Below are 131,387 nucleotides of genomic sequence, written 5' to 3'. Positions count from 1 at the left end.
TATCCAAAATATAAAAAATAGATTTAAGTTTATTTTTTGTAATTTAAATTTAAAAAAAATTAATTTTATTAATTTAATTAAATCAATTAAATTATTTGTAAAAAAAATATAAATATTAATTTTTAGAGGATTTAAATTATTTTAAAGTTTTGATTTAGGAATTAAACAAAAATCAAGTATTGTAAAATAATTATTAAATTAATTTTTAAAAGTTTTTAAAATTAGGTTAAGATTTATCCTTTTTTGATAAAAATTGGCCAAAACACCTCATAAAGTTCCAAAAATCAGATTTTTTTGTTAAAATAAATTAAATTTATTCGAATTAATTTTAAATGTTCAATAAGAAGAAGATAACATTTTAACTTCATGAAACTGTACTAAAATTAATCAAACCCGCTGTACTTAACTTACGTACATGCATTAAGTAAGTTAAATGAGTGACATTTGTGTGTTTTGCTCATGACAACTGTCTCAATTCGTCATTTCATTTTTGCGAGCAAAAAAAAAGAACAACAACACAAAAAAGAAGAAGGTAAATTTATTCAAGTACCGTTTTTGTAACTTTCGCATGTAAAATATGGCAAAATTTCGCTCAAAATAAATAATGTTTTGAAATAAAAAAAAATAAACTGAAAATATAATGACATGACGATGTTCTCGTTTGTCGTTGTCGTCGCCATTATATCTTGATTGTTGTTATTATTAATATTAAAATGTGTGCTAAATTGTTAGAGTGGAACGGTTTTTGCGTTGATTTTGTTCAAATTTGACTAAATTCACACCCTATCTATATTAAATGGAGGTAGACAGAATTACATTGTAAGAATTAAAATATATGAATGATAATTAATTTTAATAAAAAAGCTTATTTATGAGAAAAAAATTATTAAGGAACGCACGAATTTATGCCATTTCATTTCCTGTCGTTTCCTTTGTTCGTGCATCACTTGTAATTATAAAAAGGACACGGTATGGTAACGACGTGCTCATAGTTTATTTTATATCATCAAGTGCCACTCAAACACTTGATTAATTACAGTTATTAACGAGATCATTCATTAACGAGAACGGTGACCGTTTTAACTTTCAGAGGACAAAAAGTGACTTCATTTTCATTTACAAAAAGTTTCATTAAAACCTCATCATTTGGTGCGATGCTTCGTTTCTAGTCAATGATATACAAAGTTAGGCCGATACAAAAATTAAAAGTTTTTTCGATTTCATAGAATTTTTTCTTTTTTCTAAAATTTTTGTTTCAAAAAACCTATAAAAAGTTGAAAAACTGTTAAGAAAAATTTTAAAGGCTTTTATTTTAGCCTCTGAGGGTCTAAAAAAGGCCCAAATTTCCCACTGGGTATGTATTGATTATAAAAAATAAAAAAAAAATATAAAAGTGCATGGAATTTCCTAGAATTTTGAATTATTGAGTGACCATACAGTGGGACAAAATGACCTTTTTTATGACCTTGGGGTCGTAAAAATAAGGCAATCCAACTTTTACATAGAGATTTTAAAAAAATTCCAAAAAATAAAATTTTTTGAAAAACTTTAATGTAAAAGTTGGAGGGCCTTATTTTGAAGACCCCAGGGTCTTAAAAAAGGTCATTTTGTCTGACTGGGGCGCAGGGAGATACCTCTGAGTGACTCAAAGCTCTCAAAATGAATTAAAAAGTATTGCAGAAATTAGGATGAATTAAAAAAATTAATTTTAAATTGTTTTAGAAAGTGAAATTGATTGCATACTTTCGAGGGTGCATTTTTGATTGGTTCGTAGAACGAAGTCTACGGGTCACACTTTTAACTAAAAATTTTAAAATGTATGAAAATTTTGAATTTTAAACTGATTTTAACGGAAATTTTGAACTTTTTCAAAAGAACTTTAATCAAAAATGTACTAAAATTTGGACATTTTCCTGCTCGATATAAAATATTTCTTATAAGAACCACTCAAAAAAATTAATTTGGAGAAAAAATCGAAAACATTTCTCATTATTGTACCGGCTTTAATTCAAAATTACAGTCATAATCAAGTAATCATCATCTCGAGCCGTCTAATCAAAAGTTTATACTTAATCAGTGCTCATTTAAAATTTTATCTAAACCTAATACAAGTACCGTGCTTAGATGTAAAAAGACACAGAAATGCATGTGAACTCGTCAATTTTCCTTATAAATTATCTAATTATCTCACATTTCACTTTCTTCTCAACTTTGCTGCGCTCCAGAGTTTATTTACTTTTTTTTCGTGTACGTTTAAAATTATATATGTAGATAGCACACAAATGCACTCAAGGCAGTACTTATCGGGAGTTCAGTGATCGTTTAAGTATTAATTAAATCTCTTTTCTGGTATGTCACGTTATTAAATCTTGAATAGAATTCTTCAACGATGAAATTCGATCATTTAACGATTCGAAAAGTTCCTTTGTGGCTCGAGACGAAAAAAAAATTACAGGAAAAGTTGCTGAAAACAAATTCATTTAAAAGTGATGAAAATTATTGTAACAATAAACCTGAACTAGTTAGTTAGTTCGTTCGTTGGATGGTTACAAGAGTTTGTTGATAAAATAGAGAAAAAAAGGCAGGTAACAAGTTTTCTTGCTTCAATTTATTATTATTTTTATTATATTGTAACTCTCTGTATTTTTTTATTAAAGGAAAAAATCCATTTAAAAACTTTTCCTTTTTATTATTGTTATTATAGTTGCTACTCTTTTTTTCCATGCTGCAACAAAATATTCAACGACAAAACTATGACTTTCGCATCTAGGAAAGGCAAACGAAAGGTGTTATTGTGCAACAGCAAAAAAAGGTGCACAAATTTATGTTACGTTAAATATTATATTATATCATGTTATGGAAATGTTTGCATATAAGATTAAAAAAGTGACAAACTTATGAGTTTTTCTTGTGTTATTATGTGACTAACGTGACATTCTGTTTATATTAAAAGTAATAGATGGAAGGCGCTTTACAAGGATTTACTATGGGGCATGTCTCGAGATAAAATTCATGTTAAAAAGGATCAAGAATAAAGTTAATAATGTGCACTTTAGAAATAAAAATAGAGTAAAAATTAGATTTTTCAATTAAAAAAATATTTTTTTATTATAAAAACTTAGTTTAATTTAAATTATAGTCAATTTATAGAAAAATTTAATTTTATCTATAGATTTTTGAGTAGACTTTATAAAATTTTTTTTTAGCAAAAAATATTAATTTTTATTCCGCTCAAAATTTATTTTAATTTTTTTTTTCAAAAAAAAAAAAATAATAATAATTTCATAGTTTAATAAAAATAAATATTTTTTTAATAAATAATTAAAATAATAAATTTTTAATTTAGTTTTTTTTTAAGTTTTTTTAAATAAATGGCTTAGAATAAAAATAATATTTTCACAAAATTAGAAAAAAAATTTTTTTTTGAAATATTTAAATTTATTAAATTATGGACTTGATTGTAATATAAATAAAATTAATTTTAAAATCGTTTCAAGAAATTTAGCAAAATAAAAGTATATTTTTATTGTTAATTATATCTTAATTAATAAGAATAAATTAATTTAAATTATATTAATTTTTTTTATTAATTTTAAAAGAATTATTATCTTGTATTAAAATAAAAATTTTAAATTAAAATTTATATTAAGAAGACTAAAATCTCTTTACAAATTTATAAATATATCGAAATAAATTGTCTACTTCTACCTTTATCTATCCATCATTTTTTCCGAGATTACATTCAAATACTTTGACGTACATCATTCATACAGAAATTTACTCAAGGAAAATGACAAGGTAGAAAGAGAACATGAAAAACGAAGAAATCCTAATTCAATTTATCCAATATGCTTTTATTAAATTAGGTTTGACAGACTCTGTTTTTCTCTTAAAATGGAAGATATTAGTCGAACATCAGTCAAAGAAACCTGTCTTGTAAAAAAAATAAGTAGAAATTCACAGAAGAACTACGTAAAAGTTCAAGAATGTACTTTACTTTAAAATGTTTATCATTTATGAAAAAAAATTATGCTCGATAAAAAAAATAATTTTTTTACTAGAAAAAATTGATAGGCTTATAGTTCCATTTATCATTTGAAAAAAAAAATGCTTAGTAGAAATTCATGTTTTTTATTTATGTTGGTTTAATAACGAGCTTGAAAAAAAGTAAAATTTATGAATTTTTAATGTAACATATTTGTCTCTCTCTCTATCTGTCTCTGACCTAATTTTTAGAGAATCTTATAAATAAATATGATTTAAATATATTGAAAGCCTTTTTAGAAATTTGTTGAATTTTGATTCCAACATAAAGTCATTTTTGGACAAGAGAGCATTTTTGATAAATTACCTTTGAAGAGAATTTGTGATGCACTTTGGGAATCTAATAATCATCATAAAATAAAATTTATGAGATTCTTACATGATATTTTCTTGTTTAGTTGTAAATTTATTTGAACGAAAGAGAGTAATAAATAAATTGCGCATATCAGATTATTAAGTTGTTATTGATGTCCAATGAATTGCTCGAATTTACAGGGTGTCATTTTTTACGGGTTTTATTTAAAAATGTTTCAGGACCATTTGAGACATTTTTGAAACATTTTTATGTCAATTTTTTCTGGAAGCCAAATTTTTATTTTTCAATAATAAAATTTTCAAGATTTTATTTTTTTAATGTGTTAATTATTTTTGAATATTTTTGGTAAAAAATAAAAAAAAAATCAAAAACATTAAAATTAAAAAAAAATAAATAAAAATTAAAAATGTAGAAATTGAAAAAATATGTATGCAAAAATTAAAATAACAAAAATTTCAAATTTTTTTCATAAAAAATTCTTAAAATTTTTTTTAAAATTTAATGTTGGTTTAATAAATTGAAAAAAAGTAAAATTTAAATTTTTAATGTTTTTGTCTCTCTTTCTATCTTTCTCTGACCTAATTTTTATTATAAATTATGATTTAAATATATATTGAAAGCCTTTTTAGAAATTTGTTGAATTTTGATTCCAACATAAAGTCATTTTTGGACAAGAGAGCATTTTTGATAAATTACCTTTGAAGAGAATTTGTGATGCACTTTGGGAAATCTAATAAAATAAAATAAAATTTATGAGATTCTTACATGATATTTTCTTGTTTAGTTGTAAATTTATTTGAACGAAAGTTAATTTTTAAACATTAATAAATAAATTGCGCATATCAGATTATTAAGTTGTTATTGATGTCCAATGAATTGCTCGAATTTACAGGGTGTCACTTTTTTACGGATTTTATTCAAAAATCTTTCAGGACTATTTGAGATTTTTTTTAAACATAAAAACTTTTTTTCTAGGAGCTTTTCTTAAAAATATTAATTTAAAAAATAAAATTAAAATTTATTCAATTAATTAAATTTTAAAATTATTGTTTAATTAAAAAAAAAATAAATAAATAATTTTATAAAAAATAAAAAAAAATTAAAAAATTGTAGTAATTGAAAAAAATGTACATAAAAATTAAAATTATAAAAATTTTCTTTTTTTCGCCAAAAACATTTTTTTTTCTTAATTTTTTTTTGCAATATGTGAAAATTTCTGACTAACGGGATTCTGACTAATTAAAAAAAATTTAAAATTGCTTAAATGTTTGAATAGATGAAAAATTTTTAAACATTTTCAAATTATTAAACTAAAAAGTATTAGCAAATTTAAATATTTTTTCTCTTTTAATTCCAAATGGTATAAAAAAATTTAAAATGCGGTAAAAAATAAATAAAACTGACATCAATATTCTTCATAACAGAAGAAAATGATGAAAAATAGTCAAAAAAGAGACACCCTTTACTATTTAATATTAAAGCCATTTCACATTTGTCAAGGTAAGCACTTCTAGTTTATTAGTTTTGTTATCTTTACTTGTTCTTCCTAAATTTATTCTCCCATTCATGCATTTGACTCGACAATCAATTAACTTTCCGCATTCACTTGAACAAATAAATAAACGACAACGACGACGACGTCGAAACAAGTGACGCAACAAGTGTGCGAGAAATGCAATTTTAAGCGCACAATTAGATGGCGGTGGAGAATCACATAAATAGCCTCCAGTAATTTCAACACTTATTTCGCTTGTAATGAATGGCAAGGAAGGAAGAAGAAAGAACAAAAAAACATCGTAAATAAAGTATTAGCAACAGATAAAACAATGAATACACTTGCAAAATTATATCACCGTGCAGAAAATTTGTGTTTACGGTTTATTACGTCTCTTTTGTGTCGTTCGGTCTTCTTTCATTCATCCATTTATTTTATTATTACAGCATTCGAGCGTCCCATCAGAGCGCATGAAATTGTAAATTGTGTCATGTTTACTCGAGCTACCTATTTATCATCGCACCATTCTTATATAAAATTTATAACATTTATTATTGTATCTCTCTCGCTGGCGGTCGTTTGTGTGACATTGAATGCAGCATTCTAACAGATGACAGAGCTAGTTTTTTTTTACATTTACAGATGCAGAAAACCCGTTTGTCACTGTGGCACTAGGTAAAACGGTTAATGATTTACATTTCACTAAGAGCTCATTTTTTGTTAAATTTTTATCTTCAGAAAAAAAAAGAATTTAGGGAGTGATTTATTATTATTTAACTGATTATTAAAAAAAAATGTTAGAAAGCACCTAAATTCCGATTGAGATTTTTTTTTTTTGAAAAGTTTCTTAAGCAAGATTACTCTCCAAAGAAACAAAGACTCAAGAGTTTCTCGGAAAATTGTCTAGACACACAAAAGGAATCTACACCTTTGATACGAGAACTTTTATGTTTAGTAAGGATCTCTTTTTATCTGCACGAGTTAAAAAAAATTCTTTGCATTTTGTTTAAACTTTTATTTTTTATTAAATATACGACATACCGTTGTGCGTTGATTTTAATTAAGTTTCTTCACCTTTAGACAAAAAACAACAAGAGCAAACAATAAAAAACATATTTTTGCATACAAATTATCTTATTAACGTTTTTCACACAAAACTAGTAAAAGAGTTAATTAAAATTTGCTTATTTAATTTGAAACAATTTATTCCAATTTGTGATACGAAATTAAGTTAATTTGTTAAATGTAATTAAATTATTTGTTGAAGAGGCGAAATTTTGCGTATCTTGAAATTTTTAAATTAAGATTTTCCATCGGAAATGTTATTTTTCAAAAATATTTTTTTTAAAATAATATTTAAAAAAAAAAATTAAAAATCAATTTAATTGAAAAATAAATTTATTTAAATTTTTTATTTATTCTTATCTTATTATTTTTATTAAAATATTTTTTTTTTTGAATGTTTATATTGAAAAATCATGAAAAATTAATTTTTATGGTAAAATCATACAAAAAACCAAAGAAATTTTAATTATTTTTAAAAAGGTTGCCTTTTATGGGAGAAAAAGTTCAAATTTTGAAAATAATGAATTTAAATAAAAAAATATTTTAATAAAAAAAATTCAAAAATAAAAAAATAAAAAAATAAAATAAAATTTATTCGCCTAAATAAAAAATTAAATTTAAATTTAATTAATTTATTTAAAAAAAAAAAAATTAAAAAAAAAATGAAAAATATTAAAAAAAAAATTGGAAAAATTAAATTAATTAAAATAAACAAATTTAAAAATTTAAATTAAAAAAAATGTATAAAAATTTAAGTCATTGTATTTTCTAATTTTAGTTTAATTTTATTAATTTAAATTTTTATATTTTTTTTTTTTTTTTTATTTATTTATTTTATTTAAAAAATTTATTTATCATTAAAAATCGCTTTGAGAGAAAATTTTGAATAAAAATTTTTTTTTTGTTAGATTTTTATTAAAAAAGACAGAAAAAAATTATTCCTCTACAAGTTTTCAAAGTTAAATATAAAACTTGTTTATTCATTAAAATTTTCCTATTTACCAAAATTTAGCGAAACAAATATTTGCTTAAAATTATTACTATAACCATTGTTGTGAACAATTAAAAGAGGCAAAAACTTGCAACCAAAATTATGAATTAAATATTTTGTAGAATTAAGTAGGAAACAACCAAGATTTGTTGGTTTTACGAATTAAAATCAAAATATTGCCATTGTTCTTCTTAAGGAAATGCCAAATTTACCGAGGAAATGTCATGTCAAGTGACTTTTGACTGAACATCGTGAGTTCTTCAACCTCCACAAAAAAATTACATTATTCTTACTTGAATTTTTTACATTAAAATTTAATTTCATCTCATCTAATTATACATAAAAAAATGAAAACAAAAAAAATGCTAGACAGACTCTTACACAACCGGCTGCACATTGCACGTGCCACAAAATTAAATACAGTTGTCGTCAAGTTATGCACACAGAAAAAAAAATCTTCTCATTAAATATTCCATTGTTGTATTCTCTTTATCATGGGCGAGAGAATCAGAATTTCTGCCACATTGTCAGTCAGTCACTACTTTTTTTTGTCGACCTGCCAACGCATAACAACACATTTAGCGTCATTTGCTTGCTTGACCTCAGCAAAATTGCTTATTATATTATGATAATCATTTAATTTCGTTCTGTTTTATTTTTTTATGCTGTCTTTCGTTTCCCACATTTATGCAAAAAAATAAAAAAAAAATAATAAAAAAAATATTTTCATAAGTAGGTATGCACCTCGACACAACCAGAGACAGAGAAAAAAATTATTCTGAGTTAAAATTATTTATTCAAAAAAAAAAAATGTATGCACGTCTGAAGAGTTGGGTTTAAAAAAATAATTTGCAAAACGTTTTTTTTTCATTTAAAAAAAATACAAAAAGAGGTAATAATTAATAAGCAATTGTTTAGCATTTTAATAGTAAAAATGCTCTTGACATTTTAAAATTATCATGATTTTCTGCAAAATTTTATTTTAATTTTAATGTCAAGTTTAGTCAACTTCTTTTCATAAAAAAATAAAATAATAAAAATAACGTTTTGTAATTTTTTTTTTAATTTTTCCCAACACACGTTCATAAATTTATTTTTAATTGTCCGATTTTGTCGAAAAAATTCAGGGGAAAAAATAAAAATTAAATTAAAAATTGCAATATTTTTGACATTTTTGGGAATTTTTTGAATAAAAATCATAAAGAGTAATTGAACATACCAAGGAATAGGTAAATTTGCTTAAACTAAATACAGGTAAAAGATTTTTAAAGTCATGTGACCAAAATATTTTTTTTTTCAAAAATTTTAATTTTTTTCCAATTTTGAGTTCAAATTTAAAAATAAATAATACGATAAATTATTAAAATGTCAAAAATTAACATTAATATTCCAAAAACCTTAAAAAAGTACAAACAAAAAATTAAAAAAATACAGAAAATAAATTAATAATAAATAAATAATTATAAAAAAATATTTATTTTTTTATTTTCCCCTCCTTATGAAAATCCTCATCGGACAAAAAATATGAAAAAATAAATTTATTTGCCATAAATAAATAATTTTTACCGAGAATAATTTTTTTCTTATTCTTTTTTAAAAAATTCATATTATTTTATTTATTTTTAAATTTAAAAATAAAATAAATTTAATAAAAATAAATAATTTATTTTATCAAAAAAAAAATAATAATAATAATAAAATAAATAAATAAAAAAATAATAATGATGAAATAAAATAATTTAAAAAATAAAATAAATAGGTACATGACAAAATTTAATTGAAATCATCATGAAACAATTCTTTCCACTTTGATGCGTAATTTCATCTTTTTAAACAAAAACATTTAAAAATTCTTTGCAAAATTAGTTTTTCTTCTGTAAAGTGCTTCAAAAAGAAAAAAAACTAATAATTACAAAACAAACAAACAAATTTACTCTGCAAACAGAAAAACTCAAAGAATTGCAACTGTAAATAAAAGACACTTTGCTAAAGAGTTTTTTGTCGTTTGTGAAAAAAGATTCAAAGTCAAAGAGAGATAAATAAAATAAATGTTTGTAACTGTAAAAAGTGTAAATTTTTTCCTTGTTGACAAAAATCTTTGTCGCCTTAAAAGCATCATTTGAAAGCACAGGAAAAAAAATTCTTTTGAACCAAAAAAAAAACTTTTGATTTTTCATGTAAATATTCTTCTGCTTTTTATTTGAGTAACAATTTACTTGTGTCTCACACAACCAGTCAGTCATTCAGTCATATGTTTGATGTTCATTCATTCAATGTTATCCAAACAACAACAAGAAAGTGTGTGTACAGCGAGCAAAAATATTTGTTGTTAAAAATTTCTTTTACTTTTTAACAACACGCGGATTTCGTACGAAAAAAATGTCTGTATGCGTCTCATTTAGAAAGTTAGGCAGGGCCAAGAAGCCACAATTTTTCGTGTGAACTGGTTTTGGGCGAGATGCGGATTTACGGCTGCGACGCGGATTGATGGCACGATCTACCGTCGTCGTCAACTTTTACGCATAAAATATGTGTTACACAGCACTACAATGTGTCGTGCACGACGATGTAGACACAAAATTACCGTTGGAATTAGTAATTGGAGGCACACTTCTCGCAACGTATGTATGGATTTTTTTTTGGTTTGTTCTATTTCTTTCTTTTTTTTGCTGTTTCCAGTCGTTTTGGTGATGAATGAAAGAGAAGACGATTGACGATGCAAGGAACAGGAAGTAGCTTATCACATTTGAAAACATTACAAAACCCGAACAATAATTACGCACTTGGTTCTTATCGCATAGAAATTTGCATGAGATGCTCATTCACACTTACTTGACACTCAAAATAAAGTTGTACTTGCTGATAAGAGGAAATGTTGTGTTGCTGATGTATTCCAAAACAGATGCTCTCGATGTTTTTGTCAAGTATTTTGCACCATTTTATCGCACTTGAAATTATTTATTATTTTTATTTTATTTATTTTTACGTATGAATTTTATGTGTAGCACGAGAGAAAGAGAGAAGAGCACAACTTGTTGCACTTTCGTTTCCACTTTCAAACTTTTTATGTGCTCTCTTATAAATAACAACAATTATAAAAAATATTTTTTATTTTTTTATCAAATATCTTCTTTTCTTTCTTAAAATTAAAATCAAGAAATTATTAAAAACTTTTTTTTTTGAAGAAATTTAAAACGTGAACGCGGCCTCGAAATATTTCAAAAAAATGTTCCGCTTTAGACCGCGGTCAACACTCGACTAAATTGTATGCTTTTTTTTATTGTTGTTATTTTATTTTTCGTTGTAATGTAGCTACAGGCGAGAGTGTTAACGTCGTATGCCGTATACAAAAGAATGAATAGTGCGGTGATAATATGCCGTTCACTGATAGTTTTTTTTTGTATGTTATCACGTCATCAATATTATTCAGCTGAGTGTTGTTGGCTGGAGATCTCTTCTCTGCATCACTCAAACAATGAACAGGTAGTAATTGAATGTCGACAATATAATAAAAATTGTTAATTGACGTGAATGAGAGATTGTTGCATCGAGACAAAAGGAGATGAAAATTGTTTTTGTTTTAAATTCTTTTAAAAAAATTTGTTAGGGATTTTTTTTTGATATATTGAATTAAAATTTATTTTTTAATTAAAATCTAAATTAATAAAAAATTAATTAAATTAAAATTTAATATATTTTCTAAAATATTTTATAAAATTTCATCAAATGTAATTAATTTTTTTAATTTTATAAATATTACTTTAATTTAATTTTTCTTATATTTATTAATTTTATTTTAAACAAAATTTTATTAAAATTAACTGAATGAACATTAAAAAATTTTTTTTTAAATAAAATTACCTATTTTAGTTGGAAGTAATAAAATTTCGATTTTAAACCGATTTTTGAAAATCATATTTTAAAAAAATTTGCATTTTTTAAATAAATTAATAATATTCTAAATAAATTATTATTTTATTCTTTTCTATTAAATATTTAATAATTTAATCTAAAAAAATTAATTATTTAATCTAAAAAAATTTAATTATTTTATCTAAAAAAAATAATAATTTATGTTGAGGATTGTTTAAAATTTTTATTTAGAATATTAAAGAGAAGATAAAATAAAATTTAAAAATAATAAAAAACCTCAATATAAATTATTAATTTTTTTGAAAACTAAATTGCAAATTTATTTTAATTAAAAAATAAATTAAAATTCAATATATTTATGTTAAATATAAAAAATCAAAAATAATTAAATCATTAATTTAAAATAAATTTTATTTTTTTTTAAATCAACAAGTTTAAGATATTAAAGATAAAAATGAAAAAATAAATAAAATATTTTTGAAACATTACGAGTCTATATTTAAATCTCTGGATTTTAAATCATACTGAAATTGTTTAAATAATTTATAAATTTTTTTTTGAATTAATTTTCTGAATATTTTTTGTATATTACATTCGAATTACATTAATAAAATATTTCGATAAATTTTTAAAATATTTTTTTTTTTAATTTGAAGAATTTTTTTTCGAAATTTGGGAAAGTTGATAAAAATTAAAAAATATTATTTTTTAATAATTCAATACTCACCATCAAATCAAATACACATAAAATAAATTTCTCTTCTTATGAACAACAATGAATGAACAAAAACTACGAAAACACATCAAAACGAAACTTGATACGTTGCTCATATGATAACTGATTCATTTCATCGCTCATTCGGTCTTCACAGATGTTTTAAAACACACAAAGCACGAAGATAGGAAGAAGAGGTTAAAGCAAATGAAGATGTTTGTATATATGTATTTCTGATTGAAATATAATTGTCTCACTCTCTTTTTCTCCTTCTCTCGACGATATTTTGCTTTTATTGAAATAAAGTTCCGATCAGATGAGTCAGGTGAAAGCAGCGTGTCGCAGCAAATGCGAGACTAGTCTAGCAAAAATGACGTCAGTAGAAATGCATTTCATGATTGAATGACAATGAAAACAATAGCATGACATTGAAAAAGTGGGTTTTTGCGTCAAATCTCGGCGAAAAAAGTGACACAATGGGAATCGAAAAAAATTTAACGAGGAATCTGCGAATAAATTTTTTAGCTAAATTCATTTAAAAATGAGCTTTCAAGTGGGAATCATTCTGTTGTTTGCGTGTCTAACATCAGTTACTGAAGCCTATTATGGGAACTTTGAGGAATTCGATTATCTCGAATGCATGAAAATATTGGCGGAGCATCTGATACACTCATGGTGATTTAAAAATTTTTTAAATTTTCATTTTAATCGAAAATATTTTGCAGGAAAAAGTTGAAAGATTGGCCAAATTACATCTGCAAGGGCGTCATTCATCCAGATCACATGAAATCCGATGACGAAAGTTTCCCAAAAATGTATGAAAGTTGCATGGAGGAAAAATCCGAAGAAGGTCTCGATGAAAAAACTGAAAATTTTTTCGGTACAGCTGAAGAATATTGCTTCTATGCGTCGATCCAGTTGAGATCTCACACCCAAAGACGCGATTATCACATTTTCAAGGCCTTGCCGTTGTTCGTCTCGAAAAAGCCTTATATGAAGAGTGATCCTTTGAACATGATTTCGTCTTGAATTTAGGTAAACGAGCAACTTTTTGTGCCTGTTGCTCTACTTTTGTTCGAAAAATGATAAGAAACGCATTAAAAAATTTAACTTTAAGCCCTGCACAGAGCATTAAAAAGTATTACAATATTATTAATGTTGAAAGTTTTTCATTTCAGTCATAACGGCAAGCTGGAGAAATGAATGAGAGAAAAGGTGTTTTTATGCTTTTATAAGCAACTTGAATAAAATACGAAGAGAAACGAAATAAATGAAAATGTTGTCCTTTCAAACGTCGCACACACAAAAATCGTTTGTACTGTGAAAATTTGTGTTTCGCAACTGGAAAAAATCCACGAGACACAAAAAAATTAAATTAAGAAAATTTTTCAGAAAAAATGTTTTTTTCTTTGAATTTTTTCAGAAATTCATAATATTAAAAAAAAAATTGAGAAATTTCAAAATTTTTATAAATTTTGCCCAAAAAATTTAAAAAATCCTGCAAAAATCATTAAAAAATTTTAAGCAAAATTCTTAATTTCGATCATTTTTATTTTAGGAAAAAAAGTTCGTGATTTTAAAGTTTGCTAATGAGTCTCGTGTTAAATTTGTCTCGAAAATTGATTTTTGTAATTTTTGAGCTCATTTTTTGGTTAAATTCGAATTTAAAGCATGAAAAAGAAATTATCATGACAAAAAATTTATTTCGTACTTATAAAAAAAATTTAAAATTCAAATATTAGGCCACTCCAAATAAAACTTAATAGATTTGTCTAAAACTTTTGAAAAAAAAAAATATAAAAAATTTGAAATACTTTTTTTTCATACAAAATTCCAAATTTCAAACAAATTTTGACCTTTTATATTTTTGCTGTTTTAAGTTATTTTTGGATTGATATTTGTTTTTTTGAAATTGATTTGACACATTTTAATTAAATCATCATTAAAATTTTTATTTCAATCAGATAACATTTTTTTAAATTTTAGCGATAATGCTTAGTTTCTAGATTTATTCTTACCTTTTGAAATTTCTTTTTAACTTTTACAATCAATTTTTATTTTTTTTTTTGTTTGAATATTAAAAAAATACTTTATTTATTAAAATTCTTACAAATTTCAAGATCAACATATTCAAACAATTATTTTTTTTATTTTTGCTGAATTTTTTTTCAAGAATTTTTAACGGTTTTTAATAATTTTTTAACTATAAATTTTAATTTAAATAATTCTTAATTTAATTTAAATTATAAAAAATTAAAAAAATTTTAAAAAATATTTTTTTTTTCAATTTTTCCTATTCCGCAGATTTTTGGTTTGCGACTCAGAGGTGCGAGACATGCAATTGTCAAAATCTCCGTGTAAGACAAAGTTGGAGACAAAAGAAACGAAATTTAGTCATAAATTATTTATAGGACGTTCTTACAGTTTATTTTGAAAGGATAAGGAAATTTCTCGGACATTTAACGTTGAAAAAATAGACCTAGACAAACACCGGGCTTCAATTGATTCTTGTGTGTGTGTCACTAGTCCCACACGTACAAGCGATATCAATTCCTCTGCGACGTGTTATGCTGCCTGTACTGACCCACTTCTGCTGCCGACTCCTCTGTCACGGACTCGTTCAAAGGTTTTAGGTCGCCACGAAAGTGACACGACAAACATGGACGACAAACGCACCGCATCCAACATCTCAGTTTATCCCAGACGTTCAGCGTTGTCGATAGAAATGTGTAAATAAGGGGATTTAGCACGCAATTCAGCAGCACGAGAATCCCGAACGAATAATGCATGATCCAGTATTCGCTGTAGTTGCTCTTCGCGCTGTACAACTTAATCAGCAGGAAGCACCACGACGGAAGACGACACAGGAGGAAAATGAGGATTATCACGAAAACCACACGGAACATCCGAATGTGACGCGCTTCCCGTAAATTCTTCGACGAACTCTTGCGTAACTCGTAACTTGATCCAGTTGTGTTTGTGGAGACGCCCGTGTTTGATCTTTGCACCGAGGGACACGGAACTGAAACGATTTTCGCTAAATTATCATTTTCGACACTAAAAAAAACATTTTTGATACTCACCATTTCCGCTCACGGCGGGAATTACCTTTCTGTAATTCCCCTCGAGTGACGTGGAATTTGTTTCATTGGATGCCGAAGTGTTATTCCGATGCCCTATGCCGCCGCCATTGGTCACATTAACATTATTTAATGGACGTCGACGATCCCAAATCCGCTTAGCGATGATGGAATTCAGCATGATGAACACTAAGGTCGTTGGTGTGAACACGCACGCGAAAACTAAGGTGTAGTACTTGCGGTTGACCAGTTTTTCGGCCGAACAAATGTACGCCTTGTACACGTAGTCCTCGATGGTGGCGTTGCTCTCGGGTGGTAATTTTTTGATAATGTACACCAAAAAAGTGCTGTAATTCCAAAGGGCGCCACTAGCGATGAGACCCGAGAAGATCCAGATAAAAGTGCAAATTATGATGCTGTGAATGACGCCAGGTTGCCATTTTTCCTTGATGCAATTTGTGACGGCGAGGTAGCGATCGAAAGCGATCATTACGAGGGTGAAACTGTTGGCGACGATTGTGATGTTTTGTACGAAGGGGATGAGGTAGCACATTGTTGGACCAAGAACCTGTGAAGAAAAAAGGTGTGAATATTTATTTTTTAATTTAATTATATTTTTTCACAAATATTTATTTATAGAAAAATTTCTACTTCCGGAAAATTCTCAAAATTATTGACTTTTGTAAGATTTTTATAAAATAAATATATTTATAAGAATAGAGAATCATTAAGAAAAAAAAAATTAGAAATAATAATTTTCATTTTTTAATTTAAATAATTTTAATTTTAATTTTAGTTTTAATTTTAATTTTAATTTTAATTTTAATTTTAATTTTAATTTTAATTTTAATTTTAATTTTAATTTTAATTTTAATTTTAATTTTAATTTTAATTTTAATTTTAATTTTAATTTTAATTTTAATTTTAATTTTAATTTTAATTTTAATTTTAATTTTAATTTTAATTTTAATTTTAATTTTAATTTTAATTTTAATTTTAATTTTAATTTTAATTTTAATTTTAATTTTAATTTTAATTTTTTAATTTTAATTTTAATTTTAATTTTAATTTTAATTTTAATTTTAATTTTAAATTTTAATTTTAAAAAACTTTTAATTTTTATTTTAAAATTTAAAAATTTTAATTTTAAAAATTTTAACAAAAATAAAAATCCATATTTTTTTAAAACTTTTAGTTAAGAAATGTATAGAAATAGAAATTTATAAAAATTTTGAGAATATTATTTTTTTAATTTCGAAAAAAATCTATAGTTACCCTTAAAATTATTTCAACCTTTATTTCGTAACAACAACGAAGATAAATCAATATTCTTATAAATGAATGCTTTTTTATCACAAAGAAGAAAAACATTTATCTTGAATATTGAATTGATTGTTTGGACAAAAATAAGTGATCTCGATGTCAAGTCCTTGTCATTGTCGAACAATGATCAGAAGAAAAATAAGAAAAATTTCTCACCCATAACGATGTAAAAGGCTTCATAAACTGCGCCAAATAATACGTTGATGTAAAAAGGACATACAGAATGTCACTAAATGCCAATGACACGATACAAACACGGAATAAAGGACGTTGTTTCCTGCAAAAAAAAAAATGACACAAACAAAATTAGGACAATAGGTTAATATATTTCCCACCATCACGCCATCCTCATCATCAATTGATTCGTTTTTGATAATATCTATTAATGTTTGTCGGGGTTTTTATGTCTTTCTGTGTGTGACATGTGTCGCAAACAATGTCCAACAAATAATAATAATAGAGGCGGAATGTGACATATGAATTCGGTCTGATAAAATTTATTGCTTTTTTTCCGCTGATCACTTAATTTAGATAATCGGGCGGCACAAAAAATGCATCAACGTGTCAAAAATCACTTACCGTCGAATAATAACGAACATTGTCAAAATGTTGCCAATTAGTGCCAATGCACTAAATAACATGATTATGCATGACAGGATAATTCGTTGAGTTTTTTTCAATTCTGTCAGGTCTGATTCCCAGTACCAGTAGATTTTGTAATTGGCAAGTCCGAGACGCTGCATCTGAAAAATTAAAAAAAAAGAAACCAATTAAATTTAATTTCGTGGTGAAAGTTATTCCATGAATTTTAATAAATTATTAATTTTTTTTACCTCGTCCTCGTTGTTGTAAAAGTTTAGTAAACAAACAAATTATTTTTAAAAATTGTCATGAAAAAATATTTAAATCGCATTTTTATATTTAATGTGAATCATTTTGACCAGAAAATTTTTTGAGTGTCCTTTTTATCGAAATTATTTTTTTCTATTTTAATTTTATTAAGAGATTTTTCAAAAATGTTTTGATTTTTCCTTTACATTTATAATATTAAAAATAAAAAAAAAAGAAAAATAAACAATTAGAAATCGATCCTTAGTACTTGTAAAATACTGAAAAGTGTTGAATTTTGTCAATAAAAAATGATTTAATCTATTTGGAGCAATAATTAACATAAATAGCAAAAAATGGTTTTGGCAAAGTTTTTACAAAAAAAAAAAAAAAAATTAAAATAAGAAAAAATAAATAAAATAAAAAAATTAATTGATTTTTTAGCGATTTTGAGAAAAAACAAAACTTAAGAAAATAAAAAAGCATATAAAAAATTGCAAAATTTTGAGATATTCTTTTAAAAATTGTTTCTTTTTATAATTATTGCTCGATATTCGATTAAATTTTTTCCTAATGGACTATCGAAATTTTTAAACACACTTTGGCTTTCATTTTTAAGAGTTAAAACAAAGTTGAAAAATTTTCAAAATGGCGTCTTGATCAGTTAGATCTAAAAAAAATAACTGACGTTTATCAATTTCATACGTCTCACTATTTATTTGACAGGAAATAATCTCAAGATAACCTCAAAATGTCTTATTTTTGTAAAAATACGATGAGAAACTTTTTAAATTGTCACCACTTGCAATTTTCATCGACCACAGAAAAAAATCTAATTAGACTCCAGTCTCTTTCCCCAAACAAATTATCTCATTTATTATGAATTAAAAATTAAATTACATGCATTTAATTCGGCATCAGCGCGTCTTTATCCATCCTCATTCTCTCCTTGACGTATGAAGCGAAAAACAGAGCGAATCCCAATAATCAAGTTTGAAAGTAAATTAATTAATTAGGATTTTGTACAAAAAGTTTTTCCATTACTTGGCGCTTGGCGGATGGATGTGTGATAGACGCGGCATCATCACTTGCTGGGTGGGAAAAAATCAACAATGCGGATGAAAGTTTGGAAATACGATCAAGTTTAAGTAAAATTTAGAGGTTTCTTATGAAATGTGTTTATTAAAATTTCTCTCATACGATATTCTAATTTTTTTTTTGTTTTTGGGAAAGGTAAAAGTTGGGTAAATAATTGGATTTTCTCTTCGCATCAGAAATGAAGGTCTTCTTGTTAATAAATGCGGGGCGGCCGGAAAATTAATTAGTTTTAGACCCACATTTTCAGCTAAGGGGAGTTGGAAGACAAGTTTGATAGTTTTAATTGACATGGCGACGACGCAAACGACGTAACCATGCATGAAATTCAGAAAAACTTTTTTTCCCTCACTCTCTTCAAATAATTATTATTATGTTAAATAACTACTCGAGTCGGCGTAATGTGTGAGTGTGAAGACGAATTATCTCCCATGAGCGCGCTTATTACTAATTAAACAATAAATTTTTCATTACAGCGGTTCTCTCGGGTGCTTCGTACCTATTTTTTTCCCGAGCAAGTGCAATGTGGTGTTAGAACATCGGATTAACTACGCAAAAACTTGGAAAAAAGTTTTTAATCGTTTTTTTTTTAACAAAAGTTTAAATAGATTTAAAAATGCATTTGATGGAAGCGATGTGAGTTTTTTTGCACAGAAAAAATGGGTAAGTGCATTAATGCGGCTTGAACATATAATTTAATTACTAACCACGTTAAGCAGCCTGTTACATGAATTGTAATCACTTCAACTCAAAGTGCTATTCATGAAAAATGCACATGGGTTGAACAACTTGGTTACTTGATGAAAATTTATTCATGAGTAACATTTAACTTTTTTTTTTGCTGTCATTAACTGTACTTTTGTTGAAGAACATTTTTTTTGTGAAAAGCGTACATTCCATAATTTGATTCTCACAGAAAATTTATTCATTTCTTCAAAAAAAAAAAAAAAAAGAAAAGAATTAGGTCATAAATGTTGGACGACGAACAACTTGAACTTTATTTCTATTCAAAAAAAAAAATAAATTTTTCTGACATTTATAGGAAATTTATTCGAATAAAGTTTTGAGGATTTCATTATTTTTACATTACCGCTCAAACATCATTTTCTAATCGCTTTTGTGTCAAAAATGGCTTTTCTTCCTGTTCCGATGGTGACAAAAAACAAAAACTTTTTCTTGTTTATTTTTGTTTTATTTTTTTTGTCTCCTAAAGTTTTCCAAAATTAAATTAAAATCCTCATTTTTTTTAAACAAATTAGACTATAGCGCTTTTTGATGTTTTTATTGCAAAAAATTCGTTCCTCAAACGAATTAATAATTATAGCTTTAAAAATTAAAGATTTTAAAAAAATGTTAAAAAAAAAATTATTTTATTTAATAAATTTTTGAAAAAAAAAATAAATTAATTTTTAGTTAATTTTTTAATTAAAAATATTAATTTTAAAAATTTTTTAAATGTAAAAAATTTTTTTAAAATAATTAATAAATAAATAAATTAAATAAATATTTTAAAAATATTAACATTTAAAATTTTTTATTATTTTTCTTTATTTTTTTTTTTTTATTTTTTTACTTATTTATTTTATTTTATTTTTTTTATTTAATTTTTTTTATTTATTTTTTACTTTATTTTTACAAATTCTTAAACTTTTTGATTTTTTTTTAGAATTTTCTTCCACGGAAAAAATTTTTCCTGAATTCGAAACAGCGAATTTTCCATCAAAACGCAACAAAAACAAAACAAGACACAATTAAAGTACGAAACCTGGCTCAACACAATAATCGTTTTAGATTAATTCCGTATCATTTGAAATGGATTCTCATTATTTCTTTTCCTTTCCATCTTCTCCGTAGAGTTTAACGTCCTTTTTTTAAGAGTTAAGACGATTGCCATCATTAGTGATTGAACCATTCCATTGGGGACACCACATGCGTCGACTAATCGATAAAACAGACAAATTTTATGGGATTGCGTCCAAAATAACGGTAGAACAATAAAAATTGACGATGAGAGGTGGTCGTAAAAGAACATTTAAAGAGACATAAAATGAATGAAGTATCATAAAAAAAATATTTAAGCCGATCATTTTCTCAACGATTTTCTTCAGGATGTTTCGTACGATTTAAAAAAAATCGCTTGGCGAAATTAATCGGATCTTATTTAGACAGCAATTTAATTGGACCCATTGCAGCAAATAAAATCAATTTAATTTGGCCGATTCCATTATTATTTTATGTTATTTTTTTTTGCGTCGGGAACAGGTAACAAAAAAAATCTAATACTCGTGATTGAATGAGTTGCGAGAATCCGTTAGCAATACAAAATTTTTAACAATAGGAATGAATTTTTCCATTGAGACGATTTTTTGTGCATTTCGTGACTATTGTTGTGATTTCAATGGAGACGTAAAGTGTCTTTTTGCTTCAAAAGTTTTTTTTGAGCAAGTACTTATGGCATTTTTATTTCTTGGGTGTGTAAGTGTATTTTTTTGTCAGTTTTGTAACAAATTTTAAGTATTTTTTAATATTTTTTATATAATTTATTTTTTTTTATTTAAAAAATAAATTAAAAATGTTAAGTTTACTAAGAAAAAAAATTAAATAATTAAAAAAAATTAAAATATTTTTTTTATTTTAAATTTTTTTTTTCAATTTTTAATATTTTTCTAAATATTCTAAATTATTTAAAATTGATATTAAAAAAAAATAAAAATTTGTTTTTAATTTATTTTCAATTTTAAAATAATTTTTTTATTCAATATTTTTTCATGAATTAATAAAATACTCCAAAAAAACGCTCAAAACTATTTTAAACCCATTAAAAAGACAAAAATAATAATCACTTTTGCTATAACGTTGTCTCGATAGTATTGAATTGCTGCAATACCAATTATTTTCCGCCGTCCTATCTATCTGATGTCGAGAAGTGTGCGTTTCAATTCATCTCATATTATTTATTTTTTACTCATTCTTTTTTTGCAAAAACTTTTTAATACACAATCATATTAATGGTAAAATATTGCCCCAATACGACAATCACCGTAAGCTGCATTAAAAAAATTTTTTTCGCAAGTTTTTCATTTATTATTATATCATTTTTTGTGTGTGTGGGATATGAAATGAAATCGTGCATTGTAAAAAAAATAATAATAATTTGACAACGGCGGCGTATCGCATGAAAGCAAATGTATTGTTGTTGAGAAAAATAATGAAAAATATTTTTTTTTGTGTATTTTGGCGATATATGGCTTATAATGATGTTGATGATGATTCTCTGAATTTTTGTTGCAAAATTTTTTTTATAAGAAGAATACATACGGATTGATTCATTAATGGGTTCTTCTTTTTGTTTCATGTGATAAAATTGCGTGTCTGGCAAGCGGATATTGATGTTTCGTGTTTCTGATTTTTTGTCATTTTTTTACAGATGCATTACAGGCCGTTACAAAAATTATTTTTAAAATTTTAAACTATACGAACATGAGAAAGGGGTCTTTTCTATATATATTTTTTTTTTAAATTTAAAATTTATCATTTAAAAATTATTATTATATTAGTTTAAAGAATTTTATCAAAAAAAAAAAGCCGTGAGGGCCGGGCGAAATGAGTAATAGAAGCCTCATTGACTGAATATAAAGGATCTATAAAAATAAAATAAATAAATAAAATAAAAAATTAAGTCTTTAAATTAAGGTTAAAGATGGATAACATTTTTATTCTTAACATTTTGTAAAAATTAGAACGAAAATAATAAACTTATTCTATAAGAAAAGAAATCGACAAAAAAATTTAAAAATTGTTCAAAAATAAGAACATCAAATTTTAAAAAGACTGACAAAAAAATTTAAAAAAAAATTAAATAAATAAATAAAATAAATTTATAAAATTAATAAAAAAAAATTTAAATTAAAAAAAAGAAAAAATTTAAAATTAAAGATTAATTAAAATTTTTTTAATATTAATTATAAATAATTTAGAATATTTATAAAAATATTAAAATGTGAAAAAAAGTAATTTTAAAATAAAAAAAATATTTTAATTATTAATTAAAATTACTAATTTTTTCACATTTTTGATAGTTAATAAACATTTTTTCTTACAAATTTATTTTAAAAAAATAGGAAACCAAAAACATTTTTCGAATATTGTGTTGGCCTAATTTCGGTTCACGCTGAGCTATTGAAAAGAAATGTCTCGCATGCTTTCATTATCAACAAGCCTCACAAAAAAGTATTTGTTTGCATTCCAACATTATTCCATTAAAATTTGTATACATCAGCGTCCCGTTTAAAAAAAAAAGTGAGTTCAATTCAATTCAATATGCTTATTGACTTGGAAATGGTCACGTTTGCACCATTTCACTTCTCTTGTTCTCCTCATCAAGAGTTTTTTTTTTCGAGTATGGGCCGGAGGAAGAATTGTGTCAGCAAGGAGGAATGTGTGAGAAGTTTGTTGCAGAAAAAAAAACACAAAAAGGTGCCGTATAAAATCCATAAAGGGATTAAAATGGATGTCATATTGTTGTAAAAAAAAATATGTCGAGGTTAATGTTAAACAAGGTGAATAAAGTCATTTTTGTGTGTTTTTTCACTCATGCGGGATAAAATTTTAAAACTAGCATGGGTGTCGTACTTGGCTTTAGAAAAGTCGTGCTGGTCATTAAAATTGATATCGTTCGTTGAACATTTCCCTTACCTTTTCGAGAAATCCTTCCATTTATTCGACTCCTTGGTCGTGTTTTTCTTCGGTTACGATAACGATTATTACTTGACCAAAACCATCCAATTGATATGTTTCTTCAAATTATTTTTTTTTATTATTTCTTTGAAAAGAGGATTCATTTTTTCGATATTTTTTTATGATTTAGACATCATCTCCGGTTATCATTAAAATGTAATCTTGAGTGTGACAGGTTCATTAAACACACAAATTCGGTGGAAAATATTTTTGATTATTTCCAGTTGATTTATCCGAGAATTATGTCTCTCATTTGTGCTCGTTATTATCTCTCTGTCTTTGATGCGATTTGACTTTGAACGCGCTTTCTACCAAACTAAATTCAATTTTGATAAATAGTGACTTCATGTAGTAACAACTGCAACTGACACATTGCTCTGTAATCTAATTAGTGCTGGCATTTAGCAATGGGAAATTTATTTATCTACAAAACCGGAATAATTGATAAGACATGAGCTTTATCTCTTTCGTTCGGTCTGTGTGTTTCTGTTGCAATTCAATAGTCTCTAATTAATTCGCGTGTGGAGACGCCCGGTTTCAACTAATTAAAAGGAAATTGGCTTATCAGTCAAATCAAATGAATCGACGTAAATCCCGTTGTTCGCAACGTTTCAACATCAATTCGCTCGCAGATAATGATAAATCACACGAATAAATTAATTGATATGAATTTCGATGGAAATTATTTTCATCCGATTAGATAGGCAAATATTTGTTTGGCAATGGTAATGTATTTATTTTTAGATTCCGCAGCTGTGAAAAGTTTTGTACGATTGTTTATCAGTAATTTTTTTTTTGTGGAAAGCTTGGAAAAATTAAAAAGACGAAATTTTTGTTTGTTGATGCAATTTGCATAACTAACGAGCTTTCATCCGATGTTAATGAAGGAAAAAATAAATTTATTTTTAAGGAAAATTTGGTGTCCTTCTGAGAAGTATTTTCATTTATTTATTTCTGGAGAAAAAATGAACCAAAAATAAAAAAAATCGTGTTTTATGTCAACAAAAAATTTAAAGTTTTATTTTATTTTTTCACAAAAGCTCAGCTTTTCATTAAGTTCTTTCATTCATTTAGTTAATTTATTTCATTAAGTTGAATAGGTTAGTTAAATTAAACTGAATATATATTTTTTCAATACATTTTTTCCTCAATAAAGGGACAAAAACAATTTTCAAAAATTCAAATAAAAATAATTTTTACCGCATTTCAATTTTTTTGAAAAAAATTTTTTCGTCCGTTTCCGTCCGTCTTTTGTGCCAAACTTTGTTTGAATTAGCAGGTTTGGCAAATTTTTTCAAATTGAAATTTTCAAAAAAATTAATCCGTTAAATAAATGAAAAAAAATATTTTTTTTTAAAAAAATTGATGAAAATTTTCGGGAAAACTTTTTCGGAAAATTTGAAAATTTTCAAAAAAAAAATAATTTTCGGGAAAACTTTTTTTTCAAAAATTGAAAAATGATGAACATTTTCGGGAATTAAAAAAAAAAATCTTGTTAAAATTTTAAAATGTTCAAGGGACTCGCGGGTATAATAAAAATAAAAAATAAAACTCGGAAAATTCATGTAAATTAAATTAAAAAGTCATTCGTTTTATTGCAATTCATTTTTTTAATTTTGATTTTTGTTATAAAAATAATAAAATAATAAAAATATTAATGAAATAATATAAATTTAATTAAAAGTAAATAAAAAGTAAAACAAAATAAAAAATAATAATAAAATAATAATTAAAATAAAATTTAAATAAATAAAATAAAATTGAAAATAAATATTATTCGTTTGCGATTTATTTTATTTTTTTTTAATTTGATAATAAAAAGTGAAGGAAAAAATCTGTTTTGAAAAATTTAAAAGTGGTTTTAAACAAATTTAATCAAAATCGATATTTTTTAAATTTTAATTTGTTTTATTCGATTATCGGGAAATATATTTATATTCGATGAAAAAAATTATTTTAAGAATTTCATTTTTTTTGGGTTAATTATAATTGTCTAGACAATTTTTAATAAATTTTTAATGTCACAAAAAACTTTGATTTTTCTTTCAAAACTTAATCGAAATGCATGTTAAATACTTAATTATTTTGTTTCAAAAACCTGCTAAAAATTATTTATAAAACCGATTGTTCAAACGAAAAATTTTCTGTTTGTTTCAAAATGTCAACAGTTACAGTCCAAAGTCTTTTCGACTTGATTAAAGCTATTTTAGCTTTCTTCAGTATTCATCTTTTTGCGAGATTTCAAGATTTAAATATATTTTTCAAGTTTTATCGCATTTTTACTGCAATAGTTGTATTTTTATTCTATTTTGTTACAATTCCTTATACAATATTTATTAATTATCTAAAAAATGACGAAGAGAAGCTAGGAGAGCAGTTTATTCTTTCAAATTCATTTATTGGTGTCGGCACAATTTTGATCAGAATTTTTATCACAATTTATAATGGTGAAATTCTAGACCGGATTGTGCATTGGATGTTGGAGATCTATAAACCAACAAAGGTTGAAGTTAAAAAATATTATGGAAATAAGCTCGAAATATTAAGTTCTCGTGATTTGAAGATGTGGAGGTGAATTTTATACTTTTTTTTTTATTAATTTCTAATTTAAAATAAATTATTTTAGGATGGGAACGAGATTTATACTGATTTTCGGAGCATTAACGATCATTGGAAACATTATTCGATTGACAAATGACCCATCAGCTGAACTTTTATTACCGATGGAACTGCCTTTCCTCACAAGAGAGTCTCACTTTTATTTCATTTTGAATTTCGGAACACAAATTTTTGGATATTTTATTTGTTATTTCTTTTTAATTGTTGATTTCATGCTGTTTCTAACGATTAATCGACATATTTTGTTGGAAATTCACGTTCTTAATGCCATTTGTGTAGATTTGGGAAAACATGAAAAAATTATTTTCGATAAAATCGAGGGAAAAGAAGAAATCTTAAACTCACAAAATTTGTTAAAAATCATCCTAGAGCGTCACAATCGTCTAATAAGTGTAATTAAAGACATTTCTGATTTCTTCAAAGTCTCAATGCTCTGCTACGAAGGCGTTACTTTCACAAATTCCATGTTTATTTATTACCTTTTAATGATCTACGGGAGATTTTATCACTTGGCTGCTGGAGCGTTTTCATTGATTCCGCAATATTATGTTGTCGCGAATACAGGATCGAGCATCATTGAAGCAAATAAAGAAGTGGTAAGGACGTTATATGACTCGGAATGGATTTATTTGAAGCCCAAAGAGAGAAATATCTTGTGCATGATTATGACAATGGCGCAAAAATCTCATTCTTTGGAAGCTGGAGGATTTGGAGATGTTTCGTTGAGTAGATTTACGGTGGTGATGAACTTTATTTATCGTTGCTGCTTGATGGTGTCATTTTTTCAAGGAAAAGATGAAAAGAAAAATCGAATTATTATTTGAAAAAGTAATAAGCTTAAAATTTTAAAAATTTTTAAAAATAATGTCAAATTCGATTATTTAAAAAAAAATTAAATTATTTTTTGATTAAAAATAGCAAAATTAAAAAAAAAATAAATAAATAGTTAGTAAAATTAATTTTTAATAAAATTAAATTAAATTTTGAAAATCATTTTTAATTAAATTAAATTAATTTTTTAATTTATAATTAACAAACAAATATTTATTTTTTCGCGAATAAAGTTAAATTTTTTTAAATTTTTTTTTGTATAAATAATATTTCGAATTCATTAAAAATAATTTACTCCAAGAAAAACATTGGCGAAATAATTAAAATAAAATTTATAGTTTTAATAAAAAAATTTAATCGTTTCGATTTTCAAATTTTTTGATCTAAAATTATTATTATTTTGTAAAAAAAAATTATTTGATTTTTTTTTATTTTTTATTGAATTTTAATATTTTAAAAAACGAAGTTTCAATTTTAATTCTTAGATTTGTTGGTTAATATTGGCACTTTCATCAAAATCACACATCAAAGGATATGACAAATAATCAAAATTTTCAATGACGGCAGACAACCTTCACTTTGCCTTGAGCAATTATGTTTTACTGTAATTTTAGTAATAAACATTCTTATGAATAAATGAATTCGTCTTGTCTATCTTCGTCAGAATAATATTGTCGTCTGACTTCAAAATATTTTTGATTTGATGTCATCAACAAAACAAATTGGAATATTTTACTTTTACAACAAAAAATTATTAAAAATTAAACCTCAATTCAAAGGTAACTTTTTGATTTTTTTTCTATTTCATACAATTTTTTGGTTAAATAAAGGCTTAAAAAATGCATGAACCACTGAATTAATTAAAACCTACCTCAAGTAATTAAAAACTCGTGGCTCAAAACGTAAATAATTAAAAATGTTTATGAAGAAACAAAGCTTTTTAATAATTGTCCATTTTACTCACTTTATCAGTTTACTTTAACCCTTGAACCAAAATGGACGAACATTTTAAAGTCGTTCGAGTTGCTTTCCAATTAATTGGAATTGACATTTTTCCCGGATCAAAAAGAATTCCAAATATTTTCATGCGTTTAGTATTTTGCTTATGCGTTGGTTTCCTTGTTGGATGCTTATTTTACGCATTTTTCTTCGACAAATCCCTCGAAGTACCGGATAAAATTATCGTTGTGGTTGCGATTCAAGTAATGAGCACCGAAATTATTCAAATGATTTATTTTTTGATGAGTCAAGATAAAATTTTGAGTATTTTTGGGGCAGTCAATGATTTGTACAAAGTTCGTGAGGAAAATTTGATCGAAAAAAAAGCTAAAGATGAGTTTCAAAAAATTTCCATGCCACTTTTAAATTTTTGCAAGTAAGTATTTTTTTGTAATTTTTTCAAAATTTAATATTTTTATTTTTTTTTTAGATATTTTGTAGTTGGTCAAGTTGTCGTTTCTGGATCATGTTTCTTTAACTTGTTTGTGGGCTTGAAAATTTATCCGATGGAACTTAAGTTGCTGGGAGAAATGGACTCAAATTTGAATTATTTTACGAATTTTTTCACACAAGCTTTTGCTCTCTTTTTTTCTTGCATGATTTATTTTTCGACAGTTTTAACGGTTTTTGTGGTTTCGATAAATTTATTGACGGAGCTGAAAGTTGTTTGTTTCTTTTGTGGCATGGTTGGAGATGCGGAGGAAAATGAATTTAACAAAAAATTTGATCTCCAAAAAGGAAAAGAAGGCTGGAGAACTGAATTTTTTGAGACTTCAGAGTTGCTAAAATCAATTTTGAAATATCATTCGAACGTCATTTCGTAAGATTTTTATTTAAAAAAAAAATAATTAATTTAATTAAATTATTATGAATTAATAAATAATTAAAATTTAATTAAATTAATTTAATTTAAAAAATATTTTTTATATTTTTTTTCAGAATCATGAACAAAATGAGTGACATCTTCTCTCTCAATTTATTTCTTTGGGAATTATTGTTCATTTTCTGTGCGTGCTCATTTTATTTAATTTTACTGTATTCGCCAAAAATGCTCATTACTTTTGGTCCCGGTTGCATCACAGTGGTTGTCATTTATTTCGTCGTTTCATTGATTTGTGATCTCTTGAAGGAACAATTTTATGCAGTCGGACAATCTTTGTACACATCCAAGTGGTATTTGTTGAAGCCAGAACATCGTAAGAATTTTGTTAAACTCTTGATTTTGGGTAACAAGCAACGAACTTTGAGAACGGGACCATTGGGATTTGCTAGTTTGGAGAGATTTGCTGAGGTATTTTGAGATTTTTTATTTTTTTTTTTCAAAAATTTTAATTTAAAATTTATTTTTAGATTTCACTGTTTGTGTATCGAGCTTGCATAGTGATAAGTAATTTAACAAAAATTTAAGAGAAATTTTGAAATTATAGTTTTAATCTTCATGGATAATAATTACTTGTCCATGATGATTTCGATGAAAATATGTTATCAGAACTTTTTCTGCAAATTGATATAATCAGTTTTTGCTTTTATATTACTTTTTCTACATTCTCATCTCTTTCAAAAAAAAAAAAATAAATAAAATAAAATAAAATAAAATAAATAAATTGAATAAATTAATAAAATTAAAATTTTAAATAGCTTAATTTTTAATTAAATTTAATTTATTTTATTCATAATTTAATATATGTTTTAATTTTTTAAAATTAAAGAATTTAAAGCTTGAGTGTCAATAAAAAATTCAATAAATTATTAATATTTTTATTTATTTATTGATACACTGAATCATATGCTAGAAAACTTAAACAAAGTAAACTTTTTGTTTGAAAAAATTTCTAATTAATTAATTATTTAAAACATTTACCAGTTATTGTTAAAAATTTTCCATCCAGTAATTATTTATTATGTTGAATAAATTATAAATTAAAGTAGATGATTTGTTTGTTTTTAGAAAATGTGTAAGGAAAATAATAACTTTTAAGGTTCAAACCATTTAATATATTTTATTAAAAAAGAAATACCTATTTCGGAAATATTTTATTTTAGCAAGGATATAAATATCATTTTTGTGGTTTAATTTTAAAATATAAAATTTACTGAAATTGTCATTTTCATCAAAAAATGAAGAAATGTGATATTCCTTAACGTATAAAAAAATGGATCAAAAGAAAGAATTTCTACGAAATCGATGGAAAATGAGATTGACAAAATTTATAAAAATTATTTATCAGAATAACATATTATTTTTATACATGTAGGAATATTTTAAATAAATACATAAGGAATTTCAGCAGCTTTATATTACAATAAAAACTATTTAAAAATTTAAAATTTAAATTTAATTTAAAGTTATGTTTATTGAATGAATATAATTTAATTTTTTAATTTTTTTTCAAAAACATATAAAAAAACAATAAAATTGCAAAGATTGAAGATTTTCAATTAAAATGATTAATAATAATTAAATACTAACGAAATAAAAAAGCCACTAAATTTTTTTTATAAATGAAAAAAAAATCATCACAGATCTACTTAATTTTCAAAAATAATGTTTTTCTTACAAATTCAAAGGTTTTTTGAATTAAATGAAATTGACATATCAGTACCAATTTAAATAAGTTTGTGAACTTAAATGATCTAAATTTATTGAAAAAGCTTATAAAATATTCATAGTAACATTTTTATCTATGTTTATTTTACGTAATTATTTTTCCTTATCAGTTCTTCTGAATTATTTAAAATTAAATTCTAGGAAAATTTATTGCGATTGATCAATTTTTGCTCTTCACACTCTTTGTGGATATTCATTCGACTGTTTTCTCGTGAAATTATTATTTTTTTTTAAGAAAAAACAGTGTGGGATATTTTAATGGATTGATAATCTTTATAAATAGGACGAAGAAAAATTACGTAACCTTGAATTTGAGAAATATTTGGAAAGATTTCGAAACATTCCGGAGACAAGGTATTTTTTTTGTATTTTTTTAATTTTTTTTACAAATTTTTTTCAGAATGACTCACATTTCCAAAAATATGTTTAGGTAGTTTTCCATAAATGAACCATGAAAAATGTTTATTTGGTAAAATTTTCCACATGATTAAAAATTCAAACTCTTAACGAGTTGTTTTTCTAGCAAATCAATCATTAAAATTTCATGCCTCCGAGAAATATTTACGGAAAATGCTCCAATCAACCTTGTTTGACGAAAAATGTCGTCGTCATCGTCTCACATTCAAATAATTTTTAATTTTATCAACTTTTTTCACAGATTTCAATCGTTAGACTTTCTTCGATAAATTTTACTATTACATCGCACTCACGCACAACTTTTATTCAATTTTCAAAATCCTAACGAGAACTTATCGAATGAGCAATTTGTACTGCTGATGATTTGGGTAATTGGCGTTTTTTCTTTGCCGACACGACTCGCAGTGCCTTTAATCATGCAAAATAAATATTTTTCCTTTTTACGAATGGATGATTGATGTTCACGAGCCAATTAATATGACGAAATGTTGTAAAAAAATGTCAACCATCTCTAAGGTAAATTTGGATTTTTTTTTTGCCCTAAAGCATTATAAGACAAAAATAACATTTTTTATTTTTATTTTGATAGATGAAATTCTAATTGGTCCAAACTCAAACAAGGGACTTCAAGTCATCCTTGAAAGTCATCAAAGCCATTAACAGTGCATTTCACTTTAATAGCATCACTGTCCTCGTTTACGAGATAAATGCATTTACAAGTTCTTCGTTCATTTATTACCTCTTGATGACCTATGGGAGTTGTTGCGGATAGTGAGTGTTATTGCTTTAAGTGCATCTCTTTTTTGTGTTACAATTTTTGTGGTTTTGATGAAAAAACCAGTAAAATGAAAATTTTTGTTAAATTTAGTTAAAATTGAGTTTTTTTTTCTGTTTAATTATTTTTTTTTTTCAATTTTTACGACAAAATTATACGAAAATATTATCTTATGATGAGCCAGATTTTTCTTAAAATTAAATCAATGACGTATTCTAAATTAAAATCAATTCTTGTGGTTAATTCATGTTGAAATATTGAGTTCACTTAACTCGTTAGTGAATAATTTAACTAGATAATTATGAATAATTTATATATATTTTGAGCTTAGGATAATATCATGTCCAGAGAGTAATTAATAATCAATTCTCCTTGTAACATGAAGGTCTATTTATTATAAAATGAAAATTGAACTAAAATTAATTGAAATTAAAACTATTTTAGAAATAATTGAAATCATTTAGGAATAAATTATTTTTATTAAAATCGGAAAAAGAAAAAAATCTTTTTTTAAAATTTTTAATATTTTATAAAAAAAATAATTTGTAAAATTTCTATACCTAATTTTTTCAATTTTCCACAATTTTTCACAATCTTCGGTCTTGTTAAGGAAATTATCTTAAATTCGTGGAAGTAATTACCTTATATTTTTTTCAGAATTAAAATATTTTCTTTTCACTCGAAAAGTACATATTTAAATTTCTTAGGAAAGCAGCTTCTAGAATTTGTTTTTTCAATATCCTGCCTAATTTTCCTTGGAATTTTTTCCTACTTCAATATCGATTCATCATTCAATATTTTTCCAATCCACATCAAAACATTCCTCCAAACCCACTTTTTTGACACAAACACTCTGCCTTGTGGTACAACTCCAAGAACCAAAATCCATTAACGCATTAGCAAAAAACTTCAAATTACGAAAAAAAATCGTGAAGCAAAACATTTCACATCAAAATTTTTGCAAAAATCAAAGAGATTTCTTTGCCATCAATACGCTTTTGAATGAGATTTTTTTCATGTCAGTTATTGGTTTTGTCTTTTGTTACTTGAGCTATGTTGGGAATGAAAAAAATACTTACCTCCATTACTGAAAATTTAAAAATATCAAATTGCGGAGAAATTGGGAATGAAAATTTAATATTTTATTTCACGATTTATTGACGTTAAAAAATTTTCTTACCGTTTTTGTTTCTTTAAAAGTTAAAAAAAAATACAAAAAATTTTTCATTTCGTACACATGATTTTTTTTTTATTTTTATTGGGTTCTCTTATTAACTAGCAATTTTCTTACAATTAAAATTTATTTCTAACTTTCATATTTTTTTTTGCTCTTTTAATTTTTTTTTTTCGAACAACACCTAACTTTTAGTATTTACATCATCTTATAAATTACAATTTTATATTACACACTCCATTTCTTCCTTTCCCTGTTTTTAACTTATGTCGTCCTAACTATCTGAAAACACGGAAAATCTGGATCTCCGTCTTTCGTTTCACGTAAAATTCTTGTTCCTTTTCACGTTTCTTTTACTTTTTCTTTTTCTCGTAAGCACATAATATTTTACCTACGTCTCCTTATCATTTAATTAAATATATTTTATTTTTATATTAACCTATATCTACACTATTTATATCATTGAATGCATTCTGAACTTATACAATAATATGTATACATATGCAATTGCCAGATTACAAAGAACAAGCAGAGAGAGATACAGAGAAAATAGAGAAACGCCATTACTATTATTACAAGTCTCTCCAGTTCCTGGTCTGTAATTTATTAAAGTGCTGTGTAAGTTTTTTTTTCCGTAACGTTTTGTAACAGGAAAAAATGTTCCCTTGAAGAATTTTATTTTCAAAGGAAAATTAAGGAACAGTAAGATTAATTAAAGATTAGACCTTAACTCAATTAAGCTTAATTTATAAATAAAATATTTTATTGGCTTTACACACGTTTTCATAAATTATTATTTTTTTTTTCAGAAATTTTATTAGAATATATAAAAGAGCAGTTCATCTCATCAACAAAAAAAAAGGTGCAGGTGTTAAAGGTAAGAGAGCTTGAAAAAAAAATTAATTCCACAAAAGGTGTGAAAAAAATCTACCTTTTTATTAATTTTTTTTTTCCTGTATTTTAAGATAAAATTATAATTATTTCTGAAATTATGAGGATTTTTGCATTTTTTTTATGAAGGGTGGCTAATTCCTTTTTTTCATTTTTTTTCGCATTCCCATAAATTAAGATATTTCTTATTTTTTTATTTACGCAGTTTATTTAATATTAAAAAATCTATGGAAAAGTACCGGATCAATTCCTAACATTTTTTTCTTTTTTAATTTATTTTATTTTTTATTATCTTGTAACGGCTTTAACGATAAATTGGTCGAATTGTTAATTATAACATTACAAAGAGCAATTTTCATTATACAGTTTTAAACATTAAGCTCTTAAATTATTATTTTATATTTTCTGTCATTTAAATATTTTCTTTTGTACATTTTATATTTACAACAAAAGGTTCAGCTTTTTTTTCGTGTTTAATTTTTCAAGTCATTACTAAAGTCCGACGGTGACCAATTTTTGCCAAATATTTCATACTTCATTAGATTGTATTTGGCGTACTTACTGCTAATGTTGAGGCTGCTGTTGCTTCCCCTGCCACCGCCATTGGCGCAACTGGCATTCGTTCGAATTTTCAGCAATTGATATGAAAAACTTTTGCCATTACCTAAACTGGCTGTCACATAAATTATGTAGAGACCGCCTGGTGATAAGCCAGTTATTGTGAAATTTTGCAATTCGGATCTAGATAACGGGAGAGAAAAAGAAACGAAATAAAAATGCGGGAAATTGTTAGAAGATTAGAAGTGCGACAAAAATAAAATACGGTAAAACTGAAATTAAGATTAACGGGAGATTTTCCCAAAAATATACGCATTCCGGCATTTAAATTATTTTTAATGGTCAATATAGATGTCCTTGTCCCGAAAATATATATATTTAATTCCGAATAAATACCTTCTATATTCGAAATAAATGACTTTCAAATCTCGTTCATTATTTGTCGTACACGCGCGCACTGCAATCACCGGGAAAGAAAAAGCTGTACATGACAACAACATTTTATTGGAGCTATTAACATTTTAAAATATACGATTATTACTGTTCAAAATTGCTAAAATTTTGTCTGCCGGTAGCCGTTGGTTTACTTTTTGGAAATCGTTTAATTTTTCCGAGAATTTACTTGAAACAAAAACATCTGTGCCAACATTTATCCGAGTAACGTTTTCACACTTTTTTTTTGTATTTTTGGGATATGCAAAATAAATGTTAAATTTTTTTTTAGCAGGTGCGATGCTGACTACTGTCTGACATTTTTCGGTTTTAGCAAATTTTTGCAAAATTATTTGGAAATAAATTTAAAAATAATCCCTTTTTGGGATACAATAAAAATAAAGTGCCATGCGCCTCCACTTGAGCCTATATTGAAAAATTAATTTGGACCCAATAAAATCGACGCAAAAGGTCAAATAATTTTTGCGACATTCGAACCTTCGATAACTAATTCTATTTAATTTTTGGGCCATTTTAAATAACGATTTGGTCCCAGCGCAGGGAGAAAACTGTTTGTATTGCTCTCGAGAATTGTCCGTTTCAATATTTGATGCTTTCTTTTGCTATAAAATAAGACAATCACTCGATTGAAAACGAGGGACAATGGTTTTAATGTAAAAAGGTTAACAAGTATCCCATTGAAAAATTCAGCAAACTTTGTTTCGTATTTTATATTTATTGGCAAGTAATAGGCTCAAGTGTAAAAGTAGACCGAAAATCGGATACAATTTGGATGTTGGACGGAAGGTTGGGTCGTCGTAAAGATTCATTCGAGTGCAAATTGCGTCTATTTTTCGGGCATCGCAGGTAACCAGTCATTTATCACTCCAATTGTCCGGCATGCGGTAAGATATTTGTCATGACGACGATCCTTCTTAACTTTTTATTATATATTTATTATTTTTTTTTTTTTTGTTTGCGTATATAATTAAGGGACAACGACCAATCATCTCGAACACATACACAATGCGAAAAACATTCCACAACAAGAAAAACAACAGCAGGAAAAAAGAAGAGAAAAAGTTAGGTCACCAAATTTATGTTATGCGCTTGTCATTTTTCAGATTCTTATCATTCATTTTATTTTCTATTCTTTGTCGTGTCAGCCGCACAATTGCGTATAAAAAATACACATTCCTACGCAAAATCACTAAACAAACGAAAAACTTGTTTGTGACATCAACAATATTATAGCACTTGGCATGGCTTAGCATATGTTTAAGGTCGTTTGTGGCATTTTTTCTCGTGTTGTTTGTGCGAGTACTTTGCAAAAGTTGTGCTCTTGCGGTCAGATTTTTTGTCTTTGTGAGATGATCCAAAGTACGCTCAAGCATGTGGTTCATTAGAGAAGGTTCCGTGTTGTTTTTCCAATGTTTTTTTTTCTGTGAAATATCATCAGAAGAAAGAGGAAGAAAAAACACAGAAGAGGCAAAAAATAAATAAATAGAATGGACTTAACTTATAAATAAACAACAAACCACTAATTTCTACGACACATTGAACAGAGGATGAAGTTTAGATTAGCACGTTTGTGTAATTCACACACACACACACTTGTTGTTGTTGTTATGAAAATTAGGTCATCATATAGGAGGCTTTAAAAATTCAATTTTCAAGATTAATAATTCTTGATAAGGAATAAAATAAAAACACGTCCTCCAACTGCTTGTGTGCCAAAAAGTTTGTGTTTTTTAAAATTTAAAATAATTTCGTGCCCGGAATCCGCCACATCGCTAAGTAAGTAACACGCATGTGGTTGTTGTAATAAAATTTTATGAGTTTTCTGCTGGGGTGATAAATTATGCAAAAAAGTTATGTGACTTGTTACGCGAATATAACTCCTTTCGAAAGTCGTAGATTGAGATTATAATTAATGCAATAAATAATTATTATTCACGCAAACATTTGCTGGGTGAAAAATTAATTTTTTGGAACATGTTTTTTGCAGAGCAAAAGAAAGCATGTGCAAATTGTACAAGCGAAACGAGTGTGAAGTTTGCACCTAAATACAAAATGCAAAAGAAATACAATTTTTAACAGAAAAAAATTAAATTTATTTCAGAAACTGAACACAATTGTTATTGACCTGTTACTGCAAAAAAAAACGAAAATAACCTGTATAGAGAAAATACGAGAACCTTTGAGACGGTGATCAAAAACTGATTGATCTGACCTTTTTTAAAATCCTGTTGGGTCTTAAGGAAGGTAATAAGTCAAATGTGAAACAACTGGCCCATTAAAAATTTCTATATATTAATTGGCAAGAATTTTTAATGCTCAATATTATCAATAAACAAATACTCTGTGTATTTTGGACCATTTATTTTTTTTGTGGAATTCACCAAAAGTGTGTAAGGCATTGAGGGTCAGTCGAACCGTCGACTTGACATCGGCTGACAGCTGACCCCAGTGCAAAACATACGTATATAAACATGTAACGCGGGAATAAGAGTTCAGTTCTTAACTAGACAGTGAAGTGAAAAGTTCAATAAAGGAAGTTTAAACCTACACCGAGTATTTTGACTTGCGAAGCGACCTTTGGAGCAGAAGGAAGTAGGGACATTTATTACATGGCATCCCTTGCGGACTACAGAGAGCGCAGAGAATGGGAGGACGAGTAAGAGGCACGCTCCGACACCCCTTCTCCTCGAACCCCGGCCGTGAAACACCCAGCGAACTTCATGATTTTTTTTTCTTTTTTTGACATACAATAATAAGATTAGTTTTTTGATTTCCTAAAATTTTGTATTAAATAAAAGTATGCAAAGATGAAGTTTACATATCCATTTTCCAAATATTTAAAAATTGATGGCTAAAGTACGCTATGTATTTATATACAAAACAAAAAAAACATTATGCAAGAGAATTGTTTTAAAATTTATTTAATTGGTTCTACCTTCAAAAGACTATGGTTAAACCAGAGGATTATTTAAAAAAATATTAAAGTTACTCGCATAAAAATTATCTACTCATATTTACTTGAATTTTGACTTATCAATTAAGTAATCATGCAGTTTTAGATTTTTTATCTGTTAGTTAGCTTTTCTGATCAAATATAATGATTTAAGTCAAGTAGTGAGTAAATGAAAGTAGTAGAAATTAAATTTTTCTTCAGTAATGACGAAATTTCAATACAAAGATACAAATAGATTCTTTTTAAATTTTATTCTTAGGATCATTAGGAATTTGGTGCAAATTTCACACTCACTTTTAAATAGAGCAAACATGCGGTGAAAAATTATAGCAAATGATACGTAGCTACAATAAAGAAAGAAAATTTAATTTGTGTGCGGGATATGATGACACAACCTTCTCTCCAGTTGTCTGGCGAAGTTTAATTTATCAAATTGATTTGCGGTTAAAGAATAAATATAATATCCACACACGCGCTCTCCCAGTCTATCTATCCAACACACACACACACATTCGCACATGAAAGAGATAAAATAAAATAAATTGGCGAACTGTTTAATCACAAAACCAAAACCATTGCAATTAAAATTTTAATTTAAAGAAAATTTAAATTTATTTTTACGGTCAAATGTTTAGCATTGTATTCAACGGGGGCAAATCCCGAATGTGTCGTCGGCAGTTTAAAGTCACTCAGTAAAGTTTTAACGTGTCTGCTACTTGGAATGTGTGCAAAAGAGGTAAAGTTGTCATGTCATATTAATAAAACGGTAAGAGATATAAATGAAATTGCACCGGAGAGAACGGACGTTATTTTAGATAGCAGATTGTGAAAGCGTGGGCAAAAGCAAATTTCCAGCTTAATAACAAATTTAATCTGTCAAAATGCATTTAAGCTGTAATTTGATCTATGTAGATTTGTTCGAATACCAAAATATCCACTTTATCATCATTTGATTACTATCATTTAGTTGAACATTATCTCGACCACTGCCATGTCATTCTAATTAAAATTAATAGTCTAGCATTTCACTGCGACTTTATAAAATGACACCGATTTTACAAGTCCCGAATATCGAATATTTTGTTTGAAAAAGGAAGCAGAAGAGTCTTCTTAATTAAAGCGAAAAGTTGGTAATTGGTGTTGTTGTTGCTCACGCCTCAAAGTATAAAATGCGGGACAAAAAAAGGACCAAAAGCCAGACCATTAATGAAATGTTATTATTAATGGCTCTTGTGAACTTTTCGCCAAACTTTTTCATAATTACAACTTAATTTTGGTGCGTCGCGCCTCTTTCTTGTCTTGATACTTACTTTTTGCCTGGTATACAATAAACTTTATGAAATTGCGGATGACTCGTTATCTTCGAGTTAACTATACAATAATTTGTTAATTTAATATTATCCAGATATCGGTCCTCCTGATACTCTCGAATTACGAATATTCGATATCTGTGAAGGAATATTGAATTTTACTTCAAAAAATTTCTCGATCTTCTTTCAAGGTACTTACTTTACGTCTCTGATGTCGAGAGAGCTGTTCCATGCGATAACAGTGGAGTTGCATGTTTTGTACTCTTGAACTTCCTTCACCTCAAGGCTCTTTGGGGGTGTGGGGAAATTTTGGAAACGTTTTTTCGTTGTGACAGAAAGCTTTTAGTGAGAAAAAAAATATTTATATAAAATTATTTTTAAGTAAAATTCATAGAAAAGAAGATTTACCTCAACTTTATTTCCCCATGGATTCTCGTCGGCGTCAATGACACGAATGACGTAGCGCTCGCCTGGCCTCGTACCATTCATGCGTATCACTTGTGGCTTAAAAATATTATTTATGCTCTTGACAATTTTCTTGTCTTTGATTATTTTTACATCCACCATGCTGCTGCAAGGTGTTAAGAACAATTGAAAATTGTTTGTGGAGGAGCGCATTGGAACCTGACAACAAAAATTATTTTGTGTTAAAATTGAAATGCTGACAATTCGGATAAAATTTACCTTAAAGCTAAACACGGACATTCCACCGAGAATGCTCAACTTGCCAACGGATGTCTTTCCCTCGACTAGCTGCATCGGTCGTGTCCGATTAAACCACACCACATCGGACCCATACAAATATGTGAAATTATTTAAGCCCGTATGGATGGCAAACACGTCCACGTAGTACATCGTTTGCAGGCGCATCCCTCGGAGCATTTGTTGTGTGCGGTAGCCCGTGCAAATCACATTCATTCGGCTCGTGTCGATTTTCCGTACGAGGTCGTAGCGCGTCGATTGCAACATATTGTTCAGATTGAATTTGCCACATGTACTTTTTGATGCGGAGCCCAATGCCTGGCAGAGGCTCTGTTGCGGCTTGTGAACATTGATTGAAACACAATATTGGATCTCGTGTACGGCCACTTTGCTGCAAGAGATGAAAAACAAAAACACAAATAAATATAAAATATCAAAATTTCATACAACAAAAGAGAGATCTCTTATTTTGCTTAGTGTTTGTGGGTTTGGGTGGCCCAATTGAATTGTCATGTTAAAACCAAAAACATTTTCTGATTGATTTACATAACAATGATACTCTTACTTTTCCCGTAAATTGGAGCAATTGGCAGTGACAGCTCGTTTCGTTTCGCTCTTACGCATCCATAAAACGTCGATTTGTCAAGGTAACGCCGAGAAACCTTGGCAAAAAAATCTCTCACTAAGCTGTCTCGACGATGATATTGTCAGCGTGACACTTGAAAGTCGCAAAATGTGATATAAATATAAATTTACACAAGAAGTAAATTGATTTTTCCAATATAAGCCTGCTGCTGCCTAACGTCGTTATTATATTATTACGTCGTGTGTGTGCGATTCCGGCAACAATATTTTTCACGCCAAACCAATTCTGCTGATTTCATTTCCACAAGATGTCGATTGAATGACAGCGAGTAAATAGACGACATGACACAATAAACATGTCTTTTGTCGATTCTCACAACTTTAAGTTTTCCTATTTTTCTCCCACAGAAATTCAATTGCAAAGTTTGTTTTGTTAATACTCGAGAAAAAAATGTGAAATTGTGGTTTTTGCGCTACGATGTTACTCAACTCGGCTTTTTTTTTTTGATACACGACATTTTCATCATTTATCAAACGTATGGCAGCCTCTTTGTGGTTTATTTAGTTTTTAGCGCAAATACATTTACGTTTTGAAGAAAAAAAATGTGGCAGTGAAGATTGGTTCAAATTTTTTTCTGTAAATTCATGAAAAAAAAATTAACCACGTGGTTAAAAGAGACGCTTGATGTTAAATGAACCACAAAGTTATATGGAGTCACGTGGTTAAAAAGTATTTTAATGAAAATTTTTAAAACTTACTGTCAATAGGAAAAAGAAACAGCAGAACACTTGGTATGCGACTGTATGGAACTCTGTGGCAAAAGGAAAGAAATCTTGCTGAACTATTTTTTGGACCCACCTGAACTTAAGGACATCGGCTTAGAAAAATTTATAAGTTTTTGAATGAAATTGGACTGACTGATTAAGGTATCTGGATAGGTGTAGCTCGTAAAATCTACACCTGATGACATTTTGTCATAGCGATCACAATAGGTCTTCGGACCGCGTTGACGCATCCTCGATCCTAACCTAACCTAAAAGACTTAATTTGATCTCTTAAATGATCAAACTGATCTCCTTTCGAGTTAGTCTGTGAATGACCCAAAAAATCGATCTTTGCAAGAGATCAGTTTGATCCCTTAAGATATTTAATTGACCTTTTAAGAAGGGATCAAATTGATCTCTTTCAATGATTGATTTTTTTGGCCTGTAGATGATCAACTCGAAAGGGAATCAGGTTGATCTCTTAAAAGATCTAATTAAGCCTTTAACGAAACAAATTGATCTCTTAAGCTTTAAGGGATCAAAAAAATCAATTAAGAGATCAATTTGTCTCCTGAAAGATCAATCTGATCCATTGATCAAGAGATCAGCAATCGGATCCCTTTTTCTGCCTTTAGATAGTGTTAAACGTAACAAAATTCGTTCCAGTGCTTACTTTGTAATCAACCAGTTCAAAGACCCAAATAGAATCAAATTCGGGACACATGCAAAAAACGTCGATTCCATTTATTTTAATTGCAGACCTAAATACATCCGACACTAATTGACAGTTCACCTGTTTTTACTGCGACTGTGTGATGTGATGTTAAAATGTATGTCTAACTATGTTTTGTGTTATAAAAGTTGTTTAATCAATCACTGCCATGCCGTCTAATTTACACCAAAAGCCTAATGCATTGCCATTAAAATGATGGGATCACACAAAAAAATGTTAAACTAAAGGCAGAGTACAAAAAACAGGTAGACTTGTGTGTTTTTGTCATGACTCCTATGCCAATCTACATTATTTTGCTAATGAATTGAAATGTTGTTCTACGGATTTTCCGTGTGATAATGGAATGAGATAACTGGCTTAATGCAAACTTTTTAATTTATAACGTGGTTGTTTTCATTACAAAGTAGTTTTACAAAACGGAGCTTCAGTTGAAAAGGAACAATGTGAACCACACGACCTCTTGTCACACACAGGATTAACGAAAAATATTCTTTGGAAAGTATTTGTTTTATTTATTCACAAGAGACGTTGACGAGCAAATTTGGTTATTTTTTGAAAAAAAAAATCCCGGGAATTCTCGACAAATTCATTTCAAATTCATGTTAACAGGAAAAGCATTTCAAAGAATTTTTGAAAAACATGCGGTTTGTGATTGTTTTTGTCTTTTTTGAACGAAATAGGTTCGTACAATACATTTGAAAATTCAATTAATCAAAAATAATTAAATTAAAGCTATACAAAATTTTTTGGTGAATTTTATCAAAAAAAAAAAAAAAATAAAATAAATAAATAAAATAAAAAAATAAAAAAAAAAATAAAATAAAAAAATAAAAAATAAATAAATAAAGTAAATAAATAAATAAAATAAAAATTAATTAATTTAAAAAAAAAGTTAAAAAATGTTACATTTTTTTAAAAGTGAAAACTTCGAATAATTTTTAAAATAAAAAAAATAAATTAATGAAAATTTTGATATTACCTTTAAAGAAAAAAATAGTTAAAATTAGATTAAAAGTGTTAAAATATTTTTGAAAATTAATGAAAAGTGACACAAAAATTATTTAAAAGATTAAAAAAAAAATTAAATTTACATGTGACATTTGTAAAAAAAATAAAATTAAAGAAAAATGAGAAAAAAAATAGTTGAAAAGTTTGAAGGATAAAAAGACATAAAAAATTAAAAAAAAAATATAAAATTTAAGGCAAACTTTTTAGCTTTTGAAACAAAAGCTTTTTTAAAAATTACATATTTTTAATAAAAATTATGAATTAATTTTTTTTTTTTTAAATTTTTTGTAAAATATTACAAATCGTAAAAAAAATAAAAAATGCGACTCTGTTATTCATTTCACCGAAAATATTAAATTTTCATCCAAACAACCACATGAAAGACAAAATTCAGAGTGTTAAGTACCTCGAAAATAAGCAGACTGTCTCGAACGGCAATAATTTCCTCAATTGTCAAGAATTACGCTTCTCGAATCTTCCTCACACCCTATTCCATCGTCGCACTCCATGTACATTTGCCATCATAACCATTCATTGTGTTGCAAAGTGTTTTTTGATAAAAACAATTTATAAGGATTTATAAAGGCGAAATAGCTTGTGACAACATAAAGAACACACACATATAATATTTATATCAGCGTTCACTCCCCATCGCTTTATTTTCACTCAGATGTACGTAAAACAATCTTAATGGTGTTACGGTTATGATATGACATGAAGTTTCGGATGAAGGAGAAGAAGAAAAAAAAATAAGAAAAAATTGCCTCCAGTTACATTGTTATCAAACTAACACCACGTATGTATATTACATGTAAAATGATATGTCATTTGTGAGCGTTGTTGTCGTGTTTTTTTCGTAAAAGTATCGTTGGTCCCCCGAACAACATCCTGTGAAATTGAGAAGAAAATTGTCGGAATATTTATCTTTATTGGAGACCAGCATTTAACACACAAACAGCAATCCCTGCGAGCTACTGCTTGCGCATAAAAGCACAACAAAGACCGAATTGTGAGACGAAGTAGAAGAAAAGAAGACGACGACACTAAACACTTCCAAGTTCATATCTTTATTTATATTTTTATTAGACTTTTATTATACATGAATGAATATTAAGATATATGGAACGTTCTGTGTATGGCGTCATCCATAAATGTCATCGGAAGTTTAAGGGAGGGTGGGATTCATAAAATTTACAATGGGTTAAAACTAAGGGGGAGAAGAGTGAACTGTCTTTAAAAAAAAATATTTTAAATTTACAGAATATTTTTTAAAGTATTCCCGACTTTGAAAGCTTTTTTGTCAATTATTTATTCAATTGTATTTTTATTTTGAAATTTTCACGAGTTTCTATTGAAATTTGAATTTATATTCAAAATTCCCTTTAAAGTAGAAGAGTTAAAAATACGGGTGAATAAATTACAATTGAATAAATAATTGACAAATAAGCTTTTAAAGTCGGAAATACTTTAAAAAATAAATATTCTGTAAATTTAAAATAATTTTTTTTAAGACCGTTTACTTCCTCCCCCTTCTTCGGAATCCATCGTAAATTTTATGAACCCCACCCTCCCCTAAACTTCCGACTACATTTATTTATTTATACACAGAACTGAATTCCAAAGAATTTCCATTATAGGGGGGTGTGAGGTCAAAAAATGCCCCATTTTATCCGACACCATTAATGGATGACGCCAATGCGACCTGATCCCGTCCCACAGACAATATGAAATTATGTCAAAGTCTGTGGAGGGCAACGACTGTAGTACTACATAACTTATTTTTTTATGACGTTAAGCTTGCTAAAATGGGATTTGACATATTTCTATCGCCTGCATGTCAGCTTGTCACTCGTTAAAGAGTTTCTTTCTCTCTCTAGCATTAAAAATCCTGTAAAATTTTCAACTTTTTTATTTTATTTTCGTCGCACATCATTTACAACAATCACACATCAGCTTAACGTTAAAGATAATGGTAGGAAATTATTTTCTCGTTGCTGCCATGCTCTCTATGTCGTGTTCGTGACAAACAACATGTCAGAAAGTTTGTGTTGCGTAACGCATAAAATATTTACGCTTTTTCTGCAGAAAAGACAAAGAAAAAAAATTATTTGTCTTCTGGAATTCGCGGAAAAAGAAGACAGTAAATATTGATATTTATTTGTGTGCTGAATGTTTCAGCTGTCAAAGACGAAACAACAACAACAACAACAAGAAATTTTCGCTGAAAAAGATTAGCTAAGCAGAAAAATTAATTTTGATGCTGTTGCCTGTCTCTTTGTGCTGTAATCAAGTGTAATTGGCAATCATATAAAAATTTTGTCTTGACAGACATGCACGGAAAATCTGACGATACATTTTTTTTCTGCTTGCTTGTTATTAAATTGAATTCTTCGCAGGCGTCATTAATCAAAAGTTAACACAATTAATCTGTGTGACAATGTAAAAAAAGTGTGTGTGCCACCAACGATGTCTTTCGCTGCCTGTGACAAATATAAACAATGTAATGTCATTCATTTTATCATAACTTTCTTTCGCATCGTCGTTGATGTCGCTCGCTTGTCTGAGGCTGAATGAAATTGCAGCCTCTTTCTATTATGTCATCGTCAACGTTGCTTTTTCCGTCTTTCATTTTTTTCTGGGCTTTTTATGAACAGGGCCTTGCTAGAGGTGGGCACTGTGAGTTATATTTTTAAAAAAGGCTCCAAAAATTCATATGCAGGGTTGCCAAAAATTTAAAAAATTATTTTTAAAGTTGAAGCCAAAGTGTAATTTATGTTTAAATTTTTACTGTATAGTAAAAATTTGTTTTTAAAATTAATTAAACGAGCTTTTTAAAAATTTTCAGGGTTGCCATTTTTTAATTTGCTAAATTTTAAGGTATTTTTTTTTAATTTAAGAAATCTAAGTAATTTTTTGAAAAATAAACGTTTTAACCAGATTTTAAATTCAGAAAAAATTTATGAAACAAAATTTAAGGAAATTTTAATAAAAAAAATTAAAATGGCAGAAATCCAGATACCGGGTTGCCAATTTTTTTTTAAATTTCAGCAACTTTTTTAACCAAGAATTTTTTACCAAATTTTATTCAGAATTTAAATTCAGATTTAATTTAAAAATCTAAATTTTTTAAAATTTTATATTAAAAGATTTTTTCAAATGGTTTAAATCTATTCATCCAGGGTTGTCAAAAATAAAAAAAAAAATATGCAGCTTTTTTAAAAACATTAAAATTTAAATTTAACAATTAAAATTTAAATATCAACTTTAAAAAAATCTTTGAAAATCAAAAAAAAATTAAATCTACATACAGGGTTGCCAAAAAACTTGTTCTAGCCAAGAAAGAACTTTAAATATGAAGCTTAAATTCTACTTTATCACACCTCTGTCTCAATGTGAATGACACGAAACCCATGTGTAGCGTGTTATTCGTAATGGATGTGATTAGAGCTCCATCTTGACATATTTCATTCATAAAATTAATATTAATGCCTGCATTAGTCGCATAAAAACTAAAATATTACCACCATTTTCCTACATTTAATTTTGCCTACATATCGCAAAATTGTCGCTTTATTTCTCTCCGGTAAGCATGTGAGAAATGTTTTTGGATACTGCCACTGCCAGAAAATTCTTTATTTTATAGCTTATCATTATATTCCGTTTAAATCTAATTTATAGACATTTTTTTCTCTTGCCGCAAGACAAAAAAATGCGAATTCCCGAGGGAGAAAGATAATCGATAAAATAATGACAAAAAAAAACTCACCTCTTTTCCCATTTCAGTAAGAGCTGTAACCGTTTCGGTTGGTACTGAAACCGGATTTTTGCCGGAGACGTCCAATTCATGTACGGCCAATATGGCGCCTGGTCATATGTGAGAGTGTAACTCACACGGATGTGCGTTCTGGCAAGTGCGATAATGAAAATGTCATATTCGCCAGCTGATGCACACGACAGAGAAAGTGTTTTGTCATCCGTGACATTATAACTAGCAAGCGTTACTGCAAAGAAAGAAAGGAAAAATGTTAATGATGTCGGAATTTATGCAAACAATGGAGACGTCTGGTACTTTTTTGTTATTTATTTTTATTTCTATGGAAAAACCTACACTTACATGTGTTATTGAACACGACTCTCCATGTGATTTCCGCTGTGGGTGTCACTGTTATCGTGATGGGACTCGATTCTGGCAATGGTATCGAGAATCTGCAATGAAAAATGGAAAATGGTTTTTTGCGTTAGTGTTTAGTTTTTTTTTGTTTATGACGAAATAGATTTATCAACATTTACGAAAATTGTCATGTGTTTCCTCTAAAAATGTTCTCTGATACTATGACAACGACCAAAAAAAATTGTTCGTTTTTGCTGCTTCGTCATCATTGTCGCTCAGCGACAATTCAAAACGAAATGCAAAAACATAAATATCAATGGAAAAGAGACAGAAACAATATTTTTCCGGGTTAAATCGAGCACACCGAATAAAAATTGTAATAAATAAAATAAATGAATGGACGTTCCGTGACAAAAAAAAATTATTTATAAATGATAGATGAGTTTTCGTCTTGCATGCCAACAAAAAAAAATGTTTGCCAATTGTTTCGACTAAGGTTTGAATGTTAGAATTTTTGTTTGATACATTTTGATCAATTTTGATTCAAAATTGGAAAATAAGTAAATTTTGAAAATATTCGATTTTAAATTTTTCGAAGAAAATAGAGTAATAAATAAATTTAATGGGTACAAATAACTTTATTAGGTTAAAATTAATATTTTTGTCAAAAAAAAATTTTTTTATTAAAAAGGGTCAATTTGTCTCAGTTTAAATATTAAAATTATAATTTTAAAAAAGTTAATTATTTCATTAAAAAATTAAAAAATATTTTCTTTAAAATTTTGATCGTTTTTCAATGATTGCGTTGAAAAATAAAATTTTAAAAAGTTATTTTCAAATTTTTACATAATATTTTTTTATTAAAATTTGATTTTGGTCACGTGACTAAATTTTTAAAAATTTAGAAAAATTATTTTAAAATTTTATTTTTATTTATTTTTTAAATTTATTTAAGAAACTTTTGAATTTTCTATAATTTTATGCTAAAATTTTTAAATTATTGTTAAAATCGTTTAAATTTTAAAAATATCATTAGAAAAATTATATATTCATAATGTCTAATTAAATTCAAACGACAAAAAAAAATCAGAATTTTTTAATTAATTTTTTGTATCAATTTAAAAAATTTTCCGTTAATTCTACTTAATTAATTTTATTTTTTAAATTTAAATTTTTAATAAATTTTTCCTTCATTGAAAAATTTCACTTTAAATCCCCTTCCAAAAAAAAAACAAAAACAGGAAAAAACATGCCATCCTCATTCAAATTAATTGACAGAAAGGCACAGAAAGTTGCTGTATACTTAAATTACCAGTGTCGAAAAACCACTGAACCACATCATTATTAATAAATGTTTGGTAAACATTAATTGCCGGAGGAAACCACATGTCAATAAATAACTGCCATATTATAAATTTAGATGTGCGACGGAAAATACTTCAATGAGGTTTAATATATTAAAATTTCTAGAAAATGCTGTTTGAAGCCACATCAAAGCCAAATTTTGCTTAAATACCAAGAGATAGAGAGAAGCAATATTTTTTTTGTGTGGCGAAATAAATTGCTTTACAACTCATAAAATTTGAATTGAACCGTCGATTTAAAAGTAATATCCGAAAGGAATTTTCTGTATATTTGAAAAAATTCGTCTGAAATCAATGGTCTGTGCATTCCTATCCTATAAATTTTTATCCAATATTTTGTTTTTCTCGAACTCCCGATCCAATAACTGCATACTGAAATTACCCTTTAACAAGCATCGATATGAGTTATGGGAAAGAATAAATAAAAATTTTAGCAAGAAATATTTTTTTGTGAAATATTTTTGATAAAAGCGCATTTTTATTGCTTTTTAACTAGAATTCAGCTAAATTCTGATAAAAATGTGTTGAAAAAAAAAGCTTTATTTAAACACCATCGTGCTCTTGATAATAACCAGTTGCGGCATTTTGCATTCAAAAGTGCTTGCGGTAGAGCCAGTAAGTGTTTGGTTTTTTCGAGTGGTATTTGTTTGTGTGAAACTACGTGAGTTTGCATGGAAAAATAAAATGTTGCAAACATTCAGATTTTATTTGGATCACAGAATGAAAGGTAAATAATAATAATAAAATAGTAAATTCTATTGAATTTCTAGTGAAATATTTATTCGCATCGTTTTCTCTCTTTATCAGTTTGTACGGAATTTTATTAAATATTCCCTATTGAGACATTCATTTCTGCATTCTTGCTTCTTTGAGGCAACTTCTGAATGGAAAATATTAAAAATATTTCTCTACGTTTTTTATTGTTGACACTCCTTCGATCGACGACTATGACAGAGAGAGCAGAGGTAATGGAAAAATTGTTGACATAGTTTAAAGATTTTTCAAATACTCGAAATAAATGATTTTCTCTCTATCTGTCTCTTTTGCTTTCATGGATGACTAAAATATTCAACCACATTGCGTTCTAATCATTCATAAACCAATATTACTGCAAATTTGTTGTAAATTATATCATTTCGGTCTAGTTATAATAAATTATTTTATTGAAAATGCAAATATACGTGAAATGATGCGAATTGCGAATGTAAATACTAATAAATAGTGCAAAATGTCATAATTAAATCAGTTTTGCTGTGCGGTTGATATACATCAGTAACTAACTTTTTTGTTACTATTGGACATTTAATATTAAACATTGTGAAAAATTCATGGCTTGCAAGCTAAAATAACAGCGAGGTATGAAAATTAGGTAAATCAGTCAATTGTACATTGGGGAAAAATTTAGAATTTGCACTGGGGCAAGATTTTTGAATGCGCATTGGTATAAAGTTTAAAATGTGCATCGGGGCAAAAATTTAAAATGCACACAATTGCTTTATTTTAGAATTTGCAAAGAGGTAAAATTTAAAAATGTGCATTGGGACAAAATTCAGAATGTACATAGGGACCAAATTTCAAAATATACATTGGGGCAAAGCTCAGAAAGTGGACTGGGGCAAAATTTTTGAACGTCTATTGATGTAAAATGCGTCCCAGTGAACATTATAAAATGTTGCCCCAATGCATATTCTAAAAGTTTGACCCAATGTACATTCTGAAAATGTTATCCAAGTGTACATTCTGAAACTTTACCTAAAAAATTTTTTTTCGAAAAATAATTTTTATTTTCAAATAAATTTGAATTTCCAAAAAAAATTTTGTTTTAGCAATCACAAAAATATGACTTTCAAGCTTAAAACTGCAATGCAAATTTTGAAAAGTTAGCCCAATGCACATTTTTAACTTTGGGCATTCCTAAATTCAGACCCAATTCACATTCTAAAATATTGCCCCAATGTACAATATTTTTGGTACCTAATTTTCATGTCTCGCTCATGCCTTGCAAAAATTTTGGCCTGTGAGAAACATATTTTGTTATAAAATTAATATTAGCCACATGCGTGCATAATTTTACCTGCATGTGAGCAAACAAATTCTTTTTCAACAGCTAGTTGTCGAACAAATATTTGTCTAATGCAGATACACCAGCACCATCATTATTTGACATGAAACTACAATTTTCATATTTTCCTCGGCCACATTTGAATAAATGTCACTGTTGCGTGGGAGAGCAAAGCATGATTTTAAGTACCGCAAATTTTCAGTTAAACGTTGGCAGGCAACGAGTTTGATCAACGAATTTCTCTCTTCTCCCAAAAAACCACTCGTAGCGCGTCGGTCACGTGTGTAATTCAATGAATATCATTAATATGCTTCACTTCGTGTTTGTACAACAAATAATTTTCTGGCAAATTTTTACCATGGTCATGGCTGTTACTGTGCTACGAGATCCGTATGCCAGCGGACCTGCGGCAATAAATGCCGGAACACAATGTTTACAAGAGTTATCAAAGGCATATTTTCGTTCGCCAAGCAAAGAGCACATACCGAATTTGGCGATTATTTATAATCATGGCTTATCATCGCCAGCTGCCGAAATTCCCGAAGCATATTTGATGAGTGTGCACGAGAATCTCATGAACTCCAATGAGAGTGAGAGGTAGGTAGGAAAATTTTAATGAAGTTTTTTAAGGTTATGAGTTCGATTTTTTAACAGAAAAAAAATATTTTTATTTTTTTTTTTTTAATTTCAAAGATACCTATTTAATAAAAAAAATTATTTCATTTTGACAATTATCTAAATTTATTTAAATTTTTTAAAATTTATTAATTTAAAAAAAAAATTAAATATAATATTTTTTAAAATTAATTTTTTACTTAAATTTGTATTTTAATTTATTTTTTATTTTATCACCACACTATTTGAAAAATATTAATTTATTAAAAAAAATATTTAATTAAATAATTTTAATTTTTATTGAACTTTTTTCATAAATGAACTTTTGAAAAAAATATTCAATAAATATTATTTTTTTTATTTCATTAGAATGCAATTAAGAGTCCTCTCCAACACAGACTTTGACAAAATTTTCAAAACATCATTCATCAAACATCATTCAACCCGCGTGCCGACGGATTTTTACTTGATGGTAGTCGATTCCTTCGAAGGGGTAAGTAGAAGTATTAAAATAATAATTAAAAGCCATTAAAATAAGACAATAATGATAAAAGTGTCATCAAAGAGCAATAAAAGCGTTCCAAAGACGTAAAACACGACAAGCTATAAAATCTGCGCGCGTAAAGTACATAAAAAAGAGTTCATTGAAAAAAAAATCAACAATTTAATTTTTAATTGCAAATTTCTACCCTTTCCACTTGATCTATTCAATTGCAAAATAATATTGAACTCGCTTTCAATAACACTTCAAGCACCGTCATCCAATTTCTGAAACAGTTAAATATTTATATCAATTATTCGATTGAATTCATTGCGATTCAAAAGGACTTTCACGGTGATGGATCAACCTACGTGGAAGGAAAAAAATGAAGATAAAAAGACATTAAATGGAATAAATTATGAATGAGCGTCTTTAATTTCGTTATGTAAGCATTGCGCTTCGAAAACTTAATCTATTTTATTTATTTTTCATCTTCTTCTTTCATTTTATCCTTTTACGATTTCCTCTTGAAGCCATTTAATTTTAGCATGTCTTCGTGGACTCTTAATTATTGAAGAATGACTTTCCATGTCCCTTCGTTTTCTTTTTTCATTTTCATTAATAATCACATTAATACGAAAAATCGAGAGAGAAAAATATGACGGAAAAAACAAGCACATTGTCATTTATCATCCTTTGCCACATTGGCCAATTTTCTATTGTAATCGCATCATCATCTTTCTTAATTAGATGTAATTCTGCGTTACTCTGTGTGTTAAATATTATTTTGTTTATTTCTTGCGAAAATCAAGATAAATTGAGTTGTTTTTTTCCGGCGGAATCGATTTTGTGTTTAATCAAAGTTATTTTGGCTGGTAAGCTGCAAAGGAATCTATTTGTGATCAATTATAACTTTGGGATAAACTTTTATATGCCCTTGAGGTGGTTCATAAAGTTCATCTTTGCATGACCTTTCGCGCGAATCAGATTGTTTACTAACACAAAGAAAAAAAAATTAAGTGGTTAGCGGCAAATGACCTACTTAATCATAATTTGTTATTTTTTTTTCTTAGGGACAAACTAATTATTTTAAAAAGTATTATTCCATTTTTGGATTAATTTATAAACTTTATTAACTATTTATCTATTAAATTGATTAATTATTTAATTTTTATTTTATTTTAATTTTTTATTTTTAAAATAAAAGAACATTCAAAGCATTCTCTAATTATACGAAAAACGATAAAAATTTTATCAATTGGATTTTTATAAATTTTTCAATTTTTGTGAATTAATTTTTTTTAATATTAAAAAAATGTACACGATTTTTTCTACAATTTTTCATATATAATCTTCAATAATATTCTGAAAAAAGTTCATTGGTTTTTTTTATTTTTAATTTTTTCTGATATTTTTTTTAATTGTTATTATTTTCCTTTTGCTAATTTTTCATCAAAATTTTAACTTGAAAAATTATTATTTAATCAAAAAAAAAATTTAAATTTATTTTTTTTTATCCTCTTTTTTTTACTTTTTTTTTTAATTCTTTATTTTTTTTTTATTCTCTTTATTTACTAAAAACAAGGTGGTTTTTTAAAATTCTTTACAAAAAATGACGATAGGCAATTTATTTTTAAAATGGAATAGTTAAAGTGGGAAATGTCCGATGTTTTATGAAAGATACGAATTTTTCGTAGATTTTTTTCTGAATGGCATTTTTTTCTGACATTCAGCTTTTTCATAAATCTGATTTCCTCGAATTTCATTTCAAACAAACGCAGGTAATTACACTTTTTCCTTTGAGTCGCACATGAAAAAAAATGCAGATAAACATTTTGCTTCTAATTGCTACAAAAGTGAGTTAAAATATCATGCGATGCATATTCTGCCCCTTTTTTTTATCAGTCATCTCTTTGCATTTGCAAACATCCATTCCTCTCTGCATTAAGTAAACTCTAAAATTCTGTCGAGTCTGAATATATGCAAATCAACGTGCTCTACGAGGCATAAAAGGTTTCTCTTATCATAATTTTGTTACACAAACAAACTGTGTTAAACGTTTTAGCATCATAAAATTTTCGACATTTACAAACATTTTCCATTCGCATGCACACACCAGCCGTTATTATTTAATCAAATAAACAAACAGCACCTGCATCGTCTCTTTTTCTCATCTCGAGTGGCTCTGGTCCTTGTTGTTGTAATGCGATACGAGAAAAAAAAATATGTAACATGATAGCATAAACTATTCTATTTCCATTTTAATTTTTTTTTTGCAGTCATATTTTTTATTTTAATACCTTCTCGCAATTACAGCAGCTCTCGTATCCCTTTGGAGACCGGATATAATTTACTGATTTACGATAGGCCGCAATTTATTTCGTAATAAAATGGAATAGTTAAAGTGGGAAATGTCCGATGTTTTATGAAAGATACGAAAAAATATTTAAGCTTCCCTTAGGAGCTACAAAGCTTTAAAAAAAATGCGAATGCGTGCTTTTAGTGGAAATTTAGAAAAATCTAGATGGCCATTTAAAAGAGAATTTTTTAAAGAAAAAAAAAATTGTTTAAAAAAATCTTTTTTAAATAAAACATAAAAATAATCGATTTTTTAAACTAAATTTTTAATTTCAAAAATTTTTATTATTTTTTTTTAAATTAATTTAATTAAAAAAAATCGAAAGAAATTTTCATAAAATATCATGAAATACAATCAAATAAAATTAAATTAAATTTAATTAAATCTAAATTAAAATTTTTAATTAAATCACATTAAAATAATTTTATTTTTTTAAATTAAATTATTAAAAAAATTAGGTATTGAAAAAATTCTCATCAAAATTTAAAAAAACTAATATAATTTAATTTTTATATTTAATTAAATTAAATATAATTTATTTTAAATTAATAATTAAATTAATCAACTAATTTAAATTAAAAATTTAATTAAATTAAATTAAATTAAAAAAAAAAATAAATTAAAATTAAAAAAATTAAAATAATTTTCCAAAAATAAAATTTTTGCCTTAAAATACGCTCAAATCTATTTTTATTTTCAATAATTTTTATTTTATCTCGTTCTCTTTTCCCTTTGCACACTCACATTTCTTTGCTGGCTTGTCGCGGTCGCAGCTGGAAAAAATTCTACACAATTTAAGCAAACTAGCGACATGGAATCCGTATGGCAAATTCATAATTTTATTTAATAATCCAAATGGGCATCCCGGTTTCGAGCACGACGCGGATGGCAAAAAGCTTGCGATGAAAGTGCTGCACTTTATGTTCATCGGCCACCATTCGGTAAACGTTATTTTTGCATTTGGTACACGGGTCACGCAATACGAGTTGTACACCGGCGATCCGTATCACGGCGATGAAAATGAGTGCGGTATGTATGTTTAATTTTTGATTGAATCCGAAAATATTTAGCGATGATTCGGCACAATAAAAAACCATCAAAATGTGTCCGGAATTGATTTATGCAGCAGCAACCAAAAATGGTTTGAACCAATCTCGGCTATAAATATTTTAGAAAATTCCCTTTTAGAAATGCGATTCTAAATTGGATTTGCTCGAAATTCACTCAATAATGCATGTAAATGTTGTGTAGCAGATGCAAGTGGATTCGCGCGACGAGATGTCACACACGTGTAAAAGTGACGTTGTTACACAACATGAAAATTCAACTAATTTAGTTGCTGAATAATTAATATGCAAATCATGTCGGCGGCAATAAAACATGCACACGGTCTCACGTTGTTTTTCCTCTCATCGCGACAAAACAGGTAAAATGAAGCCAATTTCCGTGGGACAATGTGTTAACGGTGTGTTTGCGCAGCCAGCGTTAACCTATTTCAAAATAAATCTGCCAAAGGTACCGAAGACAATGCGGACCTGTACCTTCAATGTGTGTGCACGCGTTGCCGAGCCATTCGTTAATGATGATAGATGTAAGACCGGCTTGGAGATTAGTGTTGTGAGTCTGCTGAAATCTGTCATGGCATTCAAGGTAAGGACGAACGAAGGTTCTTTGTCGCTTTTAATTAACTTCTGTGTTTGTGTTCTTTTAATTAATGAATTCCCTTCAATCAAACACGGAACGGAAGTATTTTTACCGCATTTCGAAGAAAAAATGCGGTACTTTTATCGGTTTGACGGAATTGGGCAAGGTCACGTGGTTAAATTAATTTTTGTTGAATTAATTAAGTCACGTGGTTAAAATTTGATTCAAACCACGTGGTTAAAATTTAAACTGGTTAAAAAATTATTTTTTTGATCACGTGGTTTATTAAATTTTTGCCTTATGAACAGTTTAATTTTTAACCACGTGGTTTGATTCATTTGTCAACCACGTGACCAAATTTATTTTTAAACAACTAGGTTTATTAAATTTTCAACCACGTGGTTTTAATACTTTTTTAATCACGTGGTTTATTTATATTTTCGAAATATTTTCTTGAATTTTTTAAACCTTTTAACCACGTGGTTTAAAAAAATTATAAATTAAAATTAAAATAAAAAATTATTTGAATCAAATTAAGTAAATTTAGTAGTTCAAAAATAAATTTGGTCACGTGGGTTAAAAAAATGTGGTTAGAAAATTTAAAAAAACCACGTGGTTGACTTAGTTTAGTGATCTAAAAAATTTACTAAACCACGTGGTTAAAAAATCAAATATAGCGAAATCGAAATGCGGTAACATATTTCATCATTCTCAGAACGACAACTTTTTATATATTTATTTATATTTTTAGGTGAATGTCACTTGTTTTCCCAGCACTCAAGATCGCGGCGAGATAATCGACACGGGCGTCGGATGGTCCCATCTTCTCGGAAAAATACGCCAAGATGAGTGCGATTTCATTGTCGGCGGTTTCTTTCCAGATCACGAAGTACACGGAGATTTCGGGCCAACAATGCCCATTTTTCAAATTGATTACACATGGTAGGTAGCCTTAAAAATGGAGTTGAGTGACAATTACGTATAATAATAATGCAAAAAATAATTTCGCGGTTGAGGTTTTGCGGACGACAACAGCGTGCGGTTGTATGGAAATTTATGGTTGTCACGCACAAAAGAGAAAATTATCCAAATAAGCAGTTGAAGCTCCATTATTAGCTTATCCCTCTTTTGTTCCTTTGTTCACAAGTCTCATTGTACAATCATTTGTGGAGCGAAGACGTAATCTGATTTTTCCGCCATGCGAATCTCTCTTTCTTTGATTATATTGTCAAGTTGTCAACAAATAAAATAATATAATTTTAGTTTTGTGCGGATGCTCTCAGTTACGACAATAATAGGAAAACAATAGTAAATCAGATTCTTGTCTCCTTCGAGTTTGATGAGATTTTCTTGAAATAAAAAAAAATATAATGGAATAATAAGATAATGGAAAATAGTGTCCAAAGGCGATTGGTATCTGCTTTCAGCTAGGAAGGAGATGCAAATATTTAGATTTTTTTAAGTTGCAAAATTTGATCACAACGATAGAAATTCGGAAACAAAAAAAATATATAAAAAATTAATTTTGAATTTTTTTTTTAAATTTTTGAAAATTTCGTAATTTTTTTGAAATTAAAAATAAATATTAATTAACGGAAAAATTTAATTTTAATTTTATTTTTAACCATTTTAGATTTTTTAAAAATATTTCAGCTTACTTTATTTTATTTATTGATTAAATAGTAAAATAATTAAACATTAAATTATTAAAAAAAATTAAAAAAAAAATTTTCATAAAATTAAAAAAAACTTTAAATTATTTATTTATAAATTTTTATTTATTTATTTTTTTTCTAAATTTTTTTTTCAAAAATTTTTTTTTTGGGATTTTGAAGATTTTTCTTTTTATTTTTTTAAAAAAAAAATAAATATAAAAATGAATATATTTTTAAAAACCAAAAAAATAAAAAACGTAAATTTAAATTACAAACAAAAAATTCAAAAATATAATTTTTAATTTTTTATAAAAATATTATTTTTTTTAAATCTTAAAATAATTTTTTTAAACATAATTTTTAATTATTATTTAAAATTTTAATAAAATAAAATTTTAAATTATTTCAGGTTTGTGGCTACTGCTCCTTACGAAGCACGCTGGAAAGGTCTCATCCGAATTTTTCAAATGGAAACTTGGAGTGCATTTTTCGTGGTACTTTTCCTTGCAGCAATTTCTTGGTTCATCTTTGGTCGTGCATTGCCAGAAGACCCACCCCATCGACGTTTTTCTACTTGCCTCATGAATTCATGGTCCGTATTTTTGGGTAAGCACTTTTGTAAAAAAAAAGTATCACTCGTTTAAAAAGCAAAAAGATTGTGTTAAGTAATGGATATCCTTGAGTGGAGAAAAAATCGTTTCATTTTACTTCTCACACCTGTGGCTGTTTACATCATCGCACTCAAAAAGAGCATTTTCTCTTAACCGTAAATAATTTCTCCTCTTATTCTTTGAGTTTTGACCGTAAATCATCTATAAATGCGAAATTCGAGAGAGAAATAAAAAAAGGAAAATGACGATAATGACCTTCATACTTCATCATTGTTATTGTCATTCGTGAGATAAGTGATCAAAATTCAAAAAAGACAGAAAAAATTGTATATTTAGGCAAGATGTTGATTAAGTTACATTTATTTTTTCTCTTTTTTATGTTTTTATCCGGAATGAATAATTTTTTTATGCATGTTTGTCGCCTCGATGGGCTTCGTGTCGTCGTCAGAAGATGTTTATTATTCAAAAAAAATTTTCACCCTACATCATACTTAGGGACTCTATCTGTTGAATGAATAATATTTTTCACAAAAGTATTTATTTATCTTGCAGTTTGTGTGTAGGTGTATATGGGCTGTCCGGCCACATCAAACCGGATAACGTCAATTTAAAACTTGAAGCGGAAAAAGTTTTCTCTTTCTAAAATAAATATTTTGTTAAGAACCATCCATCCATACATCATCTATTTATCTTACTTGTTGTGCATACGTAAATAGGATGGTTTTGCATAAAAAAAAATATTTTTTTTACGACACACACAGAAAATATAAAATAAATTTATTCAAATGCTTGTATTATCATCAACAACATCATCATCAGAGTCTTAAGAGCCAATTGGTGTTTATAAGGCAGAAGCAATAAAGAAAAATGATTCACCTACATTTTCTACGTAAATTGCGAGTAAATAGCATTTTTTACATAATTTATCACTTTTTTATTTGAATTAGCGGGAAAGCGATTTTCAAATTTTTAAGATTTTTTTTAATTGACATTTTTTAAGTTGAAAATTTTTAATTTTGTTTTTCAAAAAATATTCAAAGAATTTCAGACAAACAAATTGGCTCTTGTATGTCTCCTATTTCATTTTTTAAATAAAATCTAAATAATATTTAGTAAAAACAATAAATTATTTCCTATATTATAAATGGGAATTTTTCTTTAGAAAATTCTAAAAAAAAATTAGGTCATGAAAAAATCATAAAAAAATGAAACTATAAAAAATCGACATCGAATAATCCACGTTAATTTAATTTTTTTTACTTTTAAAAATTAAAAAATTTGAAAAATCAAAATTAAAAAAAAAAATATATTAAAAATTAAAAAAAGTTACATAAATTTAAAAAAAATAAAAATATTTTAAAAAAGTCAAAAAAAAAAATCAAAAAATAAAAAAATATTAAGATAAAAATCTTTTAAGACTCAAAAACGTTAAAAATAGCAAAAAAATTATTAAAAAAAAATAAAAATAATTAATAAAACGTTAAAAAATAGTAAAAAAAAAATAAATTTATTTTTAAAAAATTTTTGTTTCCTTTTCTTTTTATTAAAATTTTTTAAGACAAATGGAAGCGTAAAAGAGCTTTTAAAAATTCTAAAAAAATTGAAACATTTTTGATCATTGTATCGACCTATTCATGAGGGATTTCCTTATATCCACTTTATGTACATACTTTCCAACTATGTACCTACAACGCATTCAAAAGTACATTAGATAAACGTGAGGGTCTTTTTCATCGGAAAAACAACATTACTTAATATTTTTCAGGAGTTTCAACAAACAACCGTCCTAATTATCTCACGCTCAGAATATTTTTTGGGTTCCTGACACTTTTTGCCTTGAACGTCAACACAATTTACACGTCAAAACTCATCACGGTGTTCACAGGTGCCCTTCGTGACTACCAAATTGACTCAATTGAGGAGATACTCGACGAGGAATTACCGATTGGTAAGTTTATAATCCGGACGTATCTGTTCTAATCTAATCAACTTAATGCTCTTTGAGGCGGTCCACTTGAAAGCGCCGACTGGTTCGACAACGACGACGAACAGGATAAACATGTGCTGAGTTTGTACAATGTATCGGAAAACTTTCAGCCGTCGATCAGCACGTTAAAGCGGATTATTCGTGGTAACTCGAGTGCCTTACTTTCGCGTCAATATGTGCAACGACAACACCAGTACGAGAGCTACATGCATGGCGTATCGCTGAACGTCTTTTCCAGTGCGGTCGAAATCATATGTGAAAAAGGTATATTTTAATCAAAAGTGCCATTTATTTGACAGACAGTCACTTTTTTTTTCAATATCCCTCCGTTAAAGGAGAGTATTTAACAATAAATAATCCTTTCTGCCACTTTTTTCGTTTCTTTCGTGTAAAAGGCTTTCCCCTGCTGCAGGAATTCAACAGAGTGCTGAGCAATATAAACGACATGGGTTTGACATATAAACTAATGGACGATTTTAAATTCAATACAACCATTTTGCAGAGGATTATAAATACGGTCGAACACAATGAGGACGAGGAATTCCAGGAACAGGGTAAGAAAATACTTGAAAAATGTGTCTATGTGGGTCAAGATGTCAATATTCTATCATTCGTCTTGATGTGTTTTTTTTTTGTTGGGAAATGAATATAAAAATTGATCGGAGAGGCACGTGCATTGAATCACCTCTTTTTTCATTCTTCAATATCGTTTTCGTGATGTAAAAAGGGAGATATAGAGAATACAATTGACCTGGCGTCACCATTTCGTTACAAGCAAAAATAAATCTTCTACAGTCGTTTACATTTTTTTATTACACAATGGATAATAAATTAAGTTTTATTTCGAGCAAAAGCTGTGTAACAGTTGCAATTTTTAATATAGAATCCCTTTTTATGCCGTAATCCAATTTTTAATTAAGTCATAATTCTTTATTTTTTTACATTTAATAGAGAAATCTTGCTCGACGAGACTTTTATTATTGTTTCTTTCTTACATGGACCGTGAACATCAAACTGTTTTTTAGTTACTCAAAAAACAATTGGACCAAAATGTTTTATTTTATACTTTTAACCACCAGTAAATTTACTCTAAGGTTTAAAAAACTGAAGTTCTGAACATTGTGTAGAACAAATTCTTTGAAATAGGTCCAAATTTTTTTAAAAAGGGATTTAGGGCTTAAAATCTATTCTAATTAATCCAAACCAAGCAAAAAAGATTTATTACAGGTAAAAAAAAAATTAAGCTCGACTTTAAAGACAATAATTTTAGGAAATTTAAAAAAATGACAGATTTTTAACAAAATAACATAAAAAATTTGTTAAAAAACTTGACATTTTTTAAATTTCTTAAAATTATGGTTCTTTATAAAGCCCTGATGATGAATAATAAATTTATCCGAAACGTTGACCAATGAAATATGAGATTTTCTACTTTTGACCTGAAACCCATTTTTTAACAAATAAAATAAAATCAAAAATGTCGTCAAATTTATCAAATGTAAATTCGCCTCATTTACTAATTTTTAAATTAATTAAATTTTAAATAATTTTTTATTAAAATATAATTTCAATTATTTAAATAATTTTATTGAAAAAAAAATTATTTTCGTCTAAATATTTTTTTATAAAATTCAAAAATATTCTTTTTAAATTTAAAATTCTTAATTTTATTAATTTTTTATTTTTGAAAAAAAATTAATTGTCATTAATATTTTTTAAATTATTTTTTTAATCTCAATTTTTAATTTTTATTTTTTTTGAAAATTAAACAAAATTTCTTGATACTCACTTTTTTCAAGAGCATAATGTAACACGTTTACCCTGCTTACAAAAAAAATCTGACGTGGCCCTTTGTATTGTTTTTTCCCGTGCTCTTACTAAATCCTTTAATCCAAAATTTATTCGACTCTTTTATTATTATATTTACAAAGACGTTGCAGGATATTTTCTATTTTTATTGTTTGTTGTCTATTTACTCAAACACACACACACACAGCCTCTAGTAAAGAGATTTGCTTTTTTGCAATTGTATTTCAGAAGCTAAACACAAAATACATTTACTTTATTCGAAAGAACAACAAATGTTGGAGAAAAAAGCTGAGTGTTTACCGAACCGTATTTCCGGTACAGCTTTCCACATTTTCTTCCATTGTGTACAAGTATTTTTTTTAAATAAAATAAAATAAATGAATAGAGGTTCTTCCTCATACAAAATATTTTCTCATGCCACTCGTCGTTGTGGATATATGTTTTTATATTATTACTTTATATTTTTTTTTGTTGCTCAGAGTCTCGTTTGGCAAGTGAGCTGTAGCAAAGGACATGTAGGAACAAATCTAGACATTCATATTTTTTGCTTATAAGAAATTTATAATAAAAATTCAACAAGCATTATCTTCTTCTTCTTTTAATACAATGCAGGAATACGGAGCATGAGTAGTGCTTTTTCCTGTTTTTCTTTCCCTTTTTTGTATTACGAATCCTCATGGATGGACGATTTCTCAGAGGAAAATGAGAAAACCTATTTCCGATTCATTTTCTAGAAAATAATGCTTAATTTTTTGCTTTTTTTGTTAAATAAATAATGTTTTATTATGTCATATATTTCATCTTATATGACAAAAAGTTTGTTGACTTCTGTTTGAAAATGGAGACGACTGCTTGTCGCCATGTTTTTTTACATAACTCGAAAAAATTTGAGGTATGAGTTATTTATTAGAATTTATTTAAATGTGAAAATCGGGTAAAATTACAAAAAAAAAAAAAAATAAAAATATTTTAAAAATTATTTTTTTTAAAGAAATAAAAATAATTAATTATTTTTATAAAAAATTTTAAAAAATATAAAAAGTAGTAATTTTATTTAAATAAAAGAAAAATCAAAAATAAACAAAAAAAAAATAATTATTTTATTTAAATAAAATAAAATTAAAAAAATAAAAGTTCTGAACTTTTTAATTAAATTAAAAAAATTATTTAATTTTTGACTTTGAATTTTTAATTAATTAATTTTAAAGGTACAATTCAAATTTTTCGAATCTCAATCCAGATTTAAAAAAAAAAAATAAAATCAGCTTTAAAAATTAAATTCGTCTGAGCTTAGCAAGATATCGTGTTTTCATATAAGCTTTTGGCGAGACATTTGGATTACAATGCTCTACTTTTCTTGTTAAAACCGACTAAATTCCAAACGCCAAACACATAGTTAGTTCTGCAAGAAACGATATCTTAATCCAATTTAGCTGCCCATTTTCTTCTCTTTTCTTTGCATCCAGACAAAATGCAACACACACGAGTAAGCACACACACACGAAAAATATTCCAGTCAGTCTCATTTACCTTAAATTGTTGTCGGCACAGCTCAAAGAAGAAATTAAAGTGAATGTGTATGGAATCTAGATAATATTATTATCACTACACCACAATTTTGTATTTCTACAGCACTTTTTGCAACTAAACATGAAAAAAAAACGTGAAAGAAAAGGGGAGTGATAAGTGGATTATTTTTTGCTGTTGAAGGAATTTTTTCTAGCTTGTTCGTTCGTTTTTCCTTTCACTTCAATATCATAACAAAAATTATTGATATTAAAATGGTGTATAATTTCCATTAAAAGCTTCTCCTATTTATATTTTCCTCTCTTGTTCGTCTAGTCGTTCGAGGATGAGATAAGATAAAATATAAAATAAAAAATCAGGTAAAACGGTTTTAAAATATTAAAAAAAGGAATTATGGAAAACGCTTATTTATTCAGAAGTTAAAACGTGGAATCAGATATTTTAATAAAATTCCATCAATATCCTAGAGCGTCTAAAAACTTTGTGACAGAATAATCTTTGTCAAAAAGTTGATTGAAGTGAAATTTAATTCCATTAACGTCGCTATTATTTTCAAACATTCGCCCTAGACTGAATGTGTGTCAATTTTCCTTTGTCCTTTAGAATTTTTTAAGTAATAAGGCCGCTCAAAATATTTTTTTGATTTTTTGTCTCTTGCCCCATTTTAAAACCCAAAAATAAAAAAAGTAAAAATTTTATCAAAGATTTTTATTTTTTAAGGTTCATTCTAAATTATTTAAAAAAAATTAAAAAAAAAATAAATAAATAAATAAAATAAAATAAAATTTAAAAAATATCAAAAATTTAGGGTTTGAACTATTTTGAAAAAAATTTAAAATATTTTTTTTTAATTAACATTTTTTATGATTTTTTTTTTAATTAAATATTATTAGATTTTTTTTTATGATTTTATTTTTTTAAAAATAAAAAAATATTTTAAAAAATTTTAATTTATTTTTAATTTTATTATTTTTTTAAAATATAAAAAATTAAATGCGGTAAAATTATTAATTATATTAAAAATAAAAAAAAAATAAAAAAATTTATTTTAAAATAATATTTATTTTAATTATTTTAAAATAATGAATAAAAAAAAGATTTTTAATTTTATTATTTTTAATTTATTTTTTTTAATGTTTATTTTACAAGAAAAAAATCGTGACAAAAACTTAAAAAATTTGGACGGCCTAAAATCACTTAAAATTTAATGGAAAAACAAAACGTTTCACCTTTTTTGTCACAACTAACGACGTAGTGCCACCTAATGTCAAACATGAAGGAACAAAAACAAACCAAAACAAAAGTTGTCGCGAAACAATGTAAACGCCTACACAAAGACGGTTTTAACCTACGCATAGACGGCGGCTTGTTGATCTGCTGCGACAACAAGTTGTTTTGTTTGACAGGGCAACAAAAACAGAAAAAGGATCTTCCTCTATTTGGGGTTTCCGGCAAATTTGCGTCAAAAACGCGAAGGATTTCTTAAAAAAAAATATTTTTTCAGTAGAAAAAAAATCGCACCCTGAGCTCCGTTTGACATTTAGTACAAGACATTGTTCCACCTTTTCATTGTAACGAATTACCATTTTTTTTTTCGTTGAACAATGGCTCTTTCTAATCTAAAGGCCAAAAAAACGTTAGTCGGGCTTTGTACATATTTTCCATTAACAAGGATCTACTTTGCGTGAATTGCGCTAAACTTTCAAAATAACAAGAGCAAATTTGTTGTTTGTTTCCGAGAAGCATTAAAATATACATGCCTTGCATGAACGACAAATAAGCTTTTGTTTTGCTTTAAAATTTATTCAGGACTCGCATTGTCTTTCGTCGTCGTCGTCGTTGTGTCTCGTGTGTGAGTGTTTGCCTATATTGACACAAAATTTAATGCGTTAATGTTACAAAAGCTTATCTGTAAATATTTTTCCAGTTAGGCCATGTAAATTGGTTTCAAAAGCTGTATGTTTAACTTTCTCTCGTTTTTTAGATTTTTTTTTTTCATTTTAAAATGTCTCTGTGAATATTTTTTCGCTCGTCGTTTCCTCATGTTATTCATAAAGGATTCATTTAAACCAATAAAGGCTGTTGCTCTTTGTCTACATGTTCTAACTGAAATGCGAATTCTATGGGGGATCAACACTAAATTGGGTAATGTAATGTATAAAATGCCAATTTTGCCCCCTTTTTGTAAGTTTTTTGTGAAAAATAAAAAACAATTTAACTTATAGACCGTAATAAATAAGATAGAGAGACGTGGGCTCCGGTTTTGTATGCGTTTAAAATCAGTTTTATTTTCTCCTTTAATTTTATTTTATTTGTAGGAACAGGCTTTAATGACTTTATTTTTAGAGAAAAAAGGGAAACGGATGAAAAAGGGCAGATTATGTTTAATCCAATTATTAGAGAAAATATCTTAACAAAATTAATAATATTAGACCCCTTGTTTGTCGTGTTGTTGCAAACGTTATATCTTTATTGCTCTTTTGCTGGTTGAAAAAAATATTTTCATTTCTTAAAAGATTTTTTAGTTCGAAGTAATGTATTTTATTTTTTCCCTTTTTTATAGTTTTTTTTTTAATTCTCATTTATTTAAAATGTAGTAAAATTCTATTTTTATTTAAAATAGTTGATTTTTATATAATTTTATGGTTTTTTTTCGTTAAATTTTAATTTTTTTAATTAAAAAATTATTTTTGACTCAAATATTAAATTTTGAAATATTAATAAAGGTATTTTTTAAGACTCTTTACTATTTTTAGTCAAATTTCGATATAAATTTTGTTTAAATTAATTTATTCAGCTTTCTATATATTTTTTTAAAATTCAAGTAAATTAATCTTAAATTAATTAATTAAATTCAATTATTCGTCAATTAATTTATTTTTTTTTTTTAAATAAACTTTTTTCTATTTTTTTTTCTCTTTTAAAATTTAATTTTTTTTTTTTGTACTTTTTTAAATTAAATTAGTTAGAAAATGTTTGTTCTTATGTTTAATTCGCAAATAAAAAACTTTTCCACTTCAACGTCAAACATTAAAGTACTTACAGTCTGTCCATTCATTTATAATTAAACGAAATCCCCTTTTATCAAGTCTCGTAAAATAGCTCACCTGGAAGTAAAAAACAAAACAAAAATTTTAATTAGAATAAGAGAAAACATTTTTTTTCATAGCAGGATACATTTCAATCTATTCAAGCAAAACTTCCATCCATTCATCTCTAATTCTTTTTTTCAATCATTTAATTTAATGTTTATCCTCTTTTAAATGTTTTTTTTTATGTTTTTCTCTCTTTTTTTTCCATGACAATCTGTCGACACACAGGCTCTGAAATTGTGCTTACACTGGACCATCTACAAAGTGCATTCATTATTTTCCTCTTCGGCATTCTTTTGTCTGCTTTTATCTTTATTATGGAAATAATTGTAGCGCATCCTTGGACACAAAGAAAATTAAGTTTTATTTGGAAAACAGACGAGAGACGAGCATTGCGAAAGGCATCAACACGCGCACCAACGAAACTGCACCAGAAGAGAAAAAAATGAGAAAAATGCTTAAAACCATCATCTATTAGAGTTTTTCGTTTTATTTTTTTGCATTGCAAGAAGAATTGTAAAAACCCCAAACAAATCACCATAATACAAAAGAATGCTGTTGGCAAAAAAAAAAAATTAAATGCATCAAAGAGTGCAGCAAAAAAAAAACAACAAAAATACTGTAATGGGATGGGAAGCTAGCAACGTGTTACCATAGCAAGCCATACTAATCAAGGAATGAACAATTTTTTTTCTCAATAAAATTTCTCCAAACGTATAAAAATAAATTGTTCTAAATAAAAAAAAATGCTTGGCAAAGTTATTGACAATTTAGTCTAAATACATGTTTTTAATTACAAACGCCTTCATTTTTCGCAGTGTTTTTTTAGAGTATTTGTTGTCTGCGCTCCAGGATACTTTCCAGCTGTTTCAATGGCGGTGCAGTGAGTTCATCACAATGAACATGGCAATAAATTCTAGACCAATTTCACTAATATACCTCGATCGTTTGGTACTTTTTTTTCTCCCAATGGCAATGTATCGATTCAATTTATTGTCAAGGCACTTTTTCGCTGCCCTACGGATTAAAAAGGGGTCAATTTAACCTCCTTTGAAGATGATCATCTTCAAGCTCGCCTTCAAGATTGGAATTTCGTCTTCAGCCCTAAAAATTAGACCCCTTCATGATGTAAATTGAACTCCTTAAAAAAAGTTAAATAAGCTCCTTGAGGGTCACTTTTGATACTACAAAGGGAATCAAAAGGCTTAGGACCCCTAATGAGGCAGCTTAGTCCAGTGGTTAGCGTATCAGATTGAACAACATAAGAAACCCTAAGGTCGTCAGTTCCTGACTCGAAATTATGAGAAACTTTTGTGACTTCAGCCGTGCTTAGAATTTACTCAGATCTTTTAGAAACACTTTGGGACCTCCTGTGGGGGCTAAGTGAATTTTTAGGGGGCCTGCTTGGGATAACAAGTAAAAGCTAAGACCGTTACTCGATTTTTATTCAGGAACTTCAGAAAGCTTAAAATTTCACAGTATGGAGTACAATAGGACTGTTTAGAGACCCTATAGGGGTCTACCTAGTATACCCTACTTGACCCTTACCTAGAATAATCTCTTTAGGGTAGTCTATGGGCGAAAAACGGGTCTGATTTATCCCTCATGAGTTCTATCAGGAGTCAAATTGATCCAAAATTCACTTAAGGGGTCAATTTGACTTCTGAAGGGTCAACCTGACCCCTAATGCTTAAAGTGACCCGTTTTTTGCGGTAAGGTCGGTAAGGTATTAAAATAACCTCTAAAGGAGACATGGATATTTAGAAGGGTTCCTTAAGGCCCTAGATGATCAACTCCAAAGGAAGCTATACTAACCCATTTTCATTCCAAAGGGTATCAGACAGATATCCCATGAGGGATGTGAAAACAAGAAACATAAACTTCTCTAATCCATTATTTGATTGTAAAATTTCCAACGAGAGACAACAATAAACGAACGAATGTAAATGAAAAGTTGATCGGCAGACCTTTCGTTGTCTTTCTCACATTTGTGTCTGTGGATTTATTGGTTTGTGTTTCAATATATATGACTCTCCATGTTAAAGGTGGGTTTGTGACGCCGACGTGTTTTTTTTTCTTTCTCTTTATCTAGAATTGTGTGAGGTGAATAAGTTAGTCTTTCAATTGCAGGAAAAGTAAAAAAAAGAGAAGAAAAAAGCAAAGATAAATAAAAACAATAATAAATACGGTTCAGAAGAGCAAATATCTCTCAATACGAAAAAAAGTGTGATTCTTTTTCCAATAATTGATTGGACAGCCTATCATGTGTAAAAATGTGCTGATTCATGTGAAAAACGAAAAAAAAAGAACAATCATCTCAGTGGACAAACACTTTCTATTCTCATTTGCCTGCTTTGAATACCGAACGGATGTTGAGAAAAAATTCAATCGGAAATTCATCAAACCATTTTGTGTTTTCTCTTTGTCGTTTATTTATTCAATACCGAGATGTGTATGTGAAAGTACTGATATCATTATCACGTTAATTTTGCAAATTCGATTAAAATGCAATTTGAAAATGAAATTAAATCTTTTCATTATTTTCTCAATGAAAAACAAATAAAATTAATTTTTTATTGATTTAAAATAAAATCTTTGCATCAAAAAATTCATTTAAAAAATTTCCTAGAAAATCTTATTTTTTCTCGAAAATACGAAAAAACACAAAAAAATTAATTGAACAAACAATTCAAATTACTTATGTAAATTGATCGGCCGACTGCCCCAAATCCATTAATTCAAATTGTACGGAAAAGTAACACACGGTAACAGTTTTTTCGCCATGTAAATAATTTACAGATACATATTTTCATTATTTTCGTATATTACTCGCATATGGCTTCAAATTACACAAAAAAATGATAATTTTCTGGTAAATTGGATGAAAATATTGCAATATTGTGGAAAATTCATGTCACTCGCAAATTAAAATAATTTATTTTTTAAAATTTTCATAGAATTTTTTTAAATGAGTTATTAGAGTTTTCAGATTTTTTTTAAATTAAAAAAATTATTTTTAAAATAAATTTATTTAAATTTTATAATAATTTTTAATTTTATTTAAATTAATTAATTTATTATTTTTAAAATATTTCTTTTTATTTGAAAAAAAAATCAATTAATTTTTTTTTTCAAATAATTTTCAACATTTTTTGAAAAAAAATCCTGTGAGAATCTTAATTTTTCACAGATTCACAATCAGGAACGTTCGCGCGTGAATAAACACGTAAAAAAAGACAGATGAAATTCAGTTGAACCAGATGATAATTCGTATATGATTAATTGGATTTGCTTTCGATGGTTATTTCACATTATCAAACGTTCTAATTGGATTAAAAAAGTTTCACGAACGTTATTATTATATTTTGGCATCGAACAATTCCCTACGGTGGTCAAGTTGAACTCTTTTAATTGCTAGTAATTTTACATTTTATTGATGATTTTAGTGGAAAATTATTTTAATTGCTTCATTTCAGGACTGCCTGTTATTTATTTTAACATTTATGACTTTTTATGATGTACCAAATTTTTTAGCTAATCATTATTTCCATGGTAAAAGTGTTTAAATATAAATTCGTGGAATAAAAACAAATAAATTTAAATATTTTGTAATTTTGTCATGTAAAAACCCACAAAAAAAACGAACGAAAAACAAGAAAATTAAAGACAATTTATTTGGAGCAAGTCCCTCATCGAATTTATTCATTAAAATCCTTTCCTTTTTTGTTTCCACTGGATGCTTTTGCGGTTTGTCTTGGAAAACAAGCAAAAACCTTTTCCTCGAAAAACCTATTAAAAATGTAAACGAAAATCAATTCTTTTAATAATGAATAATAATATTGAAAAAGGAACCAAAATAAATCACTTTTTTTCATTAATTTTCTTTTCGACTTTTTTTCCTATCTCTCTTTTACTCGCTTTAAAACGCGTTATGTCGTCATCGTTGTCTCGCGAGGATTTTCGCCAAATAAATATTAATGAATTTTGTGTTTTCCTGCATGTTCAATATACCGATGAAACGTAAAAAGTAAATAAATGTAAGGAATTTTAAATTACGTCGTCGTCGTCTTCGTCATTGTCTGATGGTCGTGAACGGAAAGAAAATGCGGAAGTAAACGATAAAAATATTAATGGATAATAATGATGGATTTTGATTGAAATCTACTGAATATTCATCATTTTTTTTATTCATAACAGACATTGAATTTATCTCGGTGTTCCCTGAGACGCGAAAAATTTATTGTTTCATTAATGCTATTATGTATTATACATTATGAAAACAAACAAAGCAAAATAAACAAGGAAAAATCTATAAAATCAATGTTTTTGACATTTATTGGAAAATAAAGACGGAGAGAAAAATTTTAAATATTTATACACCGGTTTATTATTGCATCAAAAAGGTAAATATTTTAACATGCTTTTAATAATTTTTTTCTACTTCGAAGAAACGATTAAATTTAATAAGATAAAATTTGTTTCATTACGGAGGTAAAATGCATAAATTTAAAAAATAAATTTAATATTTTAAAATTAAATTTAATTTAGTAAAAAAAAAATAATTAATTAAATTTTTAAAAAAATAAATTAAATTAAATTAAATTAATTAAATAAATTTAATATTTTAAAATTCAATAAAATTTGAAAAAAATATTTACCTAATTAAATTATTAAAAAAAATTAATTAATTAAAAAAAAATTAAATTATTTTTAAAATAAAAAAATACAATAAAAATGTAAAAAATATTAATGAACTCTAAAAAAAATAAAAAAATATTTTAAAATAAAATAAATTTAAATCAACTTTTATTATAATTAAATAATTCAATTTTAATCCAAATTATTCTTATTTAAATAAATAAATAAAAATTAATAAAAAATTTTCTCCTTGTTGGCTTTTTACTTTTTATCATCTTACATCAAATAAAATCACAAAATTTATTATTTAATATTTTAATGAATTAATAAAATAAAACAAAATATTTTCACGCTCTTGTAAGTCTTTTATTTCCATAGAATTCCAAAAGTTTTCTTCTTTTTACTTTTTTTCGCATCATAAGCCTATTCAATTTAATTCCATTCATTGAGCAATGTAATTACTCTTGCGCGCTGATTTTCTCTCGTGTACTCTTAGTTCTTGTTTTTGTTTATTTATTATTGTTTTATTTATGAATTTTGTTGTTTTATGAAATATTTTCATTCACTCTGAAGACTTGTCATTGCGGTTGCGACGTCAAGTGATTAAAATTGTTTCAATCTCGTCGAGCGACGTTTAAGTCTCGTTGCTGCGGCTGCACATAAAACGGAGATTACGGCAAATGATGAAGATGATTATTGCTGTTCTTTCAGTTGTTATTCACTTAAACAGCTCCAAGAAGTACATAAATATTTATAATAACAAAATTTTATCTTCTCCGAAGCAAACTTTAAAGATTTGTTCGTCTTAGCGCTTAGACAGAGAGAAGTTTGATGTTCCTTTTATGTATATATGGAATTCTTTCAATGTTTATTATGATTATTTTGTGTACAGACGAGAAGTTTATCGCTTTATAAAACGAGATATTGTTTATGATGTTAAAGCTTGTTGTTCGAAGTGTGACGAAGTGGTGATAATGATGATGATGTTAATTGGATTTTCAATCAAGTTTTTGAAAGTGCATAAAATTTTATGCTGTGCGCCGTTATTCGTGAGGAAGTTTTATGTGATTATGATAAAGTTTAGAACGTACTTGACAGTGATTTAATTAAAGATCCTTAAGCGTTTTTTAGTTGTGCAATGAAGCTTAAAATGCTCTTAAAATAGTTTTAAAAATACTTTTCCATGAAAATTCGAGTTTCATGTTTTAATAATAGATTTATTTTATGCAAATAACCATTAAAATTTTTTAGACATTAAAAATTCTTAGAAAAATTAAATTATGTTTCACATTATATATTTTTAAGTTTTTATAGGAGTTTTTAAATGAGAAAATTTTTATCTCTAAAAATTTTAATTTGAAATTCAATTTTTTAGAATAAATAAATTAAAATAAACAACTTATGTGAGTTGAATTTATTTAGCTTTACGAAAATTACTAAATAATATGTTTATTGAATTAAAAAAAAAAATATTTAATAAATTTTACTATAAAGATTATTAAGTTAAAAAAAAAACTTTTTACAATTTTGCTTATTTTTTTTAACTTTTTAAAGCTTTTTTTATTTTTTTTAGTTAAAAGTTCAAATTAGTAAAAAAAATAAAATTAAAAATTTATCTAATACTCATTTGATTTTTTAAATTGAAAATTATTTATTTATTTAATTTAATAATTTTATAAAAAAAAAATAATAAATTCTGAAAAATATAAAATTTACTTGAAAGTTAAAATTGTATTGAAGCGAATTTTTTAAATGTTATTTAATTAAAATTAAATAAATTTATTAAAAATATTGTAATTAAAATTAAAATTTTAAAAAATAATAAAATTAGTTTAATTAAAAAAATAAATAAAATTTGAAAAATTCACTAAAATTTCATGTTTCAACATTCAAGTAATTCAGAATTTATGATATTTTTTAAATTTTAAATTAAATAATTCTGTCAAAATTATTCAATGGTCTAAAAAATATTTTTAATCAAAAACTAAACTTTCTCAAAACTCTTGCTTTTCCCTCTAAAACTCATTCAATAACACTCGACAAACAAAGACTAGATATTCGAAAGTTTCTCACAACACAAAACTTAACCTTGCAATCATAAAGTTTCAATAACCCTCATTTCATTAATTTCACATAAAATTCAATAAATGAGAAGAGGTTATATGCGTCTGTACTTGACAAACTATTCGAATTCAATTTCATTGATTTATTAGCATTTTTGTGTGTGAATGTTCGGTAAAAGTTTTACGAACAATGGCATTGGATCAATTTTGAAACTTACGTACGATAATAGTAATAAAAGGGAAAAATCTTTTTAAAGTACAATTACAATCAAAAAAGTTTTTTTTCTTTGTGTACTTGCAAACACAGCAACCGCACACATTTTACATTTTCCCAAACTAAAAGTTTTTCGGAGTAACTTTTCTCTTTTAATTTTTTGTTCTCTCAACTTGGCATGTAACTAGTTTTAAATTTCCCTGTGTTTAGTCGTATAAGCTTTTTTTTACGACGGAAAGAAAATAAAAAAGTTTTGAAACTCTTATTATTATTACAAACACACACATCAAAATATTTTGCCCCGAAATTTATGATAATAAAATTTATATAAAATCATCAACGTAAACGAAATATTTTTCTCTCTTTTTTTTGCTGTCTGTAATTTTAATTTTGTCATGCAATGTTTGTCCAGAGCAGAGACACCGAAGTTCATGCTAGGCCGAAAAACGTAATAACCTCATTGTTTGCATAGCGAGTCATGCCGTTGCGTGTAAAGTTGGCTACCCATATATTTCCATTGGTTTTCACTTCGTTCTCGGTTCTCTCTCCATGCTTTTGGGACAAATGCCAATTATAAATCACCTAGGTGACCATCATTTATTACAATTTTATTTATAACAGCTCTCGTAGTGTATTCGCAGCAGCGTGCGAAAAAGGGAGAAAATTCTACGGAACGAGGTTAACAGTCAAAGCAATGTGTGACATGACACTTGTAGTACTTTTTACAGTCATTTTTTGTGCAATAAACTCTCATTTTACGTATGAAGTGAAATAAAACGGGAGCTTAATAAAAATTCATGATGGGATTTTGTGTCCGTTGTGTGGCTCTGTGTCAAAATGTAATTGTTAGTGATAAATTATGATATCGTTGATTTAACACGAGAGGAATTGAAGCAGATTTATAAGCTTAATTTTTGTTTCTATCTTTTTTTTGCCTCTCTTACAAAAAAAAATCCAAGTTGGGTGAGTTCATTTTTTCCTTACTTCTTATGAATTTTTTTGTTGTATATGGAAGGAATATCAGGGACATCACTCCAATTATTTTAGAATCCACTCACTGTTCTGACGTGCATGTAAAACAATTGTCTTTCACAAAAATAAATTGGATTACAATGTAAAGAACTTGAAAAAAAATAACAAAAGGAAAATCTTCATGATGAATCCTTTCTTTTATTATTTTTTTTTTGTTTTCAGGATGTTACATAAGACACATGTCCAATGTAAATGTGAAAAATTCATGTTTCATCGAGAAAAAAAATTTAAATAAAAAATTAATCAAAGTTCATTTTTTTTTTTGAAAAGATGAATGAAATCAGTTATTGATAAATTTTTTTATGTTTTTTTCCAGAGAAAAGATTTTGATTTTAAAAGAAAATAAATTAAAAATTTTAAATAATTTTTAATTAGGGGAAGACGGGGCACATTCATAACTGGGGTACATTCATAAATTGATTTTTCTCCTACTTAGAAAGGCCGAATCAAAAAATTTTGTTCTACAAAAGGTGCAGTTTTTCATGTGCTTTAAATACACAGAAAACACTTTTTTGAAAATTTTGGAGAAAAACGGCAAAATGTGTTTTTTGGGGTCGTTGATATAATTTTTGTGACTTAGGAAATCATGTAAAAGTCCATTATAAATAATGAATAATTTTGAAATGTTATTTTTAATATTTATTGCCAAGTGTCTTTAACAAATTTACAGAAAAAAAATTTTAAAAATTTCAAGCATTTATAACAGAGCGTCATTTTAAAATCTTGCTTTGGGGTACATTCATAACCTACATGGCACAATATGGCGATTGTATGAATCCCAAAAATTTTTGATAGAATTTTGTTAGTTTTTTCGAGAAAAACTACTTACAATCAAAGAATTTGACAAAAAATGGACTTAGATGTCAATTTTTAAAAAAAAAACGCCATTTTCTCACATTTCATAATAGCCAATATTTTGAAAATGTCAATAAATTTTTTGAAAGGATATCTGGAAAAAATATATCACAAAAAAGTCTGCTGAGGATCATAGACCATAAACACATTTCGAAAAAATTACTTCCTTGGAGTAAAACCATAGTTTATGAATGTACCCCAGGCCATTTATGAATCTACATTCATAAAAATTTCTTTTACTCAAAATATAACTTCCTTACTTTTAATTGATCAAATTTTGCGCCAAAATAAAGTAAACTAATGTAGCTAACACATCCATGAAGAAGATTTTATTTATTCTAATGACGCGTTCTGCAAAAGTTTATGAATTACTTAATTTTAATCTTGAAATTAATTTTTTGAATTCATTACCTAATTAAAATTAATTATTTACAATTAATTAATTCAATTTTTTTTTAATTCGGTATGTTCAATTTTTTAAGAAAGATTTTTTTTCTGAATTTCAAATTTTTAATTTTTTTAATTAAGCATAAATTTAAGAAAGCATTTTTTTTTTAAAATATTTAAAAAACTGAAATAAATTCAAAATAAATTTTTATTTAAAAAAAAAACAAATTATTTTTGTTAATTTATTATTTTATTTATTTATTATTTTATTTATTTATTAAATTATTTTATTATTCAATGACTAGTTTTATTAATTGATTTTGACTTAACTTTTAAAAAAATATATAATTTTTTTTTTAAAAAATAATATTTTCTAAAATTATACAAAAAATGACACAAAATCAAAAAAATATTTTTTCAATTTTTTTAGGATTTTTTAAAAATTTTTACCACAAAATTTCATCAAATTTTAGCAAAGCATAAAATTTTCACAATGTCCCAAGTAATGATGCAAAAGTCACGAGATAAAAAAGGACATTTTACACATAAGAGGACGTGTAAAACTGAGCTTTATTCCGGATTATTTCCAATTTTAGCTCGTCCTTCGTACGATTTACTCAACATTTGACAGAACTGTATTTCAATTATTTTTACGCCAACCGTACGTAAAAGTAACTTACAAAATCATGAATGTTTTTTCTTGCCTTTTTCCCCTGTCAAAAGGAAGAGAGAGACTCTTCAATGCACAACGGTGAACATGTTGAAGGAAATGTAGGAAGTTGTCTATTATATAAAGGATGCAAGTACTTTACAACATCTTCCTTCGTCTTCTGCACTTGTGTCACATGCTTATATGCATTTCAGTTGGCATCAGTCAAAAAGTGTATAAAGTACACTTTTTTTTCACTACGAGACTTAAATAAATCCCTTTTCACTCTTTGTTTGCTTTTCTGAAGAGATTGTGTCTCGGTGTACTTGGAAGACGATGCACATTCACTGCATGGGTATTGAAAAGTGGTTGCGGAAGATGAGATCTAGTTCATTAAATTTCACATCCTCCTCGCATATCACTTCACTTCACATTCACATGTCTTCCGCAAGCACTTCTTTTCTGTTATTTTTCAGATGAATCTGTCCGTAAGAGTATTTTTCTAGTGGAATGATTTTCCAAAAAGATTTAAACGACTTCCTTTCCTGTGTGTTTTTTATTCTAAGAAATGTTTTTCTTCCATCTAATTTTTTTTCTTCGCTGGAATGGACTTACCGGAGAAAACATGAGAGAAAAGCCGAAAACAAGAAAGAAGAAAATTCAAAGTCATTCGTGTGAAATGTCATAAATAAAAGATGAGTTTGAGAAACAAAAGATTTTTCTTTAATCATTTTGAGTTTATTGAAAAACTGTTTTTTCTCGGAAAATCTCGTTTGTGTCTCGACTATCAAACTTGTTCTTGTTATCTTGTCCTTTTCATGTGGATCTCTTCAAAGAGTAGATGTGGATGAGAAACTTTTGATCAATGTGACAAAATATCAATTTGTCCATTTTTTTAAGAAGGTCAAAAATGCTTTCATGTCAGATTTTTCTATATATTTTTTTCAGAAAAGGTAAAAAAATTGTTTTAAAATAAAGGACTGACAACATAAATCGCACAAATGCACTTTATGATTAAGAACAAGCTATTTTACGCTTTCATAAGACTTTTGAGTTTTAAACAATTTTTTTTTGTTTTTTTTTTATTTTTGAATTTTTTTTCCTTGATTTTTATGTTCAAAAAAATAATCTGAGATATTTATGAAATTTTAAAATATAAAAAAATGTTGAGAAAAATTTTAAATCTGAGTTTAAGAGCTTAGGAAAATTTTTATCTATAAAAACACATAAATTGCACAAAAAATTAAAAACTTAATTTTTAAGATTTTTTAATTTTAATTTTCTTTCTTAATTTTTTTTTAATTTTTAACAGATTTTTAATTGCTTTTTTCGATTTTTAACAATTTATATTTTTAATCAAAAAAATGACATATTTTCATATTTTTGATTTAAAAAAAATGTTAAAAATCGAAAAAAAATCTATTGAAAATAAAAAAGAAATTAAGAAAGAAAATTAAAATCTTAAAAATTAAGTTTTTAATTTTTTGTGCGATTTATGTTTTTTTTATCGATAAAATTTTTTCCAGAATTCAAGCTTAAAATTCTTCAACTTTTAGTTCAATGTATCCAAAAACTGCAATGTAGCGTTTTATCTTAATGACCATTCAAAATATGCAAATCACTGAGACCATTCCATTTTTCTTATGTGTCATCCATGCTATTAAAAAAAACTTAAAAAGTTACTAAGGCTTGAATAAACATCATGTCATCTCTTCATGAAATGTGTCGTTTTGTCGTTTTTTTCTCAAGTCATGTTTTTGTCTATTGCTACCGGATGGTGTGTCTACGCTCTTTCCCAAAAAAAAACAGAAAAAAGAAAGAAAAAATTGAGAAAAAGACAAGAAAAAAGGAAGAAAAACAAACTTCTTGTGTCGTTTTCGCATCACACACCTGTGTGCGTGCCTAAAATAGAATTTATTGGACTTTAAACGGAGTCACGTACCTGTTATATTTGATCCTTTTTTACCTTGATTTTTGTTGTTTTATTTTCTGCGTACAAATCTCTTTCTTTTCTTTTTATAAAAAAAGCCACACACACAAAACTTTTCCCAGAATAAAATTTCTTTAAATAAAAATCAGCAGTATTCAAATTTCGTCTTGAACAAACTTAAGAAGACGAAGAAAAAAAGCAAAGAGATCACTTTACGTACATACAAAGATGGCACAACAACTGCCATTAATTTTGGTTTCCGAAACCCTTTTTAGTTTCATGTCGCTTTGCATTATCGCCGAGCAAACGAGTGACATTTTTCTCGTAATTAATCATTTTAACGGTTAGTCGCAGGAAATTATGTCGCAAAACAGATGTTTTTTCGGTTGATCCTAATTTTTCTCTCTCGCCGAAATTAAATGTAGGCCAAAAAGTGAGAAGCATCTGTCTTTTGTCTCGAAAAATCGACACAAACTACCAGGCATCTCCATTTGTTGTATCACACCTCGTGAATGTGATTTATGATTAAAGCTTGCGGTTCGTTTGCTTTTCTCATGGCAAGAGACATTCTGGTACAACAATCCCCCACAGGCTTTCATCAGTCTGAGCATATATTATTTCTTGATTAGGAGAATGTGAAAAGAGAGAGAATGGAACCTAATCAAACTAACACCATTTTTTTCCTTGCTGATCCTTTTATCAGACGCAGAGGTTAGGTTCGGTAGAGCGAAGCAGAAGCACATAAGCAAATTAAATTAGTGCAATCATGCGTAAAATGTACATACAGCTTCTGGTAATGATGCATGTCTTTGTCTTAAGTATGTGTATCGGTTGTATGGTTCGTGTGTTTTTAAGCTAAAACACGAGTGAGAACACAATATCTCTCCTCCGTAATCCAATGAAATCCGCACACAAGTTCGAGTGGCGAACATATTAATGTGGGAAATGCCTAACTAATGTTGTCTGTGGTGTAGATATAATTTCCGATAATCTCTTGAATTCCTATACTTATTGCTTTCGTGTACTTGAGAGTCATGTTGGAGTATTTCCTAGCAGCTCATTTAATTGCCTGTTTGTGCAAATTGATGCTGTCGACTCGAGTTCATGGATAATAAAAATCAATGGGTAAGAAAATTTTATCGTCTACCTGAAGGTCGTTCGATATTATTGAAAATTAATTCGAACAATTGCATTTCGACAAATATTCAATTATATTCGCGGTGTGGCACAAAATAAATATTTAATAGTTAATTAAATTGTTTCATCATCAGCAGTCAGCAACATTCACAACAGTGAAAGAGAAAAAAAAAACAAATTAAAAAGTTTTCGATTGCAGAAAAATCAGTGATGGTAACGTATTTCGATTTCGTTAACAAATTGATTATTTTAAACCACGTGGTTGGTCACGTGACTCGATAGTTTAATTTTCAAGATTTTTAAAAACAAAGATTTTTAAATCATAAGGCTCCTTTTAAATTTTTTACAAAGAGTTTTCTTTAATTTTTAAAACCACGTGGTTCTTTAAGTCAGGTCACGTGGTTTAAAAAAACATCTGGTTTAAAAAATTTTAGACACCACGTGGTCTAAGATAATGTTAAGCCTCGTATTTGAAAGTTTTCATAAACCACGTGGTCTATATAATTATTAAAGCACGTGGTTTAAGAAAACTTTTAACCACGAGGCTTAAGATTATCTTAGACCACGTGGTCTGTAAAATTTTTTAAACCAGATGTATTTTTAAACCACGTGACCTGACATAGCATCACCTTCAAACCATAGCACATTTTTTCTTTGAAATGCGTTAAAAAATCTGAAACATTGTTATACAATACAAAAGTTGAACGCGACCACAATAATGCTTTTTCCATTAAAAAGTAGCGGGAAACAACTTTTGCATAAAAATTTTACGATTATTGCATCAAAAAATTACGATCCTACCTACTTTAATAAAAGAATTAATTTTTCATGGTGAAAAAAAAAGAAAATATAAAAAATAAATTACGCAAACCATGCAAGATTGTGCTGCTGCTCCAATAATGCAACCAGATAAAAATAATATTATGGTGCAGAACGCCTTTCAAGCAAGTGCCTATGGTGAACAACAAAACGAGGAAGTGTAAACGTAATTTTTCATATTTTGATGTATTCTCAACAGCATCATCCTTTTTTTCTCCGGTTGTGAATGCAATCGAGATGCAATTGTGCCTGAAGCGGCATGTTGAATAGTGTTTTGAATGAAAAACGTGGAAAAAATCAAGACGCATTCATGGCAAAAAAACATTTTTATTTCCCATTATTATGAAACATCTCAATGTCATGTGTCAGAATGCTGCCGAAATTGTGCCAAAAAAAAAAAGCGAACGAAAAAAAATTGAATGGTCTGAACATCCGACCAATTATTATTTATTCCACACCATAAAAGACAGTGCGAGAGAGATTTTCTCTGTGTGTGTGATCACATTATTCAATTTCCGCTGTGTATTCTTAGACACAACATCCATAAAAAAGGGCGAAACATTAGTGTAATAAAAATATTTTTATCCTTCATCTGATGCACATAAAGGCGAAAGATGGAGAAACGTGCGAAGAATCATTGGTTAGAGCATGTGATTTGCTTTGCGGAAGCTCAAGTGTGGTTTCATTTTACTCTTTGCTCACTAGCTTGCTTACACAACCATCATCATCTAACACACACTTTACACCAGTCGCCGCACACACATACCGAGTGAATGATGATGTTCCTTAACCAGTACGCCTACGTCGGTACGTAGCATTCAAAGAAAGAAAGGAAACCCATAATTTTTCCACACATATTGTTTCATTTCATCTTCTTCTTCTCTGCTCGTTGCTCCGAAGAGATTCATATTTTGCGATGTTATGCAATTCAGGAACATTTATATCAAGACGTCGTAGGTGTGTGGTAAGGTTATGAATAACTTGGTTTTGTGTGAAAGATAGAGGTAAACAAAGAATTGATGTTAGAAACACACATATAAAGAACGAGAGAGCCATTTGTGGATTGGCGTTATGCTCGTTCATAACAAGAAGTTTTCTTTTGTGTTTGAAAACACAAAGGGAGAATATTTATTGAACTAAAATGGAGAAACAAAAGCAATTGTGACAGACATCAATGAATCAATAAAATTCGAGAGCATTTGAAATGGTTTGAGGTTCATTTGAAATTTCAATACACTCATTTGGTATTGAGAAACTTTGGAGTGGAAAAAAAGGCATAGGTTACTGATGATGTCAAAGAACCTGACATTGATTAAAAGTAACAATAAGCTTATTGAAAAGTTTTGATTGGGAAAGTAATTAGCCTTTGAATTTCTTTTAACTTCAAACACTTTGTAGATGTCCTGGAGATGTTGAAGTTTGAAACTTGTTGTTAGAGAAGAGTTCCAAGTTTGAAAGAAAGCTCAGTTGGATTACCTCTAATTAATTTTTATGTTTAAATTTTCCTTTGACTGGACTTGATGGTTATTTTGACACAATTACGGATTTTTCAAAAAATTGATTATTGTACGAAAACTCATGGGTTGACTTAAAATTTTCATGAGAGATAAATTCCATACTTATGCGTATCTTGCGAGCTCAAACCATGAAAAACTTTTGATTTCGATTGGATTTAGTTGTTGTTTTTGTCGTATTTTTTTCCATCATTTAGATGATATATTTACTTTTTTGTGTTCTTAATTTGTGCTAGTTTACTATATTTTAATGTTTTTAATCACATAATCTTTTGCTCTTGTTTTAAATTGATTCAATTTTAGTTCACTAATATCACAGGTTTTTAATAATTCGTTGTATAATGCTGATCCCTTGTAAAATACTGAGTTGGTTAGCAGGTTACTTGATGGTCTTAGTTGATTGTTTCTTCTCAAAAGGTAAGGCTGAACGTCTCCAACATGTGATATGTTTACTCTTAGGTAATCGGGCAAGAGACCTTTTACACATTTATAAGTAAGGACAAGCACATTAAAGTATATTCTCTGTTTGACACTCAATAATTCAGTTTGTTTCAACATATCACAGATTCTAGTATACCGATTTGATTCAGTCAGTGATCTTAAAGCTTGATTTTGCACTTCTTTGTGTTAAAGTAAACTCTTTGCTTCACGTCAAGTATCTTCGTGTCATTGAGCATAACTCCATATTCGCATATCTGTCTTTAAAATTTTTTGAATCGCCTTAGAAACCCTTTGTCATCTTTTGGAACAGATGCGCGAATTCTGAATAAGTCTTAATCTGAGATCGTTTATAGGATTATTAGCTTATACCATTTCTCGTCTTTCAATGACAAAGCTTAAGATCCTGCAGTAGAAAATACAATAAGACTCCTTGAGAGACTTATCTAAAAATATTTTATGTTAAATAAATTTTATTAAAAGAACTACCTTTGGAGCATCCCAGTTTATAATTTGCTTCTAAGTCCGTTGACAAAATCAGTCACTGTACCACTCTAGTTAAGAAGGTGTCATCTTCCTTTCATTTCATCTCTTTTAATTTGATTATTTCTCAACATAATGATGCTTATTCATCCATGCTATCGTTTGTCTTTCTCCTACACATTCTCCTATACAATATTTATTTAATTATACATTTAGACTTATCAAAGCCACTCTCTCTCTCTGTTTCTCCGTATTTCGATACGTATAATGATAATGATGATGATTCTGATGCTTTCACACATTTTACCACCATTCAAAAGGAACGTTAAAGAAAATAATAACAGCAGCAATAATAATGACGATAATAATCTTCACACAGCATTTTGTAACATCGTCGTTATCGCACACTGGGAGAATGGTTCAAAGACGATTGTCTTTTAAATAAACATACCCAACTAGGTTTGGACGACGATACAAAACCGAAGAGAATTTATGCTGAATGGAATTTAATAACCAACTAAATAGAAAATGATGATTGTGGTGGCTTATGGCAGAACTTCTGTATCCGCAACAACAGTGTTCTGCCATTTTATTGAATTACGCATCAGATAACTAATGAGTGAATTTTGCTGAAACAATCGAATGCTGAAAGTTTATCACCATCATTGTCATCGTCGTCCTCGTGCATGCGGTTATGGCTTCATACAGTTGAGCTTCTATTTAATTGTTGTTTGTTGGCTTGTCAATTATCTAAAGATTATTGTCAATGTTTTATGTTAATGCAAAATGAGAGGACGTGCTTTATCATCATCTTGTCACTGGGGGCATTGTGGAACATGAAACTAAACAGCTTTCGAATGAAAAGTTGATTGTCATTAGTATCGTTGTCTAGACCCATAAATTTCATTTTTATCCTTTTCCATTATTTTATTATTACACAATAATAAAGCCCATTCCTGTTGCTGCTGCTGCTACTGTAGAGCCAATCAAGCCAATCAAAATGTCTCTGGGATAAAATGAAAAATATTTTCTTTTCATTTTATTTGTGCAAAATACCGAGCAGAAAGAACGACGATTAATAAAAGAAATGTCAATTCTAATATACTTGTCGGCATGTACACTTAGAGACCCAAATATCTAAATATAAATATATAGAGGAAAAAAATAAAATATTGCCTCGGAATTTAACGGATAAAAGGAATGCGAAAAAGAATGATCGTCGTTTTAAAATGGAATAAAAATAAAATAACAAAGCATGGCAGCAACAAGCAGTCAAAAAGGAAAAGAAAAAAAACTTTACACACTTTTCCCTTATAGACATTGACAGCTATAAACTTTTCTTTATCGCGTGAAATGACTGATAACACTTAGTGCTTTCCGCATCTCACGTACCATTCTTCGCATTTCTTTTTCGCTATTATTGCTTCCGCTGTTGTTATTTTATTTTTATTTTTTTTCGCATTTAAAAGAACAACGTGTTGTTACAAATTGCTCTCTGCTCCGTCGTTCTTCCATCCAGTTTCACTCAAGTACTTATGCTAAGTCAATAATGTAACAACATTCATTATGAACGAATGAGGATTTGTAAAATTAGGATTTATGGCGGAGAAAGTGGGGATTATGTTGTGCCTTCTCATTGCAATATCGGAGGATTATTACTTATTGAGAGCGGCACTTTTTCCAAACTTTTTTCGAAAGCCTCAAATCCAGTCGCAATTCATATTTCAATCGTGCTGCGATTTCTTCTTGGCTGGATTCATTTTTGATTGATTGCCTTTCGAGTACATTCACTACCAATCGCGAGTAAATCGAAAAACAAAAGATCACAGAATCAAAATGAAATCAAAAAAGCAAGCACAAAGGGATTTCATTTAGTCGACATTTGTTACCATTTATGAGAGAGAAAAAAAACACAAAGCAGAAAAAAACAAAGTTATTGCTTGCCTTTGCAGCTGCTCAAAGAGCACATTTGTTGTTGGGCGCCTCGTTTTGTATTTGCGTTGATAGTTGATCGGAAAAAAAATGTATAAAAGGAAAAATAACGCTTCACCAGACAAATAACATGTGAAAGAGAGAGTCGTGCAGACAAACATCTGTTTTCGAGAAACGATGCGAACTCATTTAAAAAGAATTTTTGTTCGATTTCTTTATCGCATTTTCAATCCTGTCAATACTGCCATTACTTTATCCCGTATAACTTACTTTTGTTTTCTTTTCTATTATTTGCTGTTTTTGTTGTGAATATAAATAAATAGAAAAGTAATGTAAAAATAGTTTGACGTTATTGAAAGAATATAAGTTAACATATTATTTATGGTATTTACCAAGAGACTGAGAGGATTTATTTTATTTGAATCAGATGAAAACTTGTCTTTTGAGTTAAATTGAAAAAAAAACCTATGATCCTGAGAATATGAAAACCTGAGAAAATTTTCAAACCACGTAACCTGAGAAATTTTTCAAACCACGTGACCTAAAAAATTTCAAATGAAGAAGTATCAAACCACGTGACCTGAGAAGTTTATCAAACCACGTTACCTAAGAAATTTTTGAAACCACGTGACCTGAGGGATTTTTCAAATGACCTTTTTTCAAACCACGTGACGTGACCCACGTGACTTGGAAATTTTTCAAACCACGTGACCTGAGAAATTTATTAACCATGTGACCTGAAAAAAATTTCAAACCACGTGACCTTAGAAATTTTCAAACCACGTGACCTGAGAAATTTTCAAACTAAGTGATCTAAAAAAAATTTCAAACCACGTGACCTAAAAAAAAATCTTCAAACCACGTGTCTTAAGAACATTTTCAAACTACATTTTTTTTCCTCCCTTCAATTTCAGGTTAATACCGCCTTTTTTCTTCGAAATACGGTAAAAATCTCGCAAAACTTTCGTGTAACAAATTTGTAACAAACATCATGTTGTCGTCACTTCCACTGCTTTCATCCAACTAAAAATTTCATTTATTTCCACATAAATCCTAATTGTTTTTGTTTGTGGCTTGACATTTACGTGTATTTGCATATCAAATTACAAAAGTTTTGAGAATTCAATTTGTCAACTGACTAGAAACTGATACGTTGTTAGGCTAAACTTTTAGTTTGTGGTTGTTGTCGGGAAAACTTTTTTTAACCTCTTGTGATTTCAATTAGTGTTACAAATAGGTTAGACTCGAAAAAAAAAGGACAAGACATTTTAAAGTTTATCAATATTTCATAAGCGTACACAGAAATTTAATTGAAGTGAGGGAAAAAGTTTCAGTGTCTCTCTTACTTTTTTTTTTGTAAAAGTCCTCGACCGCTCTTAATTGGTAAAGTTTTCTAAAGTATTAGAGCGAAAATGCCATTCGTCATTCCCTTTTCGACTAATGAAGGTTAATAAACAACGTCTACGAAGGTCACTCATGCCCAAAACCGAAAAACCCTTTTTCTTTCATCATCATTATTTACTTTCTAAACAAAAAAAAAATTTAACAAGTCTCTGGGACGAACCATTTTTCGGTCAATAATTCACTAATGACCCGGGATCAATTTATAATCAAGGCTGAGCTTTGCTCAAATACAAAATTGACAAAAAAAAAACTTTTCCTTATTTCAGGAGAAGAAGGAGAAAATCAAAAATTGCTTGTGACAGATAACAAAATGGAAATTGTAAACTTACCTTTTTCTCTGTCCTTTGTCAATGTACTCCTTAATTGGCACATTTTCGTATAGCACAATTGTGGGTATCTGATCACCTATTATGTTTTGCACTGTATTTAATCCGTAAGTACATTGTTTTTGTTGTGTCGCTTGCGGTAACTGTCCCCAAACGTTTTTTATCATCTGCCTATCGACAGATGTCGTCAATATCATCACAGTGACGATTAATAACTTTTTGATTGCCATCTGAAAAAAAAGGAAGGAAAATATTGAAAAATTAAGTGACAACGTCTGGTACTTTACAAAACACAAAAAAAAAATTTACATGAAAAATTAAACAGAAAAAGTACTTTGATGTGAATGATTGTACTTGAGTAAAAAACTTTTACAATTTATTTTATCTTTTCCCATTGTCACGTCTTCATTCATATTTACATTCATTTCTTATTTCACGACTTTTTATTGTAGGTAGCACGATGCGCATTCGCCACATTTTCACCGAGGTATAAAATTATGCCGCACAAAATGAAACTAACAGTAAATTGTAGCAGCAAGGAGGGAGAAAGAGAGTAGTAAATTAAATATCGCACACTTGCATGACAAAATAAATTTTAGTTGAGATAACATTTCAAAGGTGCTTTATGTGGCAAACGAAGGCCGTGACGTAAGACTTGCAAGCACGGGGAAAAATTTTAATCATGAGACGACATGGAATAATTTAATACTGAATTTGTCGTGACAATTGAAAGAAAATTCTATTACACGTGGGTGGCATGGCAGAGTTCCGTTTCAACACAAAAATTCCAATGATTTGCCTTTTATTACGAAATTTGAGGCAAGTAATAAAATCATATACGGAAAAGTCTTTCATCTTCATCATCATCATCATAATAAGTGTAATGTAACTATAAACTGGTTTGTGGCTTTCTCTTCCTGTCGCCTTGTCTTCGTTTGATAAATTAGAGAAGAAATTCCACACGAAGTAAGAAGACAAAGAAGAATGACGATGATGAAAATTTGGTGTTGCTCCTTAGACAAAGTTTGTCGGAGACAACGTCATTCATTCATTTATCAAAACAAAGTTCCGGGTGTTTTGTTTGCAGTTTTCACTCGACTTGACGCGACTTTTGAGACTTGATGGGCACAAGAAAGACAAAGTGCGCGTAAATTTAATTTAACGCTCACATAACATGAAACGTGATAAACTCCAGCTCATAAACTACGCGTCAGTACAATTAACGAGGCAACGAAGAGGAATCACTTTGAACTTGAGAAATTTCTGCGAAAAATCAATATTGTCGTTCCAGCCTCTCGTCTCGTATGCAACGACGAAGCCAGTGAAAAATTACACAATCTATGTTTTTAATTAATTTTAAGCACTTAATTAAAGTGAAAAAAAAAACTTTTTTCCTCTTTACGCTTTTCAAGTTAAACGAGTGATGTTGTGCTAAGGAAAATCACATCAAACTTCTTCCAAGTCCCCGATGCTCGTTGCTTGTTCACTTGATGTACTGGAGGAAAATCTAATAAAACTGAATTATGTAACTCACACACATACACACAAGAGGGAGTATATTTTAAATTACTTCTAAGATATTTGAAATATTTCATCATCTCTTTCCTTTTTAAACAGGCTCGCACCAGAACTGACACACACACACACGAGGAAAATAAAATGAATTAGATGTATAAAATTTCACTCATTTTAATTTATTTAGCACCCGTTAGGTGTGTATTTGCGCCACGCCACATTAAGCAACAATATCATGGATCCATTTCCCGGGTAAGTGAAGTAAATGTAGCATGAACTGCAATCATAAACAAGTACACTATTGTATATTCCCATTTTTCTTCCTTCAAGTAAATAATAAGCATTGTTGCCTCTTAACAATGAGTGAATTTTTACAATAGGCTGATTCAACGAAGAAAAGTGTTTCAAGTAGCTTCAAAGTAATATTGGGTAAGTTTTACAATTTCCTCAATTTTTCTCTATATCAAATTTAATTGATATATTATTTGCAGTTATAATGTTTTAAACAACCATTAAACAACGACAAACTTAATTTGAAGAAAAATGCAGAACATGTTAAACAAAAGATGGCAAAAAAGGTTGGTTTTCTAAATAGAAATAAGAAAAAATTCCCACAACACACAAAACTGACATGTGACAGTGCATGGTCGGAGCCCATATTGACTACTGTAGCTCAATATTGTACCTGAATGGAAAAGAAGAGATTGGAGGAATACAGAAAATACAAAACAGAGCATTAAGAATCTTGACGCACGAAAAAGCAGAAAGCAATGTTACAGGAAACTAATTTGTTAAGTGTCTATCAACGTATATCGTTTAATGTTTTGATACTAATTTTTAAGGCAACAAAAAATCAACTTCCGAACTACCTGGCTGTGAATATTGAGAAAGTGGGCGACATACAGCCATATAATTTAAGAAATAATGCGCATTTGAGACCAAGACAGACTTTGAGACTTTTTAATGAAATGTCGAAACAATATAAAACAAACTGTGATAGTATTCAAGAATTTAAAAGAAACGCTCTGAATTACGTGAAAAGTGCAATAAATGTGAACGTTTAAAAGTATACCTGCCCAAATCATCGCAAGATGGACCTGACATCAACAACAACTCATATAATAATCTAAAAAGCAACCGCTGAATAGTAATGGATGATAAAACATTTATATTCCGTTTATATTGGATATACAAGAGTTTATTCAATTAGCCACGCGACGATTTTTTTACTGAAACAAAAATATGCTTTTATTAAAAGCGTATTAACAAAATTAACGTCGAAAGTTGTGATTTTTAATAATTAACAGAAACTGTTAAAGTTTGTCTAAACCATATAAGATTGTGAACAACTTTTGATATTTGTGCCGGCCTTATAAAAAAAAAGTTACACCTTCCTACTTTTTTACACATAAAAAACTCGAACACATAACAAAAAAAAAGAATTTTAACGCACATAAATTAATTCTCAAGTGTGAAGTTCAAAAGCACGTCATTGGTTACGGAATCGCTGTAAATGTTTACATACTTTTTCAACTTTTTTTTTTTGAAATTTGGGTTCAGATTAAAAGGAACACATTTTTGCGGTTATTGTTCCAATTTTTGCATATATATGTGCGTGTGTGTTTATTTTACATTAACCGAGGTAAGTTATTTTTATGGGTGCATTTTCTGGGTGGGACCGGAATTCGTCGAAGAAAAATGTTTGTTACAAAAATTTTTGGTCGTAATATGAGTTTCCGCACATGGTCCGAGAATGTTGTGAATGTAATTAAGAAATATTTTAATTATTGGTCAAAAGTTAATATTTCATTAAAAGTTTTGTGTGGTGTGAGAGGTAACATTCTTTCGTGGTCTTTAATGACTTTTACAGGAAATGCCTTATCATCTAACGATACTAAAGCCATCTCTAATAAAATATTTAAATTGCATCATGTCTACGAGACGAGATTATGTGAATGATCTTTTCCTTATTTACATTACCTAATCTTCTTATTTGTATCAAGTCACAGTATGCAATTTATTGTCTTAGCGACGCGCATCTATCTCGCATGCAATTCAATGGTGAAAGATAAGATAATGCAAAATTAAATGTCTCTCTCGTTTCTGATCGAGAACTGATAACGCTCCTCATTATCAAATAGAATTTTAAATAACTCAGACGCACCTCAACAAGAGCTTTGTTGTGTTACATTAATAATAATTATTTCCATATATTGAATATTAAATTAGTTTTCATTCCGGTCGCAAAATTTCACACACAAACACAATATGGTTGGCAATTGGAACAAACGAACTATTTTATGGTATCTCACATTCACTGGTAACTTAATATCAACTATTGTCATGACAAACATCAATATTGCCATTGTCGGAATGGTACGACAAACATCAATTTTCAACAATAATGAGCTTGCGAGCGAGTGTGTATCGTTGTCACAAGTGAACAAAAGTAATCTAATATCGCATTCAAACAACACTAATGGAAATTTTTCTTGGAATGACGCCCAACAAAGCACACTACTCGGCTCGTTCTCGTGGCTGTTGTGGGTGACGCTGGTGCCAGGTGGCATGCTTTCCGCTAAATACGGGTCAAAGGTGATCTTTGGAACGGCTAATTTAATGATGTCCTTGCTGGCGTTCGTCATGCCTGTTGCAGCGTACGAGGGATTGGGCACATTAATTGCCGTCCGGGTAGCACAGGGAATGATGGATGGTTTGGGGAATTCCTGCATGCACACGATTGCTTCGAAATGGATTCCGGAAAATGAGCGAAGTTGGTTCATGGCCACTTATGTGGGAGGCAAATCACTCGCAGTGGTATTGGCTTATCCCTTTTTCGGATGGATAATTGAAGTGAGTAGGTGGGAGAACGTCTTTTACTTATCCGGTATCATAGGGGTTGTGTGGTGTATGTTTTGGTATTGCTTTATGTATGATACGCCAGCGCAGCATAAAGGGATTCGAAGGTAAGTTTTTATTTACTTCAAAAGAAATTTTATTGAGGTTAACTTAAAGTCTGTCTTACTTTTAGTTATATTTATTTTTATGAGAGACTAAAAATGTGCATTGGGCTAATTTTATAGAATGTGCATTAGGATAAAATTTTGGAATGTACACTGGGTCAACATTTTAGAAAGTACATTGGGTAAAAATATAAAATGTTTATTGGGACAAAGTGTAGAATTGGCATTGGGCCAAAATTAAGAATGTGCATTGGGTCAAAATTTTAAAATATGCATTTGGACAAATATTTGAAATGCGCATTGGGTAAAAAATAACACAATTTTTTTTTGACGATTTTTAAAAAATGTGCACTAGGCTAAATCTTAATAAATCGTATTTTAAAAATAATTTGAAAATTTAAGAATGCTCTGGGAATGTTCTAGAAAATACGTTAAATATCAATAAAGTATAAAATATTTTTTTTGAAAATTTACTTGTAAAATTAAAAAAATGCGCATTGGGCAATTTTAAAATTTTTAAAAAATCTTTTAATTATGGGAAAATGCATTGCAAGTTTAAAAAAAAAAATTTTATAATGCGCATTGGGTAAAATAATGTAATTTGGGGAAAATTTTAGAATTTAAAGATAAATAAAAATTTTTTGTTTATTTTTAAATTCTTTTGAGTCTTTTTACTCAAATTTTTAATTAATTTTTTTTAATGGATTTTTTTCTTTTTAGATACGAATTGGAATACATTGAGTCAATGGTAGGTCTCATGAACCCTGATTTGAGTCCTCACACACCATGGATACCGATATTGATGTCACCACAAGTATGGCTAAACCTCCTGCTGTGCTTCACAAATGTCTTCGCTCTAAGTTTCCTCCTCATTTACATTCCCATGTACTACACCATCATCCACGGCATCGACGTGCAATCGAGTGCGATCCTATCTGGCACCACTCACATTTTTCGATTAATTTTCGCCATTGGTTTTTCCATTTATTTTGATCGCCTTATCGCACACGAAACACTCTCGCGCACTCTGGTACGGAAAATCGCTACAGGTTGCTGCACCATCGGCACCGGGATTGCCCTCTTCATTGCCGGATATTCCGGATGCAATTTCATATCGGCCGCAATCTTCATAACCATCGCAATTGCCAGCACGGGTTTCTGTAATTCATCATTTTTCGCCACAATGGTTGACATTGCGCCGAATTTTGCGGGCATCATCATGGCTGTGGCCAGTACCTTTTCCACGTTTGCGGTGTTGCTGTTGTCATCGTTCGTGGCATGGGTCATCGGCGACGGCGATGGACAAACTGTCGAAAATTGGAAGGTAATTTTTACCGTAACTGCCGTTATTAGCATCGTGCCAGGCATGTTATTTATCGCCTTCGGAAGTGCTAAAATGCAGACGTGGAATTACACGACGACGGCGACGAGGACGGATGAGCGCGAGGAATGTGACGAACGTACGCCATTAGTTTATTAGCAGCATTTTTGAAGCGTTAATTTATGTTTTTTTCACCGTGCGAGCTAACAAAACGGAAAAAGTTCGATAATAATGGAGACTCTGCCTTCACACGCACGCAAAACAATAAATTTTACTTCTTTGGAAATAAATCTAAGGCACGTTTTTTCATCTCTATTCACTTTTTTTCACTTGCTGGGCTCACAAAGCACTAGTTTTCCACGACGAACATGCGAAAACAATTTTTATTCACTTCCTTTTTCAATTTACGCTGCGCTGCATGAACAACAATAAACCGCATGCACACATAAAACTTTAATTGTTATTTATAATATTCTCGAACGTTGAAACTGCAAGCTCTACTAAGCGGTGGTGGTGCAACAAAAAAATCAGCAAAGAGAAAGAAACTTATTGAAAAGTTCATTGAAAACATAAATTTCAATTGCATTTTGTTGTACTTAACCATAGTTACAAGCTTCTTTCGTCTTCTTCTTCTTTTTTTTATGTGTCTTAGTTTTCAACAGATTTCTTTTCTTTTTTCTTTGCTTTAAATGAAAACACGAAAAGAGATGAATAGAAAAGAAAACTAGAAGAAAAAGCAAAGTAGTATCAAAAAGTTATTATTTTTATAAAATAAAATGAAATTCATCTCAGAAAGTTTATCTATTCCTCATTTTTTTTTCTTTTTTTAATTTTTTTCATTCAAGAAAAGACAGAAGAGCATAATGAAAAGTATTTGCAATTAAGCATTGAAGCAAAAGTCGATTTTTTTAGCTTTTGTTTTTTTTATATTATTTTTTCTTAAAATTGCATTATTGAGAGGAAAAGTTGTGAAGAAAAAAATATTGAAAGAATCCATCGTTTCTATTAAAAACATTAATTGGAGTAATTGAAAAATAACAAGCTACCATTATTTGATTTTTAACTTTTTTTAACTGATTTATAGGGCATCAGTAAAATTGAATTCGTCTATCCGACATTAAAAAACTTTAAATCAATTTATTTAAAAAAAAAGAATTATTTTTAATTAAAATATAAATATTAAAATATTAAATTAGATTGATAAGTGAATTTCTGTTAGAAATAATTTTTTTTTTCAAAATATTTTACTAAAAAATCACAAATAAAAATTTTAGTTTTCTAAACTATTTTATTTTAATTTTAATAATTTAAATTAATTAATTTAAATTAATTTTATTAATTTAATTGAATTTAATTTAATTAATTTAATAATATTTAATTTAATAATTTTAAATTAATTAATTAAATTAAAAAACTATTTTTTTTTTAAATTATATAAATTTAAATCAATTAAATATTTCGTAGAATTTTTTTCTATTAAATAAATTTATTTTAAATTAATCAAAATTAACTTTTAGAAAGTTTTAAAAAGTTTTTAATTTGAAAAAAATATTTTTCTTCGAATTGATGTTTATTCATTACAAAATATTCACTTAAATATCGTAATTTTGAATTAAATTTTAATTATATAAAAAAAACTAAATTTTGCGATTTTTAAAATTTTTAAAATTTTTATATTAACGAAATGCGCTTTCGCTAAATTTTTCTAAGGCAAAAACTTTGATTTTTTTTCACTAAACAAAAAATGAACCTGTTTTCAACTTTTCTCCTATGTTTTCATTAAAAATATCATTTAACGATGACGAAGAGAAAAAAACGTTTTGTTTTAAAATGATTGCTTTCAATTTGTTCCTACCTCTTACCTTCGAATAAAAATTGCAATTACATCTCCACAAAGTTTGTGATTTCTCCTTCTTCGTCTTGTTCTTGCTTATTTAATAGTTTTTTTCGTCATAATGACTTGATGAATTTGCTCTCGTTGGTTTTTATGAAAAATGTGCCAGGTGAAGAACAAAGTTGCAAAAATATGAAGTAAAAGAAAGAAAAAAAAACTACTTGACCCACTTCAAGAGTAACTTTACAACAAATGAGATGTCCCAACTTTGCACAAAATATAATGAAATGCAAGGAAACATTTTGAGTGTGATCGATCACTTGTGTCCATCGTTGTCTGTCTCGTTGCAACATTTTATGCAAACCAGACACCAGTTGACGAGCAGACAATTAAGTGAGTCAATATACATTTGCCGAGGCTGCAAGCAACAATGTCGTCGTTCGCACACGAAATAGTTATGCAAAAGCATAATATTTCACAGATTAATTTATCGATGCACTTTACATGCATAAACAACAAGCGGAGGAACAACGATTGTCGATTGTCGTATTTCTCATTTATTTATGATGAGTACAGTGATAAATATTAAAACTAATTGACTGACATCGTCTGCTCTCGTTTATTATTATTATTTTTGCTAATCGATACTGCTTTGATGGGTATGAACGACCTTACGACGCGGAAAGAGGGCTTGAAATGAAACAGATATGATGAGTTTGTTTCTTTTCTGTCTGAGTTGTCATTAAATGTAACATTTATTAATATGCTCGCAACATTGTAGCAAAAGTGATGAGTTGTAAATATCATGAATATACACAAGTTGATATTGCCGCAAGTAAAAAGGGAAATTAATTAAATTTGTTGAAGGAACTCAAACATAAAGTTTATTTATTTAAAAAGCTGCGTATCTCATAATTTGGCTGAAGAAATTAATGAAAATGTTTTAAGTTGTTTTAATTTAATAATTTTTTAGTTTTTTTTTATAATTTTTTAACTTTAAAATATATTTTATTAAATATTAAATAAAAAAATTAAAAAATTATTGTTGAATAAATATTTAATAAAAAACTACTTTTAAGTAGGTTTTTAATTTGAAAAAAAAAAATATTAAAATTTTTTAAATAAATAAATTTTTATTTTATTTAAATTGTTTTTTTTTATTATAAAAAAAATATTTTTTTAAAAAATTAAATAGATTAAAAACAAAAAAAATAAATGAATATCAGAATTCTTTTTTGGGAAAAAAAAAAATAAATCAGAAATTCCTTAAATTTTTAATTAAAAATTTCCGGAAATTAAATTAACCCGTTAAATATTTTAATTAAAAATTTTTAATAAAAATATTTAATTTCAGAAAATTTTTAATAAAAATATTTAATTTCAGAAAATTTTAAAATTTTTAATGAAAATATTTAATTTCAGAAAATTTTTAATAAAAATATTTGAATTCAGAAAATTTTTAAATTTTTTAATAAAAATATTTAATTTCAGAAAATTTTAATTAATTTTAAAAAACAATAAAATTTACCTAATAATTTAAATTCAAAAAAAGTTGTTAAAATTTGTTCCTTTGTTGAAATTTGTTTTTTTTTTGTTTTTATTATTTTTCGTTATTTTTTTCTTCTTATCTGAGTCACTCCAACTGATTAAAGGACAAAAGTCTGCTAAAGTCTAATTAAATTCGACAAAAATAAATAACCATTCCCGTTCGGATCAGCAAAAATAAATATTTCCTCAGGCATGCATATAGCAAGACGACATCATAAATTATACATCACGTTGAAAATGGAATTCAAAGTGCTTTGGCAAATGTTAGAACCAAGAATAAACTTTTCTGTATTATCACAAAATTATTTCGCATTTATTGACAAGAGACTTAAACAGGGATTATCCAATGTAAATAACATATGAAAATATTTTCTCCTAATATTTTATTTCCGATTGTGTTTTTTTCCTCATTTTTCTTTCTTTTTTTTTTGTTGTTGGAACATGTTGTCTCTCATGCATGCCAAGACGAACACTAGCGAGATGTTACCTCGAGGCGGTTTGTTCCTAGACGATAAATTTGTCGACATTCTCGTCTTAAATAGTGCTTCCGTTCATAACCGATTACGGATTACGTGAGTCAAGACAACTCTTCTTCGTATTATTATTATGTAAATAAACCTCTTTTCCCATCACGCCACAGAAGTGCACGGCAGACATTCGGATGAGGGAAAATGGACTAAAATGTTAAAAACTTACGGATTACATTGTCTTTTGTTACGTTTTTACTGAGGGGTTTTATGCTTATTTGTTTTTCTCTTTACGGCTTAGAACTGGATTTAATGTGTGGCATCGTGTGTTACTGACAGTTACATAATTTTCTGCTAGTTTTTGCATGTAAATGAAAGTTTCGACGAAAAATATGAACTTTTACCTGTGTTTAACATGAAATTTCTGATAGAATTCTCAGTAAAAATAATTTTGCTTTAAGTAAGTGGTTCATAATTAAATTTTGGTTATTGAAAAATGTAAACATATTTCTGAAATTAATTTTGTTTAATGGCTTTTCATGTGAATTTTAAATATTTTGTATGCAATTAGCAAATTTTGTGTGGATAAATTAGCAGGAATTCTATTCTATGAAATTTATTCAAAGTTTAATTAAAGAAAATAAATATTAACAACCCTATTTTAAGATACAAAAAATTATAAGAAATTTTTTAAAAACCTATTTTATAAGTTTTAATTAAAAGAAATAAAATTAATTGGATTTAATTAATTGAATTTTCTCGTTAAAGAAAATTTTTCAACAAATTACTTTTTCATTAAATAAAATTAATTTATTTTAAATGAATTTAAAAAAAAATAAATATTTTTAAAGGTTTTATTACTTATGATTTTTTCTTTAAAATTTAATTCCACTTAAAATAAATATTCTTGAATTAATTTGTTAACAGCAAAAAATTTCTTTTTTTAATTTTGTTAAAATTGTTAAAAAATTTCAAATTTTTTAAATTTTTTTTTTTCAAATTTTTTAGATAAAACTTGTATTTCTTATAAAATCTTATAATTTTTTGGAAATTCAAAATAATTGGAAACAAGTCTCAAAAAATAAAAAAAAAATGTAAAAAATGTTAAAAAAAATCTTTACCATTTAAAAAAGAAAAAATGTATTAAAAAAATTGTAAAAAAAATTTTTAAAAAATTTTTACTAAATATTATACTTTTATCTAAAAAAAAAAAATAAAACTATCTAGAAATTCGAGCTTTTTTTTATTAAATCTTTATACTATTTTTATAAAATCTCGTAAACTATTTTTTTTTAAATTTTTATGTCAATTTGTTAACCAATTTCCATTTATTTCGTGAGAGAGAAAAATTAATAAACATAAAAATATTTTTTATGTTAAAAATTTAAAATAAAATTAAAAACAGAATTTTGTTTAAAAAAATATTTTTTACAAAAACTAAAATTTGTCAGATAAAAATTAAAATTTTTTCACATTCCCATTCCAAGCTGCATCTAAAAAAGAAACCGCTTATTATATCTCTAACCTCTCATTGTGGTTACACACTTTGTCCGTAATTCTATTTTTCGACTATACACAATTCAATTTTTTATTCTGTGAATTCCTTCACTTTACCTTCTAACATTGTCACTTTTCTCCCGGGATCGTATTTTTCACAATTTCCACGAAAAATCGAGAAAATACTCTCAAAAAAGGAAAAGACGTGTCCCAGATACATTACGGAATATGATAATAATAATAGGAGTTTTACGTCGCTCGCTCGTCCAACCTTTGTGTGTGTGTGACATATAACCCGTTCAAGCGTTTCATGTAAGTAAGTAGGCACCTTTGCGAACAATATGGATTTTATCTCATAAATTTAAAGCGAATTATATTTTGTGTTCCCAGACGCTTTCGTTGCATCGCATATCCTTATGGCGTTTTTTCATGTTTTATTACAAAATATGTATGTGGGAGTGCCGTTATATACTTAACTGAAAAAAAAATCACGTGGGACTCATTTTTCATCATATAAAATTTTATTCTTTGTCTCGTTCTCTCGCTTTTCCATTAAATTTGTAGTCTGTGTGTGGAAAATATCTCATGCATGTTGTAATAATAACAATTTTGCATCAGATTGAACGGAATGCATGCACTGGTGAAGTTAATGGAGAACGTACCTGTGTTGACTGAGTTGTTTGCTCTACTTTATGGTAAATTTTTATTTTATTTATTATCATCCATGGGTTCATGACAATTTTTTGCACACAGGGTCGCAACGTTTATTAGTTATCAAATTGAGATAAATGACATTTAGTTTGCTACAAAATAATAAAAAAAACCAATGTAGTCCGAGATGGCACAATGGAAGTTTTAATTAATTTATTTTTTGCGCGCTTTTACTTTTTGGAGCGATAAAAAAAATTGAATGTTTAAAAAATTCAATCAAGCATGAAAAATATAGAGATCCTTTTTTTATCACAAATTTATTTTTTTTTCATCAATCATTCAATTAACGACACAAATAAGACCGCGTTTCCGTTTTTATTATTTTTTGTGTAGTCTATAAAGTCCCTAAAATGTAATTCAATTTTGCAGCTTCATTTAACATCATTCACATTTAATTGAGTTCCATTCAAGCTATTTGCATCGAGGCAACAACAAAAAAGTACAAATTGAATAAGGAAAAAAAATATTTTGTTATAAATAAATGAATGACATAACCTGCTTCACTGAACTTCTTCTTGTCACAACATTAAATTTGCTACCTGTCTAGATGACTCTTAACGAAATATAAAATAAAATAAAAAAAAAACGAAACGAAGGAAGACACACAGAAGAAAACTGAATATTGATTTATTATTATACGACAGTCCAGGTGGAAGAAGCAAAAAAAAAGGAAAAAAATCAGAGCATTTTTCCAATTCAATGCGTTTTCAATGTCAACACTCTCTTATATTTTCCACCGTTTCGAACGACTTTTGACGCAAAATAATTTTTAAAGCAAAAAGTTGTCGACAACGAAAAACGAATTGAAAAAAAAATCGGTTAAAATGAAACAATTAGGCGCATTTGGAAAATTTCTTGAGTTTTCCGAAATTTTCCACGAGTTTTCCAAGTTTTTTCTCAAATTTCCCAAATTTTTCCTTAATTTTTCCGAGTTTTCCAAAAATTTTAATTTTCCTTACGTTATTCAAGAGATTCCTTTAAATTATTTATTTTTTATATTTTTTAAAATTCTACAAGAGTTTTCCGAATTTCCATGAAATTTTCCAATTTTTTTTGAATTTTCCAAAAAAAGAAATCTGGGAAATCTCTAGTTTTGTACTTTTTTCGTGCTTCTGAGAACCTTTTGAACATTTCATGATTTTTTTTTGAAAAACTGTTGAAAATTTTCCAAAATTTTCTCAAATTTTCCAAGTTTTGCCGAGTTTTCCAAAATTTTTCCGAATTTTCCAAGTTTTCTACAAATTTTCTGAGTGTCCAAAAATATTTCGAGTTTTTCACGATTTTTTTTATGTTACTCAATCGCATCAATTTAAAAAATTCGATGTCATTAATGGATGACGTTATATCTTGAATCAGCAAATGGCAAAATCTCAAGGCTACGAAGACAATACGACAGACGGACCAAATTTTTTCAAAATAAATTTCGAAATGCGCCAAAAAAGGTGGATCTTTGCTATGTTAAATTCAGTTTGAATTGAGAAAAATTTGTTTTGCAAGATGTGGCATCGATGATAGTGACATTAGGTGTACGAATGATTCAAAAAAACAAATTTCGTTTCGATTCACGTGAAAGGAGACATCAAACGACTGAAGCATAAGTAATTGAACGAAGAGATTTTTTGTCGTACATTTTGATGAGAAATTATCAATTTCGTGTTCGATCTTTGCCGTGAAAAAAAGCGCTCATGCCTGATTTCAACAAAAAATGATACATTTTGTCGCATCACAAAGACACACACAAGCAGAAACAAAAAATAAAGATCGGTCCCCTATTGACTTTTGATGATGTTTTGATTGATTAAGTGTCGCAGCAGTTGATACCGTAAGTGTTTTGTCAGAAATGCCGATGAAAGAAACAAAAAAGAAAAAGAAAAAAGTCAAACAGGAAAACTTTTTTTTATTTCGTGTATCGTCAAAGGAAAAATCAAATAAAAGCTAATGTGTTTTAGTTTGTCTCGAGGAATATCAATGAGGAAATTGTGTTGCGATCAATATTCATGGAATAACTTTATCTTGAGATTTTCTTGGATTTAAGCTTCTTCCGGTGACTTTCTAAATTTTTTATGACTGAAATTTTCTCTTTAAGGCTTTACTCAATAATAAAATGTCTAAAATTTAAAAATAACTTTCAAGTATTTTTTTAGACTCAAATAATTAATTTTTCAAAAATATTAAAAAATTAATTTTTTTCTTGTTCTCTTAGAAGAAATCAAAAAAAAAATATTTTTCAAGAAATAAAAATTAAATTATTTTTTTTTAATTAAAATTATTTTTATTTCTTATTAAATTTATTAACGATTTACTTTTTTTAATTAAATAAAAATAAAAAAAAAATAATAAAAGCTTTAAATTTGTTTTATTTTATTTATTTATTTTTTTTTTAAATTTAGTAAAAAACTAAAAAAACTTTAAAAATTCATTAAGTCATAATTTTGTAATTTAATGAACCTTTTTTGCTCAAATCCGATTTTAGTTTCTTAAATGGGTCATTTTACAATTTTATTGATTTTTATTTAGAGCAACCTAATTAATAATAAATAAAAAATCAAATATAGTTAAACATTAAAAAATAATAATTACAGGATACGTCACGTTTCCAAAACGCACACATACTACTCAAAATAATTACAATTCCCTTAAAATTCATTCAGTCAATTAAAACAATTAAAATTTTCCGCATATGACATGACACGATCCCACCAAATCAGTTGCAAATAATTTTTAATAATGAAATAATTATAATTTTGTAATCCCCCGTTCGAAAATGAAATAATTTTTGGTCATTTGTCACAATTTAATTAATGATCTCGTCCGTATTCCAATAGAAAAGTATTAATTTGCACTATATTTTTTTTCTGTAAAATAATTATCATTTCAGCTGCCTTTTGTTGCCGAAAATCATCATTTAATTAATTACGTGTATGCGACGTACACTAATATTTGCCAAATTGATAAATTTCATCAATTAATTTCATTTCGCGGATGTTTACTCAAAAATACTACAGCATTATTATACAACATTTTGTCATTATAAAATACTAAAGTAGCATGAATACATTGATGAAAAATCAATTCAATTAACTGGTTGATTGGGTCTCTTATGCAGAAACTTTATGCGACATCGCAGTCGATGATGTGATTAAATTTAATTTAAAATCAGCGAAAATTTTAACGCAAATATTTAAAAGTGCACAAAAGTTTTAGATGAATTTGTTTGCGATGAGAAAAAAAATCTATGCGAGGTTCGGGGTGGGAAGGGAAGCAAATAAACGTTAATTTATAACCGAAAATGCGGTAACAAGTTTTTTCCGTTTGTTCGTTGTTTAGTTTCACGCGTGTGAGTTTGTGTGCGCGGTTCGTGTGAAATTTAGCCACAATAACACGTTTCAGCCATTTGGGGTAAATATTTTGAGTGTGGTGCGTGCGTCTGTCATAAAATTGCAAATAATGCTTTGTTGTGTCGATTCATCAGCTTTCTGTCTAATAGCATCACATGCTACATGGTGAGTCATAGTAACACGCATTTTTTTCTAACGCATTTACTCAGATTTAGTAATATTTCGATATCTTGCTGTTTTTTCAAATTTAATTTAATTTATTTGCAATATGAACAAAAAGTTTTTGATTTTTTAAAGTATTTTTTTTTATTTTAACAAATTTTTTAAAACCAAAATTTCGGAAAAAATTAAAATTAAGGTTCAGTATTTTATTGAAAAAAATAAAAAAAATTTTTGGTCATTTCTCAAAAACATAAATAGATTCGAATAAAATAAAAAGTATTAATTTGCAAATTTTTCATTAAAATATTGTTCAAAAATTCACGATTTTTTTTGCCGAAAATAATCATTTAATTAATTCGTGTATAAAACGTATGACTTGAATTTCAATGTGTTCAGTTCCATTGATTTTTCATAAATTTTTCATTTCGCGGATGTTTATCAAAAATACTCACATTATTATACAACATTTTGATTATAAAATACTAAAGTAGCATGAATACATTGATGAAAAATCAATTCAATTAACTGGTTGATTGGGTCTTTTATGCAGAAACTTTATGCGACATCGCAGTCGATGATGTGATTAAATTTTAACGCAAATATTTAAAAGTGCACAAAAGTTTTAGATGAATTTGTTTGCGATGAGAAAAAAAATCTATGCGAGGCTCGGGGTGGGGAAAGATTTTAAAACGTTAAATTTATAAGATTTTCCGAAAATGCGGTAATTTTCCGAGTTTTTTCCGAAAATTTTCATCGTTTTTCACTTTCCATGTTTCGCGGTTCCCCTGAACATTTTAAAATTTTGAAATTTTTCAAGATTTTCCATTTTCCAAATTTTCCGAGTTGGTCTGCGAAAAATTTCAAATTTTCACTTTTCATGTCAATCGCATCAACATTTTAAAATTTTGAAATTTTTCAAGATTTTTTTTTCCAACGAATTTTCCGAGTTTTGAAAATTTTTGATATAATTTTCATCGACAACATTTTCCAATTTGAACACTCATTTAATTTCCAACGGATAATTTTTTTAAATAAACTGTCAAATCTAATTGAAAAAAATTCGCCAAACCTGAATTCAAAAAATTTAAAGTGGCACACCACACAGACGGACGGACGGACTACGAATCACGAGCACAATACCGAATTTTTTTCAAAAAAATTGAAATGCGGTAAAAATAGTTTCACAGCAAACAAGTAGCGAAAAATATTGAAACTCAAAGTTTAGTAAGAAAAAATTTTAAATCTTTTAAATAAAAAAAAGAATTAATTAAATTAATTAAATAAAAATATTCAATTACCTAAATAAAAATTGAAATTTTTAAAGAAAAAATCGTAAAAAAAAAGTTGGAACTAAGAATTTATTGAAAAAAAAAGTTAAAAAAATATTTATAAAAAAATCGTTTTAATTTAATGAATGTTTTAATATTGAATTTAAAAAAAAATTAATATAGTTTTAAAAAAATAAAATATTTAAATTATAAAAATATTATTTAAACAATAAAATTAAAAAAAAAATATATTAATATAAAAGCTCAAAATTAAATAAAAATGCGATTTAACCGTCATTTTCCCCTCATTTATTTATTTTTTTTGTCTGTTATCTGATGCCACCAACCCGACATAATGATCTAATTTTTTCCTGCTAAAGCTCTTCTCATGGGAGCAGTAAATTTTGGAGGGAAACCCTTTTAAAAAACGCTAAATTTGTACGTGAACATGATGCGAATCGGCAGACAAAAAAGAAAAAACGACAAGAAAAAAAAGGTAGAAAAGATAGAATTAAATATAAATGTAACGGTTAAACACTGATGAGACTATTGAAATTGAAAGCGCACGATCGCACAAGGGAATTTATTGGTTTCCTTTAAAAAAAAAAGAAAAAAAACATGGGTTTGTTGACAACAAAAATGATGATTTTAGCTGTTTTTTGAGTTTATTGCTCCCATAGAAAAATTAAATTCGTCCAAATGAAATAAAATTAAAAATAAAACTATTTGCGGAAACGAAAAAAAAGAAATAAAACTTTTGTGGGTTTCCCGCTGTTTCTTGTTCACAACAAACAACCTTTTGTCTTGGGATAAGATTTCAATCGTGGATTTGTTTTTATAATTTTTTTTTGCTTCTTCCTAAAGTTATAATGTATTCGTGTTCTGCGTTTTTCTCCTTTTGTTTCGTTTTCGAAAAGAAAGTTTTTTTTTCATTTCAACGTGAAAAGCAGTGCGAATCATGTTAAACCAAAACCCGAAAAACGCCGTTTATTTGATTCCCGAAAAAAAAGGCAGCCAGCATTCGAAAGTTTTTCTTCAGAAAAAAATAAAACAAACTTTTTCTTCTGCTTCTTCGTCATTGTCAGCACGTTAAATCGCATGGCAGACTCAGACAAGTACATGACATCTGAACAAACACTCACTCACACACACACAGACAATAACATAAATAAAAAGAGAAAAAATACTTCTTTCTACGGGTTGATGAAAGACTTTCAAGAAAAGTCTCGAAAACTCATCATTCATTTCTTGCCAACGAAATTTCTCGGATGAAGTAAAAGTTGCGATGAAATTACCGAGCAAATAATATTTAAAAAAACACCACTTGGCAGATAAATTTTCCTTCCTGGTAATTAAATTAGTGCCGAAACACGCAACATTTCCAGCCATCAAAGATAGTTGCTGCCAGAGTTTTGTTTATTTTCCCAAACAAATCAAAGTTTTGTGAGTTGCTCATTTTTCATGCACGTGGTTTCCTTATCGAGGAACTTTTTTTTTGCCTCTTCAAATAAAAATAAGAAAGGAGAAAGTTTTCTTCTAATATTTATCGTCTACCTACATCCAACATCAATATTTTCTAGTTTTTTTTTTGTTCGTTTGCCATAAAGATTGAAGGAGAAAACACACACATTACAATAAATCTAATAACCATCATTGACTTTTATTACCAGCACTTCTGACTGTCTTTTAATGTCTTCGCTACGTGAAAGTCCGCACAGGAATTGCACCTGAACGGTTCAAAGTAGACGACAGAGTAAATATTTATCAGTCTTTCATAAATTAAATTAAAAGAGATTCTCGAGCTTATTAAACTTGCCAAGTTGAATGGACTTTCAATGGTTTCGAATGGAGATTACTTTGAGCAGTTTACATTTCAAGCAATGTGAAAGTTTTACGTGTCGCGTTTATTTTTAGATTATTTTTGATTTATTTTGAAAAAATATTTTTTAATTTAGTTTTTTTTAATTAATTTTAATTTTTTTTTTAATTTTTTATTTTTTTTAAATTTTTTATTTTTTAATTTTAATTTTTTTTATTTTTTTAACAGATTTTGGCAAAAAAAAATAATTTTTAAATTTGATATAAAAAAAAACCTCATTTTAAATTTTTAGTGGAAAATTTTGTTTTAATTTTTATTAAAAAAACTTCATTGAAAAAAATATGAAAAAGACCAAAAACCGGTCAATTTTGATGAAAATTTCAAATTTTTCAAATGGGGTATGGTACAAAAAGTTCAAAAAAAATTGGAGCGGCCTTACTTTAAAAAGTTAATTAAAAAAATTAATTAATTATTTAATTTAATTTAATTTATTTAAAATTAATTTAATTGAATTTAAAATTTTAATTTTTTAATTTTGATTTATTTTTTAATTTAATTTTAATTTTTAAATAAATAGATTTTATATTTTTTTGTATTTTATTTATTTTGGAAAAAAAACAGTTTAAAAAATTATAAGTTTTATGAAATTTCATCACTATTTATTTTTTTGTAATTTTTTTAGAAAAATTAAACCATTCTTTTTAAAATAATAAATTTTTAATTTTTAAATTATTTGTTTAAAATTATTTTTATATTATTTATTTTTTAATTTAATTTAATTAAAATTATTTATTTTTTAACATTATTTTAATTATTATTTTGTTTAAATCTTATTAAATTTTTCCGTTTTTATTTCAAAAATAAATTATAACCTTAATTTTCATCTTTTTTTAGTTTCAAAACATCAAATTCTTCCAACACACACAATATTCCCATGTAAACGGTTCTCTCTAAGTGAAAACACTCAAACTCAAATGAACTTTTAAATTAAAATTACTTGAAAATTACACTTTTAACACAACATTACGAACAAATCACTTTTAATAAGTCCCATTTGCGTCATCTTATTAATAAAATTATTGTAATAAAATTATAATGAGCTTACTACAAGCGAAGAATGGATCAAAAATTCCTTTCCTTTTTGTTATTTTGCGTTATTTTTTTTCTGCGAACGATTTTTGTTGCGTTGTTTCTCTCGCATGTAAATAAATGATAATAATGAACATAACGATAAGAATATGGAAATGAAACATGAATTATTAAAAGAAAATAATCTCAAAAAGTGTCGGTGTGTGGAGCAAAAACAAAAAAAAAAGTAACGGAAAAACGGTGAAACGAATAAATTGCTACAAAGAGAAACATAAAGGAAGAAAAAGTGGGAAAAGAAAACATTTTATGTTTATTATAAATAAATATAACACACGAACAATGCGAAAAAATATTTTTTTTTCTCTCTGATTGTTTCGAGAAGCAGCGGCTTTTGTATGCAAATACCGAAGTAGAGCGGGAAAAGTAGGATAGAAAGGTGAAATTAAAGGAAATAATATTTATAATTAGCTTTTCTTCGTTTTCGCCTTCATATGATGGCAATGTCGTACATAGCAGATTTGTCGTTTTTTCCCACCCTCCGTTCATTAAAATTCCGTTAGGTAACATTAACATAAGGTGCTTGGTGCGGATTTTTCCTTTTCGTTCTTTTGTTTGCTTTTGTAGTTGTGTCGTTGCGTTGAAGGTGAAGCAATAAAAGTGAAGTAAATGACAGGTAAAAAGGAGGTTACGATCATTGGAGTGATTTGTCGCAAGTACTTTGTTTATTGTTTGTTTTCTGTGCGGCAACGACGACTTGTGGCACATTGGGAGTGGTAAGTTTATTGTATTATTTTTCTTTTTTGTCGTGCGTAAGAAGGTCAGGAATGCTACTTGTAACGCTTCTTTTGAGAGTAATTGACTTGAAAATCTCTTTGGGCATTTATTTTAATGGGAAATGGATAAAGTGGGGAGCTTATAAAGTCACCGTTTATTAAATATTGAATAAGTATTGAGGGGTTTACATTTCTTTAATTTTTAATTTTTTGATAAATTAGGTAAATAAAAATTCAAATTTAGATAAAATTAAAAAAAAAAACAAATAATTTTTTGAAAAAAAAAAACAAATAATTTTTTGAAAAAAAAATGAATTTTTGAGGATTAATAATTTTAATGAAATTTTTAAAAATTTAATTTGTTAAAATAAATGATTTTTTTATTATTAAAAATTAATAAAAGATCTATTAAAAAAATTAATAATAAAAAAAATAAAAATTGAAAAAAAATAAAAATTGAAAAAAAATAAATAAAAAAGTTAAACATAAGAGCCTCATATAAAAAGTTAGATTAAATTATTTTCTGCCTTTTGAGTTGTGAAATTAAAAATTTTAATTAAAAAATAGATTTAAATCCCGTAAAAAAATTGAGACTCAAAAATATAAAAAAAAAAACAATAAAAAATATTTAAAAAAAAATACTAAACTGTTAAGGCCAAAACAATAATCCCAAATGTTTCAAGTTTCATAGGCCTTCTGAACATTAGGTAGGATGTATATCGGGTATCTTTTAGTGTAAAAACATTCACTTTTCTCTATAATCATCAAAAAGTTAACATGTTTTGAACATAAATTTTGAAAATTAGGAGAGATAAATATTTTTCTTTACAAAATTGATCATTTTTCACTAAAAATTTGAAAATGTGTAAAAATATCGAGTTTTCAACTGATTTTAACGAAATTTTTGATCATTTTCAAAGAATTTAGAATGAAAATGTACTAAAATTTGAAATATTTCTTACATTTTAGATACTCGATATTCGATATCCCACCTATGATTTTCAGGAAACCTGAAACATTTAGGATTATTGTTTTCGCCTATCGAATATTCTGATTTTTTTTTTTAATAGAACTGAAAAAATTAAATTTTTTATTAAAAAAAAATTATAAAGTCGTAAAAAAATTTATTTTATCTATAAAAAATATTCTTTAAAGTTCTTATAAAATCAAAAAACTCCTCCTTTTATTTTTTTTCTTTATAAAATTAAATTTTTGAAAAGAAAAATTAATTTTGTATGAAATCGCCTTCCGTAAAATTTCTTTTGTATCCACTCTTTTTTTTTTCTTGGCTGCGGACTTAAACTTACAAGTCATTTCCGGTTTCCAAATATAGATGTACTAAATCATTGAATGCCTGGCATGTATGGTTCCTTATTTACTTTCGTAAAAGCTTTCCTTTTATTTGCTCACGTGTGAGGCAGCTCGTGTGTATGTGTGACGCAGCATAATAATTTTTTCAGCACATAAAGTAGAAAATCGTGTCATCCTTGTAAAAAAAATTTATGAACCGAAATAAAAATAGAAATATAAAAAAAACATTGAAGTACCTAAAATATGTCACGAAAAAAAAAACAAAATGACTGAAAAACTTTTGTTTTGAATAATTATCACAAAGTGACTCTTTTGCCTTTTAACATCAGGTTTTATTTTTTTTTTTGCTAGAAATTAAATGAAATAATATTCAGCACTATCAAACCTAATTGAAGGATTATTTCTCTCTGCACAACATTTTTTTTTATAATTTGCATAATTTATGTTTACCGTGTCACATGGCGGTGAACGTCCATTTAATATTTTTCCATATTTTTTTTGTACGTCACTGACTGTGAAATTCTACGTTGTCGTCGGTCGTCGTGTGTGCTGCAATTTATGTTAAACTTTTTCCTCAGAAGTCCATAAAAATAATTATGAATAAAATTCCTCGCGTTGTTGTTGTTGCTGCTGCTTTTTATTACGTTGTATTCTTTTTATTATTTTTTTCTGCGCGAGGTGCTATTTAACGTTCTTTCTAGATAACGAGTAGCACATTAAAACGCGCAAAAATCACAACATATTTTTTTTTTGTTTTGTAAAAATGCGAGAATATTATTACGAGAGGTAATAAAATTGTTTACACTTATTTATTTCATGAGACTAAAACTTCGGCGTTTTTGTTTTTTGTTGTAATTTCGTTATTAAGTCTCGCTGTGGCTGATTTGTGTGAATGGGCGGCGTTTTTTTGTGTGTTGCACTGCTTTACTTAATTATTTCTCTCGGACAATGACAACGAACGGACACCGTTACGCATATTTCTAGAGAGCAATAAAAATATGTTGTACATGTGTCGGAGCAACAGCACTTGAGCAGATCAACACTCAATAACAATAATTACGTGCCTATAAAATTTAAGCATCAATCACGAGGCACTGCGATCACTCATTGGGCGAGTGCGTGTATTTAAATTGAAAATCATAAATTATTTATGTGCTAGTTTTTTTATGATTTCTTGATTGGTAAAGACATAAATTAGTGCGTAGAGAGGAAATATTATTGGATAATGGCTTTGAGGTAGGTAGTTAGATGAGAACGCGTAATTTTTCTTAGAAAAAAATGTGTCGAAAGAGCAACGAATTGTTGTTGAAAACTTGAATTTTTTACATAAAAATATTTTATTTTTCAAATTTAATTGTTTTAAATTCTCAATTTTTATCTATTCTCAATAAAAAAAATAATCTAATGAATAAATAATAAATTAATTTAAATAATTAAAAAAAAAATATGAAATATTATTTAATTTAATAAATTTTAACTTATAAATAAAAAATATGTAAATTAAATTTACTTCTTATCAATATATAATTTTTTTATTTAATAAAAAAAATAATTATTCAATTAATTAATTATGAAAATTTTTATTAAAATTTATTATTAAAAAATAATTTTATATAAAATTTTAATTAATTAAATTTGAATTAAATTTGAATCAAATTTAATTTAATTAAAAAAATTATTCAATTAAATTATTTAAATTAATTTTAAAAATATATTTTGTTTGATTGAAAAAATATTTATTTACGTCGAAGCAATTTTTAATTAAAACAACCTACATTGTGCTAAGCCTTTTGACTGCAAAATCTCATTTTACAAACCTGTAACAAATATTCTCAGAATGCAACAAAATCATTTGCTTTGTAAATTATATTAAAATTCTGCTAAAAAGCTGACATTACATGAATGTAGCCTTGTTAGATGTAACAAAGACAGGAAATGTGATCAATATTTATCTAATGAATTTCTGTAATTTTATGAAATTTACTTTATTAAAGATTTTTAATAAAAATTTAAAGAAAACCTGATTTTACGCATTTAAATTTCTTATTTTCTTTAAAAGAATATAAATTAATAATTAAAAATTAATAATTCATTAATCTTTTTTGTTTTAATTTATTAAATTTTTTGCATCAAAGTAATTCAGATCAATAATATAAAAAAAATTCTAAAACAAAAAAACTGAATATTTTTCTATTCAAATTTAATATTTTTTCTTTTATTAATTTTCAACTAGAAAAACTTTCAAAATTTTTTCTTTCTTTCAAAATTTCTTATGATTTAAAAAAATAAAATTTTAATTTTTTTTTCTTTATTTTTATTAAAAAAAAGACAAAATTTACTTCCGACGGTCAATATTTTTTTTTATCAACACAACATCAATCAGAAAAATTTAAAAAAAACGACAAATACTTGTAATTATCTGCAACTTTCATGCTTCCACTAACAACTTTAATCCTCACAATCATAACTCACTTTTTGCTTTAAAAAAAAAAGTTAACAAAATACTTTTCCAGACGAGAATTTCCATTCCATAAATTATAAAAATGAATAATTTAAATAAACATAACCTGAAATGAAAGTGTAGAATAAATAAATAAACTTACCATTTTCACTGCTACTTGCTGCTGCTGCCGTTGTTAGTGCTCTCCATATAAATTTTATTCCATATAATAGTTTTTTGATGCTCTGCTCTAGATAAGCACAATTAGTACATATATCTTGTGTACACAATTTTTTTTTTTTTGTATTTAAAAAGTTTTAATTTTTATGCAATTTTATTCAGTTTCAACTGGAAGAAACGCGGAAATTTTTTTTTTGTTGCAGCTAAACCGAAAATAACGAGAAGACGAAGAAAAATTGTCTTTAAAATTCAATTATATTTCAAAAAGTTTTCCTCTTTTTGACCTATCTGCCGTTCGTGCGCACGAATTTGCATGTCTCGAATGTTTTTCCTTGTCATTTTTTGTGTGTCTTGACTTTTAAAACTTAATGTATTCAAAAGTTGTATTGTTGTTATTATTATTATTTTAAAGCGAAAAATGAACGTGTGCATGACGTTTGTAGCAAAAAAAAAAATAATAACTGGAAAGAGAAGGAGGCAAGAGGCGTCAGGACAAAATTTATTCTATAAACTTTTGGATGATGTTCACTTATTTTTTTTTTCTTTTGATTTTCAAAACTTTGCGTTGATGGTTGGTTTGTTTTTTCGTTGTTTCTCTTTATCAAACTATGTAGAAAAGTTGCACGCTTCGTTTATTTTGTCGCGCTGAGAGTCAATGCAGATTGTTCTATTTTGGTTTTCTTTGTCGCGCATTGCAATGCGTGCAAAACGAGAGAAAGTGCGGATTTTCTTAGAGGGGTTCGCAAAAAAAATATTCTCTAACACACGTAGTCGAACAAAAGACAAAAAATTTTAAAGTCAATTTATATAAAGATGCAAAATAAATGCATAATGACACTCTTCTGTTGCACCGAAGAGTCTCGTTATTTGATTATTTTTATTTTGCAACAAGAGCATGAAGATTGCAACAACTATACTGCATGAATCTGGTACAAAAACTTTTTCTTTTGTACTTTAATTTTTTTTTTAAGACCTACGAGACCTTTAAATGCAATTTTTGTGGCTTTTTCTGCATTTATTTTTATTTTGTTTAAAAATTTTTCATACAAAAAAAGTTCAAGGAGCCATCATCGAGCAAGGCAAACAGGTCGAGCGTGAGGACTGAGGAGGGATAATCAGTGAAATAGTTTAGCGCAAATAAATTGTTGCAAAGCACTTTGTTCGCACACATAAAAGCAAAAAATTTTTGTGGTTTCGAAAATGAAAAGTTTTACTTTATAATTCATTTAGCTGCTTAAAAATTTATTTTAATGATAATCTACCGCAAAAATTCACTTTTATACACAGATAAAAATAATTTTTTTAATAGTTGCACATTTTAGCGATAAAAAAAAATAAAAAGTAAAAAATTGAGAGAGAGAATCGCATGTGGCATGAAATATATCCCTGGGCTCACATTTTATTCACTTCTATGTTTTTTTGTTTTTACCTCATTTTTTTATTATTTATTATTTATCGTTGTTATGAAAAAAAAATACTCACAACTATTTTTTATTATGCATGTTTATGACTGCTTTGACTATTTTATTATGAATATTTTCACTTTTTTATTATTTTTTTTTTCGTGTGTTCTAATAAACGACCAAAATTTCCATTTAATCAATATTTTATTTATTTATTTTTTTTTCAGTTACTGATTTCAATTTTTCATCACTTTTATTAGAAAAAAATTTTTTTTTAATTATCGGTATGATCACGATTAATTTTCGTAAAAGATCCACATGAATGAACTTTCGTTCATCGAGAAAAACAAAATTTAATTTTCGCAACAATTATTTTGTGCACTCACTTGTTCAATAGAATCCCGAAAAAATTAAAAGTCGCGTCTCGACTTGTCTGTGCGAAATTTCAACATAAACTGATTCGCAAATTCCTAAATTTAACATACTTATGCTCTTTTTTGCATAAGCATCCGAGTGTCGTGCACGAAATGTTTTTGCGAGCGAACGAGTATTTTCTTTTCTTCCTTTTTGTGCTATCAGTGGGGCTGTGTGGACGATACAGCGGCATTTTTGTACATGCGGAGCAAGGAGATTGAGAGAAAAGTGAGAGAGAGGCAGAGAGAGAGAATTTTCCCTGTACACATGTTTGACATGGACCAACTGATAGCAGCCGTGAGTGCCTACGGTGGAAATGACAAGAGAATATTTGCATTGAACACTAAGTAAATGTAGGTAACTCAGTTCTGGTGTAAAATGCGACAACATGTTTCAATTGACCTAACAAATCACTGTCCATGATGATGATTGGACAAGAGTGGATAGGAAAATTTTAATGGAAACTGTGTTACGTAATAATTGTAGGTCTTTCATCAAAACTCGACTAATTTTATGGCAGTGTGTGTCGTTGAATTGGAGTTCTATATCCCTCAAGTAGTAAAGAATCTACGTTTCGCGGCGCGAAATGTCACATTATTTACTTTTTTAGATCATCTGTAGGTTTGCGTTATGTAGTAAATGGAGTCACATTAAGCCGTCAGGAGTCACAATAAGCCGTTAGGAGTCAAATTGAGCTCTCAGGAGTTAAATTGACTCCTCAGGAGTAAAATTGAAGCTTCAGGAGTCAAATTGAGCTCACAAGAGTTAAGTTTACTCCTCAAGGAATCATATTGACCCCTCAGAAGTCAAATTAAGCCGTCAGAAGTCAAATTAAGCCATTGGGAGTCCAATTTACCTCATGCGAGGCTTAGTTTTACTCTTGAGGGGTTCGGTTTTACTCCTGAAGAGTCGATTTTACTCCTGAAGAGTCGATTTTACTCCTAAAGAGTCGATTTTACTCCTAAGGAGTCGATTGTACTCCTGAGGAGTCGATTTTACTCCTGAGGAGTCGATTTTACTCCTGAAGAGTCGATTTTACTCCTGAAGAGTCGATTTTACTCCTGAGGAGTCGATTTTACTCCTGAGGAGTCGATTTTACTCCTGAGGAGTCGATTTTACTCCTGAGGAGTCGATTTTACTCCTGAGGAGTCGATTTAACTTCTGAGGAGTCACTTTGACTCGTAAGATGTTATTTTAACTCCTGATAGGTCAGTTTCTCGTTTGAGAGCACATCTTACGCCGCGAGATGTGAATTTTCTCCTGTAGTCCCGCGTGTTAGAGACAATGCGACTAAAATAAAACTCTCGCTTGGTGTGTGTCTGTTTGCAATTCTAAACCATTTATTTCATGACATAAAACTCGCATCAATGCAAAATAATAAAATAAAAACAGAAAACAATAGAAATAACAACAACAAAACATGACAAAGTGGACTCAAAGATTTAAAATGATTTATATTTGTGTGTGCATGTGTAGTGCACCAAAAATAAACTCGCACTCTGCGAACAAATTTCTAGCTTTGATGATTGATATGTTTGTAATAGACTAGATGTCTGATATTTTCTCGTGAAACGCACATACACACAGATGGGCACGCGGGCATACGAGAAGTTGCATCACGATGATTGTCTCTATCGATTTTGATACAAGCGAGTTCACGAGTATTTTACACTTTTACAGATGGTGCAAATGTAATCGTGTCGCATGTCTCTCAAGGAAATTATTTTAATGAAATTCTTCTTTTATGATTTTATTTTATATTTAAGTGAAACGAGTAATTACGATGTTTTGTCTGCCGATTTTATTTCCTACACTAGTTAGACGGCGCACGGCAAATGATGACACATTAGAAGATAAAATTCTTGCATTTAACGACTTTACGTCTGTGATTTTAACTACTGTAATTTCTTCAAGCTGTTGCTTTTTGCCGAAAACAAAAAAAAACAACGATTTTCTTGTCATTTGTTTTGTATGTCATCATCTCGAGTTGGAAATTTAAATTCATTGAACTTTGGGAAAAAAATAAAAAACAAAAGTTGTAAAAGTTTTTCTTTGTCAAAAATTTTGTTTACATGTCAAACTAAGTTTTTTTTGTATTTAATAAAAATTGAAAAAAAAATCGGCATTTGAGTTTTATTCAAAATGAATTCAAATGAAATTAAATTTTCTTTCTTAAATATTCAAAATAAAATTAAATTAAAAATAAAATTTAATTAATTTTTTTTAAACTCGATGAAAAATATTAAAAATAAATTAATAAAAAAAAATATTAAAAAATATAATTTTTATTAAATTGATTATTTTTCATTCAAAAAATTAACTTTCAAATTTTAATTTTAATTTTTTTTTTAATTTTATTTTTTTTTTAATTTTATTTTTTTTAATTTTATTTTTCTTTTAATTAGTAAAAAATTTGTTAAATATAATTTTTCGATTTTTTTTTATCACTTGCTATTTTTTTGACTATGAATAAACTCTCAAAAAAATTAAAAGAAAAACAAAAATTACATTTTAATTAAGACGTACTAAAAACTTTTATCAAAGACTTGTACAAACGCAGATCTTTCCCTGGTTAATCGATTAAACTTATACCTGCAATATTTATTTAAAAAGGAAACCCGGGAGGAGTGAGTAGGAGTAAAAAGCAAGAAATTAAGTTTAATTAGATGTCATGAAAGTTTTATATACAGATGTTGCAGACAATTTATTACCATTCAACCTCTTTTTTCGTGCGCATGATGATGATACATTTTTTTTATAGTTTTTCATATTGTTTGCCTATCGATGCAGTCTGCAGTCCGCTCATTAAATCAAACTCGATTGGACAATCAAAATCATGTTTGTCTGCCGCTTTAAATATAATAATAATAAATTCATTGTATTATATGGCTTTAAAGGCCAAATTATAATTTAATTTATGCTGCAGCGCACTGTCCTTATGGGCAACATTTTTGTTTTGTTTACACACAAAATCACATATATATATAGAAGAAGAACAAATAATAATATAAATCAATGAAAGTTTGATGATTTATGATTACGGTGACAGGCTGTTTTTAATTTTTTTTTCTTTCTCGTAATTTTAAATAATTTAAATCAAGCCTTAACTAAAAATCTAAAATTTATTTTTTTTTTCTTAGCAAAACTTATTTTTTTTTTAAATTAATCCTTTAAAATTTTTTAAATTATTTTTAATTTAACAATTTATGATTTTTTAGTAAACTTTTTTATTATATTTCTAATTTATTTAATTTAACTTTTTTATTTATTTTCAAAAAAATAACTTAAAAAATTTATTTTGAAATTAAAATGATTTAAAAAACTATTTAAAATAGGTACATTTAATTAAAAAAAAATAATTAATAAAAATTTAAAATATTTTAATTTTTAAATAAATTTTAGTTTTTTTATTTAATCCTTTAAAATTTTTAAAATTATTTTTAATTTGACAATTTATGATTTTTTAGTCAACTTTTTTATTATAAAATATTACAAAGTTTAATTTGTTTGAACTTTCTCATTTAATTATTTTTTTTTAATTTTAATAATATTTATTTTTGGATAAAAAAAATAATTAAAAATTTATTTAAAAATTAAAATAATTTAAAAAATTAAAAATTATTTTAATTATGGTTTTAAATTATTTTAATTTTTAAATAAATTTTGGTTATTTATTTTAATTTTTTAAATAAATAAAATATTATTAAAATTCCTTAGAAAATTAATTAAAAAGGGATAAAAACAAAAAAGTAATTATTTGGTCACCGTATTGATAAAAACATATTTTCATTAATATTTATTTTAAATTCGCGCTTTGTACTTTCATATGATGTATGTGTTCACGTTCAGCTTTGCTAGAATGCTGGTGGTGGTGGTGGCTATGCCTATATGAATATGATTGAAAACCAATTTATCAAAAAAAATAAAATCAACATTGCCTTGTCTGACTTTTATGTATTTGTTACTTCCATAAATTAAAATTTGAACAGACAAAAAATGCAAAAAGGTTTTTTTTGTTTTGAACAACAGAATAGTGGAACAACAACACAACACAAAAGAAACCATCAAATACTGTTGTCGACACACACAAAAAAAGGCATCATCCTTTTTAGTCATCGCTGTTATTGTTGTTGTAGTTTTCTGTGATTTACAATTTTTAAATATAAATTATGGATGATTTTTAACACGCACATTAACGATGACGGCAGTTATTATTATTTTTTATGATGATGATTATTATTTGTTTTAAAAGAGAAACAAAAGTTCCTTGCATAAATTATGTCTGCTTTGATTCATTAAATTAATGAGACGCCCAATTTTTTTCGTGTTTTGTTTCGTTTGTTTGACAGGAATTTCGGAAGCACATTGTTGCTAACGGGCTTTTACGATTTTTTTTGCCTTTTCATATTCGTCCATGGTCCCATGTTGATCGTTCGTTACATATCGCTTCATCATTATTATTATTATTTTTTATCATCGTCGTTGTCGTCAGAACCATTAAAATTCATCGTGCACTAGAACAAGAAAAAAACGTTATAATTATTTTTTGATGTAAAAATGTCTCTTTATTACTTACAAGAGGCTTCCTGTTAGTGTCTCACGCAGAGGAGCATGGAGGAAAGTGTATTAATTTTTATAGTCGACGTGAGATGTTATTACGACGGAAAAATAGATTTTTTATGCGTTTCTTCAAAGCAAGAGGAAATTCATGAAGGACATAAATTTAATTATTATTTTTTTTGTGTCGACAGATTTTCGTTTTTATGGTTTTTTGATGCAGAAAAGTCCTTTAAACATATTTTCATTAAAAGGTTTTAAATATTTTTAACCGGGCTAAAAAAAATTTAATTTTTACTTGAAAATTAAAATAAATTAATTAAGTCATATATAGAAACTTAACCTGAAAAAATTATTTAATTTTTTTTTCAATTTACAGAATTTTTATTTATTTTATTTTATTTTTTTTTTGTTAAAATGGTCGAAAAGTCAAAATTATTGTTTTTTTTTTTGTAAATTAAAAATATTTTTGATACTTTAACTCATGCTCAAATATTTAGGATCAAGATTTGGTTGATATCAGAAATTTTTTTCTTTAATTTTTTTTTTTACATTTACACTTGTTAAACTAACCAAATTTAACTTTTTATGAAATAAATATAATTAAATAATTAATTTAAAAAAGTAAAAAAAACTTCAATTTTAATAAGTTTCTCAAAGCAAAAATTATGACATTTAAAATTAAATTTAAAAAATTCGTTAAAAATTTGAAAATCGCCTTTTCGCTAATTCAAAAATTTCATATTCATTTTTTTCTCGTTTTTCTTCCTAAACGAATGCATTTTACTATCTTTGCAAACTTTTATGCTCAAAAAAAAGTCGTGTAACTTTATGTGTATTATAAATAAAATTTAATAAAACGTCACAAAGTTATAAATTATATTTAGAAAAAAATACTCCTTTCCATATATTTCTCCCTACAAAGACATGTGAAGGCGATGCGAAGACATGGGTTTTCTTCATAGGATAGCAGAGAATAGAGATGCCATGTCACGAGAGAGAATGCAAACTATTGTTAAAGATTATGCCTTTTTTTACAGGTTTTGTGCAAGTTTTCATAAAAGTTTTCATTTCACATGAATTTTAGACGTTGTTTGTGCGAGACTTTTATGGATGGCACTTGAGACTTGTTTTGTACACTTTTTTTTGCCGTACAAAATTTATTTACAATAATAACAAATAATAAATGAAGTTTGTTTATTCTTCTTTTATAAATATTTTTAGTTTTGTCAGGGAAAAAAACTTCCTTCGAATCCTAAATTTATTTTTTTTAAATTTCTCCGACAGAAACTTGGCAATGAATTAAAAATTAATTGAATTGAACCGAAAGAAACACATAAATTTAGTTAGCTTTTGTAAATATTTGTCTACTATTCTTTTCATCATTTTCCACGAATCTTTACAATTTTTCTTCTGCTTCCGTTTCGAACTATTTTTTAAATTATCTCTTTATAATAACAATAAAATAATGAAGTAAAGCAAACTTTTTCTTCTTGACTTTTTCATTCATCTCACTTTATTATTTCCATTTAATGCAGATATTTTTTTAATAAGCGTCGGAATGTATAGCAAAAATTTTATTTAGCACGCAATGCACAGTGAATAGGTTCGTGATTTTTTTTATCCTTGCTCCAGTATTTATTATTCATTATTATTTTACAATATAATGCTGTAATGCGGGAAAACTTTTGTAAAATGAATGCGCGCGAGAAATGAAAATGAGGAAAATAAATCACACAGGTTTGTTTTTAATTATATTTATCAAACAAACGTTTATTAAAACAAATAAAGAATTGAAGGTATATGAAATATGCGTTTATTTATAAATTTAAAAAAAATAAATAGTTCAACAACATTATTTATAAAATAATTATGTCTCGTGCAAAAAAAAATGCATTTAACAAAAGGGAGCGTGAATAAAATACTTAAATGCTAAGGATGTGGAGACTTTTTAATTTGTATGTTTTTATTGAAGTTTATTTCTTGATATTTAATTATTAATTTAACTAAAAAGAAAAATTTTTATAAATTAATTAATAATAATATTAATGTTTTATTAATTAAAAAAAAATAAAAAAAAAAAATATTTTTTTAAATTTTTAAAAATTTTGAAAATTAAATTAAATTAAATTGAATTAATAATAATTTAATTATTAATTTATTTAATTTAATTAATTAATTATTTTAATTAAATTTGTTAATTAAAATTTATAAGTTTAAAAATTAAATTTATTTTTTAATTAATTAATTAAACTAACGTGAATTAATCATGCAAATATTTTTAAATAAATTTCAAACATTAAAATTAATTTTTGAATTCATTATTTTTATTAGTACTATTTTTTTAATTCTATTTAAAATATATTTTTTAAATATTTTTTTATTTTATAAACCTAATTATAGTCATTAAATAAGAATATATTTTCAATAAAAAAAATTTATAAAAATACGAGATAAAAGAGCTCCATTGCCATCATTATGATGATTATTAAGCAATTAAGCGTGTCAAAGCATGAATACCGAGTGAATGATTATCGATTAAAAATAATTTACATGAACAGGTCTCTCTCTGTTTTATCTTTTTTTAAATACCAATCGCAGTGCTTACCTACCTGCAAGTTATAATAGGCAACATTAACACTACTTCTCACCACGTACGTGCTTGACTCGAACATACCACCACACGAAACAGCAGCAGCAGCAACAACAACAACAGCATCATCCACATGAACAATTTTCCTTTTATTTTTTTTTTTTGCATAATTTTATCTACAAAAGCGTTCTTATTTCGCTCTTAATTGAATGTTGTGCGTTGTTACGTAAATTGTATGTGTCTTTCATTTCAGAGGCTCTTTGAGTAATAAAATGGGAAAACGTCACAATTAACAATAATAAGTAATTTGTAGCTTCAAGCGATTTATTTAAATATAAATACGGTACAGTTAATTTTTATTGCACGCAGCAGTTGTGGTGACTTGATGAGTGGTTTTTTTTTTCGAGAGGTAAGTAGAGAGTTTATACTCTTATGGTAGTGAAGGATTTTATAAAAGTATTTTAAAGGGATAAAAAATTTAAGCAAAAAAATTAACATTTCTATTTGAGTTTTCTGAAAATTATAATGAATAATGATAATTTTAACTATTAAAATTAATTAAAATTGACTAAAAATCATTCAAAGTTGTTTGAGATATAAAAATTGACCAAAATTTATTAATCATTTTTTATATGAAATTTTCTTCAAAAATTTTTGTTAAAAAAAATAATTAATTTAAAATTGAAAATTATAGATTAAGTGACAAAATTTAAATAGTCCAAAATTTTTCAATTTTCTAATTAGTAAAAATTATAAATAATAAAAATAATTAGTAAAAATGTTTTGATGAAAAATTTGAAAAAATAAGTTTTTTTTAAATACTTAATACAATCATAAAAAATAATAATTTTTATTAAATTGAAAAATAAAATAAAATTATTAAATCAGAATTAAATTAAAATTTAATAAAATAATAAAAATAGTAAATATTTTATTAATAAAAATTAATTTTGCTTGCCTTCAAAGATTTTTCCGTTATCCAAATTCACTTTTAAAATTATTTCTAAAAATAATTTATTTCTTTACCTAACTATTTAAAAAAAATTACAAAAATACAAAATTTAATAATTTATTAATTTTATGAACTAAAATTTGCCTTCTAAGGCGAATAAATTTAAATACATCATTTTTTATCCCATGAGGATTTTCATGAGGATATTAAACAAAGGAAATTAAAAGGAATTAAATAAATATTTTTTAATTTTTTGTTTGTAATTTTTTAAAGTTTTTGATGTTAAACGTTGCGTTTTAACATTTTATTAATCTAACATATTAGGTAATATTTTTTAAATTTGAAGAGAAAAATTAAACAAAGTCTTAAAAAATATTTTTTTTGTCACGTCACTTTAAAAAATTTTTCACCTATTTTTAAAATTATTTTCAAGTTTAAAATTTTTTTTTCAAAAATATTCCAAAATATTTCAAAAATATTTTCAATTTTTTTTTAGATTTAAAATTTTCCCTTTTCAAATTTTTTCTACAAAATCGGAGGAGGGGGCGAGAAAAATAGAAATATAAACTTTTTCGCCTAAATTAAATTTAATTTATTTTTAATGTTTTTCAACGCATTTTTAAGAAAAATGCATTATTGAACTCGACTTGACTTTTTTTTTTTTAAATTTAAACTTAAACTTACCTCATTATATGTTTGTGATCAAAGTGCGCCAAAGTTACATATTTTTTGTCTTTGAAGTAAAAATTTCCCTTGTTAACAAGTGAGCTTGAAGCAAAAGTTTTCAAGTACCTCCGTCAAGAGACTCTTATTCCTTGTTACGTGTGTGTATGTGTGGTGAAGGTGGATTTTAATTTGAATAATAAAGCATGTATCACAAAAGACACGCTCTTTGTAACTAACACGAACGCTTCTTTGAACGCTAAAAACTTCCGTGTCTCTTTAATTATCCCTGAGCTGAAAACGCCTTCTTTATAATTAAACTTTGTTACAATTTTTTTTTAATTGGATGGGCTTTGAAGAACTTTTAATTGTGACTCTTCACGCGTGTGCCTGGCGTCTCCATGGAATTAAAAACCACAAATTTCTTATTCACAAAAATTAATTTTATTTTTTTTCATTTTCAATCAATGAATTAGTAGACAACGGGTCCCAGGGGCTCTGCTCTGATGCTCGATAGATCGATGCGACTATCGATGGTTTCGTCAATTTGTCCGATCATGGCAACATTGTCGCCCCGAATGATATGAAGTCCAAGCACAACTTGTTCGATGCCGTTGAGAGAGTAAACACGTTCATGGGACTCATCGAGAATGATGTTGACGGTTTGATCGAAGCCCTTGAGCGTTCCGATAAAGTTTCTGCCGTCTTGGCAAATGACGGAAACGGTTGACGAAACAAAGGATTCAAGACCGGATGCCATATTCTTGATTTTTTAAAGAAAAAAAAAATGGTTTTTGTTAATTAAAAATGTATTTTTTCATATAAAAGAATCTCATGTGAGTTAGTAAAAATCTAGTCTGACATCTAAGAACTAAGAAAGACATGATAGAAGAGACTTATTGTGGCAATTTGAATTGGTGCCCACTAACAATGGTAACTTTGCCCGCTTTTTCGATGTCTGGCATCTCGGACATTAGGAACTTTGGTTTGCGTTTGCCCGTCGACATGTATCCGAGGCACATGTATTTCGTGGTGTGTGCCCACAAAAGGTCGCCGCGTCGCGTTTCGTGGTCATAATCGATCGTTAAGGCGCCTCCATACACCTCATCCAGGTCACTGAGGAACGGCGACTTGAGAAATTTCGTCTGAAATGTCGTATTAATTGTCGTTATGGGACACTGGCTTGCCGTCAAGTCGCTAACAATTTCTTTGGCGAGCAACGTTTTCATCAAATACTCGCCGTTGCCCGTTGTGCAAGTCGCTATCGAGGAATTTGGGTTCATCGATGCCCAACATCCGGCGCCATAAGTCGCCGCTTGTCCAATTCGACCGGAAACTTTGAGTATAAGTCCGCCGGAACTGCATCCCGCCGTTATATTTCCAGCTGCGTCAACACAAACCGCTCCCACTGTGTCAAGTGACGATATTTTGATGTCATTTATGCTTTCGTACTTTTGGATTGTCTCCTTGTGCAGCCGGTAACACTTGAGAGCCTTCTTCGAAATCATCTGTTCCTCATTTTCGACCATTTCGATGTTGGTTTCGGCGGCAAACGCTTCGGCGCCTTGTCCCGACACCACCATCGGCGGTATTCGGCCCAATTTCAACAAGCGATTTTGTTTTTCGCACACGACGCGTGCCAAACTGATGGGATTTTTCACGCGTGACACATTCGTGCATGCCCCAAAAAGTCGACTTGCGCCATCCATGATCGACGCTTCGCACTCGACTCGCCCTTCCCACGTCAAATTGCTGCCAAAACCGGCATTTGTCTCACCACTGTCCTCCAACTCGCGAATTGCCGCTTCGCAGGCTTCCATTGTGGTGCCGTCGCCGCCATCACGCAAAAGCACCGCTATCGCACGTTCACAAGCTCGATTACTGACATTTTTGTACTTTCGCTGGTCCACGGCATTGCCGCAGCCCGTGTGCACAGCAATAAATCCCGCAGGCATGTTCAGCAACTCGCTTTACGGAGCATTTTTTCGGTAATGAAAGTTTTTTGCTAGTTTTTTTTTCGTAAGAATTTTTGGCGATGCGGTCCGCTGAGAAAGAGCGAGCAAAGTTACACATTTTTACGTCAGTTTACCACGTTCTACGAGGAAATTCAGAGAAAGGAGTTACTTACCGGTTTTTATCCGTATTTTCTTGTAATTTTTCGAGAAATTTCAAGTTTTCCTGTCTTTCCGAACGATTTGTTTACGTTTAGTCGGTGCCACAAAGTTATAGGGTTGCCAGATGTGTTTTTTTTTTCAAAAAGTGAAAACGTTTGAGTTTTTTTTTTCAAATTTGAAAACTTCTTAATTTAAATATTAATTGTCTTTGATTACAAATTTATATAGGATGCCAAGCTTATTTAAAGTGAAAACTTTTTCATTTTGACTGAAGTCAAATTGTTACAAAATTATTTTTTCCTATAATTTGGTCAATAAGCCAATTTTTCTTTTTAAAGAAAAAACGGTTAAAACTTTAGTTAATTTATTTCAAGAAATTCTTAATTTTAATATTATTTTACTTAATAGTTTTAGGGCGGATTTCTGCTTTGAAAACTCAATCAACTGCTTAAATGAAGTTAATTACCTAATCTGGGAAATTTTTAAAACAGTAAAATAGTGAACTCATTGCAACCTTAACCAAATTATAAATGCATGTTGGGGCTCCACTCACGGAGTGACCATTTTTGTTTAGGGTCGCTGTATATGCTGATTTACAGAGCATGCAAATTTTAGAATCTTTTTTTAAAACACGAAGTTTTTTTAAAGCGCTTATATAAAATCTAATGTGAACGTAAAAAGTTTAATTAAATATATTTAGACAATAGACATAAATGAAATTGTACGAAAATGAACTTTGGAGAACAGATTTACTGACATTGATCAGTGAACCTTTTAATACATGTTTCGTTAATGAAATTAATGCAAAAAACTAATAAAACTTTCTATCTCGTTCACTATTGCCAATTATGTCTCTTGAAAAAATATACTTTCCCACAAAGATGGTATCACTCAACTATTACACTGATTTTACTAAGAATAAATAATAGGATCATCGTTTAAATTATTGTAATAGAAAATTAGCCGTTATATTTTAGCTGGATTACACCGATTACGTTTTACAATCTCTTTCAGGACATCAATGCTATCAACAAAGCAAGACAAATACTGGTGGCAGTGCCAATGTCAGTACTTTGCGAAAGCTCCAAAATGAACAACTTAAAAAGCAAAACACGCAATGCGCTAAATTTTAAGAAGTATTTAATTTTTTAATGTACAGAATCCACTTGAATTCATATTGAATTGTTAAAGTTTTCCTTACATTTTTTCAATTCACATTCACTCGATATTCACTTGTTCCAGTTAAACATATTTTTTGATAGTTTTTCGACTTTTTATGGGTAAAAATGTTGAGTAATACTATGCCTGCTTTAAAGCTAATAAAATAATAAACATTTATAGCCTAAAAAAGATTGTTTTGTGGGTGAAAATATGAGCGACCCTTGAAAATGCCCCTTTTCTAAAATTTTATCTAGAAATGCGATTTCGTCAGGCTTTGTATTTTTCGTCTATTTTTAATCTTTAAAGAACAAATCCAGCAAAAACTTTTTTTACCCTGTCAAACTTCTCCGGACCGCAGATCTAAAGAAGCTGTAAATCTAAATGTAAAATTTTGTTTAAAATTATGTTTCAGTATTTTTTTTTAATAATTTGTAAGAAAAATTATGGAAAAAATTAAATTATTTTCATTAATTTTGAAATTTTTTAAAAATTTCAAAGACTTTTGAAAATATTGTCAATTTGAGACTTTGGCAACCCTATTTTAGTTGCTTCATATAAATAGCACGACTGCGAGAGAGTTGCAGTCTTTTTCCAACTTTTGTCTGAAAAACAAAAGAAATTTCGTGGTTTTAAGATGCAGACAAAAAACTTGATTCTTCGTCTTGTATGTTTAATTTATCTGATTGCGTTCTGCAACTTTTTAAAGCAAAATTCGGGTGAGTAATTTGATTGTTTACCTTTTTTTCTTCATATCTCTCTCGAACACACACACAAACGTACACGCACTACGCCGGGAACACAAAATTATCCAAATATTTGGTTAATTTTGGGGCATTTTTTATCATAATCCCCCCGAACAATGAAAAGATTTGAACATTGTTGGAGTATTTTGCAGCAAAACGACTGACATCTGATACAAAAGTGTCTCGATTCACTGATTTTCTACAACTCTGGTCTCTAATTACAATCCGAACAATACGCAGTTTTCTATAAAAACTATTTTTCATCTCATTTTAGGTCTTTTTGGTGACGATGGAATTCTACCGGCGCGTTTATTGTTGGAAGGCAAGTCGCATCCCCTGAATTTCTTCAATCATCCGACACTCCAGCACTTTTCGAGTTTCTTGGGCGGTGATGTGACCTGTACCTTGGACTTTATCGCGATAATTGGCTCGATGATCGCTCTTGCGGGCTTTGTTTCGCAAAAATTCTGCATTTTTCCGACATTTGTCGTCCTTTGGATCCTGTATTTCTCGTTGGTGCAAGTGACGCAAGTGTTCATCCATCAAAGTGATTTGTTGTTGTTGGAAGCCGGCTTCTATTGTCTCATGTTGACGCCGTTTTTCACGGGTGGCAAGAAGAGTCTCGTCGACGGAATTGGTCTTTTGATGATTCGTTACCTGCTTTTCCGCTTTATGTTCGCATCGGGCGCCGTAAAACTAGCCAGTGGATGCCCGTTTTGGTGGGATTTGACCGGATTACGACAACATTTTGAGACTTTGCCACTTCCGACGTTCCTCAGTTGGTACGCGTACTACATGTCCGACGCTTATTCGAAGCTCAGCACGGTTTTCGTGTATTTGAGTGAACTCGTATGTCCCTGGCTGTACTTTGTACCGAACCGGACAGTGCGGAAATTCGCATTTTATTGGCAAATCTTCCTGCAATTCCACATAATTGTGACCGGCAACTATGGATTCTTGAATTTCCTCGTGACGGCGTTGCTGTTCTCGCTGCTAGACTCGGATGACTTGAGCAACGTGAAGGGAAAACAGAAGAAACGCGATTCGCTTGGTTTGGTGTGCACCGGAATGGTTCTGGCGTTTATTTCGTACATTTGTTTGAAATATTTCGGCTTGTCGTTCCAGAACGGGGAGATACAGACGAAAATTCAGTTCAGCAAGACGCAGTATAATGATGTACTGAAAGTTTTAATTCAACTGGGACCACTTGTCGCGACGTGCGCTGTCATTATTACATTCCTCAAAACCATCATTTCCAATCAAATTACGAAAGCGGTGAGTTTACTGGAAATATTTTCATGAAAAAATAGTTTTTTATTGATTTCTCATTTTTTAAATTTTTTGTAGGAACATCTTTTCACAAAATTGCTTCAAATTTTGAATTTGCTCGTGTTTACGATTGTGGCTATCGGAATAATTGCTTTGAGTACAGTTCCCCATGGAAATATCACGCCATCAACTAATATCACGGAGACACCTGTAAGTCAAATTATTTAAAGTCGAATTAGTTTTTGAAATTTATTTTCAATACTTTTTACTTAAAATGAAACTTTTAAGCAAAAGATTCTAGTCTAGTCTATTTTTTAATTTAAAAAAAAATTCACAATATTAAATATCTAAAAAGTTTTTTCAAAACATTTTTTTTAAACTATTAAAAAAATAAGTTTAGAATTTTTTTTCGAAATTAAAAAAATATTTATTCTAAAGAATTATGAAAATGGATCAAAAAATGTGTTTTTCATTTCGGATTCATGAATTTTAAAATTTGTTTTTAAATTTAACTCAAAAATTTTCAAAAAAATAAAAATTAATTAAAATTTTTAATATTTTTCCAAATTTTTTATTTGAAAACTGCAGTTTCAATTAAAATTATATAAAAAAACGAAAAATATTAAAGATTTTCTATTCAAAAAAAAATTAGATTGATTTTTTTTAAAATCCATTTTGGAAATTTTTTCTCTAATTATGACGTAAAAATTTTTTAAATTCGGTATTTACGTCAAGAAAAATTAAATTATTTTGAAAAACCATCGATTTACGATCAAAATTGATAAATTGATAATTTTGAATTTTTTCTTCTTCCTTTTTCAAAATCCTGATGCGACAAAAATTCATTTTTGTTTCTTTGTTTTTAATTAGAAATTATACAATTTTTACTCAAAAAAATAATTAAAAATTTAAAATTTTTATTTCAGATGGGCAAATATTACCGCACGATCCACCCGTTCAAGATAATCAACGAGTACGGTCAACATTTGCGTAAAATGCGCCCAAAACGCATGGAAATCATCTTCGAGCACGCTCAATCTCGCGACGGACCGTGGAACGAATATCCCTTCCTCTACAAGCCCTACGACGTCAGTTTGCCGATGCCCTTCTCGGGTCCCTATTTCCCACGTCTCGACTTTAAATTGTACGAATCTGCCGATTCCACGTATTGGCACGAAGTTTGGATGAATTCCCTCGCCTACCGATTACTGCAAAACAAGAAGGATGTCCTCGCACTCTTTGGCGTCAAGCAAAAAATTCGACCGGAACCCGTATTCGTCAGAGCAGCGTTGTACAAATTCAAATATAGCGCATACACAAACGGCGACGGGCCATATTGGGTTCGTCAATATTACGCTGATTACTTCCCGCCCTTGGCACTCAATGACACTGCATTGCACGCGCAAATGAAAAAGTTGCAGATCCCGTTGGCCGGTTTCCGGGACAAGGTGAATCACAACAACGTGATTAAACAGTTCATTGATATGATTCGGAATCAAATGGCAGCGCTCGAGGGAAGTTTCTTCATTTTTGCCATTATTTCGTCGGCATTTGCGATTCTCATTGCACAAAAGACATTCTCGTAAATTATTTTTCGGGAGATCAAATTTTGTTTGTTCCTTTTGTTTCCGTCGAATATCCAATCCTTTGATATTAATAATGATAAAGAAAATTAAATAGCTGTAGGTTAAAAGTAAAAAACAAAAAATACTTCGTGATAAATGTCGTCGTCACTTTAAATCCAAATATCGAGTGAGTTTTTAACAAAAAAATAATGAAAATACCTCTTTAAAGGGTCCAAAAGGCCTGAAATTCTCTTGAGACAGTTGGAATCAGAGTAAAAATGTTTCACATTTCATCTTTTTCCCAAATATTTGAATTTTTCCTATAGAAATGGGTTAAAATTAGAAAAATTGACATTTCAGATGAAAAATTTGTAAATGTCAATTCAAAAAATTTGTTCGTTAAAAAGTTTTATTTTCTTGCTGTTTTTAATTTAAAAAATTACTTTAATTTTGTTTTTCAAAAAATAAAAAAAAATAGGTATATAAATTTTCACAAAAAAGACAGTTTTTGAAAGAAATTTTTAAACAATTTTGTCAATATTTTTGTTGTTTTTAAAGTTATTTTCCCAAAAAATTAAAAAGATGTTAAAAATTTGAAAAAAAAAATATTTTAAAAATAATAAATTAATATTTTTTAATTTTTTTTACAGAATTCTTTTTTCAACATTGAAAAAAATCTTTTTAAATTTTATTAAATTTTTTAAATAATTTTTTTTTTCATTGCATTGTTTGAAAAATCTTTTAATTTTCATCAAACGAAAATCAAAACATTTTAAATTCTATTTCATAAAAAATGGAAATTCATTTTGTGAAACAAATTTTCAAAGAAAAATATTTTTAAAAATAATTTTTCAAAGACCAGATTTTCAAAATCGATTTTTTTCAATAGCAAAAAAAAATTCAAAAAAAAAACAAAAAAAAAAATTAATTTTTAAAGAAATTTTAAATTTTTCTGCCTCTTTGGATTTTTTTAATTTTTAAATGGGGCAATAATTTTAAAATAAACTTGTAGCATTATTCAATTTTCTAATTTTGCTAATTAAAAAAAATCCTGCAATGTGAAACATTTTTGCTCATTCCAACTGTCTTTCTTCTACTTCACTTCAAACTCTTTTGATCTCTATTTTTTATAATTTTTTTCTGCGTTAAACACTATCATCTCATCACATCACCAACGTAAGATACTTTACCTGAGTTTTTATTAGTTTTTAGAGAACCTAAGTGAACATTGTTATTTAAAGAGAACCTTTTAAAAATATATTTGCTGGATTGAATTCGTTTGCTTTTAAGAAAACTTGTTTAATTTCACTTTCAATTCAATAATAAATCAATAAAAAAGGTAAGAAAATTCATTTTTTCCAGGTTCCATCGCGAACCTCCTGCAACAACTTCTTAAATTTGGCTGCTTGGAAGGACATGTTCAAATTATCCTCATCATCGGAAAGATCAGTAGCGAAACTCGTATTGGCACAATCAAATTCACTCTCGTCCTCGTATCGATCTTGCGACGTTTGTTTCGGACGTGCGCCAAATTTGCTCCAATCGTGAGTCTTAAAGGGATTTGTATCATTCAAATTTTGCTTTGTCATTTTGGATTCGTACGTGGCTTCAGACTCGTAACACGACGACGTCTCATCCGACGTGCCAATGTGAAATTCGTGCATCAACGATTCAACGTCCGTGTCTTCTTCCTTTGTCGGTTTGAAATTTTGCAAAGTTGCAGGGTAATGAACTCCCGATTGCTTCACGGTTCCAAAAGTTTTTGCAAATGTATCGATAAATTGGTATGCCAAACGCTTCGTGATCGATACGGAGCAATTAACATTCCGATCTAAGGTGTCGTGTTCCTCGCATCCTTTCACAAAAGAGTCGAATGGGTCACGATCGAGGATAATTTTCACAGCGCCGTATGTGACATCACCCAGAGGTTGTCCCGCAAAAATTAATTTGTGCATTTGGTAGAAAAGTTCCACGATATCGATGATCAAAAAGTTCTCGGAAGACGATTCACAGTCTTTGTCGAGGTACGCGAGACCATTTTTGACATTTTCTATGTCTTCGGGGCGACAAAAGAGCATCGCTTTGAGACCCGTACCAACAAAAGTCCGCAAATCGTAAAGGATCGAGTAGTGATCGTCGTTTCCGATGGCAGAGGGAGGCACCGGAAGTCCATGAACCTTCTCAGATTGCGTTTTTGCTTCGAAAGCGGCACCCAGGGGAAGCTTATCGACCTTGATCAAAGTGTGGTACGTGCCAAAAACACCACGATCGATGGAGAATTTGGAAACTGCCAACTCACACGGGAAATTTTCGAAGAACATGTTCATGTGGATGAAGCTAAATTGGATGGTATCGATGCCAAGTCCTCGTTTTCCGTCCAGCAACATCTTCCGAATGATTTGGTTGACCTCGTTTTTGGCTTCCAACTTGCGTTTCTCCTCGGCTTCGACCATTCTCAGCGGGATTCCTTGTGCAGTGTACACCGATCTAGCTGCCACGCATGCTGCCTGGCTTTTTGGAGGACCAATTGTCTTCTCATTTTCCGCTTTTGCCATTTTTTTGTACTTTTCCTTTTCAACGTCAGTCAAATTCTGAAGGAAAAAGTGAGGTTATGTCAAAAAATTCTTAAAATTCGTGGAAATTTCTTACCTTCCAAGAGTTTGAGGCCATTGTACTTGCTTCGGCGATCGAAATTTCATGTCCGCGAGCCTTTTGGTTGCGTTGGAACTCGATCATGTAGTAAAAGTACGCGTTCTTTTTTGGTGCCATGATTTCAAATCACGTTTTTTGTCCAGATTTCGTCCTTTTTGGTGAGATTTTTTGATGAATTTCAAATTCTTCAGCTTTTAGTACGGATACTAAACGAAATTTTACTATTTTTGACCTTAATGAACGATTATTTTTTGGATTTTTAGCGATTTTGCTTGAATTTCATCTCACAATTCCAAACTTTTTTCACGCTCTGCTGTGATTGGTCGATGCCCACGTGATCAAATGTCGATAAAGAAGAATTGCGTGTTCGGTGAATGCAATTTTCCACCATTTTTGTGCAACGCGTCATTTTTGTCGTCCCAATTTTTAGTGAATTTTCTCGGATTTTCATCATGGCTGCAATTGGATACATTCCCCAAAACCACGAGTGGTGCCTCCAACAATTGATGGAACGTGAACCCGAGATTTTGAAGCATTTTCCCGACGTTTTGCCCGAAACTATTGGACATGTATCCGGTGAAGAGGTTCTTCGTCTCTTGTGCGAAGAAATGGTTCGTTTGGGATTTGCCATGTATCCTGTAAATCGCGATTTGGATGGTTTTATGTTCCTGGCAACCACAAAATTGGCCGAAAGAGGCGCCATTGGAAGTGCTTTTGCCATTGCGACAGTTACATTTCTCCATGAAAAGTCAGAAAGTTTCATGTTTGATCACGCATTTGCATGGAAGAAGAAAATTTTGGAAGATCCGCAAAAGTACGAGAAGGAAATGAAGATTTTTGAGCCGATTTTGAAGAAGATTCAGAAGAGTGACACACTTTACAAGCCGGTTTTTGATCATTTTGACCAGATTTTGGATGACAAGTACTTCCATTTTCTCTGCGAGAAGAAAATTAATACGAAGAACGCAACGATGTTCGTATGAC

General features: G+C 27.8%; 9 protein-coding genes across 11 annotated transcripts in view; 4 read left to right on the top strand and 5 right to left on the bottom strand.

The window, feature by feature from the left end:
- Window positions 1-14,700: 14,700 nt before the first annotated feature.
- Window positions 14,701-23,858, bottom strand: LOC134838519 (5-hydroxytryptamine receptor 1F). 2 transcript variants are annotated; one of them, XM_063854064.1, is made up of 5 exons: window positions 23,753-23,858; window positions 17,482-17,645; window positions 17,059-17,179; window positions 15,583-16,147; window positions 14,701-15,521 (listed from the first exon to the last, which is right to left on the bottom strand). In XM_063854064.1, exons 2-5 carry the CDS (start codon window positions 17,643-17,645, stop codon window positions 15,046-15,048), a joined length of 1,326 nt encoding a protein of 441 aa, XP_063710134.1. In that variant the 5' UTR covers window positions 23,753-23,858; the 3' UTR covers window positions 14,701-15,045. The 2 variants fall into 2 exon arrangements, with proteins under 2 accessions (XP_063710134.1, XP_063710133.1); XM_063854063.1 differs by having other exon boundaries at window positions 23,521-23,843.
- Window positions 23,859-34,342: 10,484 nt separating this feature from the next.
- LOC134827174 (protein NDNF) lies at window positions 34,343-110,408 on the bottom strand. The gene is made up of 9 exons (XM_063839744.1): window positions 110,301-110,408; window positions 86,085-86,311; window positions 47,058-47,149; window positions 46,710-46,944; window positions 39,835-40,243; window positions 39,559-39,774; window positions 39,350-39,489; window positions 39,151-39,288; window positions 34,343-34,617 (listed from the first exon to the last, which is right to left on the bottom strand). Exons 1-9 carry the CDS (start codon window positions 110,301-110,303, stop codon window positions 34,350-34,352), a joined length of 1,728 nt encoding a protein of 575 aa, XP_063695814.1. The 5' UTR covers window positions 110,304-110,408; the 3' UTR covers window positions 34,343-34,349.
- Window positions 50,839-66,709, top strand: LOC134828038 (uncharacterized). The gene is made up of 10 exons (XM_063840983.1): window positions 50,839-51,077; window positions 51,465-51,588; window positions 54,709-54,964; window positions 55,362-55,585; window positions 56,331-56,521; window positions 57,644-57,840; window positions 59,611-59,793; window positions 59,851-60,096; window positions 60,228-60,386; window positions 66,489-66,709. The coding sequence occupies exons 1-10, from the start codon at window positions 50,839-50,841 to the stop codon at window positions 66,707-66,709; spliced, it is 2,040 nt and encodes a 679-aa protein (XP_063697053.1).
- Window positions 89,847-92,237, top strand: LOC134838550 (sialin-like). The gene is made up of 2 exons (XM_063854096.1): window positions 89,847-90,562; window positions 91,280-92,237. Exons 1-2 carry the CDS (start codon window positions 89,865-89,867, stop codon window positions 92,037-92,039), a joined length of 1,458 nt encoding a protein of 485 aa, XP_063710166.1. The 5' UTR covers window positions 89,847-89,864; the 3' UTR covers window positions 92,040-92,237.
- Window positions 110,409-121,330: 10,922 nt separating the features above from the next.
- On the bottom strand, window positions 121,331-123,131 carry LOC134834848 (U6 snRNA-associated Sm-like protein LSm8). The gene is made up of 2 exons (XM_063849644.1): window positions 123,028-123,131; window positions 121,331-121,662 (listed from the first exon to the last, which is right to left on the bottom strand). The coding sequence occupies exon 2, from the start codon at window positions 121,657-121,659 to the stop codon at window positions 121,372-121,374; it is 288 nt and encodes a 95-aa protein (XP_063705714.1). The 5' UTR covers window positions 121,660-121,662; window positions 123,028-123,131; the 3' UTR covers window positions 121,331-121,371.
- On the bottom strand, window positions 121,673-122,939 carry LOC134834838 (threonine aspartase 1). The gene has a single exon (XM_063849631.1). The coding sequence runs from the start codon at window positions 122,852-122,854 to the stop codon at window positions 121,796-121,798; it is 1,059 nt and encodes a 352-aa protein (XP_063705701.1). The 5' UTR covers window positions 122,855-122,939; the 3' UTR covers window positions 121,673-121,795.
- Window positions 123,132-124,733: 1,602 nt separating the features above from the next.
- LOC134830917 (lipase maturation factor 2-like) lies at window positions 124,734-128,978 on the top strand. Of its 2 annotated transcripts, XR_010161981.1 has the most exons (5): window positions 124,734-124,890; window positions 125,192-126,192; window positions 126,265-126,396; window positions 127,113-127,868; window positions 128,957-128,978. XR_010161981.1 is itself a non-coding variant. In XM_063844536.1 (4 exons), the coding sequence occupies exons 1-4, from the start codon at window positions 124,809-124,811 to the stop codon at window positions 127,770-127,772; spliced, it is 1,875 nt and encodes a 624-aa protein (XP_063700606.1). In that variant the 5' UTR covers window positions 124,734-124,808; the 3' UTR covers window positions 127,773-128,084. The 2 variants fall into 2 exon arrangements, 1 of the variants encoding a protein (XP_063700606.1); XM_063844536.1 differs by lacking the exon at window positions 128,957-128,978 and having other exon boundaries at window positions 127,113-128,084.
- Window positions 128,979-128,994: 16 nt separating this feature from the next.
- On the bottom strand, window positions 128,995-130,700 carry LOC134830931 (protein maelstrom homolog). The gene is made up of 2 exons (XM_063844552.1): window positions 130,401-130,700; window positions 128,995-130,342 (listed from the first exon to the last, which is right to left on the bottom strand). Exons 1-2 carry the CDS (start codon window positions 130,518-130,520, stop codon window positions 129,101-129,103), a joined length of 1,362 nt encoding a protein of 453 aa, XP_063700622.1. The 5' UTR covers window positions 130,521-130,700; the 3' UTR covers window positions 128,995-129,100.
- Window positions 130,701-130,798: 98 nt separating this feature from the next.
- LOC134826971 (uncharacterized) overlaps window positions 130,799-131,387 on the top strand; it is a 2,407-nt gene continuing 1,818 nt past the window's right edge. The window contains exon 1 of the mRNA XM_063839485.1: window positions 130,799-131,387. This exon is cut by the window's right edge and continues 41 nt beyond it. Within this exon, the coding sequence (XP_063695555.1) occupies window positions 131,383-131,387 (5 nt within the window). The 5' untranslated portion in view covers window positions 130,799-131,382.

Source organism: Culicoides brevitarsis, chromosome 1 (assembly GCF_036172545.1).
Source record: "Culicoides brevitarsis isolate CSIRO-B50_1 chromosome 1, AGI_CSIRO_Cbre_v1, whole genome shotgun sequence".
NCBI lineage: Eukaryota > Metazoa > Arthropoda > Insecta > Diptera > Ceratopogonidae > Culicoides > Culicoides brevitarsis.
The sequence above is the reverse complement of the archived record's forward strand: the minus strand, read 5'-3'. Positions and strand labels throughout refer to the sequence as shown.

Bases quoted from the DNA above. Each gene is read 5' to 3' on its own strand.
- LOC134838519 (XM_063854063.1), bottom strand. From the start codon at position 23,541: ATGGAAGGATTTCTCGAAAAG. The intron at 17,180-17,481 runs GTAAGTGATTTT...TTTTTTTTGCAG, and splicing joins ATGTTCGTTATTATTCGACG to GAAACAACGTCCTTTATTCC. The intron at 15,522-15,582 runs GTGAGTATCAAA...AAATCGTTTCAG, and splicing joins TCCCGCCGTGAGCGGAAATG to TTCCGTGTCCCTCGGTGCAA.
- LOC134834848 (XM_063849644.1), bottom strand. From the start codon at position 121,659: ATGGCATCCGGTCTTGAATCCTTTGTTTCGTCAACCGTTTCCGTCATT.
- LOC134830931 (XM_063844552.1), bottom strand. From the start codon at position 130,520: ATGGCACCAAAAAAGAACGCGTACTTTTACTACATGATCGAGTTCCAA. The intron at 130,343-130,400 runs GTAAGAAATTTC...TTTTTCCTTCAG, and splicing joins TGGCCTCAAACTCTTGGAAG to AATTTGACTGACGTTGAAAA.
- LOC134830917 (XM_063844536.1), top strand. From the start codon at position 124,809: ATGCAGACAAAAAACTTGATTCTTCGTCTTGTATGTTTAATTTATCTG. The intron at 124,891-125,191 runs GTGAGTAATTTG...ATCTCATTTTAG, and splicing joins CTTTTTAAAGCAAAATTCGG to GTCTTTTTGGTGACGATGGA. The intron at 126,397-127,112 runs GTAAGTCAAATT...TTTTTATTTCAG, and splicing joins CTAATATCACGGAGACACCT to ATGGGCAAATATTACCGCAC.
- LOC134827174 (XM_063839744.1), bottom strand. The intron at 46,945-47,057 runs GTAAGTGTAGGT...CTTTCTTTGCAG, and splicing joins AGTCGTGTTCAATAACACAT to TAACGCTTGCTAGTTATAAT. The intron at 39,289-39,349 runs GTAAGTACCTTG...ATTCCTTCACAG, and splicing joins CTCGACATCAGAGACGTAAA to ATATCGAATATTCGTAATTC.
- LOC134828038 (XM_063840983.1), top strand. From the start codon at position 50,839: ATGGTCATGGCTGTTACTGTGCTACGAGATCCGTATGCCAGCGGACCT. The intron at 55,586-56,330 runs GTAAGGACGAAC...TTATATTTTTAG, and splicing joins AATCTGTCATGGCATTCAAG to GTGAATGTCACTTGTTTTCC. The intron at 60,387-66,488 runs GTAAGAAAATAC...GTCGACACACAG, and splicing joins CGAGGAATTCCAGGAACAGG to GCTCTGAAATTGTGCTTACA.
- LOC134834838 (XM_063849631.1), bottom strand. From the start codon at position 122,854: ATGCCTGCGGGATTTATTGCTGTGCACACGGGCTGCGGCAATGCCGTG.
- LOC134838550 (XM_063854096.1), top strand. From the start codon at position 89,865: ATGGTTGGCAATTGGAACAAACGAACTATTTTATGGTATCTCACATTC. The intron at 90,563-91,279 runs GTAAGTTTTTAT...TTTTCTTTTTAG, and splicing joins CAGCATAAAGGGATTCGAAG to ATACGAATTGGAATACATTG.